At 40.5% G+C, this 144,179-nt stretch overlaps 2 protein-coding genes across 2 annotated transcripts in view; one reads left to right on the forward strand and one right to left on the reverse strand.

Moving 5' to 3' along the window:
- Window positions 1-22,035: 22,035 nt before the first annotated feature.
- On the reverse strand, window positions 22,036-114,195 carry LOC108705403 (anthrax toxin receptor 1). The gene is made up of 18 exons (XM_041569121.1): window positions 114,026-114,195; window positions 105,715-105,786; window positions 104,818-104,889; window positions 101,989-102,070; window positions 101,404-101,437; window positions 99,871-99,950; window positions 94,592-94,660; window positions 73,565-73,645; window positions 71,759-71,819; window positions 52,993-53,091; window positions 52,822-52,891; window positions 52,642-52,720; window positions 50,954-51,049; window positions 47,866-47,904; window positions 26,499-26,597; window positions 25,831-25,998; window positions 25,668-25,748; window positions 22,036-24,364 (listed from the first exon to the last, which is right to left on the reverse strand). Exons 1-18 carry the CDS (start codon window positions 114,142-114,144, stop codon window positions 24,173-24,175), a joined length of 1,593 nt encoding a protein of 530 aa, XP_041425055.1. The 5' UTR covers window positions 114,145-114,195; the 3' UTR covers window positions 22,036-24,172.
- A 19,829-nt stretch (window positions 114,196-134,024) lies between these two features.
- The window catches only part of LOC108696333, an 18,032-nt gene continuing 7,877 nt past the window's right edge, over window positions 134,025-144,179 (forward strand). Inside the window, exons 1-2 of the mRNA XM_018225600.2 lie at window positions 134,025-134,123; window positions 135,758-135,910. Of these exons, the coding sequence (XP_018081089.1) occupies window positions 135,767-135,910 (144 nt within the window). The 5' untranslated portion in view covers window positions 134,025-134,123; window positions 135,758-135,766. The remainder of the gene's footprint in view (window positions 134,124-135,757; window positions 135,911-144,179) is intronic.

Raw genomic sequence — 144,179 nt, forward strand, 5'->3', positions numbered from 1 at the left:
GATCTCCCTGCATTGTTCACACTTGTAACATCTCTATTGTTCACACCCCTAAAGCCTTGTACTGTTCAGACATGAGACTCAGACTAAAACTGCCCACATTGTTCATCTGTTCACACTTTATACAAAATGCTAATGGGGCACCAGCACTGTGTCACTGTATGTAGTACATCTTAGAGTGGTCCTGATAGGTTTCCGTATCTCTTGCTCTGTTCTGCCTTCCATATGCTCCCTGTGTGTGCCCTGCTCTGCCTGATTGTGCCCTGCTCTGTCTGCATGTGCCCTGCTCTGCCTGTTTGTGCCATGATCTGCCTGTGTGTGCCCTGCTCTGCCTGTGTGTGCTATGCTCTGCCTGCATGTGCCCTACTCTGCCTGTTCATACCCTGTTCTGCCTGTGTGTGCACTGCTCTGCCTGTGTGTGCCATGCTCTTCCTGTTTGTGCCCTGCTCTGCCTGTGTGTGTCCTGTCTGTGCCATGCTCTGCCTGTGTGTGCCCTGCTCTGCCTGTGTGTGCCCTGCTCTGCCTGTGTGTGCCATGCTCTGCCTGTGTGTGTCCTGCTCTGCCTGTGTGTGCCCTGCTCTGCCCTTGTGTGCCCTGCCTTGCCTGTGTGTGCCCTGCCTTGCCTGTGTGTGCCATGCTCTGCCTGTGTGTGCCCTGCTCTGCCTGTGGAACATAAGCCTAGTATTTGTTCTGGGGGGTTGTTAGTAAAGTATGGGCACTCCTGCATTAGGGCAATTGATTTTCACCCATGAATTTAGAGCTTCCACCAAACATGAAATGATGAGGTAAAGTGAAGCAAAACCCACACTGACAAATTGCATTGTTATTGTGTAGTTTTAATTTCTAAATTATACTGTTTACACTGCAAATCATTTTATTCCTGAACGGACAAGTATAATTTTTTTAGCTGTTATATTGGTGTGTAGGTAGCCATCTAAGGTCATTTTGGCTGGTCATGAGCTTTCAGAAAGAGCCAGCACTTCATGTAATTGAAGGAGTCACAGTGAGACTTTAATTTTTACTATTGAGGGCTATTCCTATATCTACCAGGGAGCTGTTATCTTGTGTCATGGAGCTGTTATCTTGTTACATTCATATTGTTCTGTTGTTAGACTGCTGGGGGGAAAGGAAGGGGGTGAAATCACTCCAACTTGCAATGCAGCAGTAAAGAGTGACTGAAGTTTAGCAGAGCACAAGTCACATGACTAAGGGCACCTGGGAAACTGACATGTCTAGCCCCATGTCATATTTCAAAATTAAATAGAAAAAACTCTTTTGAAAAATGGATTTCAATGCAGAAGTCTGCTGGAGCAGCACTATTAACTGATGTGTCTTGAAAAAAACATTTTCCTGTGACAGAATACCTTTAATACCATAGAAATACACATGGTGTCTCTTTCTTTCTTTTTCTAGCAATCTTAAAACATTAATTTGTATTTACTAATAAGAGGATAATATAGCAAATGCCTGCAATATTATGAACCTTGATTGGGCCCTCATTTACCCTTCCATTATATTTAAATATATTTTGATTTAGCCTTGAGTGCTTCCACTATTTCCCTCTAATATAGTATATTGGCCTGAAGCTGTGGCCTAGCTTCATGTGGTTTTTCAATAGCACCCCATACCCACCCCTTAAAACTAATGGTGGTCCTACGCTTTTAAATGTGGGCGTTGGTTTGGGCAATCACTCTCTCTTAAAAGCCTTTACTGGCGGGGGAGGATTCAGCCTTCAAATTGAAACCAATGCTCAACATACACTGAACACAGGTAATGCTATTATGCAGAGAAACATTTCTTTTTAATAAGTAAGTTAGGGACCGCCATATGGGGTTTACCTTGACGTGGTATGGTGGCTTTTCAATTTTATGATCATAACTTTGGTAACTAAAAACCCCTGTTTTGTAAACATGCACTTGCATTTATACTGAATTACTTATGAGACAGGGGCCCAGGGAAGTGCATTGTAAGTAGCACTTCCATTATATTTAAATATATTTTGATTTAGCCTTGAGTGCTTCCACTATTTCCCTCTGAATCAGCTTGTCTCTGCTGGCAATAGTGGATTGTGTTAGTAGCCTTAGGACTTCCGACCACTTCTCAGGGTCCAGCCATTTATTGTAGCAGTGGAGCTGCCATGCTTGAATGGTTTGGTAGATGGTAGATAGTGGTTTGGGTACATCCTGCAGTTGCAATTTGGTTTCCATATCAGAGGCTTGGTTCAGGGCCTGTGGAGAGACAAATTGCTTTTGTGCTGCATGTCGGAGTAGGCAGCTCCGGAAATATGCCGACTGACTTACTTGAAAAGTGGCTTGTACTTGTTCTAGATTCAGCATTTGACCCTCAGAGAACAGGTCTTTCACAAACTTGAGGCCTGCTTTGGCCCAGATGTGATAGTCAGGGATGACTATCATATGAGGGAAGTTCCTATTGCGCCACAATGGCGTGTGGAGTGAGTACAGCTTCAGACCCTCGGGGGTGAAAATATTTTGTGCTGCCTTCCAGGCTGTGATGGTGGTTTCCATGGATCTGGTTACCATAGATTAGGCAGAGCCAGGCCACCAGCCTGAGCTGAGCATTGCAAAGTGATGGAGCTTATCCTTGGGTTATTAGCCCACATAAAGGAGCTGAAGAAATATTTAGGCAAATAGGTGTGTTTCTGAAAGCATATAAAAACTTAGGGAGAAATTTTATTTTAACCAGGTTGAGTCTGCCATACAGCGAGAGAGGAAGCGAGGCCCATTGGGAAAATTTATTTTTCATGTCAGTCAGAATAGGATCGATATTAAGTTTCCTGCACTGAGTGATATCATGTGTAACCTGGATCCCAAGATATGTGAACTTATCCACTCAGTGGAGTGGGGAATCAAGGGGTAAATGTTTTTTTGCCTCCACATCCATCGCAAACAGGGTGGATTTTCCCCAATTCACTTTAAGGCCAGAATATTTACCATTTTCATTGACAACAATTAGTAGGTTGGTTAATGTGTGGTTGGGGCTGTCTAGGAAGACAAGAAGGTCGTCCGCGTAAAGTGCTAGTTTTTCTGTAAGGTTGCCCCTAGTCAATCCGCCAATGTCTGGCCTAGTTCGTATTATTTTGGCTAGGGGTTCCATAGCCAGGCAAAACAGGAAGGGGGACAGCAGGCAGCCTTGTTTGGTGCCCCGCTTCAGTGCAAATGCAGGGGAAAGCCTTCTCCGCATCTAGAGCCGCTATCGCCCGAGTTCCTATATTCCTATATATTTGTAAATGTGTGAAAAGCCTTCTGATGTTAACATCAGTTGCTCTCGTGGGTATAAACCCCGTTTGCTCTGAGTGCACTAACTCTTTCATGTACGGCTTGAACCTGTTTGATAGAATCTTGGCCAGTAGTTTAGCATCAAAGTTTATAAGGGAAATCGGGCGATATGCCGAGCATTGAAGCGCATCTTTTCCCTTTTTGGGTATTAGTGAAATGTAGGCCTGTGAGATTGATGTAGGTGTGGTACCCCTGCTGGCTATTTCATTCAGTAAGGTGGTCAGGTGCGGCCCCAGCAGCTGTAAGTGGTGTTTATAGAACTCGGCTGGGAGGCCATCTGGGCCAGGCGCCTTGCCTGCGGGGACAGCTTTCACGGCCTCCTCAACCACCTCTACGGTAATGGGTGCTTCCAAAATACCCTGGCTGTTGTCAGATAGGTATGGCAACTGAGCGGCTCCCAAGTATGTTGATATGTCCTCGTCTGTTTGTACGGATTTAGATGAATATAGTTGCTGGTATAATTGTTTGAATGTACCTAAGATTTGGCGGGGTTGAGTAATCAGGGTGTCTGCAGCGTCTTAAATGAGGGGAATTGTAGTAGTAGTTCTGTCCTCCCTGGCCAGCATCGCTATGAATTTACCTGTCTTGTCCCCTGTTTCAAAAATTTTGTCTGTCTTCGTATGTGTGCTTGCACTTATTCTATCAAAGCTAGAGAGAGGAGATGAGCCAATTATTCCTTTTCACTTCTGTGGAGTCAATTAAGTAAGCCTGCTCCTTCTCGGTGGTCTCTACCTCCAGTGTATTTGGGCAAGTGATTTCTTAGCTTGGCTAATCCCTGAAATATATGCGCCCCTCGCCGTGGCCTTAAAAGCGACCCGACCTGTGAAAAGATCTGCTGTGTCGGGGTTCAATTGCCAATATTGGGACACCCGCTGGGTACACTACCGTTTCCACAGTTGTGTGTCTGACCCAGTGAGGGGGAAGCCTCCATATCCTATCTGGCGGGTCTGGGTGTAGTCTGAGTGTTAGTGCAAGCTTGGCATGATCGGATATGCCTCTCGGTAGATAGTCTACCACCTGGAAAAGCGGAAGAGACTCGGGCAAGGCAAAGGCCAAGTCAAAGGCCAAGTCAATGCGGGAGTGAGTTTTATGTGAGGCCGAGTAGCAGGAAAACTCTTTTTTGAGAGGATGTTTCCACCTCCAGAGCTCTGTGAGGCTGTTAGTGCTGGCCCAGTTACCCAAAGGGAGTTTACTATAGTGTATTCCTGAGAGTGTGTCTGTTAGCGGTTGTAACACCGCATTGAAGTCCCCGTGTAGCAGGGTTGGGGCTGGGGTCAGTTAGAAGCTAGTGTGAGGAGAATCCCGCTAACCTGTGCTTGCACTATGACATAACGTCCATTAGGGTCCTGTTTGACTTGAGCCACCTGGAAGTTTACCTTTTTATGCACTAAGATTGCCACTCCCTTGAGTAAGTCGAGTACGTGGATTGGAAGGTTCTGCCTACCCATGCCCTTTTACGTGCCATGACTTCTGCCCGGTTAAATGGGTTTCTTGCAGAAGAAGGATATCCGGTTTATGCCTTTTTATAAAATCAAAAACTAGGGTGCGTTTCAGCATGTCAACTAGCCCTGTGACGTTCCAGCTAATAATCTTTATGTCCGCCATGAGTATGTTGTGAATGTAGTTTGAGTCTCTCAATCCCAACCCTCTGCCTGGTGTTCGGCCCTCCCCTCAAGGTTGCGTATAGAGAATAGTATTGGAGAGAAAGAAAAGAAAAGGAGCAGAAAGGCAAACATGCAATAAGAAACATATTAAAAGACATCGGAGCATCAAAAGACCACAATTCAAAACAGTGATGTGTTGCCAGTGTCCTGGAAGTCCCAAGCGTCCTGGAATTTTCCAAGAACCCCCCACCCTGACCCTTCTGGAACACGAAGAGTCCCAGAGCCCTAAACTGAACTGCCTAAGCGGGAGGCACCCTGTAACTATCTAGGAACTTTGTCAGTAACCACAAGAAGTTAGGCTAGAGCCAAATTTCAACTTTACCACTCTGAAAGGATGCTTAGTAGAGGCATGGATTGTCTTTGTTTGCTGCCAGGATTGGGTTCTGCAATATGGGAACATGTCGTGCCTTGCTTTGTCCTGGCCTTAGCGCTTGTCCAGCCATTGCCCCACCTCATCTGGGTCTGTAAAGAACCGGACCTGATGGCCATCCATCACCCGGAGCCTACTGGGGACCATCATGCTGTACTTTATGCCTCCGCCTCAAAGCCTCTTCTTTACGTCTTGAAATGTGCGACGTTGCCGTTGGACTTCTGCTGTGAAGTCTGGGTAGATTTGTAGAGTAGTGTTGAGGTATTTGACTTCCCCTTTCTTCTGAGCTGCCAGCAGAATGGCGACCCTGTCACGGTAGTTCAGGAGGGGAGGATGAAAGGCCTAGGTGTAGCCCCTGGTACATGCCTAGTGGGGATCCTGTGGGCCCGTTCCACTGTATAGGCCATAGACAGAGCGATAGGTGCCAGGAGATCTTTAAGCAGGTTCTCTGAGAAATCGGCCGGATTCAGGCCCTCAGCTCCTTCAGGCAGGCCTATGATGCGTATGTTGTTGTGCCGCGTTCTGTTCTCTGCGTCCTCAGCTCTCTGGGATAGCAGATTGACTTGGCGCTGTAAATCTGCTATAGCCGGCTGTTGTTGATGTAGGGTGTCTTCCTCCTCGCTGATGCGGTGCTCGGTCTCTGTCAGCCTGCCCCGAATTTTGTCCATGTCGGCCCGGAACAGTGCAATTTCCGTTTGGATCTCAATGCGGAGGTCTCCTGTATATTAGTTACTGAAATGTAAATACAGTATCCTCAGTTTATTTCAAACTGACTCTTTATTTCATAGAAGAGGAAGAGTAGCAAGAAAATTGAGCATAGTTGCAACAAAACATACATATTCCTTACTGTGATTATGGAAAAGGCTGCCATCAAAAATTTTAGGGCCCAGTACAAGTTATTTATATGGGGTCCCCATGAACACAAGCAAGCATTACCAACATTTTGGCCATGCCCCTTTTGTGTGCAATATAAACATTATATATATATATATATATATATCTATATATATATATATTAATGAAATAATTAATTAATATAAACATATATATTACTCTATAATAAGAAGTTCATATAAATAGTTAATTACTGTGCATTAATTACTGTGCAAATTAATCAGTCAGTTCATTGGAGGACAGTGGAGTTTTCACCCTATGTTTAAATCCTACCCACCTTTCTGCCCCTGTCACATGCCTGTTTTTCCATAAGTTACATAAATAATCTTGCTGTGGTGCCAAATACCTAGTCATTCCACTGCTGAAAAGTTCATGTAGGAGTCGCTCATATTTAGAGGCCTAATGATCTTGCTTTGGGGCAAAATAACTAGTCAGCATTAGTTAATGTCAATAGTTAAAATTACTAATGTGACAACAAGTCAGTCTTTTAATTGGAGGTCAGTGGAGTCTGATGTAAATTTGAACCTATCCATCTGCCTGCCCCTGTCAATCTTCTCTGCTTTGTCATTGCTTGATATGCAAGTTTCTTGTAAAGTTTTCTTTGAAACTTTTTTTTTTTGCAAGTTACATAAATTGCATATGTTTAGGGGGCACAATAATTGTGCTTTGGGGTCTAATAACTAGTCAATCCACTGCTGGAAAGGTTATGCAGGAGGCACTTATTTAATTCGGTAAATAGCTCCCAACATAAACAGTTCTTATAGATAATTAAATGGGGGCAGTGGAATTTACCTGACGTTTTTTAAACTATTGGTGGTTAGTGGTTTTTGCCCCTGCCTGCCCATTGTCAAACATCTGTGCATTGTCTTTTGCCTCCACTTCAGGAGCTAGGAACTAGGGGCAGCCAGGGATTATGCGCGTATGTCTGTGCACGCTCGTTCACGCGTGCTTGCTCCCGTGTCTCAGCAGCAGAAGCGCGCATCAGAGGCAGGAGAGGACGTCCTCCACTTCAGGAACTAGGGGCAGCCAGGGAGAAGAGGTACGTGCTCGGCGCCCCTTCACCCTTGCGCCCTAGGCATGTGCCTCTTCTGCCTACCCCTAGTTCCGGCCCTGGGTTAGTACAACGAGTTGCCCCTTTAGGAGCTGAGAATACTGATTCCCATTGTTGTGGTGAAAGGTTTATTTGTAGGTCTTGTTCCCATCTGAGTTGGTATAGGAGCTTTTGATCTGGATAGTTTGTAACAGTCCGAAAGCACTCCCGCTGTACCTGCTTTCTCTGCATAGAAATTCCATTAGGGTTGATTGTTTAATTGTCTTGTAATTGGAAAGGTGTGACTGTAATAGGTGGCTTATTTCTAGCCAAGTATACATATTTCCTTCCGTCAGACTGAATTTTCTTATTAGGTCATCATATGGCCTCCACTTGCCAGCAAAGTATAGGTTGCCTAGAGTTGTAATCCCTTTTGCAATTAGATCTTCCACTCTGATGTTAGGTACTAATAGTTTAAGAGCCACGATGGGAGTAAGGATGGAAGGGAAGTCCCCAAATTTATGCCTCTTTCTATTCATGTCCCAATATTTGAGAAGCAATTTGGTAGTGTCCAGTGTTTTGGGTAGCTGTGTTCGTAGTTTTTGAGGGATCCATAAGATTTCTGCTATAGAGTGTCCAGATAGGTAAAAGGTTTCCATATCGACCCAATTTTTATGTCCTGGGATACTATGCATTCTTATCACATTTTCAAGGATGGACACTTTGTGGTATAGGGAGATATTTGGAACCCCCAAGCCGAATTGCAAAGGGAATTGTAGCGTTTTTAGGCTAATCTGGGGTTTTTGCCTTTCCATATAAAGGACTGGAGGGTTTTTTGGAGATCTTTGAGGAAGTTTTGGGGGATATGGACCTGTAATGTGCGGAAGAGGTATAATATGCGTGGGAGTATGTTAATTTTAGTGCTGGTTATCCTTCCCAGCCATGAGAGTTCTAGTTTTTGCCATTTATTACAATCCGCCCTGATTGAGTTAATTAATGTGGGAAACTTTAATTTAAATGTGTTGCTAAAAGATTTAGGAATTTTAAACCCAAGGTAACATATACGTTTCTCTCCATTCAAATTCATAACTCTGTTGTAGTAGGCTAATAGTAGCATTCGGAAAGGCATATTGGCAAAGCTTGGGTTTTATTATGATTTATCTTGTAGTGGGATATCCTTTGAAAAGTGTCCAGTTCCTCCATTAAGACCGGTAGTGAGGAGGTCGGGTCTGCCATAGTTAGGATTATGTCATCCACAAACAGGCCTATCTTATGTTGTTCCTCTTCTGTCACTTGGATTCCCCTAAAATTTGGGTGGGAGCAAATTCTCACTTCCAGAGGTTCTACCATGAGTGCAAAGATAAGGGTCACCCCTGTCTAGTCCCATTTGTGATGTTGAAGGCATTCAATAGGGCCCCTGGTATAATTGCCCTAAGAATATTTCCAGACAGTCCTATTTGCTTTAAGACTTCTTGCATGTACGTCCAGTTGACCCTATCAAACGCCTTTTCTGCAGCTAATGATAAGAATAGCAAAGGAGAATTGTCCCTTTCAGTTATTTGTAGGATATCTAATCTAATTTCTTAGGGTTATCTGGGGCTTTCCTGCCCATGACAAACCCGACCTGATCATTTTGGACCAATCCAGGAACTAGAGGGCCCAATCTGTTGGCTAAAATTTTGGCGTATATTTTAATATCTGCGTTTAATAATGCTATTGATCTGTAGTTGGCACTATTATCCGTAGTCTTGCCTGGCTTAGGGATGGTGACTATGTGTGCTACAAGGAATTCCGGATTTATGGTGTTCGCTGTAATCCAGTGGTTAAATAGTTGTGTGAGTTTCGGTGTAACAATTTTGGAAAATATTCTATAATAATTATTGGAGTACTCGTCTGGGCCTGGGGATTTCCCTGGTTTCAATTTTTTTTATAGTTTCAGCTACTTCATCTTGTGTGATTGGGTCATTAAGGGTTTCAAGCTGTTGTGTAATAGACGGCAAATTGATTGTGTTAAGAAAGTCTTTAATCTCCCCCAGCGAGGAATTGTGTTCCCGTGTCTGGGTAGAAAGGTTGTATAGGTTGGTATAATAGTCTGCGAAGGCTGTCGCTATTTCTGCTGGGTTAGTGATGTGATTTCCTTTGTATGTTAAATGTTTCATTCTGGTCTGTGCCTGCATGTCTTTCAATCTATTTGCTAACATTCTATCTGCTTTATTGCTTTTAGTGTAGTATTTCAATATCAATAGTTTAAGTCTATATTCCGTTTTTGCTAAGAGTAGTTTGTTTAGATTTCGTCTGGTGTCTTCTATTTGTTTCCTCATGTTTTCTTGTGTTGTCTTAGCTTGAGTGGGTTGTAGGGAATTTTCTAGCTGTTTTAGCTGGTTTTCTAAATTTTCCTGTTGGGATTCTCTGTGTCGTTGGATTTGTTTACTAAGTTTAATTAATTCCCCTCTCAACATTGCTTTGTGAGCTAGCCATAATGTTTGTGGGGTTGTCTCAGTGTTGGTGTAGTCCTTGAGATTTTGTTCTATTTGTTGTTTGTATTCTGGCTTGGTTAGTATGGAGTCATTTAAGCTGGCCATAGATTTTTAAAAGATCGGATCCTCATCATGAGACCACGATTTTCTCGGAACGATCGTACGAATTAACCATCAACTAAAAAGACCAATTTGCCAGGAAAACAAAGGAGAGCTGCCTGCTTGGCCCTGCAAACATAGATAGATTGCACTGGGACCGACAAAGATTTTTTGACCTGGCCAATCAATTTCCTGACAGATGTCAGCCGAAAAATTGTTTGAATCCCACTAACGGCACGATAATTTCGAAGGATTGGTCGGACTTCCCTAAAATCGGTTGTTCGGCAAGAACAATTGTTGCGTCTATGGGGAGCTTCAGTCTCCAAGTCCTAGCTCTGTTCTGATCGTTGTTGTGTCCTATGTCTACAATGACGGGGGCATGGTCCGACCAAGACCTTGTTGCGATGAAAGCTTTATTCATTGCGCTATTCGTTTGAGGGTCTGCTAGGATAAGGTCAATACAAGAGTAGGAGTTATGTCGTGGGGAATAATACGTGTACTCTTTTGAGTTATGGTTGTGAGCTCGCCAGAGGTCTATAAGGGCATTATTATGGATATGTGTGGAATTTTTTTGCGCCATCCTTAGTAGGTTAGGCGGAGGATTTTTCCCTGGAGGTCTATAAGTATCTTAAAGTTGGTCTAGGGCAATGTTGAAATCTCCTGCAACCACCAAGCGTCTCGTGTATCATATCAAGTGTTTTACATACAAATTTATCTTGGTTGTCGTTAGGTGCATATAGATTTGCAATAGTGTATATAGTTCCATTAAGCAAGCAGATTACCACCAGATATCTACCACCAGGGTCAACAATTTTTTTATGTAATTCAAAGGAAACATGTCTAGATATCAATATTAATACTCCCTTTGCTTTAGTAGGAGCATAGGAGTGAAAGCCTTGTGGGTAATTTCTGTTAAAAAATTTGGGGGGTTCTGTATGGCAAAGTGTGTTTCTTGTAACAGTAACACATCTGCACATAATCTGCTTGCTTCTTTTAGTGATAAATTAAGTTTTTGTGGGGTTTTTAGACCCCTGACATTATGAGAAACTAGTCTAACCATTGTAACCAGTGCAAAATCTGTACAATGCATACACAATTTAGATTACACAATATGGGAGGGAGAGGGAAAGGGAGTGGGAGCAGCATATCCCTGTAGTAGCTTGGGAGTGAAAGAGAAAGAGACATATTATGTGAGAGCATAAACATGTAACAGTGGAATAACCAAAAATAATCTGAACGAAGGCATTTCAGTCTCAGTGATGAGTAGCTGCCTCTGTAGTATTTATGCGGCTGCATCTTTGCTGATACCGCTAGGAGACCTGTTCTCTGAACAGGTAGGGTGGGGGGTGGAGAGTTCTCCTGTAGCCCATCTTATTGAGTTGAAGATTTCCCTTTTTATAGGGGTGGTAGATGTTGTTGTGCTGATGTTCCCAGTTTTATGGGTTAGGGGCACCTTTTACTTCATGCGATCTTGCACTCTGCTTCCAGACGTGTGGGCAAAGTCGTCTGGTTGCTGATCCATCTTTGTGATACTCTCTTGGCCTCCTCGGGCGTGGCAAGAGTGTATGTAGTGCCATTTTTGCTTACTATTAGCTTAGTGGGGTAGGCCCAGCGATACAGTATTTTGTGTTCACTGAGAGCTTTAGTCGTCTCTTGGAAGGCCCTCCTCTTTGCTAGGGTAGCCATGGAGAGATCTGAGTATAGTTCCAAGTCTGCATATTTATCTGGCCATCGATCTTTTTTCCGAGCCAGAGCTAGTACCTTCTCTTTGGTTTTGAAGATGTGTAGCTTAGTGAGGACATATCTGGGCGCCGACTCTGGAGCTGTTTTGGGCTTTGGCACTCTATGAATGCGGTCCACTGTGAGCTTGATTTGTGGCGCATCCGGGAGTATGTGTTGCAACAGTTCCTCTAGCTCCTCTGGCTTGATCTCCTCTGTGATTCCTCTTATGTATATTGCATCGACGTGAGCGGTCTTCAAGGTCCGCTAGTTTTTCGGTCAGCCTGGCTACCTCTTTCTCCATAATTTTCTGAGAATTAGCCACTTCATTATGCGCTGAGGCAAACTCGCCCATTTTGCGCTCAATGTGGTCTGTGCATTCGGCTAAGTCTCTCACCTCTCTCTTGATTTCCTCAGTAAGCCTTTTTTTAAATCATGTTGTAGCGTGGATCGGAGGTCCGTGAGCATGGATTTAATTTCATCAGCCGTGACCGGACTAAACGCGTTGCCTGTGTCTCTGTGCGGTTCTGTGTGCTGTTCCAAAATGGCGCCGTCTGCCTAGTGTGCTGCTCCGTGAAGAATTCTCCGATACCTTTTTAGAGTCCTTTTTTGCCGTGGTTTTGGTTCCCATGTTTGCCCCTTCAGGTCTGGGCGTTCAGCAGTATTTTGGGATTACTCCCAGGTAACGAAAATATGCTTATTGTCACCTTTTTGGGCTGCTAGCAGGAGAGCTCACCGTTTGCACATCCGCTCACATGGGTGTCTTGGCTCCGCCCCCAGTTAAGTGGGTTTTGATGTTAGTTAGGTAGGTTTCTAGACAGTTTTTGCAGAAGTTACATAAATTGTGAACTTTTCACTTAACTTCATACTAATGCATGTAACACATGTAACTTATGCAATTTGCATAACTTTGACAATGTAGTTGTGTCCCCATTCAGACGAAGATTTTACCATGCCCAGGAACAGACAGTTCCCTCTCTCACTCCCTGATGGCGGCCCTGGTTATAGATAACATACAATAGCACAATGGGTTTATCTTCAGTTATTGATTTTGGTAGCAAGGCTGTACTCATAGAGACATATTTTATGCTGTGTAAAAAACAGCAGGATAATACAGTGGTGTTCACATAGCATAAAATTACACACAACTTGATAATTTTGCCATTTATTTTACACAGCTTTTTACACCGTTTTCTCTGCAAATTTCATTTTACACGGCAAAATAAATATGCCCTCTTTGGTATGTATCTGCTACGCCTGCCTAACAGGAAAGCACAAGACGTATGTAGCTGCACTGCTCAGTAAATCTGTACCGCAGATGGCTAGAACTTGGCATATTATATGATATCCCAAGCATTGTAGGTTGCACTCTGCCAGACCACCGTTCCAGCCTATAAAGCAGATTATAAGTAACTGCTGTACATTTAAAGCTTTTCAAGTTGGACTGCGAGGGACTGGGGCCTTGGGCCTTAAAGGAGAACTAAACCCTAAAAATTGATATGGCTATATACTGAATGTATTGCACCAGTCTAAAATCTCAATTGCAGCAATGATCCAGGACTTGAAACTTGTAGGAGGTCACCATCCCATACCTCCCAACATTTGAACATTTTATGGCCATGTACATTTTATGGCCACATCCCCTAATTACCATGTCCATTTTACAAAATTTGTCAGGTTATGAAAGTTTAAACACATTGCTGGGAGTTTCAGTGCAATGTTTTATGTGTTATAACAGTTTTTCTCCCAAGAGAACTGCTTGCCTAAAATAGCTACAATAGATTATTTGCTTATCTTAAATTGTTACAAAAGTATCCAAGTACAGCTGCTGACTGTTTTGGGCTCTCTTCCAAAAAGCCTCTTATTTTAATTAATTTCAGAAACTTTGTATCTTTTTCTGGCATCAGTGGAGGAGAGTGAAGAGAAAGTCGGGACATTGTAGTAAGAAACCCGGAACTGTGGGCTGAGCTGTCAAAAACCGGACTGTCCCACAGAGAACAGGACAGTTGGGATGTATGCCATCCTGGAAAGTATCTGCAACACTCACTTGCTCAGTGGTCTCTGATCAGCTGTTGAGAAGCTAAGCTTAGGGTTTTTTGCAAATTATCAGGCTGAAAATGAGGTTGGCCTGTAATATAAGCTGATGCTACAGGGCTGATTATTAAATTCTGATGCTAGTTGCACTGGTTTCTGTGCTGCCATGTAGTAATGATCTGTATTATCTGTATATTATATTGTGACATTTATATCCTGTGTATTATATTTTGAGTTGGTCCCTAAACTCAGTAACTGAAAACAACACAGAGCATGTGCAGTGAATCAGCAAAACAGAAGATAGGGAGCTAGTGGGGCCTCTTCACAGACACAGATCTTTACTGCTAAAGGGTTGTGGTTGCCTTGGGCTGGTACAGAAGCCCAAAACATAATGTACAATATTTCTAGTGTACATGTTTAGTTAAACTTTAGTTTTCCTTTAAAGGGGTTTTTCACCTTCAAACAACTAGTTGGTTTCAGATAGATCACCAGAAATAACGACTTTTTCCAATGACTTTCTATTTTTATGTGTTCTAATATTGAAGTGTAAAGTGTCATTTCTCTCCTTCTGAAGCAGCTCTGGGAGGGGAGGTCGCCGATACTGTGTAAACTGTTCTAAATGGATACATTTAGTTGATACATTTCTTATCTTTGTCCCTGCTGAGCAGAATCTCTGGGTTTTCCTTACAGGCAGCTGTTAGAATTAATACAATTGTTGCTAATACTCTAGAGATGCTGATGAGAAATGTAGCAACTCAATGTTGCAAAATTGTAACAGTTTAGAGTCTGCGTCTGAATTACTGAGCTGCCTGACTCAAACACCAGAGACAGGGACATTCACCTTTAAACTTAGATTTTGGGAAAAACGTAAAAAATAAATAATGGAAGGTAGTTGAAAAAAGTCTTTATTTCTGGGGAACAATCTAAAAACAACTGAATTAAAAAAAGTGTTTGGAAGGTAAACAACCCCTTTAAGCACCCAGGTCATAATCTTTATCTGGTGTGTGTATTTATTGACCCTGTGCAATGGCCATGTTGGATAATATATATTATATATGTCTCAAAATAAAGTGAAACTAAAATTGTAATTGAATCTTTATAAATGAATACTGCCATCTAATGTTGCTGTGTGAATAATGCAGGATACAATGTTACAAAATTTAAATTTCTAAATTAGCTACACTGTGGCCTATTTATCGTGCTGTGTAAAACAGTGTAGAAAAACTTTTCTTTTGCTTTCTAACTTGTAGGTGGCTGTTGAAATCTAATTACCCTAGCAGCCATGCATTGCTTTGAATAAGAGAGGATATGAATAGAAGAGGGCCAGAATAGAAAGACGATTAATAAAAAATAGCAATAACAATAAATGTGTAGCCTTATAGAGCATTTGTTTTAAGATGGGGATCGGTGACATACAAGTTGAACAAGTGGTAAGCACAAGCATTTGTGGGTTGTATTGGGGTAAACTGCAGGTGTGTAACTAGTGATAGCAGTTTGCTGTGAGAGGGAGAAATATGCCAAAAGTATATGATTCAAGGTACCTGGCTTTGCTGTACACACAGTTTAATATTACTATTAAAACCTTATTTGTTTTGAAAATTGATCATTCTGCTCAGTAAAGGTGGCCATAGACGCACAGATAATATTGTACAAAACAAATTTTCGTACAATATTCAGTTCGTATATGGTGGGAAAAGAGCCAACCGATATCAGCAGAAGACTTGGATATCGGTCGGCTCATCGATCGGGTTAGACTGAAACATCGGCCATCGATAAGTGCTGAATCGTCAGATACAGGTAGAATTCTTTTGTTTCTACCTTTATATCTGACGATTCAGCTCTACATGTACAGTACATATTGAAAAGAATGATCTTTCTTGAAAAGATCTTTTCCAAGAAAGATGGTAATCATTACATCAATGGCCACCTTAAGAAAGAGTCTTCAGTGCTTCTTATATTTGATGTAGTCAGCAGAATGGAAGTTTCTGGGAGCAAAATTTCAGCAGCTGTGGTTGCATTTTTACCAACTAATGCCACGATCGTTAGTGTACCCAAATTTGATGAAGTGAATTTGACAGTGACTGCCTATATGGAGAGACTGTGGTGTACTGCCCACAAGTACTACCTACTGGCTGAGAACACAAATGATTTAGACCTGGGGTCCCTGAAAGTAATGCAGAGAGCAGTGTTACAGTTGAGTTGGATGATATAGTAAGCCGTTTATAAAAACTTTACATATAATTTGCTATTAAATTGATGATTTAATTAACAGATTCTATCAAGAGGGACAGCAATGATGGTGATATGCTGCTCATATTTGTGGTTGCTCTGAGGGATTTGTGAAATAATCTGATTAAGGCAGATAGCTGTGGTTTAGCCACTGACGCCAGAGCCCAATAGCTTATTTTGTAATCAGTTTCTGGTCAACCATAGCAGCACCTGAGAGCAGTGTTCATGCAGGAGTCAAGACAGGTGGGAATAAACTCCCATTGTGAGCACAATCGCAGTAGAGCAACTGCAGTTGGACAGCCCGCAGGCTAAAAGGAGTTGCAAACATTCCTGTTGCACATACAAGTGAAAGTAGCTACCCTTGATACATGGCCAGTGCAAAACTGCCAGGAAGAGGCCTCTGAGGTCAAAGGGGTGGCCAACCATATTGCTAGAATTGGGACACTTGGCTGGACTAGAGGGCCCTGTGCTTATGGGGCCACAGTTGTTACTGATGAGTACCCTATGAACAAAATGAAGGAATGATAGGAGAGTTAGATTAACTGACAGAAACACAGAGTATGTGCGGTGTGTCAGTAAAAAGAAGAAGGGGAGCTACTGGGGCATCTTCTAGATGGAACAAGGACCTGCCTGGCCCCTTTTGCCCATGCAAGTTGTACCTCACTGGAAAGTTCTGCTGGGGTCCTAACCCTTTCTTTCTTGGAGGAGCCTTGGCTGTGTATTCTATCTCTGTATTCTAGCTAATATGAGATTAACAGAATGTGCCCTAACAGTAGCTGGCATACCAAAATGATAAACTTCTAACCTTAAACAATTCTATGGGGAATTGGTCCTCCGGTCCCTGGCGTCATCAGCTCTTCCTTTCATCAGCCAAAAATATTGGGCCACGTTCTTTAAAATGGTCTTCCTAGGTCAGTCCCCTTTCCTTCTAATTGGCATCTACTTCAAAAAACATTCAAGCAAAGGAGAGACTAGTTTGGGCCATTGCAATAACCCTGCCCTGGCTTACTTGGACTTGGGTCTTCCACCTGGCACAATTCTATTATAGTTTATACCATTCATTAGAAGCTGGGGAAATCTCATATAAGTTCTGATGCTCTGTCTCCCTGCCTTACAGCAGTGCCTTCTTCTGTAAAGAGGGCAGAAGCAAGTTAGCAAAGTCCCCAATTTCCTACAGGTTACCACTATCAATAAGACACAAAAATGGTGCAAAGGAAAGACCAGGCTATACAACAGGTGGTGAGTTGGCTGAGGTGGGTTTGCCAGTTACCAGGTATCTGGCAGGTTAAAACAAGAGTAAAACACCCACAGTATATGGATGTCCCCCATACTATTTGTTTAATTAAGGGGCAAACTTAAAGCACAGATAAGTGGTCAGAGACCACCACACCCCACCACAGCAATTACCCTGGTACTCCCACAGTTGTAGTTTAAGCTCTTTCTGTTTGAGACAAGAGTGCATTATATATTGAAGAGATGCAAACTGTAATAATTGTCAGCAAAACATGCTTTGCATATAAAAAAAAATAATTAATGAATTCTCCAATTCTAAATCATAAAGCTAAAATGATTTGCTAAATGACAAATCTAACTGATGTCAGACTAATGAACCCTTTTCAAAAAAAGAATAAAAATACAGTCTGCAGTCACAGGCAAGAAAACCACTGTAGGTTTTACCCTTTACTGGCTTCATAAAAAAGTCTCTATAAAGAAAAAGGCTGGAAGTGCTTTCTGAAACATGATGAAGTGAAGGGTATGGAAGCTTACTTGACATAGTCAGGGGCTCAAAATCCTGAATTTGACAAATTATTGCTGGCAGGAAGGTGGCCTGTGGGTACAGCGTTTGGTGAAAAAGTCAACAAGTGTTTATGTTATTTCTTAGTGCCTGTCTCCATATTGTGCTTTGAAGAATATATCACTCAAATGATGGTCATTTTGTAGCTGCTGCATATTCTAAAGACCATACAGTTTTTGCTTAGGATTTTATGAGTAAAAGAGAAAACAGTTTAATTATGCCTTGCCCCATATTTATGAAACAAAGATGAAAGAATCTTTTGAGAAATAAAATAAATTTTAATCTGTATTAATAAAAAAACAATTGCTCCTGATTCATACAGACAGTAAAAAACTGTATAGTGTACAGAGCTCTGATTTGATACTTAGACTTAGACAATTTAATTTCAAATTACATTTCTCAAAGTTCTCCTACTCCATGTGAGTGCTCACTGGGTAATAGGGTTGCCAACTTTTGTATGATTTCTACCAGCCAGGTCAGTAAAATACTAGTCAGGTCAGGTGGCAACCCTAACTGAGTATAGTTCCACCCTACTGCTCCCATCAGAAGTATCCTCTCAAAGCATTAGTCCAAACCCAGTTCCAATCCAGTGTCTTTTTGTCCTTCTTCTTCTTCTGTTGTGCTTCCAATTTTATAAGCCTTTGGAAAGCATTTGTCTCTTAGCCCAACAGCAGTATCAAGAGAATAGCCAAATGAGGGAAGGCATAGAAATTGTTCCTTAAAGAGTACTGTTAAACAAGTTCCCAGTGCCCCATACTAGTGTACCACTACCAATAAGGCACAGATATCTATACTCTGCATGAATCTATACTCTATACTCTGCATGAATGAGTGGTGCAAAGGAAAGATGAGGATATACATCAGGTGGTGAGCTGGCTGAGATGGGGTTACCAGTTACCTAGTTTCATGGCCAGATGTCAGACTGGCCCTGAGTCCCTGACGCCTAAGAATCCAGAATTTTTTGTCCTTCTTTAGTGTTTTAGCTACCAAGGAACTATGAGAGGAAGGGGGATCAACCTCTTTTCTTTTTCCTCAATACTGAGGCATATTTTTCTTTAAATGGAGGAATTTGTGTTTAACAAGAAACACGGCTTCATTTAGCTTTAATGTTTACAGACTATCTTTGTTATGATGGTATGCAGTTTTATTTTATGATTTTGTGACTCTTATTCTTGACAATTAAACTTGCGAGGAATACTATTTGTGAGGTATATATTTATGCATGTAGCAGGGGTTTGGGATATAAGCCATTTCAATGTATTTGGGCTTTTTTTTGCCAGGGTCTGGCCAAGGTGATGGTGTGCTTTGATGTCATCTGCATTTGTAGGCATATACAAAATTGTAAATTGAAAACAAATCCAATATCAATATATTTGTGACATAGTTACAGCTCCCTAGTTTTGTTGCCAACCTGTGAGATAATATGTTTATATGATTTTCTCTTATCTGTACTAGTCACATAACTTTTAATTATAACGGCATGCCTTAATTAGGCCTTCATGTCTGCTGGATATACAGTGAACAAAGCATTACAACATTAACTGTATGACCCCCCTTGTTTTTATGCATACATTTTAAGCACCTCTTCTTCAATGTAAACATCCCTGAGCTAGCCAGCCTTTCCTCATAACTGAGACTTTCCTTACCTCTAATCAGCTTAGATGCCCTTCTATGGATGTTGCAATAATATCCTGTTTGAGTGCTGGAGACCAAAACTGCACTGCAGATTACACAAGGTCTTACCAGTGCTTTGTAAATGGGTAGAATTGCCCTCTCCTCCCTTGAATCTATACATCTTTTAATACAGTCAAAAAACCTTGTTTGCCCTCGTAGCTGCTGACTGGCTTTGTATGCTGTTGCCAAGTATATTATCCACTAGTATCCCTAGGTCCTTCTCCACTATGGATCTGACACAATGGTTTGCATATTTTTACATCCTAGGTACATAACCTTAAATTTACAATGCCTACCTCCTTTAATAAACAGATTTAAAAATGTGGATCTAATGTAGCACTCTGTGGGAACCAACTAAGAACTGTACTTTAAATAGATTAAGTACCATTGACAATCACTATCTTAGCCAGTTTCCTCTCCATGTATAAACAGCACCATAGTTTAAGAAGCAGTAGTTTATGCGGCAATGCATCAAAAACGATATATAGTTTATAGCTATATACTGCATAAAAATACATGGTGTGAATCTCTCATAATTTTGGTCTTCAGATGTAAATTGTGACAGCAAGGGGCACATGGTTATTTTTTTTAGTATATTTGTATTTTTTGAGGTTGCCCCTGTTTCATTTGGCTGTCTGCCATTTAGAGGCTATATGCATGTTTTATGATGCCACTCCTAAGCTTTTGCATAGCCAATCAACACGACCTGAGTAAATGCAATTATATTGCAATGCTTGGCTGAATATAATTGACTTACTTGTATTTTTTAAGATGAGTTCTGAGTTACAAAAGTATTGTGAAACCAAGTATATTATTATGAACTTTGTGCTCCCTATGACAGCTGCTATTCTTTTTGAAAAGCTTTTCACTAGAGTTTGAACACTGGAATTACCATTCAGCCTGCTACAACAGCATGTGTTAGGTTGGACAATCAGGCCTGGCTCACAGACAGTGTTTCAGTTAGTAAATGTTTAACGGGTTTAATGTCAGGGCTTTGTTCATGCAAGTCAAGCTATTCTACTCTTGTCTCAGCAAAGCAAGTCTGAATAAACCTCCATTTTTGCACTGAAACATTATCCTGCTGAAAGAGGATAGGCTTTTCCAAAAACTAAAATTAGCAAGCATGGAATTGTCAAGAATGTTGTCCTGTGTAGCATTAATTTTTGTTTTCACTGGACCCATGGGCCCTAGAACTATTGCCTTCAAAGGTGGTTGTAATTTCAGGGTTTCAACTGTTGGCCACATAAATACACACAGCACACTTGTACAAACATCAGTTTAACAAATAATTCTAAATTGTCTGGGGTTACTTAATTTGTAGAATGTTCTATACAATCTTAGGACATTTTATTCTTGCAATGATTAGTAACTGCAATGATTAGTATTTCCAGTACAAGGAAGTCCTTTTATGGGTAGTGAGCTTAAACAATATCACTTTCCTCGTCACAATATGTACTCCTCATCACAGAGAACAGGAAGGATGCAATTAAATCTCTTTTATTGACAATATTTATTGACTGTCAGATAGAAAACGATTATAATGCGACTTGTATATACATGTACCTGGATGTTGTTGAAGACTATGAAAAATAATGACATATTGGAAATACAGTACACATACATACTAGCTTCCTGCTTACTCTAGGATAATAACTTCTGATATGGATTTACAACTGGAGAAAGAAAATGTTCTTATTGTTTTTCTTAAAGGGGATGTAAACCAAAAATAAATTTTGCCTAACAACAAACAACATAATTCTAAGAAACTCTCCAATACAAAATCTTTACATGTTTTCAACATTTTAAAATGTATTTGTAAATATAATTGCTGTCACTTTCTATTATTGAAGCAATATAGCAGAAGCCAGTTGATAAACAGATGTTAAAAAAAAGGTAGAATGCAAAGTGAAGAATGCAAAACACTGTACAAAATAGAAAGGGGAAGATAAATAATATTCTAAATTGCGTTTATAATTTCAAATAACTTTAAAACCATTGAACATTTTTCATGACTGTATATTTTTGTGATTATATCCCCTTTAAGCCAGCTTGTATCTGCATATTTAATATTTTTAAATAGTCTAACTATTTTGGCAGTTCTATAATTCTAAAACTGCCCAAATAGTTTTGAAATATATATATATATATATATATATATATATATATATATATATATATATATATATATATATATATATATATATATATTTGAGCATAAAGGAAACAAAAATACTCCCTGGGGGTAACGTTGTATCAAACTGAATATGAACATGTCACTTTGATTTTCTATTCTGTCTGGCAGCATCTGCTGTAAGACACAAAGCAGATCAGGTTTTAATGTAAATCTCTTCAAAAGAAAATTAAAGGGGAGCCATCACCCAAAAAAATGATTCCAAATCCTATTTCTATCCTATTTCTATCATGTTAGTCAAGCAAAATGAACTTTAATTACACTGTATACATTATTTGAATCTTGTTTCAGTCTGGGAACTCATAGTTATAACAAGCAGGCAGGAGCCATTTTGTGGACACTGTTATTAAGACAAGCCTTGCATCATCTCAGAATCTTTTTTGTGCACCAGAATGGGGGACCCCATGTCCATCCCCATGCCCTAGTTACACAATTAAATGGTGAAGAGAACGAGGGGAATGTGGGGAGAGCAGTGACATCTAGGAAGTGCTGAATGAAAAGTGAAAGTAATTGTCTGCCCCGCCTCTATTCCTAAAGCATAGAAGAGGGGCAGATAATATCTGATTGACAGCTGAGATTTTACAATAACTATGAACTCTTGAATAAAAAAATAATTTTGATTTCATGTTTAATTTTAAAAGGACTTTTATTATTCAGCTTTTTATGTCTGGGTGACAGGTCCACTTTAAGGATTTGGACAGAAGAGTTAACCTCCTCATGGTCCGAGCCCAGCAATGCATAGGGCTACCATAAAACTGATATACTTGCATGAAATTTGGTGTCAGATGCATTCTTCTTTAATCACTGAAAAAGTGACATACTGAGGCTGCTAGAATGATGAAGAAAAATATTTAAAATAACCAAGCTGCCAAATATAAAAAAAATATGAAAACATGTAAAATATTTATGTTACTGTGTTGGAGCCTATTTATTAAAATGTTGGATCACTTCTGTGCCACCAGTCCAAAAGAACAAGCATCACATCAACCAGATGTGAAAAGAATTGCTTAGCAGAAATCTTTGCTTATTAGTAAAAGAAATAAGATTACCATTTATTTGGAAAAGGAAATGCATCAAGAGACAACATGGTTACTGATTTGTGCTGCAATAACAGGGGTGAAATTGTATCACCCAGGTTCCTGGATGTCTTCCCAAGTTTAAAATGCAGGGAAAGACAGTGAATTCATTATTGCACAGCAGATCTTCAGTTCTCTGAATCTTTATAAAGACCACAGGGTGAGAGTGATGGGAGTTCAAGTTAAGTATCTGCTAGTCACCAGCAACTTTATCCTTCATGTTTAACATTTATAAAAGGTATTTTTATTTGAGCAAGGGCCACAGCTATTCATTGTCTTGCATATTTTATACAGAATATACTTGGCCTTTCTGAAAACAAATGCATTCCTTTCAATAGGAGTCTTAGAAGATTTCCCACATGGACTTACTCTAAATCTCCATGTCATAGCTCCCACCTACAGAGGAAGGTAAAAATTTCAGCACAATATAAATTACTCTTACTGAACCAGCAGTACCACTTATTTTTCTTATGCTTTTCTTATTCTCTGTACAGAACCTTCACTGTTTCACATACATATTAATCAGAAAATACAATAAACATAACTTGCACCATCCAACTACACAGAAGACTCTAGCTGTATTCAGCTGCTGGACTGGAGGCTAGAATCCCACTGCCACCACCAGAGCAACATACAAGATAACCTTGTTTTCTTCCGCTGTGCAACTATATAAGATTCAGATTTGAAGTCACATGAAAAATCCAGACTTTATACAATATACAACATATATGGCAATAAAGGGGGTGAGTAAGTGTGGAATGTTATGAGGTCAGGCTGTAACCTGAGCAGAAATCGGGCAGATTTTGCTGGCCAGCAACAAACTCAGTTTGCCTAATCTTTAAAATCAAAACACAGAATAAATAGACTGGATTCAAATAACCCTTTTCCTGCCAGAAGTACAAGCATTGTATAAAACCAATGATCTATGTATAGGTCATTTTGACAGTAAAAGGGTTAAAGACAGCTGCATGGATAAAAATGGTAGAATTTCTGGGCAGCAAAAATGTAATTCTGGCAAACTATGAATTAGTTTTTCTTATGCCCAACCTCTATTTTATTTTCTTGTGCAAAGTCACAGGACCTCTATGAATTACAGTCACACAGTCTGCTAATCCATGCCATCAATAACTGGTACAAATAATCTTAAATCTATCCCAAAATGTTTGGATGATTATACTATACCAGTACTGTTCCTAAGTCTTTCTGATTCTTATTCTTTAGGAATCATTTCACTGGTATTAATATACTCGTTTTGATCTAGGTATGGGTGCAATTGCAGTTTAGGGATAAGGAAAAATTTGCCTCTTTCAAAGCAAAAAAGGGGGTGGCTTCAAACCAGGGTTTTGCCCCTTTTGGAACAAGAAGCTAAAAATTATTTGAGAATGGTTTAAAAAAAAAAAAAAAAAAAAAAAAAAATATATATATATATATATATATATATATAAAATGACATAAGCTATTGTAACCCAGCGATACAAGCTAAATCATGAAGAAGATTTTTTGGAGATTGTTAGTCAAAGTGCAGTTTGTTCATCTATCGGCCCAGAGCTGCATTGGGATATCGGCCATGCAGCTGTCAGTAATTATACCAGTTTCAGTCCAACAATATTAATACTGAAGATTTGGCTCAATTAATTGGATGGGGAGGTGGACGAGCAGGTGGAGGTCCTGGAGGCACTCGTGAAGGTGGAGGTCCTGGTGGTGGCTGCCTTTGTGGAGGAGAATTATAAGTGTTATTTGTTGCAGGTCTGGTGGCAGAAGGTGTGTAGATAGTTGATGTGCCATCAGCTTTCACTCTTGTGAAATTAATACAGCGTCCCTGTAGAGAAACTTTTTAATTAACAACCATACATAATCAAGGCTACATAATATGCATTTAGTTATGCTAGAATTTTTTGCATACTTATGTTAAGAAAAACACAAGTTCATATATATATTTTCTTTTGATTGGGTTTATCATAAGTAAACCCAATCACCTGTGTCTGACATTAACAAGTTGCCATTATGCCATTGTAAGGAAATAAGTTTCTTTGTGTCGAAGTTTTCAGTGATATTTTGAGATAATATTCTTTTATCTAACTAAATGGTTGAAATGAGTGTCTACCATATTTATTAAATGGCATTGGTTTCTATATGTGGTCCCTTCAGGTGACAGTACATTTGGTGGTAAGTAGGTAGTAATTAGGTAGATAAAATAGTTTTATCTACTGTATGTAGCTTTCTGCAGGCAAAGCAAAGCCAGCGCTGGCATATTTTCTCCGGTTAGTGAATTTGCCCCTTAGAGAGATGTAAAGCAGGAAGTTGGATTCTGGCTATTATGCTAGACTTCTGTACACTCCAGCCTTTATAGATTACATTTTTGGCTAACAAAATATTTTTTGACTAATTATATTTGAAACATTTTGCAAAGGATATTTATGTACCCAGTTTTTATTTTTAAATTGTTCCTTTAAACCATAATTCCTACACACAAATATATAATTAGAAATCAAATATGGCAAACAAATAAGCGTTTTAAGATATGTATTTCAGTCTAAGTCCTTTAGTTTAAAGATGTAGCTACCTATAAATATTACACTATATGTATTCACTTGCAAGGAATTGTATGGTCTTGTATTTCTGTGTCTCTTCCTGGTTTAAGCAACAGAAAGCAATATATAAAGACCTTAAACAAGTGCAAAAGAGATGCAGAAAGTACTTCTGTTTGGGGTCTGGCGGCAAAAAATGCAGTGCAAGCAAGGTGCTGAGAGCAGCATCATCAGGCATATGTCAGCACTGTCCATACCTCTTACACTATGGAAAGAATTAATTGTGGCCTGCATCTGTGCCTGCTCTCTAGCTTGTTCCCAAACTCCATGCATGATGCACAAGTTAGGAGATGAGTAGAGGGTAGGAGTGCTATGACTATGTGCCTCCTACTTTCTGCTGAAGGCAGGCAGGGCTGTATTCACGAGCAGCTTCAGATCTCCAAAATGTAATAAAAAGACACATGGCAGTTCAAATAAGGTAAAATGAAAAACATATATGGTGGTTTGTGCACCCGGTCTGCCACTTTGTAAATGATCCCATTTTGTCCTCCTTAAACAAAGCTGATATAAATTTGGATTAAAATATGAACTTACCTCATCTCCAGCCTGGGGCCTCATTAAAGACACCTGGTCATACCCTCTTCGTAGGAGAGCCCACAGTGCATCTAGTTTGCCCTAGATAAACAGCGATCAGGGTTAATAACCTAATTCATAAATTTTTTACATTAGATAATATATAAGGAGGAAAGGTTATTACCTTAATTGGACTGTACCACTTCCTTTGCTGTGGAAATCTACGTGCAGAGTTCTTCTTTGGTTTAGGCTCCCATGGTTCAAATTCCTGCTCTGGTAGCTTTATAACTGCATTTTTGGGTTTTTCCAGCTTGGCCCCCTCTTCTGTTGAACCCTTATCTCCCCATCTTACCTATAACATAAAAAAGAATGAAAATATATTTATGAGATGATTTATAAAAGTTATGAAAGTCTTTATAAACTGGGACAAACAATACACTTGAATGAATTGAATGAAAATGAAAAATGGTTGCCTTTTTTCATTTTCAGCAGTGTGCCCACTGAAAATATGCATCCGTCTAAGCATAGTTTCAAGCAGCTGGTAAAAAATTACTTTCTTTATAGATTATTGTTGCCCACTGCACTATTCTGCACAAGGCACTACTAACCTTAATACTGGCCCTCTTAAACATTAGAATGCCCTGCAAATTAAGATGTGAACAGATACAACAATACATGTCTTTAAAACATTTCTTTATGAATTAACAAATCTAACTAGCTTTACCAAGTTTACCAAGCTGAGTGGCTTGCACCCTCAGCTGGACATCACCCTTCCCTCAAATTCCCTAATCTTGACTAACTTCATATTTTCCACAATAAATACATATTTTATTTCAATAAACTTCTGTTTACCTCCATCCTTTTAATTCCTCCTACTCCTCTTCCCCCATAATAAGAAGCATCTACAGTGGGCCACTTTTTCTTAGGTAAGCCATCTTCATCATCAGATTCCTGCAAAATAAATAAAACATTTTTTTATTAAGAAATTCTGTTAATAACTGTAAAAGGGGAAGATCGTTACTTTTTTGTCCCTAATACCAAATTAAGCTTTGTTTTTGGCAAAAGGAAATGTCATTTTAAAGATTCTCCATTCTTGTTTTATGTTTTGTGGTAAAGACAATGCTTACCTGATATACACATCAAGTACAGTCATCCATGAAAGTGAATTGGAAGAGACAGGGCAGCGTCAGCTTCCATTACTGAGGAGGCCCAATTTCTTCCAAACTTATTAGCATAGTATTGGTTACAATAAGAATATAACTATGCAGAAGAGCAAGAAGGGACAGGGCATGTGCAGTAGTGCTGGGAGACTGCACAGCCCCATCTCTTTCTGGAAAAACATCTGATGATATATATGTAATGTAGGAGTTTGTTTTCTACTGTAATATAACAGATATACTTGGGTGCCCAAAAACCGAAGCATTTTTAATTTGGCCACCCTTCGGTGCCATTTGCTATAAATACAGATGACTAAAAAAATCTGTAAGTTTATTCAGTGATCAAATTTGTAATCAGAGTAAACCTGCAAATCGAATTCTTATAATGGTCCTTCTCATGACATGATTTCACAGGCTTGTGTTTGTTTTGTTTGTGCTAGATAAGAGTGAGGGTCTGTGACTTAAGGTGGCCATAGACGTTTATATATCCGCTCATTTGGTGATGTCGGCAAACGAGCGGATCTCTCCCCGAAATGCCCACATTGAAGTGGGCGATATCGGGCTGATCTGATCATGAGTTAGAGAGATCGGATCAGAACAGAGGCCACACGGGCGGTCGGATTGCAGGGCCACATCAACAAAAAGATGCGGCTGCAATCCAACGGGATTTTCTAACCTGCCCGGTTGGCATCTGGCCGACTTTCGCCCAGATATCAATCAGGAAAGCCCATCGGCAGCTTCTATCGGCCCGTGTATGGGGGCCTTTAGGATGTGTGAGTGAAATGCATGCTGCTATGTGTTAAAATTCCATCTGCCAAAAAATAAATAAATGTGTGGGATGACTGCTTCAAGGTCTGATGGTGGTACAATATATGCAAGATGTTTGGCTTTGTATGGTAGGGGATAAGAGATGTCTGGATCTGTAAGGCATATGTATGTTACTTGCGTTCCAAATTTCTATTGGACAGTGCCATGTTTAAATAGTTATACCTAGGGGCACAGGGAGCAAATTCCAGACAAAAAAACCTCATGGTGTCCTTGAACCCCTGGTTATAAATGAGACTGCATATTTTGCTATGCCTTCTTTGGATCTGAACTAAGTTCAGTGCTTTTTTATTCATTCATTCATTTTTATTCATGATATTTCAACTCTGCAGACATGCTGCCAGGACTCCTCCAGAGATGACAGCGATTCTCCTGCTCCAAAAACGGTAAGTGCACGTTTTTTTACACACTTACCTGCACCTACACAGTACAGTACATTTATACACTTACACATACATTTTAGTAAAGATTGGAATTTTTTTTTTTTTTTTTTTTTTAGCACACTTGGTCGCTTTTGTACAGTTATTTACACTTATTTACACTTATTTACATGTATTTGCACACTCAGACAACTTTTATTAGTGCACAAATATGTATACACAAACAGGTGTTTTTTGTTTTTTTTAACAAATTCATTATACTGTTATCTTTAGTTTTTTTTCCTGAAAACGTGTTATTTTGGCAGCGTGACTATTGGATAATCGATTTTGGCCACTAATTACGCTGTCAGAACAATTATTTTGTTATTTCATTGATTTACGCTATTTTTGTGGTTTTATTGCAATTTTATCCCTGCATTATTGTTCCTTATGTATCTTTAGTATAGTTTTGCTGTTTGGTGCTTTGGTATAGAAATATAGATTTTACTTAGTTTGATCCGCCAAAATATGTGCTTTCCAAAAATATATGGGTTTCTGGGGGTCTTTTTACAGTTTGAGGGTCTTACGGCACATAACGTACAGTTAGGGTTCTCTTTTCTGCAGCTTAGTTGGCTAGCGTGAAAAATTCATAGGCACGTTTTTCATTTGGGGTCCATACACAACACATACTTTGGTAAATCTATGCATATTGGGCATCAAACTATTTATTAGACCTCTGACGTCCATATTTAGAGAGATTTTTCTTTGTACGTAAAACATTGTGTGTGATAAATGCAGCAAACTGCAACATTTTTAGGCGATTTTCAGAAATGTTGTAAAAACCTATATGTTTAGAAAAGCTTTGCAGTTTGGTACTTTCGTGTAGAAAGACGTCGTTATCTTTGTTGGAATCGGCAGAATGTGTATATTCCAAAAATATATGGTTTTGGGGGGTCATTGCTGTTAGGAGGGTCTTGAGGCACATCATATGAAGTCAAGGGTCTATGTTCACAGAAGGCGAATCGGCAGCGGAGAAAACTCATATTCACTATTTTTATTTGGGGTCCGCACATGCCAGCTGCCTTGGTATATCTATGCATATTGGGCATCAAACTGTTCAGTAGACCCTTGGCATCAATATTTATGGTGTTTTACAATTGTATGTAAGAAATTGGGTGAGATAAATGTGGCCAATTGCTATATTTTTAGGCGATTTTCAGAAATGTAAAAACAGTTGCTTTTATCGCCAAATTTAGGAAAGGCTTGTGACTTGGTACTTTGGAGTACAAAGACATGCATACCCAATTTGGATTCGCAGGAATGTGTACTTTCCAAAAATATATGGATTTATGGGGTGAACGCACTTTTTTCTACCTTTGCCCCCCCAAAACAAATATATGGTTTTCTGGGGTGAACTTACTTTGCCCCCCCCCCAAACGATGTAAATGTGTTGATTTTGCAGTACCTGAAATGACAGACCATTTGGGGGTCTTCATTTTGTGGCCCCTATATGCCACGTGCTTAGGTACACCTATACATATTGGACATCAAACTGTTCAGAGGACCCTAGGCTTTCATTTTTAGGGTGATTTCTCTTGATACCTAAAAGTATGTGGGACATACAATGCTGCAGGTGATTTTGAGGTGATTTTTGGAAATGTCACCAAAATCACCAAATTTAGGAATGGTTTGCGGCTTGACACTTTGGTGTACAAAGACATGCATACCCAATTTGGATTCACAGGAATGTTTACTTTCCGAAAATATATGGTTTTATGGGGTGAACGCAGTTTTTTATACCTTTGCCCCCCCCCCCAAACAATGTAAATGTGTTTATTTTGCAGTACCTGAAATGACAGACCATATGGGGGTCTTCCTTTTGGGGCCCCTATATGCCACGTGCTTGGGTACACCTATACATATTGGGCATCAAACTGTTCAGAGGACCCTAGGCTTTCATATTTGGGGGGTGATTTCTCTTGATACCTAAAAGTATGTGGGACATACAATGCTGCAGGGTGGAAATTTTGAGGTGATTTTTGGAAATGTCACCAAATTTAGGAATGATTTGCGGCTTGGTACTTTGGAGTACATAGACATGCATACCCAATTTGGATTCATGGGAATGTGTACTTACAGAAAATATATGGTATTCTGGGGTGAACTTACTTTTTTCTACCTTTGCCCCCCCCCCAAAACGATGTAAATGTGTTGATTTTGCAGTACCTGAAATGACAGACCATTTGGGGGTCTTCATTTTAGGGCCCCTATATGCCACGTACTTAGGTACACCTATACATATTGGACATCAAACTGTTCAGAGGACCCTAGGCTTTCATTTTTAGGGTGATTTCTCTTGATACCTAAAAGTATGTGGGACATACAATGCTGCAGGGTGGAAATTTTGAGGTGATTTTTGGAAATGTCACCAAAATCACCAAATTTAGGAATGGTTTGCGGCTTGACACTTTGGTGTACAAAGACATGCATACCCAATTTGGATTCGCAGGAATGTGTACTTTCCGAAAATACATGTTTTTATGGGGTGAACGCACTTTTTTATACCTTTGCCCACCCCCAAACAATGTAAATGTGTTTATTTTGCAGTACCTGAAATGACAGACCATATGGGGGTCTTCCTTTTGGGGCCCCTATATGCCACGTGCTTGGGTACACCTATACATATTGGGCATCAAACTGTTCAGAGGACCCTAGGCTTTCATATTTGGGGTGATTTCTCTTGATACCTAAAAGTATGTGGGACATACAATGCTGCAGGGTGGAAATTTTGAGGTGATTTTTGGAAATGTCACCAAATTTAGGAATGATTTGCGGCTTGGTACTTTGGAGTACATAGACATGCATACCCAATTTGGATTCGTGGGAATGTGTACTTACCGAAAATATATGGTATTCTGGGGTGAACTTACTTTTTTCTACCTTTGCCCCCCCCCCCCCAAAACGATGTAAATGTGTTGATTTTGCAGTACCTGAAATGACAGACCATATGGGGGTCTTCCTTTTGGGGCCCCTATATGCCACGTGCTTGGGTACACCTATACATATTGGGCATCAAAATGTTCAGAGGACCCTAGGCTTTCATATTTGGGGTGATTTCTCTTGATACCTAATTTTAGGTGATTTTTGGAAATGTCACCAAAATTGACAAATTTAGGAACGTTTTGCAGCTTGGTGCTTTGGAGTAGAAAGACATGCATACCCAATTTAGATTCGTGGGAATGTGTACTTTCCGAAAATATATGGTTTTCTGGGGTGAACGTACTTTTTTCTACCTTTGCCGTCCCCAAAACAATGTAAATGTGTTGATTTCGCAGCACCTGAAATGACAGACTATATGGGGTCTTCATTTTGGGGCCCCTATATGCCACGTGCTTAGGTATATCTATACATATTGGTCATCAAACTGTTCAGAGGACCCCAGGCTTTCATATTTAGGGTGATTTATCTTGATACTCAATAGTATGTGGGACATACGAGTACGAATACGTGGGAGTACAAGGATATATTTACCCATTTTTGATTCACCAGAATCTGTTCTTTCTAATAATGGGTAGTTTTCTTGGGTAAACCTACTGTTAGTGGAATGTTTGGCCTTGAAATCAGAAGTATGCTGTTTGGGGAGCGGTGCTTTGGAAATTTGGTAGTGTACTGCATAGAGATTTTGATCTATACAAGTGAGAAATCTCCATAAAACTATATATATTTGGTATTGCCGCATTCAGGAGACATAGACCTTTCCAAATCGGCTGTGTTCTCAATCTCATACATAAAATAAATGATGTTTCTGATACAGTATATGTGATTGTTCTTTGTGAAACATTATTTTTTTCATTTTATTAGACACTTAGAAGCCTATATTTTTTTTAGTAGAATTACACCAAAATTCTTGCATATTTTTAAAGTTCAGGTTGTCCTGAAAAAAACAATATATTGTTTTACTGGGTAAACTAAAAGACCGCCCCAGGAAAGGCCCTTAAAGTGAAAGAGTACAAAATGTCTAAAAACTGCTTGGCAGTAGATGTTCGCATCTAGGACAAAACGGCTGGCAGGGAAAGGGTTAAAGCTACCGAAGTGCAATGTTAGCCTATAGGGACCTTCCAGAGCACTTTTCTAAGATTTTTTTATCGAATAAAAATCCTTTGATCGATCGCTAAAAATTGTTCGAATCGTACTATTCGAAAGATTTAATCCTTCGATCGAACGTTTTCTATTAGATCGTTTTAACGCAAAATTTGGTGCAAAATCCTTTGACTTCGATATTTGAAGTCCAAGGATTTCAATTCGAGGGTCAAATTTCGAAGTTTTTTTAACATCGAAATTCGACCCTCAGTAAATCTGCCCCCTAATGTTTTTGTGCATCTCCACTTTATGGCTGCAATTATGCTGGAATTCTGGTAAAGATGCTGCATTATGGGTACAAAATGGGGCAACTTGCACTGAAATTGCAATTCGGCTTGTAAATGAGCCCAAAGTTCTTTCAGAGGATATGTAACTTAACGGAAGGAGAATGTGTATCAGGGACAGTATATCAGATTGTATTTCCAAAACAGCATTTTCCATCCAAAGAAGAAGAAAAGCTTTATCTCTGCATCTGGAGACTTGGGAAAAGGTCAAAAATGCAATTTATAATTTCTAGTGAAAGGATTCAGTTTTCCAGTAGATAATACATTAATTATTCTGAGTGCCAGGGAGGAGCCATTAATCACTCAATTCACCATCTCATTTCTTCTTTTAGTCATGCAGCTGTGATTACTTAATTTTAAAAAAAACCTTTATGTTAAACCGTTGTAGTGAACTCTGCTGGCACTTATTCAAATCATAGAGGAGTATTTCTGAAACTTTAATGTAGCAAGTGTGGGAAAATGAACTGTCCTGTGCTGACTAAAGGTGGCCATACACGGGCCGATAAAAGCTGCCGACAGACCAAGTCGGCAGCTTATTGGCCCGTGTATGGGGGCCCCCGACGGGCTTCCCCGATCGAGATCTGGCCGAAAGTCGGCCAGATCTCGATCGGATGGGGTTAAAAATCCCGTCGGATCGCGGCCGCATCTGTTCGTTGATGCGGTCCCGCGATCCGACCGCCCGTTTGGCGAACGCTAGGATCCGATCGTTGGGCCCTAGGGCCCACGATCGGATCAGCCCGATATTGCCCACCTCAAGGTGGGCATATCGGAGGGAGATCCGCTCGTTTGGCGACATCGCCAAACGAGCGGATCTATCCGTGTATGGCCACCTTTATATGGAATATAGGTGGGTCCTCAAACACTAAGAAAATAAAACTCTGATGTACGTAGAACATTTGGATCAAGCTATGCAAACTATGGTGAAAGTGATTGGTCTATGTAGGATAGCTGAAATTGCAAACTGGAGAGCTGCTGATGCTGAATAAAAAGCATAAATCATACTAAGGGGGTTATTTATCAAGGTCCGAATTTATCTCAGTATTTCTAATATCTAACTCCGAGCAACTCCGAATTCCCGAATATACCTTATTTTTGAAGAAAAAAGCCTGAAAAAATAGGGTCGGGCAAACTTCAGAGCTTTCCCGGAAAATTTCTGAGTTTTGTTGCACCTAAACTCTGAAATCATCGGATATCGGTACGGACATCAATGGGACCTTTCCCATTGACTTAATACAGGACCTCGAGAGCTTTTAGATGCCTGGGTTTTGGATTCTGAGTCTTTAGACCATCGAAACATTCATATTTTTTTTCTGCTCTGAAAACTACAATTATTAGAGGTTTGGATATTCGGAGCTTGATAACCCCCTAAAAGTTAATTTAAAAGTTAACAACCCCTTTCAATTACATATAGATTTCTGGCCTTAGATAGTAATAGCAGTATAGCAGTAGTATGGACAATGTAGCTCTTTTTTCATTCATTCAGCTCTTTTTTCATTCAGCATGAAGAGTGGGATTTATTTTCTCCATTTTGATGTCACAGTGATGGAATAATCACACAAAAATTGGATGTAGGGGAAAATGAGAAAATTAGCAATTATTCCCTGAATAATGAATTTTTATTGTTTTTGAATCTTATTATTATGTTTTTATGTTTAGCTATTATCCAAATTTAGCAGTAGTTAACAGTGTAAAGAGACCACACAGAAGATAAAGGGTTAGCTTACGCTTACTTTTTAAATATATTGTCAGAAAGTTTTTGCAGCTGGTAGAAATGCATGGCATTATATGCTTTTGTATATAGTTTTATAGAAAATATAGAAAATATAGGAATGTTAAAGGCAATTTCAGAGTTCCATGAACTGTTTAAAAGCACTCATGCCTATATGATGATAAAAAGCACAAGAGAGATGCTGTGCCGTAGGGACAAATTCAGGACTTCATTTGCCTTAATTGCCAGCCAATTATTGAACATTTTTCACTATACTGATACTGGGGGACTTTTAGTTTACCTAGGAAACTATATATTGTTCTCTTTTTTAGGACAATTTGCACTTACATTTTGGACTTAAATCTGCATGAATTTTTGTTTAGTTCCACCGCTTCTGTATAAAACCTAGAAATAACTAAATAGCTAATAAATTACTTATTTTTATAAAATATATTTCTGATATAATTGACTATTTCATTACATGTATAACTTTTCTTGAACAGACCCTTTCTCTGGGTATACAAACACCAAACATTTATATATATTCCCTATTTCAGAAGTCTGAAACTGGACAGGACTCTCAATTCACCCAATTGCAGGCTGCTGTGCCATAGCCCCACCCCATGACATTACCATTTCCCCCCTAAATGCCACTATCCCACCCCAACATCATATTCTCAAAGCATGATGTCACCCACACCACTCCCATATCTAGAATTTACATGGACCAAAGATGGCAATCCTATTTTAGGCAATTACTACCATTAAATACATATGCCAGCCTGAATTTAGTTTATAGTTTAATGCTCCTTGATGCACAGGTCCTGATTTGTGAAAAGGCCGGGCATAGGGTGGCAACATTTTAGGGGGGTGTACCACCTCGCCGCATTCTTGTTTTATCAGGAGGACGTGCAGCCCTTTAACATTGCTGCACACATAATCCCCAGTGGTTCATTGCAAACCGCCACATGTGCTTCCGAGAGAGGCACGCACTTGCAAGGGCGCTAGGACCCACTAGCCTAGGGATGGCCTAATTAGAAATCTGGGCTTGTTTATGCAATGTGAATGTCACAGATTAAAAATATAAAAATAACATAAACTGCCATATACATTGCTTTCTGAGTAAACTATATAAATATATAAATATTTCATTGTAAAGAAACAGATACTGCACATTCAGTAGGTTAGGTAACTAGTTGTAAGATCTCTAAAGAAACAACATTTAATATTAATTTAAGTCAATTCAAAAGGAGGTCTGGTAAATGGTGGTTAAAGGATGGGGGAGGAAGTGTGACAGGAAATTAGAGTATAGAGAGTTGTGGAGTCTAGCTGTGTTCTGGCAGGGGGAGGGGGATATAATGTACTAGGTTATGAATGAGGATTTTGTTGGATGTGACATGAATAGCAGAGAAGGAAAACTAACAAAATGGATTAACTCCTTCCTATCCTAATGCTCAAATCTGTGTTTTAACAGCATATAGATCATAATGAAATATTTCAGAGTATTCTCATTTTTTTCCCACAAATATTATGCAAGAGCTTCTATGAATTTCAGCTCATAATTCTTTATGGTCTAAAAATAATATATATTCTTCTCTTTTTTCTGAACACAGAAAGGGCTTGTTCACACTGCAGACTTGAGTTCAGTTTGACTGACTGTACAGTAAGACTCACATTTGATTTGAATGAATGTAAATACCACTTTATAAATGCAAGCACTTGCATACACTTTAAATTACAGGCAGTTGCTGAAAGTATTCAGACTAACTGTGTAATTTGCATAAGCTGGGTAGAGGGTTTAATGCTAATAAGTTGGCTAGTATCATGCCCATCAAATTGCTGTCAAGTAAGAGTTTAAAAGGTAATAGTTCCCCGATAATAATAGTCAGAGGATTTTGAATACAAATACATTCTGTAAAATGTACAGGCAGAAATGTAGCTACATGCACCCATACAGCTAAAATAATGCAATGCAGCCACAATGAATATTCAGAGCAACACTGAATGATCTCAGGATTTGGTCTAACCTGGTTATGCTGCCAATATATGTGGCAGCTGTTGCATAAATGCCAAGGGTGTAATTGCTGGACGTTCAGTGCAAGACATAGGTCATTCAGTCTTGCTCTAAATGAATGCAAATTATGGTGTATATATATTTATATACAGGTATGGGATCCGTTATTCGGAAACCCATTTATCCAGAAAGTTCCGAATTACGGAATGTGTCTCCCATAGACTCCATTTTATCCAAATAATCCAAATATTTTAAAAATGATTTCCCTTTTCTCTGTAGTAATAAAACAGTACCTTGCACTTGATCCAAACCAAGATATAATTAATCCTTCTTGGAAGCAAAAGCAGCCTTTTAGGCTTATTTAATGTTTACATGATTTTCTAGTAGAAGTTAGGTATGAAGATCCAAATTTTGGAAAGATCCGTTATCCAGAAAACCCCAGGTCCCGAGCATTCGCCTCATTGCACCCCCCCCAATGGTTTTAAAAAATAGTGGTGAGCACAACTTTCCCTTGTTTGTTATATATATATATATTTTTCCTCCCCTACCCCTTGGTTGAAATGGCTCTTATAGCTTAACAGGCGTTACAATTACAAATTCGCAAGTACCCTGTCTTTGGTGTGACCACACGGGTCACAGCCTATTTAAACTATATACACATTGTGTAACAGACTTACTCATAGTTACCACACACATATGTTTGGAAGGGCTAGGTGTCGCGAGCCCCTTTTTCGACTACATCTAGGTGGCTGACCCTACCTATTACTCCAGTGTGTGCAGGTTCGTTGACCTTATAATATTGAGTACTAAACCTAATTTATTTATCTGTGCGGTTTACTGCACGATACTGATGGATACTGGATACCTATATACATGAGTGGGAATCTAAACCCTGTAGCACGCCTCCAAACTATACCCATTAGGAGACCCTATGGACACCACGGGCCATTGTGTCAACCAGCCCTTGTGTATGATATCCACTTGTCCTTTTTCTCTCCCCCATGTTTGTATTCTCTAACTCATGCTAATACACTCAGCATTTATTTTGTTTTCCATTCTCATTTTTTCAGTTCTTCAGTTTCTATTATTTAGCGGTTGGATTTTCTTTCCCTCTTTTTGGACTATAATATGTTGAGTACTGAAATCTTTGCTTTATTACAGGAAGAATTAGACTGACATGATCAGCGGCCATATAGTGACTCTGTAACTGATGTGGAGCATCGACTCCCTCCCACAAAAAGCCCTGAATGATTGGTTGCTATGGACTGGGAACATGGCAACCGAGTACAAAACCACCTGGAACCAGCACCTCGAACTACACCATCCACTTGCAATATATCCCCGACCCTTTCGTGCACCAAGGTGACAGCCGTGAGACGCATAGGCGGTGCCAGGGGCAACCTATCCAATTACCGGATGTTCCCTGAACATGCACAGAATATTGCACGCAGCACCGACGAAGTGAGCAGCCTTCTAAGAGGAAGCGGCTTTGAGTGTGCAGCTGTACTGACAGATGTTCCCCCTTTGACAGAGCCGCAGCACATGCGGATCTCGGCGATCGGTAAGCAAGCCGTGGAATATGTAGCCGCCATTATGCAGAGGTCCAGATGCTCCGCAGAGAGCCGGTAACGTCGCGCTTCTACATGTAACTGTACTGCTATTATGCTATGTGATTGGCCGTATATTGGGTTTTCTTCTCCAAAAGCGCACACAAGGATTGAGTCTATTGCGCTTCAGGTTATTAGACTTTTTATTGTAAACGGACACTTTTTGCCTACAACAGTAACAGATTGTTTACATTTGTTTATTGCCTGTAATTGACACTATTGTATCTTGATTATGTATTGCTTTTCATTCACTTGAACTACTAACTACACAGTGGAATTTCCCCACACTTGATGTTCTGTCTGCACAGTGGAATTTCCCCACACACGTCAGCTGACGTCACTACCCCTAATTTCCCGCCATTTTGGGTTTAAAAGGTTGATGAATGTTTGTATTTGCACTTTGAGAAAGGCTTGAGTGCAAGCTGAAACGTTAGTTACTTATATTGAAATAAACACCATTTTTGATTTTGATAAGTCCTGTGAGTGCGAGCTTCTTCACTTCTCTACTTAATTTTTGGGCATATTGCACCCAGGCAGCGATGACTTTTTGACGTGCTGTGCCGGCTTCCTGATTATCTTATTTATACTTTTAAGCCGTGCACCCGAGTTTTTTTACACCTCATTCACCTTATACCAAAGATCAACCGTTTCGACCCAGGCGATGGAACGCAGTGGAGATTCTGAACTAATTGATACACCACTGGGCGGACTCCAATTCTCAGACGTAGAAGCAGCCAATATCCTATTTACTGAGACAGCAGATGACGTTCTCCCTACAGCCTCGCTGAATGATACTTACCATAATCTCCTAAGACTGAAAGAGCGTGAAATTGATCTAAAGCTACACGGCATCTACCTGTCGGACTTCTATAAAAGACAACACATTCCACGGGGCTTCAGGGTCAAGAACATACCCACGATTGGAAGAAACAACACAGAGTTTTGCAAGAAATGGTGCCAGATTTTGAACAAATGCTCTCTTGATCTCATCTTACTCGTAATTGAGGAAGTTACTAAAAACCTTTCAGTCACCCGTACAGAAATAGCCTCTTTTGAGACCGCACACTTGAACGCACTGAGATCTGATCGAGATAACAAGTGGCTGGACAAACTTGAACAACAACTAATACATTACTCCACTGAATTACACAAGTTTAAAAAGAACAAAGTACAAATCGTTCATTCTGACTATCAAAACAGGCGAGTGTACAGGTGGCTGTCGGGCGGGGAACAGAATAGACCAAGGTTCCACAAACAACACAGACCACGTGGCGGATTCAGTGGTATTGACTCATCCCCCTACACCTCTTCACCCTCAGACTGTGACACTTATACTAGGGGCAGGGGCAAACCGAGAGGCCCTTTCTCTCCACTCAATACCAACAACAGCACCAATATCTCTACACCTTCCAGTAATCTTTTTTTAGGAGCTTCCACTCGCTCAAAAACCAGGGACGGCCACACAAGAGGCGGGGCGGCATCAGACACAAGACCACCAACTCCACACCACCAACGGAGGAAGTAGTCTTTAATCTAAGCAACCATCAACTCAGCCCAGCAGAAAGAGACGTACTTTCAAAGGGCCTTTCCTTCGTCCCCACTACCAGCATTAACCAATTAGACCTGATGATAGACATACACAAGTTCCAGAGAAGTATGAAACTCAAAGATCACTTCAGGACACAGGCCACAAAGGACTATACCCCATTTCGTACAAAAAGCTTGTTTGAACCACCAAATACCCCAAAATCTATAGCAGCTTTGACTCGCCTCCTGACAGATGAATCAATGAAACCAAGAGACCCTAAAGGATGGCCGAATATATCACACACTGAGAAAGAGGCCATCAGATCATTGGCAAGTAACCCCACGATCATTATACGACCAGCGGATAAAGGTGGGGGGGTAGTCATTCTCAACTACTCTGATTATAGGTCCGAAATCCTCCGGCAACTTAGTGACTCTAGCGTATATAAAAAACTGGATGGTGATCCGACACTCTCATTTAAGAAAAAGACTGACTCAATTTTAAATGCAGCTTTGCTGCAAGGCATCATCTCTGAGTCCACACACTCATTCTTGGTCACTGATCACCCCATCACCCCTATACTGTACACTTTACCGAAAATTCACAAGACACTCCTCAACCCCCCAGGACGACCGATTGTCAGTGCCAAGGACTCCTTTCTTCAACCCCTGGCGATATATGTGGATCACTTCCTACAACCATTGGTGCAAACTACTCCCACCTACTTGAAGGACACTGGAGACCTGCTAGTAAAACTTAAGGAATGTCAACCGATACCAGCTCATACACTCCTGGCCACCATGGATGTCTCCTCCCTATATACAGTGATACCCACAGACGAGGGTATTGAGAAGATACGGACAGCTTTACAACACCATCATGATCCTACTCGTCCCTCAACAGAATTCCTGATTGATCTATTGGAACTGTGCCTGAAACACAATTATTTCAAATTTGAACTATGTTACTACCTACAACTGAGTGGCACCAGTATGGGATCTAATTTAGCACCAGCATTCGCGAATTTGTACATGGCACACTACGAACAACACCATATATTACCCAACTACGGGTCTTCTATTTACAGAATTTGGCGTTACATCGATGACCTGTTACTACTGTGGACGGGACCAAAGGACCTGTTCACCAAGATGGTAGACGATCTCAACACATTGCCCACTCCGATCAAGTTTACGGCACAGATTGACCAGAATGAGATTCCCTTTTTAGATATCCTTCTGTTGAAGCAAGGCACCGATCTTGCAACCACCATCTATCGGAAATCGACTGACAGAAACACCTTACTACATCACATGTCGTGTCATCCACCGCACCTATTAAGGAGTATTCCATATTCACAGATGATCCGCACAGTACGTAACAACACGAACCACACACGACTGGAAGCCCAATTGGATGAACTTACTGATCGGTTTCTACAAAGGGGGTATCCCCTACATGAGTTGTTGGATAGCCGTCAGAGAGCTATGAGTTACACACAGGCTGAACTACTTCACCCAACACCCAGTATGCCAACAAGAGCTAAGGATGACAGACTAACCTTCCTGACCACCTATTCGCCAACTACTCAATCATTCACTAAAGCCATTCAAGAACACTGGTCGATAGTACAAAAAGACAGAACGCTTCCTCCACCGTTCAAACAACCTCCACGGATAGCCTATAAGAGAGGCAGAAATCTGAGGGACCAGTTAGTAAACACAGACCCAAAACACTGCTACCAGCCTCCTACATCTACAACATGGCTTTCCAGCTCCAAGCCAGGATGCTACAGATGTACTGATTGCACTACCTGCAGACAACTATTAACGGGACCTACATTTTCCCACCCACATACGGGGAAGCAGATTCCAATCAGACATAGACTCACCTGTACCTCTAAATACATTATATATATCCTGAAATGCCCCTGTGGACTTATGTATGTAGGAAAAACGATCACCAACTTCAGAGACAGAATGGCAAACCACAGATCGTCCATCCGGGCGGCACTAACAAAAGGCAATGGAGACACCCCAGTGGCACAACACTTCGTGGAATGTAAACACACACTGGCGTCCCTAAGAAGTATGATCATTGACTGTGTCCCAAATCACCTCAGAGGAGGGGACCGTGAGAGACTGTTGCTGCAATCTGAACTGAGATGGATTCATCGACTGAATACATTGAGCCCCCGTGGACTCAATGAACTTATTTCCTATGCTCCTTTTTTCTAAACTAATATCTGATATCCATTTCAGTAACATTATGCATATTCTATTTTTGGATGATAATACCCCAGGAGTGTGGCTTTGAGTTTGTGTCTTATGTGACTTACCTCCCCCCCCTTTTTTCCTCCCCTACCCCTTGGTTGAAATGGCTCTTATAGCTTAACAGGCGTTACAATTACAAATTCGCAAGTACCCTGTCTTTGGTGTGACCACACGGGTCACAGCCTATTTAAACTATATACACATTGTGTAACAGACTTACTCATAGTTACCACACACATATGTTTGGAAGGGCTAGGTGTCGCGAGCCCCTTTTTCGACTACATCTAGGTGGCTGACCCTACCTATTACTCCAGTGTGTGCAGGTTCGTTGACCTTATAATATTGAGTACTAAACCTAATTTATTTATCTGTGCGGTTTACTGCACGATACTGATGGATACTGGATACCTATATACATGAGTGGGAATCTAAACCCTGTAGCACGCCTCCAAACTATACCCATTAGGAGACCCTATGGACACCACGGGCCATTGTGTCAACCAGCCCTTGTGTATGATATCCACTTGTCCTTTTTCTCTCCCCCATGTTTGTATTCTCTAACTCATGCTAATACACTCAGCATTTATTTTGTTTTCCATTCTCATTTTTTCAGTTCTTCAGTTTCTATTATTTAGCGGTTGGATTTTCTTTCCCTCTTTTTGGACTATAATATGTTGAGTACTGAAATCTTTGCTTTATTACAGGAAGAATTAGACTGACATGATCAGCGGCCATATAGTGACTCTGTAACTGATGTGGAGCATCGACTCCCTCCCACAAAAAGCCCTGAATGATTGGTTGCTATGGACTGGGAACATGGCAACCGAGTACAAAACCACCTGGAACCAGCACCTCGAACTACACCATCCACTTGCAATATATCCCCGACCCTTTCGTGCACCAAGGTGACAGCCGTGAGACGCATAGGCGGTGCCAGGGGCAACCTATCCAATTACCGGATGTTGCCTGAACATGCACAGAATATTGCACGCAGCACCGACGAAGTGAGCAGCCTTCTAAGAGGAAGCGGCTTTGAGTGTGCAGCTGTACTGACAGATGTTCCCCCTTTGACAGAACCGCAGCACATGCGGATCTCGGCGATCGGTAAGCAAGCCGTGGAATATGTAGCCGCCATTATGCAGAGGTCCAGATGCTCCGCAGAGAGCCGGTAACGTCGCGCTTCTACATGTAACTGTACTGCTATTATGCTATGTGATTGGCCGTATATTGGGTTTTCTTCTCCAAAAGCGCACACAAGGATTGAGTCTATTGCGCTTCAGGTTATTAGACTTTTTATTGTAAACGGACACTTTTTGCCTACAACAGTAACAGATTGTTTACATTTGTTTATTGCCTGTAATTGACACTATTGTATCTTGATTATGTATTGCTTTTCATTCACTTGAACTACTAACTACACAGTGGAATTTCCCCACACTTGATGTTCTGTCTGCACAGTGGAATTTCCCCACACACGTCAGCTGACGTCACTACCCCTAATTTCCCGCCATTTTGGGTTTAAAAGGTTGATGAATGTTTGTATTTGCACTTTGAGAAAGGCTTGAGTGCAAGCCGAAACGTTAGTTACTTATATTGAAATAAACACCATTTTTGATTTTGATAAGTCCTGTGAGTGCGAGCTTCTTCACTTCTCTATATATATATATATATATATATATATATATATATATATATACGTTTGGAGAATGCCGGCACTCATGAAAAATAGATAGTAAATAGATGCCTGGGTGCAATCCTCAAATATGAATATCAACGTAGTCCATAGAAGTAGCACTCACAGGTCTTAAGGTAAATTAGAAATGTCTTTAATGTGGGCACAAAAAACTGATGATTCAGTGAAAGTGAAAAGTTTTTTTGTGCCCATATTAAAGCGTTTTCTAATTTACATTAAGACCTGTGAGTGCTACTTCTACAGACTACGTATATGTGTATATATATATATATATATGTTTTCCCTGATGAAAGTTCCTGTGAGGAACTGAAACGTCGGATTCAATAAACCTACCTATTTTTTACACTGTATTTGTTCGTTAAATCCTTGGAGTGCTGTCTCTTCACATTTTTATCCATTTACCTCTTGGATTAGCACCCAGGTCATTTCTACCTTATGGTGTGCGGACTATATATATATATACACATATATATATATATATATATATATATATACTTCAAGAAGAATCTGCACTCTCAGGACTTTTTGACTCTCTGACGTTTTGGCCCTATCCAAGGCCTTTCTCACTTAAGGCTGAAAAGTCCGATTGAAGTTCTGTTAATAAATGATTATTTTATTTTATAACTCCTGAGAGTGCGATTCTTCATGAAGTATGATGTAAATATTGATGTTTCTGCACCGAGGCATACAAATTGATTTTGTCGAGAGTGCTGGTAGCCCTTTTGATTGTGTATGTATGCATATATATATATATGTGTGTGTGTATATATATATATATATATATATATATATATATATATATATATATAAAGTCAATTGTGGTGAGCGCACTCTTACCGGATTTTTTAGATGATGGGTGCGTTGGTCAAGTTTTTTGCATATGTAGTAAAGAATCGACCCGCACTCCAATGTTCTTAGTGAAAAAGATGATGTGTTTTATTCACAATGCATATCCAACGTTTCGGTCCACGCTGGGACCATCCTTGAGAAAGGTCCCAGCGTGGACCGAAACGTTGGATATGCATTGTGAATAAAACACATCATCTTTTTCACTAAGAACATTGGAGTGCGGGTCCATTCTTTACTATATATATATATATATATATATATATATATATATGTGGGGATTATCGGCACTCATACACAGGGCCGCCATCAGGGGGGACAGGGGGGACAAGCGTACCGGGCCCGGGCATGAAGGGGGGCCCGGCAGCGCTGCATTTTTTTGAAGACCCGGGCCCCCCTTACGAGCGCCCGAGCCGTACGTCTTGCCTCTTCAGTGCCGAATGCGGAAGTGCCGAAAAGCCGAAGCCGATGCGACGAAAAGACCCGAAGTCACGGAAAAAGCCGAAGTCCCGAAGTCACGAAGCGCCGAAAAGACCCGAAGTCACGAAAACAGCCGAAGTCCTGAAGCAGCGCAAAGACCCGAAGTCACGAAAACAGCCGAAGTCCTGAAGCGGTGAAAAGACCCGAAGTCACGAAAGGAGGCGAAGTTGAAGTACTGAAGCCATGAGTTCAATTCTACTGAACACCAGTTTGTGTTTTTTTTTTTTTAATCCCCTGGCCACCAATGTATTATTTTAATATTCTATAGGCCCCTGCCACCAATCTTTTTTTTAAAACTTTTGTTTTTGGGGCCCCAATTTTTTTTTTTAACTCGTAAGGGGCCCCTTGCCACCATTGTTTTTTTTTGGGTTTTTTTTTTTAAAAAAAAATTAATTTTCTTTTTGGTGGCCCCAAATTTTTTTAACTTGTAAGGGGGCCCCTGCCACCAGTTTTTTTTTTTTTCAAAAAAAAATTATTTTTTTTTTAAATTTTTTTTGGGGCCCAAATTTGTTTTTAACTTGTAAGGGGGCCCCTGCCACCATTTTTTTTTTTTTCAAAAAAATTTTTTTTTCTCCAAATTTTTTTTTTGGGGCCCCAATTTGTTTTTAACTTATAAGGGGGCCCCTGCCGCCAATGTTTTTTTTTTTTTCAAAAAAAAATTAATTTTTTTTCAAATTTTTTTTTGGGGCCCCAATTTGTTTTTAACTTATAAGGGGGCCCCTGCCGCCAATGTTTTTTTTTTTTTTCAAAAAAAAATTAATTTTTTTTCAAATTTTTTTTTGGGGCCCCAATTTGTTTTTAACTTAGAAGGGGGCCCCTGCCACCAATGTTTGTTTATTTTTTAGTTTTTTTTACATTTTTTTTTGTTGGGGCCCCAAGTTTTTTTTTAACAGGGGGCCCCTGCCACCAATGTTTTTTTAAAAAAAAAAATTTTAATTTTTTTTTTTTTGGGGCCCCAATTTTTTTTATAAGGGGGCCCTGACCATCAATAGCTTTTTACAACTTGTGTGGGGGGGGGGGTTACTTTTTTAGCGCTGATGTCTGTGTGGTCTTTTAACTGCGATGTGGGCGGGATATGGGGCGGAGCTTGGTCATCAGTGTGGGCGGGGGCCAGGGGGCCCCAAAAATTTTGTTGTACGGGGCCCCGTGATTTCTAATGGCGGCCCTGCTCATACACATACACAGTGGGTTTTAATTCTGACACTAGTTCATTCTAGATTTTAATATTTTTAGGCACTAAAGGCCGCACATGGGGTGATTTTATATATGCTAATCATGAATAAGGGGTATATCATAGACACGAGAAAATCATCATCACTGTTTTAGATCTTTAGAATGATACACTCAGCTGTGATGTCTCAATGAGGCATCCACCCTGATTGGTGGAAGGGGTTATTTAATGATGTGTTGCACTTCCTGTTGTTATCCTGACAACGGCTCCGAAACGCGTTGATACACCTTGCACCAATAAATAACTTTTTGATACACATTGGATGGTGATCACTGTGAGTGCTTTCATGGACTCATATATATATATATATATATATATATATATATATATATATATATATATATATATATATATATATATATATATATATATATTCCTGAAGAATGCTCCATGATCAGAAATGTTAAATAAACACTTTTTATTTTTCTTCACAAAGACATTTATTCTGTAGCACTCAGGCATTCTCTTTGTGTGCAGCCACTTTAAACTTCATCAAAAGTCCGGATGCACACTGGGATTTTTAGAAAAATAAAAACTTCACCTATATATATGTGTTCAAGTGGAACTGCACTCACAGTTCTTATGCTATTTTAGTGGTATTTATTGAAATGAGACTGACATTTCGGCTACTCCTACAGCCTTTTTCAAACTGCAACTCATACCTTCGGTGTTAAATCGTATGCGTAAACCAATATTAAACTGTTATTGCTCACAAGGCTATCACCTATTAGAGGCACCATATATATTATTAAAATTAGCAAAGATTTAAATATACTCGTTCATATTGGATCTCAGATAGATAATGTGCTGTCTCCGATAAGATAACCCAAAAACAGGATAATATATCATCGGTACGGCACTATAAATATCCGCAAATCACATAACCATCCATCGTTAAAGGGGTATATGTGAGACTGAAGTCACGTAAGAATGTTGGATTTAGGTCACACATTTATATAAAGTGGGGAGTGCATATTAATAACAAGTATGGCCTGGTTCCCTAGGTGACAAGAGTAACATAATCTATGCCTTGTGCGCAAGCCTAGAGTTCTAAACATAAGCCCATATTAAATATAGTCCAAATATTACTGCTTCTCCTATGTAAAGTCTGGATAGCAAATGCGGGAATTTTGTTAGACAGCATTTTGTTGAGCCAGATTTGTCTAAAATATCAACAAAGTGTGCCTAAACATAGATAATTAGATTGGGTATATACAGTATAGCAGAGTACAGAGCTGAAAAAATAAAGTTAAGGGAAAGCAAACTTTAGGAATGTGCATACAGGAGGTTGATGCTATGCCTAGAGCGTGTCCCTAAAGAGGAAGTGAAAGTATACAGTTTGGAAACAACCACTGAGAAGCTTAAATTATAACATTGTTAAAAAGAAACATTTTTAAATGTTACTGAATGGTAGTAAAGATTTCACAGTTGCAAGACAAGAATTCCATAGCTACATTTAGGGTAAATAAAATGGAGAGTAAGATATCAATTCATTCAGGCCAAAAGGGCTGATTGTGTCTATGAATCCATTGCAGTTCCCTTTGTAACAACAGTTTGTCTGCTTCCTCTGCAGTTCTACCCCTGTAATAATACTATTATTCCCAGAATTTTATTGTCAATGCAGACACTAGTTAGTGTTGGCAGTCAGTATACATTGTGTGCAAGTTGCAGTTCACATTTGTGTGAATGCTGTCACTAGGCATTGTCAGCATTCACAGCAACAATAAAAGCATTAACATCCAATTTGCTGGACATAAGTCTGGTGCATTTGTAGATGCAACATGCTAAGGAAATACTGAAATCTTCTTCACTAAAAATTATGCCATTCTTCATCTGGTCAGTTATGTTATCAGTGACACCAACAATATACTCAAAGCAAATATGCTGTTGAACCATACCAAAGCATCACAATAAAAAAAACTAAACTGAGCGATAAATAGAGGGTGTAGCATTAATTATAGTAGGTAACAGGTGATGTATGGAAGTGTGTCAAAAAGCAATATTAAATGCCTTAAATGAAAACTGTGGTCAGTCTCAGGAGGAAGCCTAAAAATAGAAAACACTGGGTACTCACAGGCTCCAGAGGAGGAGGAGGTGGAGGCTCCTTAATGACCTATAATCAAAACAATTGACCAAATTAAATGGTTGGAAAGAATGACGCTGCAAGAAAAATGTAAAATTAGATTTAATACTGGTAAGGCATTCGATATCCAGAAAGCTCAGAATTACTGGAATGTCATCTCCCATAGACTCAACTTTAATCAAATAATTAAAATTTTTTTTTATAAATGATTTCCTTTTCTTTTGTAATAATAAAACAATACCTTGTTCTTAATCATCATTACATCATTACAGAAAACCCCAGGCCCCCAAGCATTCTAGTTCTATACCTGCATAACAAATCCCTATATGATTGTGCATAGAGATGAGCGAATTTTTTCACCAGCCATGGGTTTGTGACAAAAAGTTGTCGAGATGAAAATGTCAACGAGACAAAAAATTCACCATAAGAAAAAACTGCCATTGCGAAAAAAATTGCTGCACCCATAAAAACGTGTTCTTTTTAGGTAACATCTGTCTTCAAGGAATGTAAAATTTGAACTAAAAAAAATGCCAGGGGCAGTGTAACGTCATGTACATAGAAAAGGGATTCTATTGTGATTTTTATGCTGTAGTTTTTATTTCTAAATTACTCTTTTTACACTGCAAATAATTCATTCTACCAGATAAAATTTTATTCCTGAACCAAGTATAATTTTTTTAGTTATAATATTGGTGTATAGGCAGCCATCTTAGGTAAAACTGGCCATGTGTTTTCAAAAAGAGCCAGCACTGTTCCATGTTCAGATAAACTTATGTTTCTCCTACTCAATGTAACCAAAAAGTCACAGTGGGGCTTGAATTTTGTTCTGATATCTACAAGGAAGCTGTTATCTGGTTACCTTCCCATTGTTCTGTTGTTAGGCTGCTGGGGGAAAGGGAGGGGTGACATTACTCCAAATTGCAGTACAGCAGTAAAGTGACGCATGACTGAGTGCATCTGGGAAACTGGCAACATGTCTAGCCCCATGTCAGATTTCAAAATTAAATTAAAAAAAATCTGCTTGCTTTTTTGAAAAACTGATTTCAGTGCAGAAGTCTGCTGGAGCAGCACTATTAACTGATACATTTTAAAAAAACATGTTTTCTAGTGACAGCATCCCTTTAAGGAAAAAACATAAAGGCAGAGTTGGATTTGTTGTTACCCAACTATGTATGTTACACAGCTTTGTACAAAAAGATATTTGTGATGGTTGGCTTATCCCTGAATAGGGATTGGCGAATTTGACCCATTTATTTTTTTTCACCAAAAATTCGCCGCCAGCAAAATGTCACCGATGACCATTAATGTCTATGGGCATCAAAATGTTTTTGCGCATCTTTTTTTTGGATTTATTGAGGAAAAGTACATTTTTTCCTTTGAAATACATAAATATGGCTTAAATTATATTTTAATGGTGTGGCAGGGCTCCCGTGATAATTTTGTAAACTTTTTTGTGTACCTCAATTCATTGATTGCATTTTTTACCATGAATTTATAATGTAGTCAGAGAGAAATTTTGTTTAGTTTTTTTGTATGTGTGTCTAAAATAGAGAACAGATTTATTACTAGTTTATTACGAGAAGCAATATATCTCAGTATTATGTTTTTGCTCTTTAGTCAGTGGCAGGAAATGGGAATGGGAGATGATGAAAAAACATTTTAGAAAGAGGTTATCCAACTGCAGTTTTACAAGAGGCTCAGACTCTTGTTTTGAGAGAAAGTAGATACTGTAGGTGTAGAACAAGGAAAAGATAGAAGGTTACCATTGTTAAAGATTTTAATGTTGGTTCATAAAATATAAATCTCTACCATATAAAATTTTATTCCTGAACCAATAAGTGTATTTTTTTAGCTATACTATTGTGCTTTCAGAATGAGCCAACACTTCACAATAGAACTGGTTTCAGATAAGCCATTGTTTCTCCTACACAATGTAACTAGAAGAGTCCCAATAGGACTTGGACTTTTTTTTATTGAGTTCTATTCTCATGTCTACTACTAAGGGAGAATTTTTCTTATTACCTTCCCATTATTCTGTTGATAGGCTGCCGAGGGGAAAAGGGAGGTGGGTGATTTCACTGCAACTTGAAGCGCAAAAGTAAAGAGTGACTGAAGTTATCAAAGCATAAGTCACAAAACTGAGGACAACTGGGAAACTAGGGAAACTAAAAACATGTCTAGCCCCATGTCAAATTTCAAAACTATATATAAAAAAATGTTTGCTTTTTTGAAAAATGGATTTTAGTGCAGAACTCTGCTGCAGCAGCACTATTAACTGATGCATTGTGAAAAAAACATGTTTTCCCGTGACAGAATTGAGTGAACATTTGACATATTGTTTCAGAGGATTTGATTTTTTTTCCCTACACATGTTTACAGGACAAATAAATCAGTGTGCACCCAGGGCAGATTTTGGTGTATAAAAAGGCTTATTGTGCATTTTCGTGCTGAAAACCACCCAGGCATTGTGATTGCATCACATGGTGGGTTTTAGCAGATTGGAGTTTTCCCCAGCAGCATTTTTGATTTGTTCAGATTCAGTTGAGAAATATAAGAGATCAAAACATGGTAATAAGAATTTAGATGCTATAGTGCAATGGTGGAAAGCAATTGCTGACTTAAAACTATGGAAATTGATCATATTCAGTTCATGATAGGCTATGTAATGGTAATGGCACACAAATATATTGTTATCCTAATCCATGGAAAAATATGCACTACTGCGCGATAGAATTTGGATTGCTGCATGTAAAACACAGATGGTGAAGAGAGGGTTAAGAATATGGGCAAGGTTAAACATATGAGTGGTTCTAGAAAGGTTATTATTATCTATGTATTTGGAAGTAGTTTCATGCCTGGAAGAAGGGCATATGTTGTTTTGCTCAATAAAGGAAAAAGTAAAGAGTGTCCTTGAGTTTTTGGAGTTTTGATTACTATTGGAATGGTGGTAATACCCCTTCCAATGAGCACCAAGTTGTTGTCTGTTTATATAACATTAATCAAAATACTGACAAAGCTGGATGAAGCAGCATCCAGGTAAGTTATAGTAGATTCAAACTGATTTAAAAATAGAACTCACCACTGTGCAGCAGAGTGGCCAGAACCACCAAAGCAGAGCCAGTAGAAGGAGCAGGAAGAGCACCAGCAGAGCAATAAAGAGAATGATCCCAGTGCGCTAAGTAAAAAATGGAGCACAATTATCATTCGGATAAACACATAAAATGATTAGTATAATTAATAATGTGTAGACACACTAACCTTAGTTCGGGCCCTTGACCAGTCACTGGCCACTCCTTGTTTACCTGGTCCCCCCAGCCCCGTGTCCCCCAAGCCCCCCGCCACACAACATCATGGGTGACCTGTGATGTATGTATAATAACAGGACACCTAGAAATTTGAATGTGTTGTGGGTCATCTGTAACCTTCGCGGACCCTTTTTGCTCCAGCCTCCCCTGCAGAGTCTGCTTCCACTATAGTTATGCCACTATGTTTAAAGGTAAACATCTTATTGGTTGCTATTGTTTAATGCACCTGGCCAAACATAGTGCCTTTTATTACAAATCTGTAATTTTATTCAATGCTGTCATGTACATCAGACTGTAGCTGTCTTAAAAATACTGACTTTCCTTCACAAAATACCACTTATGAATCAAAGAGGCTCAGAAGACCCCAGCCAACCTTTCTGTATTCTCATTGTTCAAATGTACTCCCTGTTCCACTTAGATCTTTTATATCTAAATAAATGCTTTGATAAGCAGTACAGCATGCTGTATCATCAACCATGACCCCCCCCCTCCCCCAATAATGTACTCTCAGTTCAAAGTTCTAATATATTTCCGCTAGCTTTTACGATATGTGATGTTGATGCATGAGCATAAAATGTTTATTAAACATTTATGGAGTATAGGAATGTATTAAATCTTAAAATGAGGCTGCAAATTTCAGAACTAATTTATTAGTAGTGATGGGCGAATTTGCGCCGTTTCGCTTCGCCGAAAAATTCGCGAATTTCGCGAAACGGCGAAAAATTTGCGAAACGGCGCCGGCATCTCGTTTTTGACACTGGCGCCCGTTTTTGACGCCGGCGCCCGTTTTTCCCACGCCGGCGCCCGTTTTTGACGCCGGCGTCCGTTTTTCGAAAAAAAAAATTTTGACGCCGGCGAATTTTTCCCGCGAATTTTCGCGGGAGTTTTGCGAATTTATTCGCTGGCGGCGAATCGCGCAAATTCGCCGCGAATTCGCGCCTGGCGAATAAATTCGCCCATCACTATTTATTAGTGAAAATTATTTATTGCAGAAATAATAGAAGCTTATTTTTACATATTTATATCAACACATAATTTCAGTTAATAGTGGACCAAATATGAAGAGGATGTCTCTAGTTCATCAGACCCTCACTTTAGCGGGAAATGTATAATGGATAAAAAAAATGTTTTATATGTCTCACTGAGGCTTAGTCAAGAACACAGGAGCAGAGAGACCAGCCTTTTGTGGTGCTTGGTGTTTTGCTGGAGGAACCCTGCCTTAAACAAGGGTTGATCCACACTGGCACTTTACATTTGTGTGTCTATAAAACTAGGCTTGATAAAGGCCTGGGAAGGGCCAACAAATTACATTTCAGTGTGTATTGGGGCTAAATAAACTTGAAGCATGTTCTAGCTGTAGCTGAATGTCCTTATATATAGATGTGCACCCACAAGTAGATATAGAATAATCTTTATGATGTATTACACTGAGCATTACCTTTGGGAAGTGCCCTATACTTACACAATATGTGCTGGTAATGCTCACAGAGCTGGAGATGAAAGTGAGTCCTTTGTTCATACTGACTTGCAGATACACGACCCTATAGAAAGGTATTTAATAGAATATTTGGATTTATCAGAAGCACACAGGAAAACATCAGATGAACAAATGATGAAACATTGTTAAAATGATAAAACTCACTGCCCAACATCCTCTAGTACAGGGGCTGGACAAAGTAGGTAAGTATCCTGTATATCTGATGGTTTTTCATCTGAAACAAAGAAGAAAATGGTTGTCATTGTTCTCTCTTTACTAAACATCACTTTCACTAATTATGTGTATTTTTAAAGTCATCAGATAAAAGGGTCTTACTTTGGGTTATGGTGTCATTTATTTTAAAGCTACAGAGCACTTGGTCAATATTGCGAGCATGGTAAAATCCATTCCCTCGTACCACAACCTGAAAGGATTCTGTAAAAAAGAAATTGATTGTGTAAGTTCATGTGCACCAGTGTCTCCAATAAGCAGCTTATGTGACCTGATAAAGGAAATAAAACACTGCAAAAAGAGGATGAATGTTACATTACAAACGTATAGTGCATTGCCAGTATATTATGAATACTAACCCCAGCCTTGGCTTATATTTTACTAGGCTGGTAAAGTACTCTGTTTCTGTTTATCTGTTTATTTTATTTTCACCATTATATAAGACATTTTTGGGTGTTGTCTTATTTTTTTTCTATATAATATCCTGCTAATGAAACTGTCCTTAAAAATTAGTTACAACAGGTTCTGAAGACAGATTCTGGATGAGAAACACAAACATGGATTATTCTAAACATTGTCGTTGACGCCAAAAAATGTGGTGTGTTTTGCCTGCCTCATTCAGCTGTGCTCATTTAATGATGCTCATTCAAAACCACAGCCACACACATTTCATATTTAGCAAGCCTTAAATTTGGTATTACCAATATTACACTAGACTACCTTGCACTCCAGGGATTTTATTAATATCATTTAAGACAAGTTCATACGACAACACAGTGGACATTTTGCATTATGACCCTTGCATTAAGACGGCAGTAATGTAAAATGAGTGTGCAGTGAGTGTGCATATTATTCCAGAAAGGCCACCAATATAAGACCAATGTTTTTTTTATGCAAATTACCCCAGCCAGATAGATGATTGCCATGATGACACACGATGCTACTTGCAACAAAAATCAGTTTTCTGCAATAACTTTATCTCTGCTGCAAGCCCTTTCTGTTCACCATCTAAGGTATATGGTAATCTTTGGAAACGTGTGCTTTAAAATAACTGAAATAATTTGTAAATCAAATTATCAATATGAAGAACTGAATTTCATTGAAAGATATCCTGAATAGTTACATAGTTAAATCAGGTTGAAAAAAGACAAAGTCCCTCAAGTTTAACCCCTCCAAATAAAAACCCAGCATCTATACACACACCCCTCCATATATTCACTTAAATTATATATACCCATATCTATACTAACTATAGAGTTTAGTATCACAATTGTCTTTGATATTATGTCTGTCAGAAATTATCCAAGCCCCTGTAAAAAGCATTAACAGAATCAGCTATCAATGATTTGCTTCTTTCTACACACAGCATAGTGTGCCTACCAGAAGCACTTTCACAGGAAATAAAGCTTTTGCCAATTGGACAGCACTGAATAGGAGATGTTCCATTGTCTTTTTTCAAACCATGTCTGTAACACTTGCAGCTGAGTTTAGATATCAACCTTTCTATGTCTGATTCTAAAACAACAATAACTAATGCATGAGTTATTTATAAACACCACATACTGCCTACAAAAATTCCTAAGTCACCACAATTTCCTCAATTTCCTATAAATACGCCAACCTGGCATAACACTGAAACAGTTTGTCAGCTTCATGGAAAAATTGCCAGATTCATCTGGAGGATGCAAGTCATGCCTTTCTCATGATGAAATAACCACAGATTATCCTTAACTCACGCACAGTATCACAAATGGCAGACTGGGGATTCTGGCCTGACCTTCTGTTTCTGGACATCTGTGTTCATACACGTGAACAGATAAAGATCAGTGGACAACAAAACCTTAAAATGCTTAGTATCAAATAACAGGAATTCTATTTATTTGGTCTTAAAACTAAATAACATATATATATATATTTTAATTCAATAAAGTTGAGTAATTGTCAGTGACAGAAGCAGAAGTTACAGGCCATCTCATCTTTTGAACCCCACGCGTCCCCTACATTTGTATTGAAACAATGCCCTATACTACAGCTCCTGTCTGCTACCTCTGTAGATATACTATTGCAGATCATCTGAAAAATCAACAGCTTAATATGGAGAACTAAACCCTAAAAATGAGCATGGCTAGATAAACATATTTTACATGCTGAACTTATTGTACCAGCCTAAAGGTTCAGCATCTCTATAGTAGTGATGATACAGCAAAGGAACTCCCCATCTTGGATTGTGTTGGTGTGATAGTAACACTCACGTGGTCATTGTACTCTGAACAGCTGAGAAGCTAGGTTTTGGGATTGTTGCAAATTTTCAAGCAGAAAATAAGGTACACGTGCCATGTGACCTAATGCCACAGAGCTGATTAATAAATTCTAATGCTAATTTAACTGATTTTAATGCTGCCATGCAGCCCGGGTGGGCACGGGGTCCACCAAGGCTGCTGTCCCATAGACCCCCTACAGCCACTCCAGCCCCAATCCACTGCTGCAAAGCCCCCCTGCCCCTTCAACAAGCTGCCACAAGCCCGCCCCCCTCTCACACGCGCATGTACCTTTTTGATTTTTGTGACCAGGGCAGAAGAGGGAGGTCAGGGGAGTGGTGATAGGAGGGTGGCAGGCAGCAAGTCTGGGCTGGTGGATCCCACAAGAGCCAGGGCCCACCAGCCCAGTCCAGCCATGACTATTAATTTGTGTTATTTGCTAATCAGCCTTATATTGCGCCATTTATATTCTATTATACCGCCCAGCGGTCCCATTTTTCTCGGGACAGTCCTGATTTTGACAGCAGTCCCAGATTGTTACTGAAATGTTCCAGTTTTCTCTTTGATCTTTTGAACAGCCAGAAAAAGATACAATGGGTGAAGTTAGAGTTGGCTACAGTTCGCTGGAGTGAAATTCCGCCACTCTCCATTCATTTCTAGGGGATTTTGAAAGGCGTATTTATCAAAGGATGAACTTTCACTTTCACTCATTGATAAATACTGCCATAGAAAAATGCCATAGAAATGAATGACGAATGGCAGAATTTCACTCTACAGGACTGTGGTGATCTCTAACTTCACTCTTTGATTAATATACCCTAATGTTTCTAACTTAATTGGCTTTTGGCAGAGAGCCCAGAATATGTGGCAGGTGCAGTTCGATACTTTTGTAATAATTTAAGATAAGCAGAAAAGCAATTGTAACAATTTAAGATAAACAGGTCTCCTGGAGAAACTGTAAATTGCAGCTTAAAGGGCAATTAATCTTCATTAGCAAAATGTATAGAAAAAACATAGAAAACCCACAGAAATGTGTTCAAAGTTTCATTACCTCCCAAAATTTGTAAAATGAACATATTAGGAGCTGGCAACAATAATGAACATGTTCAAAACATTTTCGCCACGATTGGGGCAGCAAATATTCTTGTCCCTCTTTCTATTTCCAAAATGTTTGGAGGTATGTTCTATATATAGTATGTTGTGAGTCAGCCTTTAAACTCGGGCTACTGACAGCAGCACAGAATATGGGCAGTGAATCAGCAAAAAAAAAGATGGGGAGCTACTGGGGCATCTTTGGAGGGACAGATTTTCTTTGCTAAAGGGCTGCAGTTGCATTGGTCTGGTATAGAAGCCTAAAACATAATTTACAACATTTCAAACATATTTTGTCAGTTCTGCTTTAATAGAGAACTATACCCTCAGAATGAATATTTAAACAACAGAAATCAAATATTTTAGTGGGATATTACAGAATCTTTCAAAACTGGAATATACATATCAGTAATTTTGCCATTTTACATCTTTAACTTGAGTCACCATTTTATTAAACTATTTGTTCTCCCACTTCACATTTTCCAGAGTCTCAACTTTTTTGAATGGGATTGTATATATTGACATTTTTTAAGGGGACCCTTCACCCTAAGAAATAATTTTAACTCCGTTTTTAACAGGGAGGGCGGAATGCAGGGAGACATCTAGAAAGTGTAGAATGGGATGTTAAAATAATTGACTACCACACTTCTATGCCTTCTATTTTTGTGAAAGTTATTGATGTGAATTCTTTACCGCCAAAATATTTGAAAATCGTTGGGATCACTGGCGTTAACCAAACTAATGTATCAGCTAACATTTGCATTAAGTTTCAAATTTTCTGGCGACAAAATAGATTTGTGAATATCTATGCTATTAAATAGTCTTGTTTGGCGTTTATTATGGCATTTTATACTGACACATTTATGGCCAGATATGCATCTTCAAAAGTGACAAACTTTATTGAGTGATTGTGAAGATACTATCACCAACATAATAAACACATTACCCAATGTGCATCATATAAATCCACAGTTCAATCCATCAGTCTTAAATCTTACCCCCTGCCAATAGAATCATATAAACAAAAAAATCATAAATAAGTTTTACTAATCAATCTATTTACATCATATGAATGCACAGTTTAATCTAGCCAATCACAATGAAACTGAAACCCCTGCCAATAGAATCATAAATTTACAAGCCTAGAGCATTCCCTCTCCCTCCTCCATTGTGAATTCTTACCCTGAATTCTGCGGGAAGCTGATACAGCTGTTGCATCAGCTAAAAAAACAGCTACACAGCTCTTCTCTCTCCCCTGTCAGCAAAGGCTACAGGAACAGGAAACAATGATGGGTAAAAATTGCAATGATTTATGGGTTATGTCCTGCCCCTGAGAAATTTCTGGTGAAAACTTATTTAACTGCAACTTCAAAGGTTGTGATAAATTATTGTGACTATTATGGCGACATTTTTGTCTTTGGACCACTTCACTGAATAGTAAACCTGGCACTAAATCATTACGCTGCGTTAATTTAATAGAATGCGATAAGAGGCGATCAAATAATTCTATGACAAAATATTCTCAAGATTATATTTCTCTCCATTTAGTAAACTAGCTATGGCATATTTTGCGATAATTTATTCGAGTTTTTGTGTACAAAAATTCACAGCAGTTTAGTAGATGGACGCTTATGTCTGTATCTCTGTATGAGTGCTTTTTTTAATATCGTATGTATGCAAAACATAACTTCATTGAAATACCTTTACATAATCTCTGACCATGTGCAATTGCTGGCAAAGCCAGCTACCCCCCATGGATGTATAATTGTTGGACAGGTTATAGCAAGATGAACTTCCTACTAGGTTGCCTGACATACCAAAATAGTTCACTGCTAAAGAACTGGATGAGCACAAAAACCAAAACCACTAAAACATTCCCTTGGATAGAAGACTTGACCTACAGAATCATGGCACTATTTTGTTACAAACTACTATTTACTCTGCCCATGTGGTGGACTATGATGCTAACATAGTAGGCAATTTGATTCCATCCTAGATACTAAATGTACCCTTCTTTTAATAACAATAGAGTGCAGGTCAGCCTGCCCATCTGCTCTGTGGGCCCTCAGCTGCCCCTGCCCAACTCCGAGGGTAGGGTCAACAACCATTTACCATGGTTTTTCTGTAGTGGAGCATCCGCTATATAAAGGCCCCCCCCTACAGCCGTTTGTGCCTGGCTCATAGGGAAAGGTCAGCCAACCACTTACCATGCTGGTCCCGTAGCTGTCCATCCATGCTGTGGAGATCCACTCCGACAGCTTTTCCATGCTGTGGGGACCCACTCCGATAGCCTAACCATGCAATGGAGACCCGCTCCGACAGCCCAACCACGCTGTGGAGACCCGCTTCTAGGGTAAGGCCAACTGGCCACTCAACTATGCTGTGTCCGTAGCAGCCCATTTGCTCAGTAGAGACCCCCCCTCCAGCTGTACATCCTGGCTCAGAGGGTAAGGCAACCAACCACTTTGCCATGCTGGTCCCGAGTCCCATAGGCTCTATGAAAATGAAGGCTAGCATTGTGCAGGTGAGCTAGGTGATCATCTTAAATATATAAATATATAAATATAGTAAACTACCTTATCCCCTGGCTCAAAAAGGGATGCTACAATAAGCAGGCCCGTATGATATAATATTGGGGCTGTTAATTCTACATGCAATCTGAGTAGCATGAAACTGCAAGCAACTTGCTTAGTATAAGATATTTTTGCAGGCACTGTTGATTTTATACAAACTTAAAGCATGAAGTAAAATTACCCTTTTCCCAGCGAGAATGTTACCAATAATCTACCTGACATGCCGCTAGGGGTCGGGTGGGCAAGTGTAAGCAGGCAGGCACACCTGTCCTGCAGGACCCCTGCCCATCAAGAGCCTGTCTCGCTACCAGTTGGCTATCAACCCTGGCCATAGACCCCCAAGGTAAGCACCTGACATGGTTTTAGTTGTAAGCCACAGGCACTGCAAGACCTATTGTATGTTGGAGCTGTCTGTTATATATATTCCCAAATCCAAGGTGCACACCGTTGACTTGCCCGGGTGCCAGCATAAATGATATATAGAACATAAAGCAGGGGTTTTGGGGTGGTACTTGGGATAAATGACAAGCCCTTATTAAGAAGATATAGTTCAAACATACTCAAACCCACCAGGTTCTCCCCTGGTTCTCCTACTTTCAACTGAGACAAGCTCTGCAAACACAACTACAGGGAAACAATATTCCCCTTACAATTACTGAAATAGAATCAACCCTAAGGGCTCCCTCAACTAAGAAACTAGTCACCATGCTCTACGCATGTCTCCAATCCACTATTAAATCTCCATTCCATACAGCAGGGGCCACCTGGACTAGGGACATCCCAGATCTGGAGGAGGATGATTGGGAAGAGGCAACGGATAGGGCCTATGATTACCTGGTCTCTACCAAAGACAAGTTAATCCAATTCAAAATTCTACACAGACTTCACCTAACCCAAACCCTACTGTTCCGTATGAAGAGACGTGACTCTTCCCAATGTCCCAAGTGCAGCATGGCAGAAGCAAATTATTTGCATCTCATTTGGTCATGCCCTATAATTCAAGCATTCTGGTCACAAGTCCTAACTTATATTCAGGGGAAAACAACACTCCCCAAAGGTATGTCTTCTAGGTGTAATAGATGAGGTCACACCAAGGGCAGCAATGAGAATTACATACCGCACTCTACTGTTCTATGCAAGGAAATGTGTTCTCCTGAATTGGATGTCCCCCCAGCCCCCGACACTCCAAGGCTGGCTTAACCTAATAAAGATAACGCTCCCGCTAATACAACTTACCTATGCGGCAAGAGGGTGCCCCCAAAAATATGAAGTGGTGTGGCGGGGCTGGTTGGATGCCACAGAGCAGTTATTACCTCAGGACATGCTAAGCCAATAATACCTAAATATAGAGAAATTGCTCCCTTTTTATTTATTTATTTTTTTCCCTAGCAGGGAGAACTAGGTAAGGGCCCGAGAGTATGACCAAAAAGAGGTCAATATTTCAATGGATGGGAAACCGAATAGATACACATGATACTGAAATTGAAATGATTAAGGAAGTAACCATGACAATCGTATTGTATTGTTTATTGTTGTATGTTTAAAATGCAAAAGAAAAACCTTTAAAAAAAAAAAGAAAAAAAAAAAGAAGAGAGAGAGGATATGTTAACTCAAATTGAAGATCACATTAGTTTCCCCTTTGGGGGTTTTCCTTTTGGATTTGTACCTCCCCCTTCTGGTGAACAATAGTGACCCTGAGAGGGCACAGACACAATTAATGGAGACATATGGGAGATTCCTCAATAGGGGTTACAGAGAAGATGAAAAGTGATCAGCCATCAACTCAATTGTTTTTCACCAATAAATATTCACAAATCTCTAAGGACCTAAGGAGGTGTATACAAAAGAACTGGCCCATTGTGGCTATGGATGACTCTCTATTTTTATACCAGGCCCAGTGCCCCATGTTTGGACATGGTAGGAATCAAAATCTAAGGGACATTCTGGTAAAAACTGACTTTATTAACAAATACAACACAACTACGAATTGGCTGACTGGACAACAAAAACTTGGTTGCTATCGCTGACTGGACTGTACAACATGCAGATCAATACTTACGGGAAAAGACTTCCCCCATCCTCACACAGGCAAGAGGTTTAAAATTCAATACAGACTCATCTGTACCACTTTCCTTGTGGCATCTACTATGTAGGCAAAGCCACCATCCCACTGAGAGACTGAATCGCAAATCATGGCCAAGCAACCAGTGGCCAGACATTTTTTACAGATGGGACATGGACTACCCACGTTTCACTGTATGGCGATAGACTTTCAACCACAACTACCAAGCGGTTGCAACAGGGACCTGGCACTATTAAGACGATAATCTAGGTGGATTTATCGACTGGACACTGTCACTCCCCGGGGACTGAATGAAACTTTGCCCTTAGGATGTTTTATTTAGACTGTATCCCCCAAATGTAATATTTGGCGTTATCGCAGCACGCATTCAATGTAATATTTTTCTCACAGATATATTACATAAGCACAAAACAGTAGCAAACGCAAAAATAAGATGAGTCGCAATGAAAGATGTTTTCACTGGAAAAAAACTAATAACCATATACCTTTACCACATATAAAAAAAAAAATGCTGACATATATCTTTACCACATATAACTTGACCACATTTTTAAATTACATGAAGAATAGCGAAAAAACGTACGCAATGCGAACGGTGGAATTGCTCCACGAATATCTTTCTGCAAAAGTTGTACATACACCTTCTTCTCACAAAACTGATAGCAAAGTAACGTGAACACAATTACATTGCGATTAGATTGCGAATAACTTTTGCACTGAACAGCGACTACAGACACGACTCGTTAAAAAACCAAGCGCAATATAAGCAATTTGCGATAAGAAGTTTTATTACATTGATAACACAACAGCGCAATAGAGCGCAATAACAAAAGTTCGCAAAGTGGAGGGAAACGGCGGAAACAGTCGCAAATGTAGCAGAACAGTCGCAAAGCGAATTATTACATACCCACTCTCGTGCGCAAACTACTCGCAATTCGCTTTGTGATCAGTTTATGTGATTGCAAAAATTGTAAAATGTATAATGAAGCAATAGAATTCTTAATGAATCAGATAAAATTGAGCATAGGCCTGGCCAGATATGGGATGACTTTGACGTAGTTGGCCAGCTTAAATATATTGCGATATATGGACAAACAATCCCTGTTTTGTTTAAAGGTTAAGGCATTTTTTAGTAGCAGTATGCACAAAATGTCGCTGTCTTAAATATATTGATAATGGGTTGAGTGCATATATATATATATATACATACTGTATATGCACACACCTTTAAATTCAGTAAACTACAGCCAATCCCAGCTACAATAAGCAGGCTCTGCTTTATATTTATCTATACTAACAGAGGATTTAACTATATGTAGTTTCTGTCCATAGCAGAGGATTGTCCTCTGAGCACAAGCTGAAATCAGTAACTCAAAAAAGCTCAGTAAAATAGAGGTCAGAATCTGATGATTGGTTGCTGAATCGAGTAACTATATCTATAAAAATATCATTTAATACGCAAAGCAAAGCCCAAGAAAGTTACTGTATTAAGGCTTTACCCAAGCCCTGCCGCCATCTCTGTATATCCAACTACAGCATATACATGATGTGTTAATCATGTATATGTAGATGACATCTGCGATTCAATAAAGCCCAGTAAAATAAGAGGTCAGACTCTGAAGACAGGTTGCTGAATCTAGTAACTATATCTACAGAAATACAGTGCAATACGCAGACTTAGTAACGCAAAGCCCAAGAAAGTTACTGTATTCAGGCTTTGCCCTACTCCCAATTGAGCCCCACTGCCCTCTCTGTTGAGAAGTACAGATCTCTGTATACTCAAATGGTTGCAGTAGCAGCTGCTCAGTGTCACAGCCTGGATTCCTATATAATACAGAGGATGCCTTTTTGGGCCCAGGCTGACTCATACTGCCTGAATAACTATAGTGAGTTTAACTGCTGTAATAACAGCAAATGAAAAGCAGAGACTAACAAACAATTGGCCAAATAGTTCTACCCCCAAAGCCAGCAGTATAGTTAGAAGTTAATGTGTATATACTGCAGCTGTTTTGGGATAGATCGGTATGAAAAAGGTATGTTCGGCATTATTCTGTTATATGAACAGAATACGGGAGACACATTGAGTATATTAGGGCATGCATGGCTGCGATATGACGAACAATTTCACCATTGCATGGCTGTCCATGCAGACGTGAACTGGGACCACAGTTCGAGTTCGGCCGGGGCACACAAAAAAGGAGTCTGCTGGCTGTTTAACGACAGCCAGTGTTAGTGGGGTTCATCATGCCGATTCAGGCACGAATGCCTGCAGGAAACCATCATTCAGTAGGGTCTGGCTCCAGACCAAAAGATGGTTTTGGAAAAGGGAATGACTCTGATGATTCTCAAAGTGATAGTACTATGGCTAAATGTTATGTTTTGCATAAACACCACACTAAAAAGATACCCTGAGAAGGACAAGCTCCTTACTGAGAGAAGATTTTCAATTTGGTTTCAAGATCCCAGGGAAAGAAGGGGTAGTGGGTTTGGTTTAACATAAGAATCTGTGGTAGGTAATTGCTGATCCAGCATTGGTTAAGAAAAAACTACATAAGGAAGTGGGTTTGGGTAGGATGACGGGCCCATTCACTGGATGATTGGATGATTTCCTTTGCGTGGACCACAACAATTTGCGACATTGCGCGAGGTAGCAGCTGAATTTGGGGTGCCACTAGCCCAGGGTAAGACAAAGGGTCCAGCTATGTGCCTAAATTTTTTGGGGATAGAGATAGACAACATACAGCAGAAGTGTAGGATTCCCCAAGATAAGATATAGCTATAAGTGAAGTATACGATAGTGGCAAAAAAGGTGACACTTAGGCAGCTGCAGTCGCAGTTGGGGAAATTGAATTTTATCTGCAGAATCATTTGAAGGGTCTGTCAATGGCTATGACAAGGATACAACAGCCCCATCACATTGGTTCTCTGACCCGGAAACCAACAAGGACTTGTTCACGGATGCGTCTGAAGCACTGGGCTTCGGGTCATATTTCAAGCACCTTGGCCCGAACATTGGGTGTCTGCAGGTTTGACAGCGAATTTATTTGTCAACGTTTCGGTCCAGTCTGGACCTTTCTCAAGACAGGTCCAGAAAAAGGTCTGGAAAGATCCAGACTGGACCGAAATGTTGACAAATAAACTTCACTTTGCTTGATCTCATTATGAAGTCCTGGAGTGCGTCATTCCTTGGAACACGACTATCTGCACTATATATGACAGCACCCAGGCAGTAAAACTCTGCTGGATTGGAGTGCACCACAGCCTGAACTGTATATATATATATGGAGATTGTTGGTTATGAACGTGGTGTTAAATTATTGTAATCAATAAAAGCTGTGGCCAGTATTATTCCAAAGAAGTTTGTGTCAAGCTTTTTATTGTTAGTCAACAGGATTTCAAGGTAGGTGATGCAAGGGTTATGTGAGCCCCAGAGAGCAGCAACAGGCTTGGAGGAGGGGCTGGCATGACCCTGCACAGCCGTGGAGTGGATACTGGGTCACAGCATGGTAACAGTCACCTAATTGATGCAGTCTTGGGGGCGGAGCTAAGGGAGCAGATTTTGTGCAGAAGAGAGGACAGCCATTTTAAGAAGACAGCGACAAGGGATTACTACTGAGATTATAGAAAAAAGTATCTTAAAGGAATAGTTTAATGTAAAAATTAAAACTGGGTAAAATAAAAACAAAATAAAAAATGTTTCTAATTTAGTTAACCACAAATGTAATCTATAAAGGCTGGAGTAAACAGATGTCCAGTGTAATAGCCAGAACACTTATTCCTGCTTTACATCTTTCTAACCTCTTAGATATTCAGTGACTTGAAGGGGGGCCATTTGGGACATTAATGTTCAGTGAGTTAGCTTTTGATCATCAACATGCAGGTCAGATTCAAAAGCAAACCATTGCCCCCCTCAAGTCACTGATTGGTTACTGACTGGTAATGAATTAGTGGAAACCAAGAAAGCTGCAAATCAGGAAGTTGGGTTCTGGCTATCATATTAGACATTCAATTACTGCAGCCTTTATTATATTTTTGGCTAATTAACTATATTAGAAAAATATTTAAATTTTTTTTACACTGAAAAATTCCTTTAAGGATGTTATCTGATAGATTGACATATGCAGCTTTGTCTAGTAATCCTGTTTTGAAATACAAAAAGGGCACTGAGTGTGCGGTGCAGGCTGACAGGGAAAAATATTTTTTTGTTAATTAAAAAAAACACAAAATACTGTAATTTATGGATTGCTGAAGGTTCATAAAAGCTTAATAGATCCACCTTTTCAGACACTTATTTCAGTCAGTTGCTAAGTATTTTTAATTACAATTAAGTGTCTGCTTTTTACAAAGGGGGAACAGTGGGAATGTTATAAGAATGCTGAATCATTGTCGCAAATATTGGTGAATGCTGATCCTGTTGAAAAATATGAAAGTTTGTTCTGCCCTCCCATAATGTTTTTTTTTCTGTTGCCACAACCGTTAGTTGTAATGCAATGTTGGTGGGTTCATACATTTGTTATGAGCACACGGCAAGAGTAACTGTATCCGTGGTAGATTGAATTGTTGTACTACCTTTTGTCTGTACATGATCAAGAGTCCTTGTTCCCTATATTTGTTGGGAAAATAAATCAAATATTTAAAATTATATTTGGGGAACACCAATCTCATATAAAAACTAAGATTGATCACTTTCTAAAGGTAAATTGAAAGGAGATGAACACCCTTTAGCAGTCCATTGTGCAGAGATTTGGCATAAAATTTGTGAATTATGCACAATGATAACTGATAGGTACCAATGTTACAACAAGGGGGTGATAGGGACAAATGTCTTCTCCAAAAATAGTATTTTTTATACACGCCATAAATACTAAAAAACAATGGATTGAAAATCCCTTTGTCTTTTGGGTGTTTTCGAGAAGGATATAGTGGATAATGTACCCCCTACTGTAATTTATAAAGATATTATAAGTCACCGAGGAGTTATGTGACCATATAAAAGCATGAGGCCGCAGGCCGAGTGCTTTTATACAGGTCACATAACTCCAAGGTGATTACTAATATCTTTATAAATTACATTAGGGTACATTATGCATTATAATCTAGTTATAATCTAGTTTTTATGTACAGTGCCTTACAGTGGCTGTGTATGTGCAGAGTTTTTCACTTTTGAGGCTGTTTCATTTTGCCCTACCCACCCCCCCCCCCTGATTAAATTTTTTCCATGTAGTTACTTTTTTTGGGGATAAGTACCTTTTGAATTCAATCTGCTATTTTCATTTTCCTTGTGCTGCATTGAGTGACGTCGTCAGTTGCAGGTTAAAGACGGCTGAGGGGGGGGGAGGGTGAATAAAGGAAGGTGACAGAATTCAGGAACAGAGAGTGATGGCTAAAGGCGGAACGAAACCGGAGTTTCACTGTGTAAGGACTGTGTAAGGAGACTGGAATGACATCGTGGAGGTGGAACTAAAGGAGCAGACACGGAGGAGTAGGAAGTTAAAGTTAAAACGGTGAGTGGAAGGGAGGGGGAGTGAGACAGAGAGGCACTTTGCGAAGGGGAGGGAGATGATAGAAGCATGATGTCAGAACGCGCCGTTTATAAGGATATAATTTACAGTCTGGTCCCATAGGGAATTGACCAGACTGTAGATTATAATTTAGTATGGGCTAATCCCGTGAAGGAGGGGGTGGGGCTTTGGCTTTTAAAGGTATGTGGGAGTTATAGATGGATTATATGTGACTTGAAAAATAAATACTATGCTATCCCAAAATGTTGTCTTGTATGATACAATAAAGGATGCTTTAAAAATTTGAGGAGTGCCTTGGCAGTTCACCTCATGCGCTTATCTCGAAAAATTTGTGTAATCATAGCCATTGAGCAAAATACACACATATTTAATGTAATTTCCCTTCATAGATATAATCAATCTTGTCAGTAGTAAAAACTACATTTTGGCTATAACTGGGTGCATCCTCTGACCCACCCTGCACTCAGGAGATTGGGCTGTCGTGTTAAATCTTCCAGCTCTTACAATGTTTGTGATGCATGGAATTTATATTTTAACTCCTTCATTATTTAGCAAGTATGATCACAAGAATGTTTTCTGTATGTGCTTTGATAATCTGCATTCAGCAAATGTATGTACATAAGGAAGAGCAAAATACTTCCCCACCAACATATACAGTCAGTAGAAGGGCAATTATGATTGTATTCTGATCCTGCACTTGATACTGTGCATTGATCTAACACTGTTACACAGTTTTTTTTGTGGTCTACCAAATGGCTAATATAATTTCTTTCACTGACTGCATTCTTTTCTTCCTTGCTTACTGTCACGCTGACCCTTGTTGATTGTGACAATGCAGCAAGGGGGCTGGAAAAGGTCAGCAGTTGATACAAATCTGAGCAATGCTATAAGCACAGGTCTGGTGATGAAATAAACATCAGCCATGGCATGGTCTCTCTCCCCGTCCCCAAAACACTCATTTACTTAAAACCCTCAGGAAAGCAAAGCTGCCTCTCCTCATCCATACTTCCAAGGGCACCATTGATATTCTACAAGCAGACATTCGATAAGAGCAGCATGACTGTCATACAGTGCAAGTAAAAGTAACAATAAAAATAGCATTTCACACCTTGTCAAAAGGGTTGTTCACATTCCAAACAGTTTTTTTCAGTTTAATTGTCTTCAGAATTCACCAGATATAAAGAGGTTTGTTTTCAATTGCTTTCAATGCTTTTTTTTTTACAGTTTTACCCGAACTGAAGTCTAAAGTATAATGTTATTCCCTTTCGGGTTTCAGTCTGGCAGCTCAATAATTCAGGTACAGATTCTAAACTGTTGGTTAATACATTTCTCAGCAGCATCTGTGGAATATTGTTTGACTTATAACAACTGCCTTTATGCTAGGTCCTTTCAAATTGTGGGCGTTTGCCTGCACGTGGGAGGAAGCAATGCTTACGGTGCAAGCAGAGCAGGAGTGGAGAAAACGCAGGCCAAGATCTGACATTGTCTGGCCCTGCCCTTAATAACTCTGAGGGATTCTACTCAGTGAGACCACAGATAAGAAATAACGGTCATAGATAAGAAATGCATCAACGAATGTATCAGTTTAGAACAGTTTGCAGAGTATGGAACGCATTTTAGGACATCCTGCGGCTAAATACCCGTCCTTCCTGCGATGTCCTATGCCTTCTGAATGGCGCATAGAGTGCTTTTACCGTCACTCATCGTCCAAATCTGCACTCACACCTCCGTCCTGTACCCTCCCTTCTCAGCCGTCAGTCATGCTAACTCCGCCCTCAGCCTTCCGCCCTCAGCCTTCCGCCCTCAGCCTTCCGCCCTCAGTCTTCTGCCCTCAGTCTTCCGCCCTTAGCCTTCAGTCTTCAGCCCTCAGCCTTCAGCCATCAGGCTTCCGCCGACTGTCGGCTGAAAAGAGAGATCTGAAGCCTGAGGGCTGAAGGCTGAAGACTGAAGGATGAGGGCTGAAGGCTGAAGACTGAGGGCAGAATGCGTTCTGTGCTTGACCCCACTCCCAGAGCTGTCTCAGGAAGACATATGAAGGTGAAAAATGAAACTTTAAACTAAAATATTAGAAAAATAATCACAAATAAAAAATAGAATATAATAGCATAGAAAGTAATTTAGAAAAGTTTTTCAAACTAGAACTAGAAAGTAAAGCGGGTGTAATGTTCCAAGTAAACTAGTCATTTCAAAAGAAAGCAAAGATAAATTGCAGGACAAAGAAAAATGTTCTAAATTTCTAGAAGACTGCTAAGAGATCACCTCACCCTAGTCTTTTTTTATGTGCCTTTTTAATGTTTTTATAAAAGTACATACATTTTTAAAATCTTCTCTGTCATTTTATATATAGGTACATGCAAATAGAACTGACAGAGTAGATTATAAAGAGGCACATTTAACTTTTATTATAAACACTAAAAAGCCATGACAAACAAAAACAAACCTCACGGATCTTGTAAAGCAGTAAGGATGTCTGTAGTTCAGACCACTAAACATGCGAGGGACAGTATTAGCATAGTACAGATATAAAGGACTTTAATATTCCCACAACTATGATGTGCCTGCCTATGTTCTGACTATGTCATCTGTTTTCAAATGGTTGTGGCCATGCTGTGTCAGGTTTCCATATAACACCCATTTGCTAGGGTCAGGGCCATATCTACCATATTTGTACTATATGGTAAATGTAAATTTCAGTAGAAAATAAAATTTACCCCAATCATTGGCAGGTACCTACTGATAAATCTGGTGACAGAGCCGTGGGGGTACCTACCTCTGTCTCTACATGCACTAATCACTGGAAGAAGGGGGTGAGCTAAAGTCCTGTGGCTAGGGTTCCTGCCTATGTCCATACTTGCACTGCTGCACTAGCCTTAATTTTCATTGCACTGTATTGTTCTGACAAAGTAAAAATAACTAAAATATTGAACACTAATATATAGAAAAAAACAAGTATATGAATAAATTATACAAATTCCACTTAAATAATCTACTTCTCTTACACAAATATACATGGTTGCCAATGTCATATAATCTATGTTTCTGGGTACCTTTACATCTTTGCTGTACTGGCAACATGCAGAGTGGCTAGACCAAACAACACAGAAAGGGTTAATTCATAGGGTTAATAAGTATATGTGTCAAATAGCGCATGGACAAGAAGAACTTTCTACAAGATATGATGTTATTATCAGTATAAGTCAGGCAGAAACTTATGGTTCATCACCTTGCACATGGGAGTACTCGCCTCTACTTTTATTTGCTGACCTATTTTTTTCTTCTGCTTTCCTCAGATACCTTGGATACAAAGTTCAAAATATTTTCTACAGATATTAATGTGTGCTCAGCAAGGTTTGCACACCCTTCTAACTGAATCATTACTACTTTCTTGCCATCTAAACTGCTGCCTTTCAAGTGAAACAGCAGGTCCATTATTTCTGGCTGCTATTTCTTTGAAACCTGAAGCTGATGGTTGCTGAAACAACTGTTTCGGAAAGCCACATTTTTAGAAGTTTCCTCATCTTTAATAAGTTTGTTAGACTTTTAGCTATTCAGCTGAAAAGAGTTCCAGAGTTGAACAAAAACTCTGATCCGCCTACCCTCAGGTTGTGATTGTTATTCTTCTAGCTTTAGACAACTATAGATTACTCCAGGGAGCCCATATCTGTTACAAAGGCTAAAAACAGAAATTTAATTTAAACAGTTAAAGAAATAGAGAAGGCAGGCATTATTAATGGTGTAATATAAACCTATTAATATATATATATATATATATATATATATATAGTTTTTAAAGGTTACTGTCCTGTGTAGAGCAAAAACCCACAATAATACAATATTCAAATTTCAAAGCACCAGATTAGAAATAAGAATTCTGTAAGTTTACCCCTGAAAAACATATATATTCTAAAAGTACACTTTTTGACAATGGGAGAGTATCTCTGATCCTGCAAAACTTTGCTAAAATAAGCAGCTTTTATTACATGTATAAAAATGAACTGAAAGCTTGCAATACTTAGCTTTCAATTTACAGTACATCTTGTCAACAAGATTAAGAAGCGTTTTATACATAAGATTACTGAAGTATGTGACACTTCAGCTGTTTTATATATCATAAGATTCCTAGAAGTAAGTAAATAAACTTGTCACTGCAGCACAGTGTCACAGGATGACATTGGTGTTTCTTTCATTCTCATTTGTGTATCAAGTAATAAATGTACTTTTGGTTCCATTTCAAGAAAAAAACCAAAGCAGGGCCTTAAAGTTGAAAATATCTGTTTTCACATTTGCCACAGTGATCATCTAATGCTGTATTATGTTGTTCTCCCAAAAGCAGGACCGCCATCAGAAATCGCAGGGCCCCATACAACAAAATTTCCTGGGCCCCCTGGGCTGCGCCCACCGCAAGCCCCACCTACAGGTCCGACCTCCCCACCCTACAGGTCCCCCCCAGTAAAAAAAACAAAAAAATATTGGTAGCTAGGGTTCCCACATGTTAATAAAAAATAAAAATATATTGGTGATCAGGGCCCCCCATAAAAAACATTTGTGGCCAGGCCCCCCCCCCATTAAAAAATATTGGTGGCTAGGACCCCACATGAGAAAAAAAATTTGGTGGCCTAGATTGGTGGCCAGGGCCCCTTAAACGTCCATGCCTTCCCGAAGTCAGCAGCTCTCAGAAAGATGGGGGGCCCGGCTAATCAAGTAAGTGTGGCGTGGTAGGGCCCCCCTTACCCTCGGGGCACCCTACAACTCTCCCCCCTGTCTCCCCCTGATGGCGGCCCTGCCCAAAAGTAAAACTAGTGTTACAATTTAGCTAACAGAAAAAGGACAATTGGAATGAAATGCTTTATGTTAGAGGTACAAACAAAATCTTTGTATTTTTACTAAAACATCGAGTCAGGAACCTCTATGTACACCAGTATTTAGAATTTTGGAATCACCCAGAAATCTGTATGCTTGTTATATGTCATGCCAACTCCTGTGGTCAGAGCTTGAGAAGTCATGGGTTGAAATTTCATATGAATACCTTCAAAGACCGAAAGCTTGAATACCAAAGGTATGCAATGCTGGGAAAAAGATGCCCATGGAAGTTTATATGATAAATGTAATGTTTGAAGAATAGAACAATTATATAAAATAATATTGTGCCAATGCCAATTCATTGGCATTCATTTTGATTTATATAATGTTAAATTTGTGAATTAAAGTATCAATTTCTATCAACATTTCTGGATGATTCCAAACATTTTGTGTCAACCTCACAATTTAAGAAACACTGTTGTAATATAAAGTTACAGGAGATATAGTTTGAATATATGTTCTTGCTCTTAATATTGTACTCACCCCCTGCACAGACAGTTGATGGCTCAACAGCAAGAATTTCAATACAGGATTTCCTTAGAATCTGAAAATGACAGAACACTCTATTGACATTTGAGCTAAAATTAAGCAAGAATCTTGACCTATTTAGGTCATACAACAGTAAGTAAAACTGCCCTGCCCTGCTTAATAGCTAGTGATGTCAGTAAAAATATGAGTCAAAAATACATTCTATACAATACAATTCTATGTATCAATGCATTGCTAACCAAAAGAAACACGAACAAAAGGGTCGTTAAATGATATAGAAGTGCTGAATTGCAAAATATATCCCTCCACCCCACCAACATGACTGTGGGGAAGTGGGTAACTTTTACACACCTGGTGGACATACCCAATTGCTATTGCATATTGGGATGACATTTTAATATAATACACAGAGTATTTGAGAAGCCCATACAGAAAGATATCCACCTAGCCTTGTTAGCCCTCCCCACCAAAGAGTTAAACAAACAACAGAACAAATTTTTATCCCAAATCCTAGCAGGGGCCAGGATTTATTTGGCAAAGCAATGGCAGCAAAAATCCATCAAAATCCATGAATAAACACAATACAACCGCTTTACCACTTTATAGACAAGATGGACGTACACACTGAAATATGGTCCCCATGGAACACTTACTGCAAACTAACTTAAGCTATGCTGGTGATAAAGCACAGAGAAAATGTCCTGGTACCCCTATTCACCTTTTCTTCCCCATACTCACATCCCAAATTGTAATTGTAATGTTGCAGTTGTAATGTTTAGAGGTCATCTAAAACTAAGATACTAATGTAACATGATTGTGCAATGGATAATTGTACCTGTTTTCATGGAAAATTCATATATAAAAGAGATTTAGAAAAAAAAAGAATATCTTGAAGGAGTTTATTTCATGTAAGCGTACAGTATAAAACACAATGTTTCCAGTGCATCTTCCACTACCCTAAGGTTAACAAATGTAGGGAATGCTTGAGTACAGTTCTAGAATCCAGGTAGAATAACTGGCCCAGTTGAATTTAATTTAAATGCAGTGTAAAATTAATGTAATCCAGAAACTTTATTAGACATACTGATTTTAGAAACCTACTTACTTTACCCAACCCTCCCTATCACTATAAAATCCAACTTTTACATAAGCACTAGCTTTTCCAACTGTAATCTACACTGCTTGGGGTGAGGTACAGTGAGATCAGTGCCAGAAGTGGTGTGTGACTTCACCATAGACTGAGCCAGGCAATGTGCTTATGAATCTGCCAGAAGATATAAATTGAGAGAGCATGGCTTGGACTATTGTAATGTTAAATGTAAAACAGTTCCCTTTAGAGGCTTTCTGTAGATGCATTTCAACTTTACAGCCCACCTTCCCTGTTTTAAGAAGGATTGCTGTTTGAATCAGCAGTACATTACACTATTTATAAAGAGCTCATTATCAACATCTGTAGATTACTGTATCTAAGGTTGGTCCATTGTTCACAGAGAAAAAAATGAAATTAATCAATTAATATTTATTGGTTGACTAATCACAATTCCTGGACAAATCAAATGCAGGACCCCAGACTGAATTTGATAAAAGCCCTTTATTGGTATCATGTATTACTAGGAAATAATTATATTCAGATGAAATAAAAATATATGGTGTTTTGAATCCCCCCTTATTTAAATAAATTAAATCTTTTGGAGGATAAATATCTGAATGACTATGATGACGCAGAAAAATCTTTTTTTAAATGTTTATTTTTAGAAATGGTTATTTCTACTTCTCTTTTCTTAATAAATATGAACTCACCGAGTCAATAACTCCCTGTAGAGCATGAAAACCTCCAGTTACAGGAAACACATGGTCAATGCTATCAGCAATGGTAGAGAGCTGTGGTAAAAATTAAGGTTGTTAGCAAAACAGTGTAGGATATTATTTCAAACTTAGCACACAACGTTAACTTGAATTTTTACACAGTGTTTTTACACAGTGCCACACAAAATATCTTCAAAATTTACAGACAACAACATTTTAATAAAATAGCATGGGGTATTTACTAACACTCACATTTTCCCCATTTTTATTAAAACAAGGTCAACCTAACTCCCAGCCACATATTATATCATCTAATAACCTCAACTTTTTTGGGTTAACTTACATAAATCAGCGAAGATTAGGGATGTAGCGAACGTCGAAAAAAAAGTTCGCGAACATATTCGCGAACTTGCGCAAAAACGCGAGCGGTTCGCGAACGGTTCGCGAACCCCATAGACTTCAATGGGAAGGCGAACTTTAACATCTAAAAAAAAAATTTCTGGCCAGAAAAATGATTTTAAAGTTGTTTAAAGGGTGCAACGACCTGGACAGTGGCATGCCAGAGGGGGATCAAGGGCAAAAATGTATCTGAAAAATCTGCCTGTGTGTGCTTGGAAGAGATAGTGTAGGGGGAGAGCTGTTAGTGATTTCAGGGACAGATGATAGTAAGTTTGCTGGCTAGTAATCTGCTTGATACTGCTCTGTATTGGAGGGACAGAAGTCTGCAGGGATTTGAGGGACATTTTAGCTTAGGTAGCTTTGCTGGCTAGTAATCTACTGTTCTCGTTAAACAACTGCCATACGTTGACCTTGTAGGCATTGTTTGCCCAGTTTTTTTGGACGCAGCCACTGAAGCACAGTTGCCAGAAAAAATATGCCATATAAATGCTGAAAATAGTAATTTTTCGCCATACGTTGACCTTGTAGACATTGTTTGCCCAGTTTTTTTGGTTGCAGCCACTGAAGCACAGTTGCCAGAAAAAATATGCCATATAAATGCTGAAAATAGTCATTTTTTGCCATACGTTGACCTTGTAGGCATTGTTTGCCCAGTTTTTTTGGTCGCAGCCACTGAAGCACAGTTGCCAGAAAAAATATGCCATATAAATGCTGAAAATAGTCATTTTTTGCCATATACGTTGAGTCAACGTATGGCAAAAAATGACTAGTTTCAGCATTTATATGGCATATTTTTTCTGGCCTCTGTGCTTCAGTGGCTGCGGCCAAAAAAACTGGGCAAACAATGCCTACAAGGTCAACGTCGTTGACCTTGTAGGCATTGTTTGCCCAGTTTTTTTGGCCGCAGCCACTGAAGCACAGAGGCCAGAAAAAATATGCCATATAAATGCTGAAAATAGTCATTTTTTGCCATACGTTGACTCAACGTATATGGCAAAAAATGACTATTTTCAGCATTTATATGGCATATTTTTTCTGGCCTCTGTGCTTCAGTGGCTGCGGCCAAAAAAACTGGGCAAACAATGCCTACAAGGTCAACGTCGTTGACCTTGTAGGCATTGTTTGCCCAGTTTTTTTGGCCGCAGCCACTGAAGCACAGAGGCCAGAAAAAATATGCCATATAAATGCTGAAAATAGTCATTTTTTTGGTCGCAGCCACTGAAGCACAGTTGCCAGAAAAATTATGCCATATAAATGCTGAAAATATGCATTTTTTTGGTTGCAGCCACTGAAGCACAGAGGCCAGAAAAATTATGCCATATAAATGCTGAAAATATAAATTTTTTTGGTTGCAGCCACTGAAGCACAGAGGCCAGAAAAATTATGCCATATAAATGCTGAAAATATGCATTTTTTTGGTTGCAGCCACTGAAGCACAGAGGCCAGAAAAATTATGCCATATAAATGCAGAAAATATGCATTTTTTTGGACGCAGCCACTGAAGCACAGTTGCCAGAAAAAATATGCCATATAAATGCTGAAAATAGTCATTTTTTGCCATACGTTGACCTTGTAGACATTGTTTGCCCAGTTTTTTTGGTTGCAGCCACTGAAGCACAGAGGCCAGAAAAAATTAAACCAGTAGGGTTTGCACCCTAGTTTGTAACGGTGGCGGAGGGAGGAGGAGGACGCTAAAGGACAGCTGTGTGTGGAGTCATGAGGCTTGAAGAGAAGGACAGCTGCATAGAAGTCAGAACAAGTCTTCCGGCGTGCAGTAACCCTCCGAGATCAACCCCTCATTCATTTTAATAAAGGTCAGGTAATCGACACTTTTGTGACCTAGGCGAGTTCTCTTCTCAGTTACAATCCCTCCTGCTGCACTGAAGGTCCTTTCTGAGAGCACACTTGAGGCTGGGCAAGACAAGAGGTTCATGGCAAATTGTGACAGCTCTGGCCACAGATCAAGCCTGCGCACCCAGTAGTCCAGGGGTTCATCGCTCCTCAGAGTGTCGATATCTGCAGTTAATGCCAGGTAGTCCGCTACCTGCCGGTCGAGGCGTTCTTTGAGGGTGGATCCAGAAGGGTTGTGGCGCTGCCTTGGACAGAAAAACATTTGCATGTCTGACGTTACAGACTGGCCAAAGGGCTTTGTCCTTGCAGGTGTGCTCGTGGCAGGATTACTGGCACCTCTGCCCCTGGAATGTTGATGAGTTCCTGAAGTGACATCACCCTTAAAAGCATTGTACAACATGTTTTGCAGGCTGGTTTGTAAATGCCGCATCTTTTCGGACTTGTGGTATGTTGGTAACATTTCTGACACTTTATGCTTGTACCGAGGGTCTAGTAGCGTTGCGACCCAGTACAGGTCCTTCTCCTTAAGCCTCTTGATACGGGGGTCCTTCAACAGGCATGACAGCATGAAAGACCCCATTCTCACAAGGTTGGATGCAGAGCTATCCATCTCCGCTTCCTCATTATCAAGGACTGCATCATCCACGGTCTCCTCCCCCCAGCCACGTACAAGACCAGGGGTCCCCAAAAGGTCACCACTAGCCCCCTGGGAAGCCTGCTCCTGTTGGTCCTCCTCCTCCTCCTCCACAAAGCCACCTTCCTCCTCTGACTCCACTTCTGGCACCTCTCCCTGCGTTGCAGCAGGTGCCTGGGTTCGTTCTGGTGATTCCGACCAGAAATCGTGCGCTTCCAGCTCCTCGTCACGCTGGTCTACAGCCTCATCTGTCACTCGTCGCACGGCACGCTCCAGGAATAAAGCGAAGGGTATTAGGTCGCTGATGGTGCCTTCGGTGCGACTGACCATATTTGTCACCTCTTCAAAAGGTCGCATGAGCCTGCAGGCATCGCGCATAAGCACCCAGTAACGGGGGAAAAAAATCCCCAGCTGTGCAGATCCAGTCCTACCACCCAGTTCAAAAAGGTACTCGTTGACGGCCCTTTGTTGTTGCAGCAGACGTTCCAACATAAGGAGCGTTGAATTCCAGCGAGTCTGGCTGTCAGAAATCAAACGCCTGACTGGCATGTTGTAGCGCTGCTGAATGTCAGCAAGGCGTGCCATGGCTGTGTAGGAACGTCTGAAATGGGCCGACACCTTTCTGGACTGGGTGAGAACGTCCTGGAATCCTGGGTACTTGGAGACAAAACGTTGGACTATTAAATTTAACACATGTGCCATGCAGGGCACATGTGTTAAATTGCCTAGTCTCAACGCTGCCAACAGATTGCTTCCATTGTCACACACCACTTTTCCGATCTGCAGTTGGTGTGGGGTCAGCCACCGATCGGCCTGTGACTGCAGAGATGACAGGAGTACAGATCCGGTATGGTTTTTGCTTTCCAGGCACGTCATCCCCAAGACAGCGTGACAACGGCGTACCTGGCACGTCGAATAGCCTAGGGGGAGCTGGGGGTGCACAGGTGTGGAGGAGGAGAAGGAGGACCCAGCAGCAGAGTAAGAAGAAGAAGAAGACGAGGTAGAGAGCGATGGAGGAGTAGAGGTGGTGGCAGAACCGCGTGCAATCCGTGGCGGTGACACCAACTCCACTGTTGTTGTTGAGCTACCCATTCCCTGCTTCCCAGCCATTACCAAGTTCACCCAGTGGGCAGTGTAGGTGACATACCTGCCCTGACCATGCTTGGAGGACCATGCGTCAGTAGTCATATGGACCTTTGGCCCAACACTAAGTGACAGAGATGCGGTAACTTGGCTCTGCACATGTTGGTACAGGTGTGGTATTCCCTTTTTAGAAAAAAAATTGCGGCTGGGTACCTTCCACTGCGGTGTCCCAATTGCTACAAATTTGCGGAAGGCCTCAGAGTCCACCAGCTGGTATGGTAAAAGCTGGCGGGCTAAGAGTGCAGACAAGCCAGCTGTCAGACGCCGGGCAAGGGGGTGACAGTCAGACATTGGCTTCTTACGCTCAAACATGGCCTTCACAGAAACTTGGCTGGTGGCAGATGACTGGGAATGGGAACAGGTGGTCAAGGTGGAAGGCGGAGTGGAGGGTGGTTCAGACGGGTCAAGGAGAGCAGAGGTAGAGCAGTAAGATGCTGGACCAGAAGGAGTGTGGCTTTTAGTTTGCCTGTTGCCTTTGAGGTGTTGCTCCCAAAGTGCTTTGTGCTTGCCGCTCATGTGCCTTCGCATAGAAGTTGTACCTATGTGGCTGTTGGGCTTACCAAGGCTCAGTTTCTGACTGCACTCATTGCAAATTACAATGCTTTTGTCAGAGGCACACACATTAAAAAAATCCCACACTGCTGACTTTTTGGAAGTGTGCGATCTGGCGGTAACAGTAGAAGTTGGCGGCATTGGCGGCAATGGCGGGTGCGTTGGCCGGCTGAACACAGGTGCCGATACATGTTGTTGCCCTACTGATCCCTGCGGGCTGTCCTCCCTGCTTCTTCTAAGTCTTATTCTCCTACTGCCTCTCTGACTCTCCGTCTCTCCATCTGAACTACCCTCCTCTTGCTCTCTTCTACTAGGCACCCACAAAACATCAATCTCCTCATCATCATTCTCCTCAGATGCATCAATTTCTTCTGACACATCACAGAAGGAAGCAGCAGCGGGGACCTCCTCCTCATCACTCATTATGTCCATCTCTGTCGTGTTCTCTGCCAGAATTAAATCTGGTGTAAGGTCCTCATCTCCTTCATCTTCTTCTGGCAATAATGGTTGCGCATTACTCAGTTCAAGAAACTCATGGGAAAATAACTCCTCTGACCCCAGTGAAGAAGGGGCACCGGTGGTGGAGGAAGTGTTACGTGGGGTGGCCATAGCAGTGGAGGATGAGGAGGATGTTGTGGTAAAGTTAGAAACGGTAGAGGATGGGGTGTGCTGTGTAAGCCAGTCAACTACCTCTTCAGCATTTTGGGAGTTCAGGGTCATTGGCTTTTTAAAACTGGGCAATTTGCTAGGGCCACAGGATTGCATAGCAGCACGGCCCCTAGCACGGCCTCTGCGTGGCGGCCTGCCTTTGCCTGGCATTATTTTTTAAAAACAACAACAACAACAAAAACTCAGTTGGTTTTTCTGGAAACGATAATACACACAGCTAGATGGCGGGTTGAAGAAAACAGTGTGCAAATAATGCCTACAAGGTCAACGTATACACTACTACAGCGGTGGATACGGATTACGTAAAATATATTATGGCTGCTTGAAAAAAGTCACTCCGGTGTTTTTTCTGGAGACGGTAATATTATGGATATTTAGACAGAATGTGAACAAGGTCACACAGCTAGATGGCGGGTTGAAGAAAACAGTGTGCAAATAATGCCTACAAGGTCAACGTATACACTACTACAGCGGTGGATACGGATTACGTAAAATATATTATGGCTGCTTGAAAAAAGTCACTCCGGTGTTTTTTCTGGAGACGGTAATATTATGGATATTTAGACAGAATGTGAACAAGGTCACACAGCTAGATGGTGGGTTGAAGAAAACAGTGTGCAAATAATGCCTACAAGGTCAACGTATACACTACTACAGCGGTGGATACGGATTACGTAAAATATATTATGGCTGCTTGAAAAAAGTCACTCCGGTGTTTTTTCTGGAGACGGTAATATTATGGATATTTAGACAGAATGTGAACAAGGTCACACAGCTAGATGGCGGGTTGAAGAAAACAGTGTGCAAATAATGCCTACAAGGTCAACGTATACACTACTACAGCGGTGGATACGGATTACGTAAAATATATTATGGCTGCTTGAAAAAAGTCACTCCGGTGTTTTTTCTGGAGACGGTAATATTATGGATATTTAGACAGAATGTGAACAAGGTCACACAGCTAGATGGCGGGTTGAAGAAAACTGTGTGCAAATAATGCCTACAAGGTCAACGTATACACTACTACAGCGGTGGATACGGATTACGTAAAATATATTATGGCTGCTTGAAAAAAGTCACTCCGGTGTTTTTTCTGGAGACGGTAATATTATGGATATTTAGACAGAATGTGAACAAGGTCACACAGCTAGATGGCGGGTTGAAGAAAACACTGTGCAAATAATGCCTACAAGGTCAACGTATACACTACTACAGCGGTGGATACGGATTACGTAAAATATATTATGGCTGCTTGAAAAAAGTCACTCCGGTGTTTTTTCTGGAGACGGTAATATTATGGATATTTAGACAGAATGTGAACAAGGTCACACAGCTAGATGGCGGGTTGAAGAAAACACTGTGCAAATAATGCCTACAAGGTCAACGTATACACTACTACAGCGGTGGATACGGATTACGTAAAATATATTATGGCTGCTTGAAAAAAGTCACTCCGGTGTTTTTTCTGGAGACGGTAATATTATGGATATTTAGACAGAATGTGAACAAGGTCACACAGCTAGATGGCGGGTTGAAGAAAACAGTGTGCAAATAATGCCTACAGGGCAAATAATGCCTAAAAGGTCAACTTATACACTACTACAGCGGTAGTAAAATAAAAAAAAGTAAAATAAAAAAAAAATGAATATTAAAAAAAAAAAATTAAAGTTGGTGCTGCTGAACTACTAGGAGCAGCAGATTAGCACACCAGTCCCACTCCCCAACACTGCTAGACTAATAGCACTGGGCTCTTATAGTAGTAGTAGTAGTAGTAGTAAAACAACAAAAAAATAAATAAAAGCAGTCCTTACAAGGACTACTGTTATTGCAGCAGTCAGCAGATGAGATCAGAAGCAGGACAGCTGCCCACTGCAGCTACATACAGAGCACTGCAGTAGAAGGTAGATTACTAGCCAGCAAAGCTACCTAAGCTTAAATGTCCCTCAAACCCCTGCAGACTTCTGTCCCTCCAATAACAGAGCAGTATCAAAACGATTACTAGCCAGCAAACTTTCAACTGTCCCTGAAATCACTAACAGGCAGCAGCTCTCTCCCTACACTATCTCTTCAGCACACACAGGCAGAGTGAAAAAACGCTGCAGGGCTTCGGTTTTTATAGGGAAGGGGAGTGGTCCAGGGGAGAGCTTCCTGATTGGCTGCCATGTACCTGCTGGTCTGGGGTGAGAGGGCAAAAAAAAGCGCCAACAATGGCGAACCCAAAATGGCGAACGTTGCGCGACGTTCGCGAACTTCCGGCGAGCGCGAACACCCGATGTTCGCGCGAACAAGTTCGCCGGCGAACAGTTCGCGACATCTCTAGCGAAGATCACAGAAACATCTTCAAATGGTAAAATGGACTACTGTCATTAACTTCTACATGACCTCACAGGTTTTAGCTAGAGTATTTTCAGATTCTGATTTTTAGCAGCTTCGAGGTATAATAAATCTCTACAAATTCAACCAGAAAAAATGTTGCTTAATAAATAGGCCCGCAAGTGTTCATTGTAAGTCTTTTACCAGTCACCTTTCCTTTTTGCCCAGTTCTGCCTTTTCCATCCTGTCTCTGTCCATATAAATCTGCTTCATTGCCCAGGGCTCTATCTGTCTTTTTCTTTTAAGTCTTGGCCGCCGAAGTATTTTTATACAATACTATTGATCATATTCATAAAAGATGTGTTACTACTTTGAAAGGATATTAAAATGTTCCTAGCTTGTTAAAATTGTATACAGCATTGAAAGTACTTACTTTACTGTAAAATACACATTTATCAAAATGCTTTTTAATTATAAGCCTATATTGTACATTTACAGATGCAAATAATTTTTTAACTTTAATTAGTGCTTAATGGTTTGTGCTCAACATATGCCTATTCGCCATTATATTTGCATGGCTGAAATTGCTGGCTAAAGTATTATAGAGCATAGCTGTCAATGGTACAGGATGTAGCATCCGTACGGATCTGGACACACTGGCACTCGGTGTGGATAAGTGGCAGATGATATTCAATGTCGATAAATGTATACCCCAAGGTTGAAGATAGACTTGGCCATTTTTCACCCTGCGATCAAATTTGCCATTCTATAACATAATAAAATATTAATATACTTAAAAAAGTTTTTCACCGTTTTTCACCAGTTTAGTGAAAGTTGTTGAATTCTCTCCCCAAGATGGTTGTAAATTGTACTAGCAGATACATTAAATAGATTCAAGAAAGGGCTGGATATCTTTTTAGCAAGTGAGAGAATATCGGTTACCAAAATCAGCTTTGAGTCAGCAAGGATTTTTTCTCCTCTGAGGCAAATTGTAGAGGCTTACGGTTTTTTTCACGTTCCTCTGGATCAGCTAGCATTTGGGCAGGTTTATTTTATCCAAAAAGACTGAACTCACAGACGGGTATTTTTTTCAAATTTGTTGATAATGGCCTTTTCTTAAACTACCACTTCAAATGTGCGCATTTTGGGGGTTATTAATCAAAGGTCAAGTTTGTAAGGTTTGTGAAGTTTTTTTCTACCTTGAATAAACTCACAACTTATTTATGAAAAAAACGGAATGTAAAAAAGTCAAAGCAATGCAATCATGGGGGAAAAAACTTGAATTGATCAAGTTATTGGAGAAATGAACCTCAGATTGAATTGATCGAGTTTTCAAGCACAAATCACCAAAAATAATTTCAAAAATGATGAAGGCTTAAAGGAAAAGGAAAGTCCTTTTTACTTAGGGGTGCCAAAAGTTAGGCATCTCAAAGTGATTGCATTTACTTATCCTGGGCCGGTGCACCTATCAGGAGAAAACTGCACTGGCCCAGGACTCTTCCAGCAAGCCCCACGGAGCAATTCTTTCTTCAGATTTCCTGGGGCAGACGCATGCGCTGTAGAACGAAATAGTTGAAACGAAACAGAAGAATCCCAGGCCAGTGCAGTTTTCTCCTGATAGGAGCACTGGCCGGTTCAAGGGACCTCTGCCATTAACTTCTATATGACCTAGACAAGTTTCACCTTGCCTCATGGCAGGAGCGGCCCTGCTTCAGGGTATAATAAATCTAGAAAAATTGGAGGTGTTTTTTTATCCTGAAAAATCTGAGTTTTTACTGAAACTACCCTTGAAAACTTGAATTGTTTGGAAAAACTTGACATTTAATAAAGAACCCCCTTTATATTTATATTAAACAATGTAACTATGCTATAATTTTCAGTACTTTTTTTTTTTTTTTAAATTTGTTTTTTATTAACTTTTTCAATAAGACATACAAAAGTACAGAAGAAAACAAAAGAAAGACTTACAATTGTCTACCGAGGGTAGTCAAAGGTTACATATTAGGTACAACAAAGCGATATGCATGCATTTGCTTCATGAAGAGCAACACAACCATGCCTAAGTCACTGCTTGAAATGAGTGAGTAGCAGTGTCAGGTAACTCAAGCCAAGGACCCCATATCTTTAGGAATTTTTCGGGACACCCTCTAGCTAAATACACTGCCTTCTGCAGGGGGAGAATTTTGTTTATTAATCGTTTCCATCGACTTAAAGAGGGGGGGCAAGTATCCTTCCAGGTCAGCAAAATGGCTTTCTTAGCATAATAGAGTAGTTGCAAATAAAATAATCTCTGGCACCGGGGAAAAGTAAGTGGTTCAGTGAGACCCATTAGACATAGCTCCGGGGAGCGAATATTCGGTAAATCAAAGCTAGATTGAATATAATCTAGTACTGTCCCCCAGTAATCTGCTCTATGACACCCTTCCAAGCCTCCTCATCCATAGCTGGGATATCTACTTCTCATTTTAGGCGTAAACGTTCCACATGTGAGCCCGAGGATTTCTGTAAAATAGCGTAAATCCATGATATGGCTTTTTGGAGCCCTGGCTGCCGGAGATATCTTTCAAGCGTACATTGGTTTAAGTCTAAGGGACGGACCCGAAACTGGGCCTGAAAGGCATGGCGCAGTTGCAGATAGCGAAATATCATATTAGATGGTAGCTGATGCTCTGTTTTCAAGGTCTGGAAGGGTTTGAGCTGCCCTCTCTCTACAATATGGGCTAAGTATTTGATTCCCATAGACGCCCAAAGCCCAGAATCGGGAAGCCCCTTAAAATGTTGAAGTTTGGAGTTCTCCCATAAGGGGGTACCAGGCGACCAGGTATCTTGGCGTGGGTACATGCGCTTAATATATAGATTGAAAATTTTTATCACTGGGGTCATAGATGAAGTATGGGGAAAAGCGGAGTTCTCTCCTCTGTACAAATGATTTGCCAGGGCCTCAAGTGAGGTGGCACACGCTGCTTCCACCAAAAGGGCATGATTATTCATATCTACCGTCAGCCACCAGTGAGCATAAACCAGTTGTGAGCCGTGGTAATAAAGTAAAAAGTTTGGCAACGCCAGGCCTCCCCCTGATGTAGGGGACTGTAGGGCTGCTAGGCTGATACGGGGGGCTCGATTCTCCCAAAGAAAGGAGCTGGTTATTTTATCCAGTTGTTTGAACCAGCTTTGGGGTATATATGTTGGGGCATTATGTAACAAATATAAAAACTTAGGCAGGAATATCATTTTGACAAGGTTCGCCCTTCCCACTAGGGAGAGAGGAAGGTTGGCCCAGGTGGTAGTTTTCCTGCGGTATTCTTGTAAGACAGGGTCTAAGTTGTTGGATATATATTCTTTGGGGTCTCTATGAATTATCACACCTAGATACTTAAAGGAGCTAGTCCATTGCAGAGGAGAGGGGGTTCGGGCCAGGGGTGGTATCTGATCGATTGGGAATATTGTAGATTTCTCCCAATTTACTCTAAGCCCAGAGTGAACACCGAACTGGTTAACCACTTGCAGAAGCCTAGTTAGCGAGGCCCCCGGGTCTGCCAGATATACCAGCATATCATCGGCATACAAGGACACCTTCTCTTCCAGCTGACCTATTCTGAGACCAACTATGCCTGGATCTCTGCGAATCTGAACGGCCAGTGGTTCTATCGCTAACGCGAACAGAAGGGGGGAAAGAGGGCAGCCCTGCCTCGTGCCTCTATGTAGCTCAAACGGTTCTAAAAGGTAGTTGTTGACTTTGACCTGCCCCGTTGGGGATTTATACAGAGCTTTTATCCACATGACAAATCTGTCCCCCAGACCAAAGCGGGCCAGGACCTCCCATAGATAAGACCACTGGACAGTATCAAAGGCCTTGGCTGTGTCCATTGAGACCACAACCCTCACTCCCCTGTTATCATGGTGGGCTTGAATATTTGTATACAGACGCCTAATATTGATATCTGTTGCTCTTCCTGGCATGAAGCCAGTCTGATCTGGGCAAATCAGATGTTCTATTACCTCTTTAAGCCTGGTAGCCAGGACCTTGGCAAATATCTTAATGTCTGCGTTCAGTAACAAAATGGGACGATATGAGTCGCACAAATGGCTGGGTCTGCCCTGTTTTAAGATCACAGTTATCGTCGCTAAAGAGCAGGAGAGCGGGATACTGCCGGACTCAGCAAAATCATTAAAAAGTGAGGCCAGGATAGGGGCCAACAGAGTAGCATTCGCCTTGTACCACTCTAGCGGTATTCCGTCCGGGCCGGGGGCTTTATTATTAGGGAAGTTAGCTATTGCGTCTTTAATCTCGTCGGCCGAAATAGGGGAGACTAAGGATTCAATCTGTACACCAGTTAGTTTTGGGAAGGGTGTCAGCTCCAAATATTCTTCCATTGCGGTCCTATCATAGCAACCTGATTGATATAAATCCCTGTAAAAAATCCCAAAGGCATTCGCTATTGCTTTAGCGTCTAAGAGCTCCTCCCCGGAGGGTGCAATCAATCTAGGTATGAGTGTCAGCTGCGTGGGGTCCTTCGCTAAAAGCGCCAGCAATTTGCCACTCTTATCCCCTCTATCATACCAGGCAGCCCGCCTATTCACTTCGAACTGGGAGTATTTATCGGTAAGCAAGAGATCTATAGATCTTTGCGCTGCTGCTAAGGCTTGTCTGTGTGAGGGGCTATCTCCCTGAGTCAAGTTGTTCTCAGCTTCCAGTAGGTCCGTCTTGGCCATCTCTATATCCCCCTCTATTCTAATACGCTCCTTCTTAATGAGTGAAATATAAGCACCCCTAGTCCACGCTTTACATGCGTCCCAAACTGTTGCTGCTGCTGCAGTATCTGTGTCAGGGCTGTCAGGAGGGTAGGAGCCACTGGAGAAGAGCTTAGCAGTTAAAACTGCTTTAGTGTACAGCAGGAGCTCACAGGTGGTAGCAGCAGGCCGGGTCAGAGTAGAGAAGAATCCGTAGGCAGGCAGAGATCGAAGGGCTGGCGGAGTTCAGGCAAACCAGAAACAGGCCGAGGTCAGAAGGCAGGCAGAGTACAAGCGGTAGTCAAAACAAGCCGGGTCGATGGGCAGGCAGAAGTCAAGCGGTGGTCAGAAACGGGCCGAGGTCAAAATCCAGGAATCAAGTTCAAAGAGAGGTATAACAGCAAAAGTTCAGGAGCAAGGGAAATAATCACCAAGCGCTGTTTGCTTTTTCCGACAAGAATAAATAGGGGCAGATTGGCGCCAAACGTAAGGACGCAGCGTCAGGACGCCGTGCGTCAACTTTAGTGCGCCCGCGACCGTCGCGACGCGCGCGTGCCCGAATGAACGGACGCGCGCCCGCGCAAAGATGCGGACGCCGGAAACAGACGCCAAGAATGCGCAGAAACCTGCACACCCCTGCGCCTGCGCCCAAGAGAAGACTGAGCTGCGACCAAAGGTACCTTACATTGCCCCCCCCCGAGGGGCGGCCTCAGGACGTCAAAAGCAGGCTTGTCAGGATATTTCCTATGAAAGGCTGTGGTTAACCTCGGAGCATGGACATTGTTCTTTGGTTCCCAGGAATTCTCTTCATTTGGAAAACCTTTCCACTTAACGAGATACTGCAACCTTCTGCCGTGAACTCTGGAATCCAAGATCTTTTCCACTTCAAACTCAGCCTCGCCTTGACAAGAGATAACTGGAGGAGGTGGAGACACACGACCTGGAAAGATGTTAGGCACAAATCTTTTAAGCAGAGCAGCATGAAACACAGGGTATACTTTAAGAGAGTCAGGAAGTTCTAATTCAAAGGACACAGGATTAATGACCCTCTTGATAACGAATGGACCCAGAAACTTTGGAGCCAACTTCTTGGAAGGAGTGGCGAGCCGAAGATTCAAAGAAGAGAGCCAAACCTTGTCACCAATCTTGAATTCAGGATCCTTCCCCCGTTTTCTGTCTGCGAAAGTTTTGAAATTTTGTTGAGCCTTACTTATCTGTTCCTTCAAAAAAGACGTATTTTGTTTAAGAAACTCCAAACGATCTTGTAATGCAGGAAGGGTCACCTCAGAAAGGACGTCTGGAAACATGATAGGATGAAAACCCAGATTAGAAAAGAATGGAGTCTGGCCAGTAGAAGAGTGCATAGAATTATTATAACATAACTCAGCACATGGAAGAAGTGACACCCAATTGTCCTGCAAATAGGAAGAAAAAGTACGAATGTATTGCTCCAGCGTCTGATTAGTCCTCTCGGTCTGCCCATTGGTCTGTGGGTGATAGGCTGAAGAACGAGACAAAGAGATACCAAGGGATTTACACAACACAGTCCAAAACCTTGATGTGAATTGGGTACCACGATCAGAAATAATTTCTTTAGGAAGACCATGTAATTTAACTATTTCTTTAATGAACACATCCGCAGTCATGGCAGCAGAGGGGAGCCAGGGAAGAGGGATAAAATGTGCCATCTTGGTAAGGCGATCGACAACCACAAAAATAGTATTACACCCATTGGATGGAGGTAGTTCAACGATAAAATCCATGGAAATAGAACTCCAAGGTCTCTCAGGAAGGGGCAAGGGACGGAGAAGACCCACAGGTTTGTTGCAAGAAGACTTGAATCTAGCACAGGACTCACACGATCGCACATAAGCAGTGCATTCTTTTATTAACGAGGGCCACCAAAAGAGACGTCTGGCCAATTCTAAGGTCTTTCGAATTCCAGTGTGCCCAGCTAAAGGATGATCGTGAACTATTCTCAAGGCCTCCACACGAAGATTCGGTGGAACCACCAACTTATTGTTCCTCAAAAGTAAATCATCTTGAGCCAAAATATCTTCAACACCAGGATAATCTGTTGGAGCTTGAGGAACCTTCTTTAGACGATCAATAAAAGAAGACTGCAGAAGTAAAAAATGTCCAGACTGAAGAATTGTATCAGGAACCATGGACACTTTCTCCACCGGAAAAACTCTGGACAGGGCATCAGCCTTTGCATTTTTGGCCCCAGGTTTGTAAGTAATGTGAAATTGGAAACGAGAGAAAAAGAGTGCCCATCTAGCTTGACGAGGATTTAAACGTTTTGCAGATCTTAAGTATTCCAGATTCTTATGGTCAGTGAAAATGATAAAAGGATGGACGGCTCCTTCCAATAAATGACGCCACTCTACCAAAGCACCTTTAATCGCCAACAACTCACGATCTCCAACATCATAGTTCCTTTCAGTAGGAGTTAACTTCTTAGAGAAGAATGCTACTGGATGTAAGTTGTCTTTGGGGCCAGCTCGCTGTGAAAGAATTGCTCCAATAGCTACCTCAGAGGCGTCCACTTCAAGAACGAAAGGTTTGGAAACATCGGAATGGACTAAAATGGGAGCAGAAATAAAAAGGCTTGTTGAGCAATTGGAGACCAAGAAAATTTAATTTTACAACTTGTGAGGTCTGTGAGAGGTTTGATGATGGAAGAGAATTTATTGATAAACCTTCTATAAAAATTTGCGAATCCCACAAAGCGTTGAACCCCTTTTCGGTCATTCGGGGGTGGCCAGTTAATAATCGCCTCAACTTTCTTAGTGTCCATCTTGAAACCTTGACTAGAAACTCGGAATCCTAGAAATTCAATGTGAGATCTCTCAAACTCACACTTTGAAGCTTTGGCGTAGAGAAGATGTTTCCTAAGACGAAGCAAAACCTCCCTCACATGAGAACGATGATCTTCTAAAGAATTAGAGAAAACAAGAATATCGTCCAGGTATACGATGACCTAGATGATCTAGTAAGTCATGAAAAATATCGTTGATGAAATATTGAAACGTGGCAGGAGCGTTACAAAGGCCAAAGGGCATGACGGTGTATTCGAAATGTCCATATCGGGAACGAAAGGCAGTCTTCCATTCGTCCCCTTCACGTATTCGAATCAGATTGTAAGCACCCCTCAAATCTAACTTAGAAAAAACTGTAGCACGACCAAGTCTTTGAAAAAGATCAGAAATGAGCGGCAACGGGTAACGATTCTTAATTGTCACCTTGTTGAGTTCACGAAAGTCAATGCAGGGTCTTAGGGAGTGGTCTTTTTTCTCGACAAAAAAAATACCTGCACCGGCAGGAGAGGAAGAATGACGTACGAAGCCTTTAGCCAGATTCTCATCAATATAGTCCTTTAAAGTAGCTAACTCAGGCTCAGATAAAGGATATATTCTTCCAAAAGGGATGGATGCGCCAGGGAGAAGATCGATCGGGCAATCATAACTCCTATGGGGAGGAAGTGAGTCAGCCGCTTTCTTGTTAAAGACATCAGCGAATTCATGGTAGACTTGTGGGACAAATTGGAGAAGTTCATCATCGGAAATGGTTGCACCCAGCATCTTTGGAAGAAAACAATTCAAACGACAGTAATCCGAGTTGAAGAAAACTGTTCCAGCCTGCCAGTCAATAGTTGGATTATGACCCCTCAACCAGGGAATGCCAAGAATTACGGGAAAAAGAAGGTTTTCCATCACATCAAACTTTATTAATTCAGAGTGACCTCTTAATGAAGAAGCCAAAATATATGGGGTTTCTTGAGAAACAGAACCAGAAGAAACAAAATTACCATCAGCCATTTTAACAGGTATTGGCTGGGCCTTGGAAATAAAAGGAATCTTGTATTGACTCGCGAAGTCTTGGTTTATGAAGCACCCACAAGCTCCGGAGTCGATTACGGCATCCACCTCAATCTTTCTTTGGTTCCACTGCAAAGAGAGACGTAGAAGAACATAAGACTGGAGAGAGGGAACCAAGGGAGTGTTAGAAGATTGCTGTGAGAGGAATTTACCATTGGGTCGAGTGGGGCAATTCCTTAACAAATGTCCAGAAAGACCGCAGTATAGACATAAATTCAGCGGTCTTCGTCGCAGTCTTTCCTCCGTGGACAGGGTTTTACGTACCACCCCGATTTGCATGGGCTCGCCATCAGAAGAAGGAGAAACAAGGACTGGAGGAGGAGCTGTAGGAAGCACCCATTCATGGCCCCATGCCTGACTTGGCATACTGGATCCTCTTTCCTGACGTCTCTCCCTTAATCTTCTATCAATCTGGATGGCAAGAAGAATCAACTCTTCCAAAGAACCAGGAAGACCCACTCTAGCCAATTCATCCCTGAGTTGATCGGACAAACCCTTGCGAAACTGATGCCGGAGGGCTCTGTCATTCCACAAGGTGTCTGGTGCCCAACAACGAAAGTCCGTCACATATTCCTCCACAGGTCTACGGAGTTGACGTAAATTACTGATAGCCGCTTCAGCAGTCTCTACTTTATGAGGATCCTCATAGATCTTGGATAACGCCTGGATAAAGGAATCAGTGGAGGCAAGAAGAGGGCTATTCTGTTCCAACAAACGATGGGCCCAGGCTTGTGGTTGTCCTTGCAAAAGGGAAATCATAACCCCCACTCGGATCTGATCTGTGGCGTGAGAGTGAGGCTTGAGGGTAAAGAGGAGGCGACAACCATTAATAAAAGTTCTAAAAGTCTTGGGATCGCCAGAAAATTTGTCGGGCATCGCTACCTTGGGTTCCCCATGTGATGCACTAGCAGCTGCAGTTCCCGAATCCGACTGTCCCGAAGAGGAAGGAGACGAGGCAGCAGTGGACATCCGAATGTCTTGAAGTTGTTCTTGGACATTCTGATAGTCTCCTCGAAGATCCCTCACAACGTGGGTCAGAGCAGCAATCTGTTGAGACAGATCGACTAGAGTTGGCAACTCTTCTGATGGCTCCATTCTGGCTTGGTGATTCTGTCAGGGCTGTCAGGAGGGTAGGAGCCACTGGAGAAGAGCTTAGCAGTTAAAACTGCTTTAGTGTACAGCAGGAGCTCACAGGTGGTAGCAGCAGGCCGGGTCAGAGTAGAGAAGAATCCGTAGGCAGGCAGAGATCGAAGGGCTGGCGGAGTTCAGGCAAACCAGAAACAGGCCGAGGTCAGAAGGCAGGCGGAGTACAAGCGGTAGTCAAAACAAGCCGGGTTGATGGGCAGGCAGAAGTCAAGCGGTGGTCAGAAACGGGCCGAGGTCAAAATCCAGGAATCAAGTTCAAAGAGAGGTATAACAGCAAAAGTTCAGGAGCAAGGGAAATAATCACCAAGCGCTGTTTGCTTTTTCCGACAAGAATAAATAGGGGCAGATTGGCGCCAAACGTAAGGACGCAGCGTCAGGACGCCGTGCGTCAACTTTAGCGCGCCCGCGACCGTCGCGACGCACGCGCCCCGAATGAACGGACGCGCGCCCGCGCAAAGACGCGGACGCCGGAAACAGACGCCAAGAATGCGCAGAAACCTGCACACCCCTGCGCCTGCGCCCAAGAGAAGACTGAGCTGCGACCAAAGGTACCTTACAATCTGCATTTATTTCCCAAAATTCTTTCAGCTGGGGCTGGAAACTCTCTAGTACACAATGGTTGTGAACCCATTTTGGGGCCAAACGCCAAGGGTAAGTCTGCTCAGGGCCTGGGAGTTGGAGGGATAATTGTAGGGGTGCGTGATCAGAACACACCCGGGGTAGGAAATCAGCATTTATGACAAGGCGGAGTGCCTCTTGGTTAGCTAAGGCGAGGTCTATGCGGGACAGTGCCGAGGTTGCTACAGTGAAGCAGGAGTACTGCTTAACATTGGGATGTTTGCACCTCCACGCATCTAGTAGTCCAGCTCCTGCTATCCAGTTAGAAAAAATTGAGGAGTCCTGGGCTAAAGGCCTGAGCCTGTCCATGGAAGAATCAGGGACTGCATTGAAATCCCCTAACCACACAGTCGGGTACTGCCTCATATTTGCGACATGCATTAGTATCTCATCGAGAAGGAGTACAGTAAAAGGGGGCGGGACATACACATTGATGAGTATTAGGCATTGATTCAACAACAGGCATTTTAGGATTACATATCTACCTTTCATGTCAGTTCGCAGGTCTTCTACTCCCAGACCTAGCCCCTTCCTAGTAAAAATTGCCACTCCCCTGGAGTGCGAGGAGTATTCGGCATGATAAAGGCTGCCCACCCAAGCCCATCTCAGTGCCAGTACTCTTCTCCCCGTGAGATGTGTCTCTTGGAGCATACAGATATCTGCCCTTGTTTTTTTAAGATAATCTAAAATAATAGAGCGTTTGATGCGGTCATTCAAACCACGCGTGTTCCAAGACACTACTTGTATCGTTTTCTGTCTAGACGCCATGACTATCCATTCCACAGGGACCTAACCTGAATGTTCAGGAGGAGACCTAGGCCATGCTTGAAGCCCTGAGTAAATGATGCGGGTAGAATTGTAAGACAAAGCAGTAAGAAAAACATATAAAACATGTAGACAGGAAGAAGCCCAACGTGAGTCAACAAGTTATCCCCCACCCGGTACCCCCCCCCAACCCGGGGATACATCAGTCCCTAAACAGAGTACAACTTTAACTACTAGGGAATGTAAACCAGTATTTCCCCCTAACTGCAGTGATGCCCTGTGGGGCCTTAAGAAGTGCTGCGCATAAGCTCCATCTAGTCAGTTATTTTTTGGTGACGAGTGACCAACGTAATTCTGCCAAATGTGGTCTCACCTTTTGGTACAGGAGGAGAAACAGAATATCAAAATAAAACATAGTATGCTAGCCTCGAAGATGCTATGAGTCAAAGAGACTCCATAATCAACTCAGTATAAGTCATAATCAGATGATTGGACCCGTAAACACAAGGGAAGCATTTAGAGAGAGACGGGAAAAAATTCCAAACAGTTCGTTGGCATTAAACACAATATACGACCTGACAGAGCTCCATCCTCCGGACTATGGAGTGGGATGTCTGGGAGTGGAAGGCCGATGCTCTAACCACTGGATGATGTCACCCGGGGCATCAAAAAAAAGAGCTTTTTCCCCATCCAGGATCCTCATTTTGGCTGGGTAAAGCATGGCATATTTAATCCCCCGCTCTCTCAATCTGCGGCGAGCCTCAGTGAACGTTCCCCTTTTTTTCTGGATCGCAAGCGAAAAATCAGGATACAGAGAGACTCTCGCATTTTGGAAGGTAATGTCGCTTTTTTCTCTAGCAGCTCTTAAAGCGGCATCCCGATCTCTGTAATTAAGCAACTTGAGGATCAATGGCCGCGGTGGTGCTCCCGGAGGCAGACGCCTGGCAGGAACCCGGTGTGCTCTTTCAACCACGAAGTGTTGGGAGAAGGTGGAGGGACCCAACGTGTCCTGTAGCCATCTTTCAATGAAGTCTTCGGTTTTTGCTCCCTCACATCCTTCTGGCAGGCCCACTATTCTGAGGTTAGATCTACGGTTGCGGTTCTCCAGGTCGTCCACTCTAGAGGCCATAATCGTGTGTTCCCTCTGGAGGTGTTGTACTTGTTGGGCGAGTGGTCCCATCTCGTCCTCCAGCAGCCCAGTCCTGCGTTCCACCTCTGTCGTGCGCTCTCGGACTGCCTGCAGGTCTTGCCTCAGGAGAGAAAGGTCAACACGCACCTCTTCAATTTTCGAGGTGAGGGTCGAACTGGTAGCTGCGAGTTTGGTGGTAAGAACCTCTCTGGAGTCCGCGATTGCCTGCAGAAGGAGTTGAGTGTTTTGGGCCGCCGGCCCTGGATCCTGCGGAGCAACCACGGCTGAACCCTCCAGCTCATTAGAATGGGCCGTGTCGTCACCCTGACTTGGCTCTCGTGATGCTTTTGTGGGTTTTGTATAGCCATCAATCCGTTTCTGTGCAGCTTTTTTTTTCTCAATCTCTTCTCTGCAGTGACACCGTCCCTAGTGGGTTGCTTGTAGTCAGGACTCGCAGTAACAGGTGGGTCAGGCAACACTCACCCAGGATAATATCAGGGGTATAGAGCTAAGGCACAGCGCCTTTGGTTAGTTCATTGTTTCCAGCCACACAGCCCCCTTCAATGTGTGATCTCAACTGCTGGACAGGATACTAGTGGTAGGGCCCAGGGGATTGGGTAAGGCAGCCAGGTAAGCCCTCTCTCTGCAGGATCAGGATGTGTAGGGCCTGATGACCCTCCCCTGCTTGGCTGTGGTACAATATGCAGGGGACCCCAGAACACTGACACGGCTATGCAGTGGCTGCTGCTGGCTGTAGATGGGTCCCCAGGGCTCCAGCACCACTCACCCCACCGTCTGATGTCAACCCCGTATCCACCACGACGTCCCCGAGGTGCTGCAAGGGGAACCGCGCTGATGGTAGGGCCGCGGGCGGGTTCCGCGTTTACATGAGGCCGCGGCTTCAGGCCTAGCGCTAGGCCGCAACCCATCCACAGCTTATATAAGTGCTGGGCGGTGCGGGCTTGCGGGAAACGGCTGCCGGATGGTGCCCCAACACTCCTATAGTGCCCCGGTAAGTGGAGTGCGCGCTTGGACGGGTGGATGGGACTTAACTAATGCTGGAGCCCCGGGAGTGCCTCAGATTGCGGCCATTAAGCTGCGTGGTTGGCCACGCCCCTTCAATTTTCAGTACTTTTAAAGACATTTCACAATTTACAAGAAGAATGGTAGAAATCTGCATGCATACATACCTGTGTTTCATTAAAGTCTTTAACGCCTACACAGTATACTATGGCGCCAAAGCTTCTTGCTCTCTCAGCCTACAATGAAGCAACATATTCACTTAAGGAACAATCTTTTTGTTAAAAACATGAACATATTTTATCATTTATTGTACTTCTGTTTTTAAGTATTTTTCTTTATTTTTTGTAAGAAGGCTGGATGTATATATTTAATTGTTATTCCCTGAGCTAAACAAAATAAGTTAAACAAAACAGAATATATAAGCACATTGTAGCATTTTCTGTATAAACACTATCACTATCTGCTAAAAATAATTAAGGGCCTTATTTTTCAAGATTTTCAAGAGGTTTTTTATACTTCGAATAAACTCACAATTTAAAAAACACAAATATTATATTATTTATTAAAAAAATCCACATTCAAATATTCAAACTTTTTATCTAAAAACCTGGAAAAATTCAAAAAACTTGAATCAAAGAATTTTTGCCTTCAACAACTGCCATTGACTTCTATAGTATATGACCATACCAGCATTTAGATGTTGAAGTGTTACACGACTTTTTAAAGTTTGTAGTTTAATAAATACTTCATTTGAAGTTAGGGTAGAACTCCATGAGCATTTTTTGTCGGATAGACGCCCTGGCGACAAAATGCATGTAACAAGTCGAATGGAGACGCAGGCTTCAAGATTCTAATTAGACTGAAAAGTTGCAGGTAAAAACTACATTACATCAGACACAACACGACTGTCGGACCATGTAGTTGTTACCTCCGAGTTTTTATTCAGTTCAATTATATCTTGATGTGTGCCACTCCATCTGACTTGTGGCGTGCGTTCTGTTGCCGGGCGTCGATCCGAAAAACGCTCATGGAGTTCTACACTTAAACATTCAAAGTGCTTTAAACACAAATTCAAATGTTGAAAAATTGGGCCCTAAGGGGCCAGTTTATTAACATTCGTATTTTTTTCACAATTCAACCTTTTCATGTCATAAATTTTGCATGTGAAGAATGGTCTCAAAACATGAAATGTTTTATATTTATTATGCATAAAAATCACAAAAATTTCATTAAAAAGGCATCTAAAAGTTGTCAAGGTCATATAGAAATCAGTCAGAGCTGTCCTTAGTAAATTGCAAAATATTTAATTACTTTGAGCCTTTAGAGTATTTTGAAGTTTCTTTCTCTTGTAAACGTATGTAAAATTTGAAGTGATTGAGGATTTCAAGGTTTCCTATTCTTATTCTGATTGTTTCTGCATTTTTATTGGTTAGTGCTTTTTTTTTTTTTTCAACTTTCTCTTTATTGAAGTTAACACAGTAATTCAACAGAATGCACTTGTCATTTCTTGTTAACACATTGATCAATAAACTTTTTCTGACATACATTCTTCGCTTATTGTGTTGTTCACTATTACAAATCCAGTTATGTGTCAACAAATTTATAACAATTCCTTACAAACGAGGAAAAGGGGAGGGGGAAAAAGGTAAAGGGAAGGGGTTGAGTGAAATCTCCTGATGGTAGAGGTATTATATTTGTCTTAGCAACAGTCCTTCTCTATATAACCAGATATTCCATACATCCTCAAATTTGCTGAGCCTATTATTCAGCATAGCAGTAAGCTTCTCCATTTCGATAGACCACCACAATTTTTTTCGAATTTCCTGCATAGTTGGAGGTGGGCCCTTCCATCTTTTAGCTATTAAACCTCTAGTGATTAGGCAGAATTGAACACATAGTTTATGTTCATTGAATGTTAGCTGTTCAGGTTTACGTAGCAGGAGAGCTAACCAAGGGTCAGGTGGCATTGATGTCGCCAAAGTGTCATTTATCGTTTTAAAGACGTCTTCCCATAACCTGTATATTGTGGGACATGTCCACCACATGTGCATTTCATCCGCCACTTCCCCACATCCCCGTGGGCAAAGATCAGATGAATTAAACCATTTATGTAACTTCTTAGGAGTGTAGTACCAGTCATGATAAATTTTATACGCATTCTCTTTAATATAGGTATTAATGGAAGCTTTCGCCATGACCTTATGAATATTCTCCCATTCCTCCATTTCTATGGGCACCCCTAGTCTCTGTTCCCACTTCAGCATAGTAGCCGTTTTCCCTTGTGTATATGTGGCATCCATAAGTCCAGATTATAAAACACTGATTTTATGTTTGCGTAAGGGATGATTACATAAAAATTCAAAGGAGGAGGCATCGGGATATGTGCGACCCATCAGCCCCGAAGCGTAATGATGGAGCTGTTGGAACCTATAATGTTCTTTCAGTGGTATATGAAATTTCGACCGTAAAGTATCCCAAGAAATGGGTTTAGAATTAATGAACAAATTCTGAACTCTGGAGAAACCATTATTAATCCACCATGTGAATGTTGTGGAGTTAAGCCCCGGAGGAAAAGCAGGATTGTGAAACAGTGGAGTAAGGGGAGAGGGGAGCGTCTGAGACGGCAGGATTGAGTGAACTTTATCCCATGCAGTCACTGAATACTTAATAAACACATTCCTCATACAGTGTCTAAGTCGATATTTATGCTCTAGCCATAGTAAATCTGCTGCTGCGTTGGGAGCGGTTAGTTGGTTTTCTAGTTCTACCCATCTGCAGTCGTTAGGGTCTGAGTGCCACTTAGTTATTTGAGCCAATATAGCTGCTTTCCTGTATTTCTCTAAGTTTGGAAAGGCTAGTCCCCCTCGTGTGGTGGATTGATAACAAATTTTTTTATTTATCCTGTGTCGTTTATACTGCCAAATAAAATCGAACATCTGCTGTTGCAGTTTCTCCAGGTCTTTCTTGGGAGGAGGCACGGGCAGCGCCCTAAACAAGTACAAAAGCTTAGGAAGTAGATTCATTTTAACAGAGCTGATCCTACCCATCCATGATATCGGCAATCTATGCCACCTTCGGAGATCTTTGCGTAAGGAAGCTACCAGTGGGGTGTAATTAATATCTGCAATTTGACTGGTCGTGGGAGGAACCGTCACCCCCAGATATTTAAGACCTTTTTTAACCCAATGAAATTCAAAGTTCAGTTCCAGGAGTTTCTGAGTAGGTTTATCAAGTGTGAGATTGAGGGCTTCTGATTTAGTGTTGTTAATTTTGAACCCTGACACCTCGGCGAAGTCATGGAGCTCTTTATATAGATTGGGCAATGTAGTCAGAGGTCTGGTTATAGAGAAAATTGTATCGTCAGCAAATAACGCCACTTTATATGTATATGAACCTATTGTAATACCTGATATATTTGGATTAAGGCGAATTCTGTGGGCAAGGGGTTCTATACACATTGCGAATAGTAGGGGTGACAATGGGCACCCCTGCCTGGTACCGTTTTTGATCTGAAATGGGGAAGAATGATATCCACCCATCGCCACACGGGCGGATGGAGCGTGATATAGCTTCATCACTGCCGAAGTGAATACAGAGCCACATCCCATTTGCAATAATGTGTATCTCATATATCTCCAGTCAATGCGGTCAAATGCTTTCTCCGCGTCTAGCGTTAAAAGCATGGATTGGAGTTTATCGTTCTCGACGGCATGGACTATTTGTAGGATCCGTCTTATATTATCAGTAGCCTCTCTGCCCCGTATAAAACCCGTCTGATCTGGGTGAATGATGGTGTGAAGGTGTCTATTGAGTCTGTTAGCCAAAATCTAAGCATAAATTTTAAGATCTAAGTTAATCAAAGAGATAGGTCTATAGTTCTGACATTGATTGGGGTCTCGGTTCGGTTTCGGAATCACAACAATATTAGCTCTGGACATATCCCTAGTGATTTCCACATCTGAAGTAAGGAGCGTATTAAATAGGCTAGTAAGAGATGGCATAAGAATGGTTTGGAATTTTCTATAATATAACAATGAAAGGCCATCTGGGCCAGGGGCTTTGGAGGGTTTATGCTGGGATATAGCTAATGCCACTTCTGCATCGGTGATATCCATTGCCAAATCCTCCCCCTGATCCTCTCGAAGGCGTGGCAGGTTGGAGTCAGCTAGATATTTTTGTATATAGGAATCATCAAGTGTAGGGGCTGTGGTTGTCCCATCATACAATTTCGCATAAAATTGTAAGAAAACATTCACTATAGATTTAGAATTATTGACTATTTCCCCCGTATCCGACTTTACTGCTCTTATGAGGCCTAATCATTTTTTATCATTAAGAGCTCGTGCCAACATTCTGTCCGGTTTGTTACCTTTGTCATAATATTTCCTTTGTGTTCTTCTCTGGTTAGTGCTTTTTATATTTGGGTCTTTTAATAAATAGTTAGCCATTCACGCATATTTAAAATGTGAGTTTAGTCATGGTCGAAAAAATTTAAATCTAAAGAAATTTGAATCTTAATAAACAGGCCTCTAAATGTCTTAAATGACCTGCTGCTAGTACCATGTAAAAATTACTTTAAGATTATTTTCTGCTAAGTCACTTTTTGTTATAAATGTGTTCAGAGACACCAGCCCAGTGGTTTTCTACTTTAGGTGCATCTTGGCAACCCCCACTACACCTCGACCACACCCAATTGTACACTGAACCATGCCAAGGATCAAACTCACAGGTAAGCCCAATGCTGCCAATTTCTGCAGTATTAGTATGCAGTAGTGCATTTCAGACCTATCAAGTCTGGGCTTCCTATTCATTTCGTCAAATCATAGAAAGAAGGGCCCTCTAATCCTATTTTTTTACTCTGTAACCATTGTTTGTTAATACCCCCTGTTTATTATAATTTATTATAAAGTGCTTCATAACTTGATGCTATATAGCTTGATGCTATATAAATAATGATGATGATGATGAAGAAGATAGGCATCAGATTCGATTTTTTAATGTTGCATGGTGGGTGGGAACAAGTTAAAGTTTTCAGTGCAGTGTGTGCTATGCACCCCACCAAATATTACCACTCAACCTTCTAAATGGATAATTACTTCTGCAGACACATATTCAAATTTTAGGGAGCAGCAAAAGGGAAAAGTTGACATTTAGGGTTGTTTCTGGACATTTCTGGTATGGACATTTTTGCTATATAAAATTCAGACTTCAAGTGCAGCAGTAATACAATTTTCTGAACTTGATGTATGTTTCTGAGACTACATGAGAACCTATTTTTCGTACCTATCAGGTGAGAGTGCTGCATGTACTGGCACAGAATGCAAGTGAAGTATCTTGATTTCTAAACAGGAGATTTGCCTCCTACAGAACTGATTTAGAATTTAGTCCAGTTTTCTTCTTTCAGCTGTTTATAATTATGGTCTTAATATTTGTATACATGACTTACTTCTTGTTCTGCATAGTAGAACTGTGTTTGCTGTAACTCTCCATCTGTTAGAGCAATAATAACACTGGCTGTACGGACACCTAAGATTGGAAGAATAGCATCAATATCAACATTAACCGCATCAAACATTTGTCATTGCAGCAACTATGTCAGCTTTTTTGTCAGTAGTTACATATATAGTACAGGTATAGGATCGCTTATCCGGAAACCCGATATCCAGAAAGCTCCAAATTACGGAATGGCTGTCTACCATAGACTCCATTATATCCAAATAATCCAAATTTTTAAAAATGATTTCCTTTTTCTCTGTAATAATAAAACAGTAGCTTGTACTTGATCCCAACTAAGATATAATTAATCCTTATTGGAAGCAAAACCAGCCTATTGGGTTTATTTAATGTTTAAATGAATTTCTAGTAGACTTAAGGCATGAAGACCCAAATTACGGAAAGATCCGTTATCCGGAAAACCCCAGGTCCCGAGCATTCTGGATAACAGGTCCCATACCTGTATAGTTTTATTGTAGCTACAGAATATTGAATTCTACTGAGGGATCTGCTTATAGATGGCTTCTGTAGCACAAAGCTGAGGGCAGTGTTGCAAAATTAGGCACTGACTCTGATTTTCCATGAAAAGGCTATTGAGAAAAGGCAGGAGGAAGAACCAGGTCCAGATGAGCCATCATCATTTCCCAGAGTAGAACACAATTTAGCCAAAAGCAAAGCCAGGCAGGAGGAAAAACCAGGTCCAGGTTAGCCATCATCATTTCCCAGAGTAGAACACAATTTAGCCAAAAGCAAAGCCAGGCAGGAGGAAAAACCAGGTCCAGGTTAGCCATCATCATTTCCCAGAGTAGAACACCATTTAGCCAAAAGCAAAGGCATGAGACAGTCTGGGTTGGAAGGTGTAGTTAAAAAAAACTGAAATAACCACTAGCTGCCATGTTGGATGCCAGCCCTGAGATGATCACTATCGCATTTAATGTTTTTCCAGCAGTTAGGATTTTCAGGGATGGAATAAAAACCTTGTGCCTCACCCTGTGGGTCAACAATAGCTCGCAAATTGGAGAAGGTCTGTACTTGCTATAAACTAATAACATTTGTAGATCCTTCAGGTAGAAAAAAGTTTACTCTTTGTAGTGTGGGACATATGCTGGCACTGCAACAGAGGGAGACCCAGTTATTGACCTGTCCTGCTTAACTGTGTTGTACAATATACATAAGCTAAAGTTTGCTGAGTTATACAGAGTTCTTCGTTTGAGGTACCCATTACACATTGTTCGTCTCTAAAGAGAAATGCTGGTATGAGGCATGGACAATATTTATAGTTTCATCATTAATATATGTCCCACATGACCTCAGCTTTAAAAGCACACCCAGCCACCTGCCATTCTGCTGCATTTCCCTATTATGATATTGATTTCAGTACTTAGTAATGAGCTTTCTGACAAAGACTTTATCATGTACCCTGTGAGATTACACACCCTCATAACATAAAAGATGCAATAGTATCTAGCAGATTATAAATACATACCGCCATGAGTTTCATGAAAAATCTGTTCATTTGCCTGTAACATAAAAACATAAAAGGTTATTGAATTTCCTGAACTATATAATTTTATATAACTCAATGTTTGGTACATTCTACCCAAATCAAGAGAAAGAATGATACTGCCTCATATCCTTCTGATCAGTTTATTTGCATATCCGCCTGTCACTGCACACTGAGATTTAAACTCAAAGTCTGCACGCAAAGGATGGGAAAAGCATATATAGTACATACCCCAGGGAAGAATTAGCTATGTGAGGTGTATTGTTGTTTCAGGCTCTCCAAAGTCCAATTGCTGGGGAGTATTGTGAAATGACAAGAGGCGTGTCATGGCCTCTGTTACAATGGTTTCCTGTTTTCCATCTTTCTTTAAAGCAGTTTAAACAGTGCTTTCAAACCAGAGATGATGATGTGTGATAAAAAACCTTTAGGTGTTAGGCAGATGAGGATTCTGCACATTGTAGTGCAAAAAACTATAGGATCAATTAGTGCACAAATATTTACACTAGCATAGGTCTTGGCATTGGCACTTTGAACTTATAGCCCAACCCAGATATACTAAGTGCAAACCTTTTTAAATCCTTCATGCATAAATGTATCCCCTCCAGTAGCCTCTGTGTGTAGAATCTGCAAGCCTCGTCGTATTGCTTCTCTGTAGAACAAGCAACAAAACATTTTAAATATAGAACAGGGAAAACAATGCTGAACCAAGCTCCCAGGTCAACTTGTTTAGATTAGCACTAATGTTTATTCAGTATTACACTACATTTTATGGTTATGCATCTTCAAAAATATTTCTGAGGAATTCTATGCCTTTTTTAATTAGAATATATATGCTTTATGTATATAATAATATGAGGTATGTTATTTTGATTGTTTTCTGGCTATAGCTATAGGAGCAAAATAAAGGAGAACAGTCTTGATTCATGTTGCAGATAAAACTAACTTGTAAAATAAATAGCTTGTGGAAATTGCAAATCTCTTGCATTATTCTGCCTAAACTACTATAATGCATAGCATGACTATGCTTGTATCCAGAATTATGCTTTTTTAAATTAATGCACTATGTTTCAAACAATTTTTACATACTATTTGCCTTTTTACATTTTCATACTGATAACACTCAGAGGGTCTCATTTATAAATAATGGGCAAATTTGCACCTGGGCAGTAACCCATGGCAACCAATCAGTGATTAGCTTTTTTTCAGCCAGCTGCAGGTTGAGCACTGAAAGCAATCATCTGGTTGACATAGGTTACTGCTCAGGTCAGGTGCAAATTTGCCCAGTGTTTACAAATTACCCCCTGTTGTTCCAACACAATTAGTGTGTGTCTATCTAGTTACTTCTCCTTTCCGTATCTTTTGCAGTAAGTCTCCCCCTTTCATACTGTATGTTTCAACAATTTTAGTACCCCCAATTTAATCCCTGAGGTTCTTCTAATCTTTCCAAGATGGTGACCCCTTGTGACAAGTTTAAAGTCTTGGATCATTGCTGCTATTGAGAAGCTGAAACTTTAGGCTACTGCAATAAGTTAAGTATATAAAATATGGTATTTTAGACATTTTCATTTTTAGGGTTTAGTTCTCCTTTAAGTTTGTATTTAATCTTAATCGTAATAATATGAAAAAAATACAAGTAAGCAAATGACATCATTTCTATATCAATGCAGAAATAGATAGTGCTACTTTAAAGAGTATGACCCCCAAAAACCATTATTCATTCTCAGCAAATACAATGTGAATTGTATTACAGGTCTATGAATTGCTTCACCGTTAATATAATCTCAGAAATACAACTGAAAGAGGCATGTGATGACAGCTGGTTTTTGCGGCTGAAACTAATTTTCATTGCTCACTTACAGGAAAAAACTGTAGTAGTTCAGAAGAGCTGTAAATTAAAGGTGTCCAGTTGGACCAGGGTAATTTAGTGTGCAAAAAATGGGGATTATGCAGTGATACACAATAATGGCATTTATAATTAGTGGAGTCAGCTATTTTAGCAACACCTATTGCTAATCCAGGTGAGTAAGTAAACTGCCATATAATCACCAGCAACACATACTGGCAATGTTGTCACATTGAAGAATGCAGTGACTTGCACTAGATCCTCCCTGGTCAGTAGTAGTTGGAGTGATTGTAAAGTGGAAAGGCCGAGGAGCAATAACAGTTTAGTTAATATTGGTGACTATACAAACTATCAGGTGCTAAAGCCTGTGGTTTATAAATTTGGACCTTCTCTGTTGAAACCTTCACGGCTAAATTACAAACTATGTCCAGAAGCATCAACACAGTACAAGAACTATCCATCAGAAATATAACAAACTGGAATTGAGGTACACTGGAGCAGTGGAATACATTATCTCTAATGATGAATCCTAATCCTCCAGCTGGCAGTATAATGGGTTTGCTGGATGCCACGAAAATGCTACCTGCCTGAATCTGTTATGCCAATTGTCAAGTTTGATGAAGTAGGAATAACAGTCTGGGGCGGTTTTCAAGGTTTGGGTCATTGTCCCAGTGAAAGCAAACCTCAAAGTATAAAATAACCTTTTTAACATTCTATGCTTTCTACTTTGTGGCAACATCTTGGAGAAGACCATCTTGCAGCAGAAAAATGACCCAGACCCTGAGTTAACTTGATTAACCTGCACAGAGCCCTGACCTTAAAGGGAAGCGAAACCTGAACATTGCAGGTCTCTTTTGCATAAAACATCCCATATGTAAAATATTGCTTCATTTAAATCAACTATTTTAAATAAAAATGAACTTTTCTAGTATCAAAAAGGGAAGTTAGAGATCGCCACGGTCCTCTAGAGTGAAATTCCGCCACTCTCCATTCATTTCTATGGGATTTTGAAAGGCGTATTTATCAAAGGATGAACTTTCACTTTCACCCATTGATAAATACTCTTTTAAAAATCCCATAGACATGAATGTAAAGTGGTGGAATTTCAATCTAGAGGACAGTTGCAATCTCTAACTTCACTTGTTATGATATCAATTATCTGTTGCTTAAGTATTCATTCTAAAAGCATAACATGAATTGGAACATCATCCCGATGCTCTTTTGGCTGAATGGAAGCATATGCCTCCTAACAATGTTCCATGATCTACTGAAAAGCTTTTCCCAAAAGAGTACAGGCGGTATGGCAGTAAAAGGAAGACCAACTTACTATTAATACCGTTAGTTATAAGAAATATTGGACATGCTTGTGTCCGGATAATTTAGGCCAGGTTATGTTATCTTTTTTCTTTTTTCATATATGTTGGACTATTCCTTTAATATACTTTAGAAATTCTTTGTGAATCCAATTGAATATTGTTATGTTGATCATTGTATTGTTGTAGGGACTATATAGAAGATAGTTTATTGCACAACAAATATACTAATATAAATACCTGTCCTCTGTCAGCTTCAGAATGGTTGTTGCTCGAGAAGAGAAGACAATGAAAGACATTCTCAGCATAGGACTATTCCAAAAATCCAGGAATATGAGAAGAAATTAAATAGAAAGACAAATAAAGTACATTTTGGTTAACGCTTCCAAAAGTGTCATTGTGGCTAATATATTTTTAAAAAACTTTTGTAATGGTCTTGTAAACCAGAAAAAGCAGAGGTAAAATGTTAAAACTGTTAACTTAAGGAAAAGTAGACTGCTGTATTTGGTAACCAGCTTGCATATAAGTAAATTAATAGGGGGCAATTTTATTTCTCACAAGGAAACATCAGGTTGCATCTTGGCCCCCGTCACATAATGCTTCTGCCCCCACCCCACCGTGCTTCCTACTCCATTGCTTCCTACAGATAATGAAGAACTTCAGATGATAATTCTGTGCATTTTTAATAACTGACAGCTGGTGACAGATATGCTACTATAAATGACTGTGGAAGGAGCTGAAATCAGTGTGACTCCAGAAATATACTATTGAATTGCCATGTTTGTTAGAACAAAACCCTTTGGGCCAGATTACATTTTTTAAGAGAAAAGCTTAGCTCCTAATGCAGTTCCAGATTTTCCCATAGAACCAAATGCAATTCAATGAGAAAAATGTATTTCACTCTTTATCACATGAAAGCTCTATTGAAATCTATGGGAAAAACTAGAACCATTTTTTCCCTCCTCAATAAGAGTAACCTTATTGTAAATTGTGAAGAACATTGCAAATATTCAGATTATTTACAAAACATACTTTGAACTAAATTCAGAATATTTCGTTTCTGCACAGAAGAAAAACATATTTGTGGGATTTTTATTGGTTGTATAAAAAGAATCTTATTTCGTAGTGAATACTGACCTTATGAATTTTTCAGCAAGGCTCTCTACAAACGAATATATTTCAATCCAGTGGTTTTTAACACTGCCAGACCTACAGAGTGAAAGACAAGAGAATATTGTAAAGAGTTAAATGATTCAGAGGGGAACTATTTAATGTGGCTATTATTCTGTTGCTATTATACAATGTCTTAACACTACTGGGCTAAGACATGATTGGCACTAAGAAAATTCTTATTATTTTAGTTATTTTTTTATACATCATGCAAAGCAGTGATTTGTAAACCTGATTATACACCATACACCATACTAATGGCCATATTTCAGAGGCACTGGGAGACAGAGGGAAAGATTGAAGGACAGTTTCCTTCTTTTCAACCTGAATTAACTACGCAAAAATGTAACGTACCATAGGCAGACAGGTATATACATAGCTCTAGAGATAAATGGAAGAGAGCGATTCCGCACACCAGGAGGTTAATTAAAATCGAAAATCTTTATTTAACCATGTTTAAAAAATACACGCTGTGTCTTAGCTTGACGCGTTTCGGGCTCAGCTGCCCTTAATCATCTGCGGGGAGTCGGAGCGGTTCTCGCTCTTTCTATACATAGCTCTATGCTGACTTATTTTGATGATATGTACATTGTAACTGAAATGCGTCAACATTTTTTGGATATCCAGATGATCAGACACAGGTCTGTACAGCTCATGATACTTTTCGCTAAATGTTTACAAATCATCATCCAAAGGGAAGTTTCAAGTGTTTCCTGAAAGAGGCAGGGTACAGCGAACAGTGCACCTATAGATGCTGGGGAACCCTGGAGCTACCACCACCCAGGCCCGGACTGGCAATCTGTGGGTTCTGGCAAATGCCAGAGGGGCTGCTTTAGGATGCCATAGAAAGTGACTATTAAGTGGGCTCGGACTGGCAATCTGTTTCCTGAAAGAGGCAGGGTACAGCGAACAGTGCACCTATAGATGCTGGGGAACCCTGGAGCTACCGGCACCACCATCTATATTTGCTTCAGGGTCCCAGAGCTGCTTGAATCAGTTAGAGAACTTGTGCTTAAAGCTTGGATGTAGCACCAGAAATGGCAACACCCAAAATCGACATTGCTATTTCATGGCCCTTTAGGCCTATTATCACTCTTGTTTTTATTTTACCTGTCTCTCCAAATTCATAATACACTTGCATATTAAAGTGTATCTGAGTGAATTCTGGGCTAGTACTCAAAATTACTGTTAATTACAAATGGTATATCTCGCATATCTCAAATTTATTACTTCAAAAAATGTTAATGGTTTATATGGCTGTGAGTATGTATGTCAATACAGACACAACTTTTACTTATTATGTTGGATTATTGTTTTCCTTGAAAAATAAGAAAAAAAAGCCTGGCAAATTCAGTGTTTTTAAACAGTTTATCTATCTTTGAGGGCTGACTATAGTATCCCCAATATGTTCTGATGTTTTCACAGCAGCTTTTACATTGCCAAAGCCTTATACTCTGATTATCGTTCTGACAAAAAGTTACAGGGATTTGCACTTTTTTTGGCAACGTTAACAAAGTTTTGTGGCTTTAGCAAAGCCAGGAATTATATTTTAAAATGCAGCAAACATGTTCCTGGATAAGAATGTAAGAGAGTTGAAAAATAAGGATAAACAGAAGGAAATCAAGTCTGTTTTTAAGAACATACATAAATGTCAAGATTGAACCTCTTTTTACTTGAATAACTTAAATGTAGGACAGAAGGGTGTTTATGGGGGTACAGTGGTCAAAATGTCACGTATGCCCTTGCATCAGTGTGCCTTCTCCCAGATGAAGATGTTTTGTAATAAAATTACACCATTTGATGAATAACACACTGTGTGAAAAGCAATAGGTTTATTTGTGTGCCAAAACATTTTGTATAATGGCTGTCTATGGACATCTTGCTTAGGACAGAAAAAAGTTCCACTCCTCCTAACACCAAAAAACATAGTTTAAAAGATTATTTAATTGTGTAAAACATGTTTTTTAGGTGATATCACAAGAAACATGCCAAGATGTGAAAAAAAGCAACTTTGGGTCTAGTATCCCTTGCACCCAGTTAGGTGCTGTCCAAAGAGCAGTCCAGTAAGGGCATTGGCACATAAAACAATTTTAGGAGTGTGCAAAACAGAGAGCATGAGCATTCGCTGGGTCTGGCTGCACTCTGCACCTCACACAGGATATAAAAATCTGAGCGTGGACTGTAACATCAGCAGACAGAGGCCAGAATTGTCCTTACCATCTGGCATAGGGCCCCATTAAGACCTGCATCTACTGCCATTCTGCAATTTGAGCATCTGAATGATGCACCAGTTAGGGGACAGGTAGGGGCAAGAGGGACAAGAGTAGCATCCCCTCACTCACCCTAAAATGTTCTTAATATGCATTTCACAACACTCCTGAGCAAACTGATACCACACATTTATACTCACTCACATTGTGTAGCTCCTATAGACCATAAAATGTAGATTGTACATTGAAGATATTTTCATTTTATTTTTAGCCACTGGAAGCAAGCTCTTGTGTTAGTGGTCAAAATATGACATTATTCTCAGAGTCAATTACATCTGAAAATCAAGATTATGAATAATTCAATATGGCTACATATGACATTGTACTCAAAAGTTCACAATTGCAAATCTTTTCTAAGCTTGTGGTTTTCAGGGTATGTAATTCCATAACTTTAACTAATGAGCAGGTTTTGGTTTATTATTACTACAATATTATGAGAGGTGGCTCTGAAAGATGGATGGATAATGTATGGTAATGTACTAAATTTGAAAATAATAAATAGGGAAACAAGTCTTGTTAAACTTGCCAAGCATTCAGCAGCACCAATGTCCATAGGAAAGGGGTTCCCAAACTGTGGGGCTACCCCTCCAAGGGGTTCTGTAGTAGTAGCTGAAGATGCACAGCATTACTAAATAAAGGGACTTATTTGGGTTAGATACATTTCCGGTATTAGTGTGCCCAATAATACATTACTTTTCTATTTTTGACTATATTGATATTTTTGTAAATTATTGTGGACCTGGGATTGTACCTGTGCTAATTGTCTCAAATAAATGGTGGTGCTCTTTATAGCCATAGGCAGAAGCATATTACAGGGTACCTCAGCAATCTGTTACAGTGTTGGGTGCTATCAGTGCTGTTAGCTGGGGAACAAGGGAATCCTATTTGAACTCCTTCTGTGATGCCTCTTTCATCCACACTATGGTCATACCAGAAATAGGGCAATACTAGGCTTCTGTGCTACACAACACCCAGTGCTAAAAAGTGATTTTATTTTACAGTGCTGTGAAATATGTTGATGCTCTAAAAATACATGTTAATAATAATAATAATAATTAATAGTAATAATAATAACAATTGAGAAAAGCTTGTTAAAAAGAGCAGAAGATTAAATAGAATAAGGAGGAAGAAGGGTGTGTGTGGACCATGAAATGACACAATGAGAAAGTGAGCTGGAAAGGGTCAGACTCTAGCACTTATGCATCTGTAAAAAGTAAATGTGTTACAATTATTATTATCATGTATTTACTAAGCAATAAAATATTGCTTTTTTATGACCAGTATAGTGACTTCTGGGTTTACTTACATATTTTGCTTCTATTGGGACACAGGAACAGGGAGAGATTTATGGGTTCCATCACTAAACACATACCCCCCTCCCCCCGGACAAAGTTGGGGTCTGTAGGGACTATTATGGGCATATTTTTATTGTCTCCTACCATAGTGCACATGGTATAGGGAAATAGCTTTTTACATGCTGAATTGTTTGGTTAAAAGGTGGCTTGAGGAACATTTCAAAGTATAGTATTGAGTTTTTTTTAACCTTTTCATTTGACAGATTTGGTACTTTTATTGCCAGACCATTTTAGAACATTTTTTGCACTCTTTCACTTTAAGGGCCTTCCCTGGGAAGCAGGGTCTTTTAGTTACCCAGGAAAACAATAAGTCGATTTTTTGAGGACAAACTAAGCATTCAAAATATGCTATAATTATTGTATAATTCTACTTCCATAACAAGGCATCTAAGGGGCAAATTCACTAAAGGGCGCATTTTCACCTGCGAAGGCTGCACCATACACTGCACGACTTTGCCAGGCACAAATTCGCAACCACAACGCTAATTCACTAAAATGCCAAAGTTGGGACTCAGCAGCCGAACGCTGGCGAAGCTTCGATAGTGTTAATTCATCAGCACGAGTATTTCGTAGTGAACTTTCGATAATTTTCGTTTCTGCCTAGTGAAACTTCGTCAGTACACTTACGATTGGTCAATTTGAATAGGGCGGGTACCTAAATATCGTATAGATGTCTTTATAAGAGATGTTGGTGCCAATGCTTGAGATAGCCGATTATTATTCAACTCTTTCAAACTCTGGTGAAAGAGGTAACTTTCTGTAAAAATCACAATTTAGTGAATTTGTGGATTAACAATCATTCGTCTGAGTGAAAATTCGACTGGCGATAGGGCACAAAACTCTGCTAGCGATTGTCTCTCTCACTAGCAAATTGTCCTCTATGCCTGTTAGTAAATTGGCGATGTGCCTGCGGATGGGATTTCAAGTGAATTTTCGCTAGCGACGACCACTTTGCCCTTTAGAAAATCTACCCCAAAGTGTTTAAAAAATCATGTTTCCCGTAATATTACCACATATATCAGAAACATAATTTATTTTATGCACAAGAACACAGCAGATTTTGAAATTTCCATGTCTCCTGACCGCACCAATACCAAAAATATATAATTTTATTGAGATTTCTCACTTGTATAGGTCAAAAACTCTAAGTACACTAACAAATTTCCAAAGCACTGCTCCATAAAGCGGCATACTTCTGATGTCAAGGCCAAACATTTCAACAGTAGGTTTACCCTAGAAAATGAGACATTATTGGAAAGAACAGATTCTGACGAATGATGGTTTAATATGTCTTTGTACTCCACTATGTTGTAATTCTTTCCTAAATATATCACTTGTAAAAATCTGTAAAACTTTTGAAAAATGACCTCAAAGCTTCCAGTCTACAGTCTATCTTGCACATAGCATTAGGTAACCAGATAAAACACCCTGAATATGAATGCTTGGGGTCCGCTGATCAGTTTGATATCCAATATGCATATTTTTACCTAAAATGAAGACACCCCATTTGAGTTATCAGTTCCATCCCTCCCACTGTCCCATTGGGGTAGTCCCTCTTTTGACAGCTCAACCTGCAGTCCCTCGTTTGTACTGGAAAGTCCCGATTTTCTCTGCACTGAACAGGCAGAAAAAGAAACAATGTTTCTAACTTAATTGACTTTTGACAGAGAGCCCAGAACAGCCACAGCTGCATATAAGATACAATTTTGAGAAAAGCAAATAAGTGAATGTAACAATATAAGATAACAGGTCTCTTGGGAGAAGTAAGACTTACAGCTTAAAGTGCAAGTCACCTTCATTAGCAAAACTGTAATAACTAAAAAAACACAGAAATATTCTCAAATGTTCATAACCTGCGAAATTTTGTAAATTGAACATGGTAATTAGGGGGTGTGGCCACAAAAATATTGTGGCAAAAAAAAAAATTGCCGCACTGCGCGCAGCAACTTTTTTGTCCCTCTTTTTATTTCCAAAATGTTTGGAGGTATGCAGTTCTGCAATTCCAGAAACTGCAAAATCAACACATTTACAGCATTTTATGAGGGGCAAATATACAAAAAATATGTTCACCCCAGAAAAGTACACATTCCCTGAATCTAAATTGGGTACACATCTTTCTACTCCAAAACACCAAGCCGCAAAGCTTTCCTAAATTTGGCATTTTTGGTGACATTTCTGGAAATCACCTCAAAGCTTCCATTTTGCAGCATCTAATATCCCACATTTCATTAGGTACCAAGATAAAACACAATAAATATGAATGCTTATGAACAAAGCCCCCTGACTGCTTATTGTGTGCCACAAGACCCCCTGACAGTACAAAGCCCCCCACAAACCTTATATTTTTAGAAAATATACATTCTGATGAATTTTAAAATGGTCAATTACATGTATGTCTTTCTACAGTTTGAAAAATGCATTTGTTGATTTATTTGCTGTTTCTCAAATTTTCAACAAACTGACAACAAACTGAACTGGTCAGATTCTCCCATCACTACAATACCATGTTTTCTGACTCACTAACCTTTAAAAATTATGGAGCATTAGGTTTTGTGACCTGCCAATGGTTGCTTCCCAGTAATATCCTGACCATTATAACTAGGCTCCATTTGAGCAGTGGCACATTTATAGGTCTATATATTATAAATAATAATGATGTGTATTTTCTGTAAAATGCTGTAAACAATGTCATGTCATATATAAATAAATGATAATAATAATAATAATAATAATAATAATAATAATAATAATAATAATGATATACTTATGTTGAAAATATATAAGGGTATTAAAAGTCAACAAGGAGTTCAAAGACCATATACAGGCATGAAATCATGTGCTTTTTAAAAGACATGGAACTCAGAAATGTCATCTATGTTCACATTTTACAATAATTGTTATAACACAATTTTTAATTAATAACGTGACACAAGGGACATCATGAAGTACTGTTAATAAGTTAAGACATCATAATTTGTAAGGGTACAAGTTACAGGATATTCATGATTCTTGTATATTATATTTAGTTCTTATAGCATCAGTATAAAGCATTTGCTAAACATTCAAACAATTATGATCTCACTGCTTTCGAGTTATATGCATACACAAAAAAATGCAGTTATGAAATGATTTCCGTGCATGACAAAGGCAGTGGTATTCTATAGAATTCAGGAAAAGGGAATCAGATTCAATATCAGGATGTAAACAAATCCACAGATAAAGGCATATTTCCTGGCTGTGGAATAAGTCTGTCAACACTGGGAATAGCACAACTTTTATCCATAAATTATATCTTTTCATTTATAATATTTGGATAAAATTATCCAGGAATTGTGCTTTAACCCAACGTATACCAGGCAGGATGAAGACACAGATTTACAGAACTTTTTCCTGTTCCTTGTTAAACCTCATAGAACCTATTGCACTGTGAAACCACACAGACACAAACTAGTTGTTATGGAAGTAGACATGCAAGCACAGCAAATTAGAAGGACCACAAATTACTGCCCTTAATTTGATGAACATCATATTTGACTAAAGATTCTCATTTGGCAGATTTATATATATATATATATATATATATATATATATATATATATATATATATATATATATATATATATACATACACAGACCTAGAATAGGGTTATTTTTTTAGAAAAGGTGGCAAACCTAACCTAGACCAGTAATTAGCCCTCTCAGAGCTGATGAACACTGTCTAAAGCATAGTGACATCGGAGCACAAAAACATTTGTCTGCAACACTGTGTGAAATGGCTGAATGTGTTTTGGTGGAACTTGCAGCCTTCCTGTTTGTGTGTTAGTGGCTGGAGATTTTTGCAATTGTGTGCAAACACTCACACACACCACACAGGCGCTGATGCAGCATCATGTCACCAGTAAAGGAATCCAACAAAGAAAGTTTTATGTTTGCCAGTGTGAACTCTCTCTGGTGGACAAATGATATCACAACTTAACAGTTACTTTCTATTACAGAAAACAGACAATTAAATATCAACTTCATTATTTAAAATGTAAAACCTACACATTGGCCGGCATTGTTTTATAATATTTAAATATGATAAAGCAGATGAAGACAAAACAGAAGCATATCAAGTAATGAGCTGTAGCAAGTAATGAGCCTAGAGACAACCCAGAGGGATTTTGGGGCTCCTGACCATTTCAATAGCTTAGGACCCCTTTTTGTTTAAAATTCTGTTACAGTCCTTGATTAACCTGCATCTAGTGTCTCTTATCTTTATTCCTTATGTTGCTGTCTTTTCTAGACTCTACCTTCTTTTAGAAATGAGCATTAATGTACAGTTCCTGTTTCTCAGAAAAATTTCTCAAAAAAAAATTTTAGAAGCTGTCTTACATTGATTTCTTAGTCTGTCTATGCTAAGACTTTCCTGGTTTTCTATCTTTTAATGCACTGTTACATTATACCTCATCTTGTTCTCATTATAACAGTTGGTATGCTAGTGTTTTTACGTATTGTAGAGCTCTGTTCCGTAATTCACTAGCATTGTAAACTTTTCAAAGTTTTGCATAGTGTTTTCAGTTTTCCCTATGCTAGTTCATACTCTGTTCTCACATAATTGCTCTACTTTCTATATTCCCTTGTTGCATCACACAGTCTTTTTCAGGAACTCACTTGTCCAGGATGAAGTACAGATCAAATGCCCCATGGCAGGACCTCTGCTCTTCAGTCTCTTGAGTCTGGCACAGCAAGGGCAGGATAGCCACCAGGGCTAGAAGGCTAATTCCCTTCATGGCCCACTGTCTCCTTGTGTCTCCTCCTCAGCTTACTGTGAGAGAAAGAAAGAGGGAGGAGGAGAAAGAGCCAGAGGTGGGGGGAGAAAGGGATGGAGTGGGAAGGGGATGTGAGGGAGGAGGAGAGGAATGCACAGTCTACCCAAACCTCAGGAGGGGGGTTTTGGAGAGCAGGAGGAGAGGAGGTTAACCCTTTTGCTACCAAAGACCTATAAAACAGACAGCAGGTATTTTATATGATAAAGAACTAACTTGTTTAATGAGCAACTAAAGTTTTTCTGTTCTAACTTTGCTGTGACTGAGTTTTAAATCAAAAAGAACTGTGCCAAACAGTATGTTATCTATGTACTAAAGCAGTATACACACACACACACACACACACATATGTATATATATTAGACAGTTGTGGTTTAAAGCCTGGTTTATCTAGAATCGAATACCACTTTTTCCCCTTTAGTCCCATATTGTGCACGTGGGAAAATATGTAATTAGTCCAAGAATGATTCTCAGTGCTCTTTGTAGGTTATGAGAAAATGCATTAGTTGCTATGGGACAGGGCAGGGCTAATGGGAGACGAGAGGATGGAGATGGAAAGTACAATTTAGATATGCTTGGTAAGAAAAAGACAGAGCAGATGAGAAAATCAGTCAATCATAATTGTATTAAGAATGCAAGAGGGGTATAATTCAGCGAAGGTAGTACAAGGAAATATTTTATTTCTGATTTCTGAAGATATTGTTTATCTATTGTTTATCTATCTCACAAACAGATATAAAGAAAAGTAATACTAAAATTTAAGATATCATTTTAACAAATGGTTTGGTTTGTGATGAAGCAAATTTTTTTGACTCATGTATAAAGGTTTAAGTTCCTGAATCTGTCTGTCTGTCTGTTGATCAATATCTCTGCAAATTATGGGGGCTAAGGATTTTATAGAGCACTTTAAACTTCTGTGTTTACTGATATTGAGCAAATATGCAACTAGGCAGCACCCAATCAAATGCTTTACTTGCAGCTGGTTGAACAAAGCTTATCGCTTACTGATTGCCAGCCCAGGTGCCAATTTAGCTAGTATTAGAAAATTAGTCCAACAAACATATTAAAGGTCAAATGGGCTCCTAAAGCCAGTGGATACATTGATGACAAGGTTCTAAGGGCTCACTATCACTGGCATAGCCTGCTGTTTATTGAGTGATCACTGCCCAGCAGGGATGTAACTGCAGAGCACTGGGGCATCTGCAGAAAACCGTTTGGAGAGGTCTGAAGCTTAAACTTCAGAAGTGTATTGTATTTACACCACTGCTTTAATAGCTACTTGGAATAGTGTTTAGTATTTTAAGATCATATGCACCTATAGTGCCCTACTGTGCTGCAGACACTGTGCTATCCTGTGCGATAATTTTCCCATGGCTTCCATTACTACCTTGTTATCCAATGCAAAAGTTTTACTGGAAAAAAGCAGAGAACGCATATATTTCCATATTTCCATTTAATATAAGGGGTGACAGCTAGGCATGGATTAAATAAAGACTATTATGTGGTGGACCGCTATAGAAATGTAAACAGTATAAATTAACAATAACTATAGAATATGGCCTCCCAATTTAAACGTTTTGGTTGCTGGGGTCAGTCATCGTGACAAGCAGAGCTTAAACAAGCTAAATAGAGGTAACATCTATGATTCTACCACTGAGCTCTTCAGTATGGACTGTTTTACAGCAATTGATTGGTGCTAGTGACTATATGGCTGTGTGCTAATTAAATAGCCAATTTCACTAATTAGAAGGGGGTAAACTATACTGTGCTTGCTGTCAGTGTAAGCTCTAACAAAACTGTCTTTATCTTCTGTATAATTTTACTTAAAGTATACATCTCTCTGTTGTTGTATAGCACTGCAAATACAGGTACAAGTTGCTGTACCGTGTTAGCCAGTTAAAATGTTACAGGGCAGCCCTTTTGAAATAAAAAATAACAAAAGTGGTATAAAGGTGATACCTTTATTGCCTAACTAATATAATCATAGAAAGCTTTCAGAACATTTTAGTTCCTTTTTCAAGCTGATTACAATGAAGCTGTGGTGTTCACTGGTATATATACAACATTCAGCTCATAACAAAAAGCAATATCAATCTATGTGTAAGGTGTCAAAGTAATTTACGAGGGGATCTCTTGTAAATGACTTTGACACTTCACACATCGATTGATATTCCTTTTGATATTGATATAAATGCAATATATGTATAAAGTAAAACTTTTTACATATAGCACATTATTGTATAATATTACATTGCTCATAGGGATGTCGCGGACTGTTCGCCGGCGAACTTGTTCGCGCGAACATCGGCTGTTCGCGCTCGCCGAATGTTCGCGAACGTCGCGCGACGTTCGCCATTTTGGGTTCGCCTTACCTGGCGCTTTTTTTTGACCTCTCACCCCAGACCAGCAGATACATGGCAGCCAATCAGGAAGCTCTCCCTCCTGGACCACCCCCACACCCCCTGGACCACTCCCCTTCCATATATAAACTGAAGCCCTGCAGCGTTTTTTCATTCTGCCTGTGTGTGCTTGCAAGAGCTAGTGTAGGGAGAGAGCTGTTACTGATTTCACTGATTTCTTTGAGGGACAGTTGATAGTAAGTTTGCTGGCTAGTAATCTACTTGATACTGCTCTGTATTGGAGGGATAGAAGTCTGCAGGGATTTGAGGGACATTTTAGGGTAGCTTTGCTGGCTAGTAATCTACCTTCTACTGCAGTGCTCTGTATGTAGCTGCCTGCTGTGGGCACTGATCTCTTCTGATCTCATCTGCTGACTGCTGTAATAACCCAATAGTCCTTGTAAGGACTGCTTTTATTTTCTTTTTTGTTTTTTTACTTTGCTAGTTGCTACTATAAGCCCAGTGCTATTAGTCTAGCAGTGTTGGGGAGTGGGACTGGTGTGCTACTGTGCTGCTCCTAGTAGTTCAGCAGCACCAACCCGAGAAAAATATTTTTTTTAATATACATATATTTTTTTTTTCTTTTACTTATCTTACTGTTCTTTAACGTGTACAGTGCTGTTGCTGTTCTTCATAGTAGTGCACCAATAGTAGTGCACTTGCAGGCATTATTTGCTCAGTGTGTTCTTCATTTTCAAACAACAACCATCTAGCTGTGTGAGCTTGTTCACATTCTGTCTAAATATCAATAATAATACCGTCTCTAGAAACACCACCCGAGTGACGTTTTTCAGGCAGCAATAATATATTCCGTATCCACTGCTGTAGTAGTGTATACGTTAACCTTGTAGGCATTATTTGCTCAGTGTGTTCTTCATTTTCAAACAACAACCATCTAGCTGTGTGAGCTTGTTCACATTCTGTCTAAATATCAATAATAATACCGTCTCTAGAAACACCACCCGAGTGACGTTTTTCAGGCAGCAATAATATATTCCGTATCCACTGCTGTAGTAGTGTATACGTTGACCTTGTAGGCCTTGTTTGCCCAGTGTGTTCTTCTTCTTCATTTTCAAACCACTGCCACTTAGCTGTGTGAGCTTTTTCACATTCTGTCTAAATATCAATAATAATACCGTCTCTAGAAACACCACCCGAGTGACGTTTTTCAGGCAGCAATAATATATTCCGTATCCACTGCTGTAGTAGTGTATACGTTAACCTTGTAGGCATTATTTGCTCAGTGTGTTCTTCATTTTCAAACAACAACCATCTAGCTGTGTGAGCTTGTTCACATTCTGTCTAAATATCAATAATAATACCGTCTCTAGAAACACCACCCGAGTGACGTTTTTCAGGCAGCAATAATATATTCCGTATCCACTGCTGTAGTAGTGTATACGTTAACCTTGTAGGCATTATTTGCTCAGTGTGTTCTTCATTTTCAAACAACAACCATCTAGCTGTGTGAGCTTGTTCACATTCTGTCTAAATATCAATAATAATACCGTCTCTAGAAACACCACCCGAGTGACGTTTTTCAGGCAGCAATAATATATTCCGTATCCACTGCTGTAGTAGTGTATACGTTAACCTTGTAGGCATTATTTGCTCAGTGTGTTCTTCATTTTCAAACAACAACCATCTAGCTGTGTGAGCTTGTTCACATTCTGTCTAAATATCAATAATAATACCGTCTCTAGAAACACCACCCGAGTGACGTTTTTCAGGCAGCAATAATATATTCCGTATCCACTGCTGTAGTAGTGTATACGTTAACCTTGTAGGCATTATTTGCTCAGTGTGTTCTTCATTTTCAAACAACAACCATCTAGCTGTGTGAGCTTGTTCACATTCTGTCTAAATATCAATAATAATACCGTCTCTAGAAACACCACCCGAGTGACGTTTTTCAGGCAGCAATAATATATTCCGTATCCACTGCTGTAGTAGTGTATACGTTGACCTTGTAGGCCTTGTTTGCCCAGTGTGTTCTTCTTCTTCATTTTCAAACCACTGCCACTTAGCTGTGTGAGCTTTTTCACATTCTGTCTAAATATCAATAATAATACCGTCTCTAGAAACACCACCCGAGTGACGTTTTTCAGGCAGCAATAATATATTCCGTATCCACTGCTGTAGTAGTGTATACGTTAACCTTGTAGGCATTATTTGCTCAGTGTGTTCTTCATTTTCAAACAACAACCATCTAGCTGTGTGAGCTTGTTCACATTCTGTCTAAATATCAATAATAATACCGTCTCTAGAAACATCACCCGAGTGACGTTTTTCAGGCAGCAATAATATATTCCGTATCCACTGCTGTAGTAGTGTATACGTTAACCTTGTAGGCATTATTTGCTCAGTGTGTTCTTCATATTCAAACAACAACCATCTAGCTGTGTGAGCTTGTTCACATTCTGTCTAAATATCAATAATAATACCGTCTCTAGAAACACCACCCGAGTGACGTTTTTCAGGCAGCAATCATATATATCGTATCCACTGCTGTAGTAGTGTATACGTTAACCTTGTAGGCATTATTTGCTCAGTGTGTTCTTCATTTTCAAACAACAACCATCTAGCTGTGTGAGCTTGTTCACATTCTGTCTAAATATCAATAATAATACCATCTCTAGAAACACCACCCGAGTGACGTTTTTCAGGCAGCAATAATATATTCCGTATCCACTGCTGTAGTAGTGTATACGTTAACCTTGTAGGCATTATTTGCTCAGTGTGTTCTTCATATTCAAACAACAACCATCTAGCTGTGTGAGCTTGTTCACATTCTGTCTAAATATCAATAATAATACCGTCTCTAGCAACACCACCCGAGTGACGTTTTTCAGGCAGCAATAATATATTCCGTATCCACTGCTGTAGTAGTGTATACGTTGACCTTGTAGGCCTTGTTTGCCCAGTGTGTTCTTCTTCTTCATTTTCAAACAACAACCATCTAGCTGTGTGAGCTTATTTTCACATGAGTTTCTTGAACTGAGTGATGCGCAACCATTATTGGCAGAAGAAGATGAAGGAGATGAGGACGTTACACCAGATTTAATTCTGGCAGAGAACACAACAGAGATGGACATAATGAGTGATGACGAGGAGGTCCCCGCTGCTGCTTCCTTCTGTGAGCTGTTAGAAGAAATTGATGCATCTGAGGAGAATGAGGATGAGGAGATTGATGTTTTATGGGTGCCCAGTAGAAGAGAGGAAGAGGAGGATAGTTCAGATGGAGAGACGGAGAGTCAGAGAGGCAGGAGGAGAATAAGACTTAGAAGAAGCAGGGAGGACAGCTCGCAGGGAACAGTAGGGCAACAACATGTTTCGGCACCTGTGGTCAGCCGGCCAACGCACCCGCCATTGCCGCCAACGCCGCCGACTTCTACTGTTACCGCCAGATTGCCAGCCTCAAAAAGGTCAGCAGTGTGGGATTTTTTTAATGTGTGTGCCTCTGACAAAAGCGTTGTCATTTGCAATGAGTGCAGTCAGAAACTGAGTCTTGGGAAGCCCAACAGCCACATAGGTACAACTTCTATGCGAAGGCACATGAACGGCAAGCACAAAGCACTTTGGGAGCAACACCTCAAAGGCAACAGGCAAACTAAAAGCCACCCTCCTTCTGGTCCAGCATCTTACTGCTCTACCTCTGCTGTCCTTCACCCGTCTGAACCACCCTCCACTCCGCCTTCCACCTTGACCACCAGTTCCCATTCCCAGTCATCTGCCCCCAGCCAAGTTTCTGTGAGGGCCATGTTTGAGCGTAAGAAGCCAATGTCTGCTAGTCACCCCCTTGCCCGGCGTCTGACAGCTGGCTTGTCCGCACTCTTAGCCCGCCAGCTTTTACCATACCAGCTGGTGGACTCTGAGGCCTTCCGCAAATTTGTAGCAATTGGGACACCACAGTGGAAGGTACCCAGCCGCAATTTTTTTTCAAAAAAGGGAATACCACACCTGTACCACCATGTGCAGAGCCAAGTCACCGCATCTCTGTCACTTAGTGTTGGGCCAAAGGTCCATATGACTACTGACGCATGGTCCTCCAAGCATGGTCAGGGCAGGTATGTCACCTACACTGCCCACTGGGTGAACTTGGTAATGGCTGGGAAGCAGGGAATGTGTAGCTCAACAACGACAGTGGAGTTGGTGTCACCGCCACGGATTGCACGCGGTTCTGCCACCACCTCTACTCCTCCTTCGCTCTCTACCTCGTCTTCTTCCTCTTCTTCGTCCTCTGCTGCTGGGTCCTCCTCCTCCACACCTGTGCACCCCCAGCTCCCCCTAGGCTATTCGACGTGCCAGGTACGCCGTTGTCATGCTGTCTTGGGGATGACGTGCCTGGAAAGCAAAAACCATACCGGATCTGTACTCCTGTCATCTCTGCAGTCACAGGCCGATCGGTGGCTGACCCCACACCAACTGAAGATCGGAAAAGTGGTGTGTGACAATGGAAGCAATCTGTTGGCAGCACTGAGACTGGGCAATTTAACACATGTGCCCTGCATGGCACATGTTCTGAATTTAATAGTACAACGTTTTGTCTCAAAGTACCCAGGATTCCAGGACGTTCTCAGGCAGTCCAGGAAGGTGTCGGCCCATTTCAGACGGTCCTACACAGCCATGGCACGCCTTGCTGACATTCAGCAGCGGTACAAAATGCCAGTCAGGCGTTTGATTTGCGACAGCCAGACTCGCTGGAATTCAACGCTCCTCATGTTGGAACGTCTGCTGCAACAACAAAGAGCCGTCAACGAATACCTGTTTGAACTGGGTGGTAGGACTGGATCTGCAGAGCTGGGGATTTTTTTACCCCGTTACTGGGTGCTTATGCGCGATGCCTGCAGGCTCATGCGCCCTTTTGAAGAGGTTACAAATATGGTCAGTCGCACCGAAGGCACCATCAGCGACCTAATACCCTTCGCTTTCTTCCTGGAGCGTGCCGTGCGATGAGTGACAGATGAGGCTGTAGACCAGCGTGACGAGGAGCAGGAAGCGCACGATTTCTGGTCGGAATCACCAGAACGAACCCAGGCACCTGCTGCAACGCAGGGAGAGGTGTCAGAAGTGGAGTCAGAGGAGGAAGGTGGCTTTGTGGAGGAGGAGGACCAACAGGAGCAGGCTTCCCAGGGGGCTAGTGGTGACCTTTTGGGGACCCCTGGTCTTGTACGTGGCTGGGGGGAGGAGACCGTGGATGATGCAGTCCTTGATAACGAGGAAGCGGAGATGGATACCTCTGCATCCAACCTTGTGAGAATGGGGTCTTTCATGCTGTCATGCCTGTTGAAGGACCCCCGTATCAAGAGGCTTAAGGAGAAGGACCTGTACTGGGTCGCGACTCTACTAGACCCTCGGTACAAGCATAAAGTGGCAGAAATGTTACCAACATACCACAAGTCTGAAAGGATGCTGCATTTAGAAACCAGCCTGCAAAACATGTTGTACAATGCTTTTAAGGGTGATGTCACTTCAGGAACTCATCAACATTCCAGGGGCAGAGGTGCCAGTAATCCTGCCACGAGCGCACCTGCAAGGACAAAGCACTTTAGCCACTCTGTAACGTCAGACATGCAAATGTTTTTCAGTCCAAGGCAGCGGCAGAACCGTTCGGGATCCACCCTCAAAGAACGCCTCGACTGGCAGGTAGCGGACTACCTGGCATTAACTGCAGATATCGACACTCTGAGGAGCGATGAACCCCTGGACTACTGGGTGCGCAGGCTTGATCTGTGGCCAGAGCTGTCACAATTTGCCATGAACCTCTTGTCTTGCCCCGCCTCAAGTGTCCTCTCAGAAAGGACCTTCAGTGCAGCAGGAGGGATTGTAACTGAGAAGAGAACTCGCCTAGGTCACAAAAGTGTGGATTACCTGACCTTTATTAAAATGAATGAGGGGTGGATCTCGGAGGGTTACTGCACGCCGGAAGACTTGTGCTGAGTTTCTGATTCTGACTCCCCATGCAGCTGTCCTTCTCTGCACGCCTCATGACTCCACATACAGCTGTCCTTTAGCGTCCTCCTCCCTCCACCACCGTTACAAACTAGGGTGCAAACCCTACTGGTTTAATTTGAATCCAGGTAAATCCTGAGTTTTTCTGGCCTCTGTGCTTCAGTGGCTGTGACAAAAAAATGAATATTTTCAGCATTTATATGGCATATTTTTTCTGGCCTCTGTGCTTCAGTGGCTGCGACCAAAAAAAACAGAATATTTTCAGCATTTATATGGCATATTTTTTCTGGCCTCTGTGCTTCAGTGGCTGTGACAAAAAAATGAATATTTTCAGCATTTATATGGCATATTTTTTCTGGCCTCTGTGCTTCAGTGGCTGCGACCAAAAAAACAGAATATTTTCAGCATTTATATGGCATATTTTTTATGGCCTCTGTGCTTCAGTGGCTGTGACAAAAAAATGAATATTTTCAGCATTTATATGGCATATTTTTTATGGCCTCTGTGCTTCAGTGGCTGCGACCAAAAAAACCAGAATATTTTCTGCATTTATATGGCATATTTTTTCTGGCCTCTGTGCTTCAGTGGCTGTGACAAAAAAATGAATATTTTCAGCATTTATATGGCATATTTTTTCTGGCCTCTGTGCTTCAGTGGCTGTGACAAAAAAATGAATATTTTCAGCATTTATATGGCATATTTTTTCTGGCCTCTGTGCTTCAGTGGCTGCGACCAAAAAAAACAGAATATTTTCAGCATTTATATGGCATATTTTTTCTGGCCTCTGTGCTTCAGTGGCTGTGACAAAAAAATGAATATTTTCAGCATTTATATGGCATATTTTTTCTGGCCTCTGTGCTTCAGTGGCTGCGACCAAAAAAAACAGAATATTTTCAGCATTTATATGGCATATTTTTTCTGGCCTCTGTGCTTCAGTGGCTGTGACAAAAAAATGAATATTTTCAGCATTTATATGGCATATTTTTTATGGCCTCTGTGCTTCAGTGGCTGCGACCAAAAAAAACAGAATATTTTCAGCATTTATATGGCATATTTTTTCTGGCCTCTGTGCTTCAGTGGCTGTGACAAAAAAATGAATATTTTCAGCATTTATATGGCATATTTTTTCTGGCCTCTGTGCTTCAGTGGCTGTGACAAAAAAATGAATATTTTCAGCATTTATATGGCATATTTTTTCTGGCCTCTGTGCTTCAGTGGCTGCGACCAAAAAAAACAGAATATTTTCAGCATTTATATGGCATATTTTTTATGGCCTCTGTGCTTCAGTGGCTGTGACAAAAAAATTAATATTTTCAGCATTTATATGGCATATTTTTTCTGGCCTCTGTGCTTCAGTGGCTGCGACCAAAAAAAACAGAATATTTTCAGCATTTATATGGCATATTTTTTCTGGCCTCTGTGCTTCAGTGGCTGTGACAAAAAAATGAATATTTTCAGCATTTATATGGCATATTTTTTATGGCCTCTGTGCTTCAGTGGCTGCGACCAAAAAAAACAGAATATTTTCTGCATTTATATGGCATATTTTTTCTGGCCTCTGTGCTTCAGTGGCTGTGACAAAAAAATGAATATTTTCAGCATTTATATGGCATATTTTTTATGGCCTCTGTGCTTCAGTGGCTGCGACCAAAAAAAACAGAATATTTTCTGCATTTATATGGCATATTTTTTCTGGCCTCTGTGCTTCAGTGGCTGTGACAAAAAAATGAATATTTTCAGCATTTATATGGCATATTTTTTCTGGCCTCTGTGCTTCAGTGGCTGTGACAAAAAAATGAATATTTTCAGCATTTATATGGCATATTTTTTCTGGCCTCTGTGCTTCAGTGGCTGCGACAAAAAAACCAGAATATTTTCAGCATTTATATGGCATATTTTTTATGGCCTCTGTGCTTCAGTGGCTGCGACCAAAAAAATTGAATATTTTCAGCATTTATATGGCATATTTTTTCTGGCCTCTGTGCTTCAGTGTCTGCGACAAAAAAAAATTATATTGTTAGCATTTATATGGCATATTTTTCCTGGCCTCTGTGCTGCAGTGGCTGCGACCAAAAAAAATTAATATTGTTTGCATTTATATGGCATATTTTTTCTGGCCTCTGTGCTGCAGTGGCTGCAACAAAAAAAAATTAATATTGTTTGCATTTATATGGCATATTTTTTCTGGCCTCTGTGCTGCAGTGGCTGCGACAAAAAAAATTAATATTTTCAGCATTTATATGGCATATTGTTTCTGGACTTCTGGTTCAGTGGCTGCGACAAAAAAACATAATTTTTCAGGAAAGTACACATGCCTAATTTTTCAGGGTTCTGCAACAGTGGCAAAATCGCATCTTTTATGGTCACCGCAGGTGATCAATAAAGTAGACCAAAACTGGGCCCACACTGCAGAATCAGTGTTTTTTGGTTCACTTCACTGTACATTGAATTACCTCTGCCTGACAGTGCACGTGCGCACAAGCACGGTGACTGCTAAACACACCACTACAGAAATATTGCCACCAACAGGACGAACATCCTGGAGGTGACAAGCAACTAGTAATTAAAAACTATTATTTGCTCACTTAACGGTATCATTCATTAAAGCTCTTTGCGTCTTTTTGCGTTGCAGTAAGCACCGCGTTTCGTCTTTGCGTGTGAACAGGCTGTAACCTTTACACGACTTGATTGGCATGTAGACGCCGGACGTTTTAAAGCATTTTATTACACAGGTTTAGAAATGTAGTGTGATTTCTGCCCTTTACAGCACAAAACGCAGTGCTGTGTCAACAATGGATTTTTTAGAAACATTTTTGCCCTTGATCCCCCTCTGGCATGGCACTGTCCAGGTCGTTGCACCCTTTAAACAACTTTAAAATCATTTTTCTGGCCAGAAATGTCTTTTCTAGCTTTTAAAATTCGCCTTCCCATTGAAGTCTATGGGGTTCGCGACGTTCGCGAACCGTTCGCATTTTTGACGCAAGTTCGCGAATATGTTCGCGAACTTTTTTTCCGACGTTCGCTACATCCCTAATTGCTCATAACAAATAAAAATATATTTAAAAGTGTAAAAACGTGAAAAGGTATAAGAGAATGTGCCTATCCACCACATGATTGGGAGACATCCATTTATTTACCTTAAAAGGTTATTTATATTTTGAAATATACTTGGAAATAGCAAAGCCATAGAAACTCAATACCAAAGGTACTGAAATACTGTATATGCAGGGTAGCACTTTCCTTTACAAAATTTACAAAATTGTGCCCCTCCCAGTGAAAATCTACTAAACACTGAACGTTATACTAACAAAGAGGGAAATGCAATGTGACAACTTGCCTCCCTGGTGATCCAGCAGTGCGGCGGGGACGCCCGCCTCGCCGCTCCTCTGCGCCGGTTAACTAGGGCACATGCGGTGTACTTGTCTTCTGTATTTGTAGGAGCAGGCAATGGCGCAAATTTCAAAAATATTTAAAGCCACAGTATGCAATTTCACACTGCCCGTTATAGGATTTGTTCCTTGTGATTTTTCTGGTGCCTCTGTGCTTTACAGCTTCTGTCATCCGATTCTTGTTGTGACCCCTGCCTGTTTTTGGACGATTCTGACTTCTGAATCCTGACCCTTGCCTGGTAACCGACTCCGCTTATTCCGTATCCCTTCTGATTGATCTCCTGGTTTGACCCTTGCCTGCCTGACTCCGTTTGTACTCTGCCTGCCCCGACCCGGCCTGATCTGATTACGCTTTCTGTCTACGCCTTGTACCGAATTACCGTAGTGCCCCTGCTCATTCAGAACCCTTCGCTTGGCACCTCTCTTAATAAGATCTGGCAACATCCAATTAGCCGAGGGCTCCTCCAGAGGTGAAAGTTGGCTGTTAAAGCTAAAAGCAAGAGCCAAGAACAGGGTACTTAGCATTGGTTCTGAATTTAGGGTGCCGACTGTGACATTATAATGGGCCAGAATGGAAGACGAAGGTCACGCTGCCGCTGCTCCTTATACCACTGAAGCGCTCCTCACTACTCTGCTGCAGCGCATGGAAGATCAAGATCGAAAGCAAGATTATCTGATGCAAGGCTTTCATAACCTGACTCGCAGACTGGACACCATGCAACAGACGCCAAGTCCAGTAGTTTCACCTCCTGTTGCCGTCCAAGTGGGTTCTCATGCCATGATGGGTAATATTCATAAACCCCATGAACCCAAAATTTCTTTCCCTGAAAGAACCACATTTTTTGTTTTTCAGGAGGCATGCAAACTATACCTGAGTTTTTTCCCTCACTCCTTTATTACTGGGGAGGAAAAAGTGAGGTTTGTAATGACCCTATTACAGGGTGACCCCCAAATTTGGGCCCTAAGATTATCCTCCTCTGACCCTGCCCGTTTTTCCCTTGAAACCTTCTTTAACACCATGGCGATGACCTATTGTACATCATCTGCCGATACCACGATTCGTAAATTACGCCAGGGAAAATGGGATGCAGAGGTGTATTGCACTGAGTTCCGCCAGTGGGCTGTAGAAACTGGTTGGAACGACATGGCTCTTCGTAGCCAATTTCAGATAGGGCTCTCTGATACTGTCAAGGACAGCTTAGTAAACTACCCTCTATCTACTAATTTGGATGATGTAATGTCTCTTGCCATCCAAGTAGATACTGTAGAAGACAGAGGGAGAGAAGGGATGAGAAGGGTACTTCCTTTCCTACTGGGTTTGCTAATGTTAAGCCATCTAACCCCTCTGTGCCTCTACCTCAGGAGGAACCCATGCAATTTGGTATAACTCATCTAACTCCTGAGGAAAAGGCCAGCAGGCAGTCTCAGAGTCTGTGTATTTACTGTGGGGAAAAGGGTCATTTTCTTAACCAGTGTCCTAAGAGGTCGGGAAACTTCAAAGCGTAAATGGAGAAGGGGAGCTCCATTTGGGTTGAGAAGTTTCCTCTCCCCAATTTTCCTCTAGGATCATGGTACCTGTAAATTTAACCTGGCCTACGGGCTCTGTTAAGATTTTCTCTTTTGTGGATTCTGGTGTGGCGGGGAATTTTTTAGATGCTCCCTTCACAGTAAGGTTTAATATTCCTCTAACTCCTTTAAGTCCTCCCATGAGAATCTTAGCCGTTGACAAAAAACCTTTGGGGTCAGGTTTGGTAACCAAAAAACTGTGGTCTTGTCCATTAACAACTTGCACTCTGAGGAGTTATCCTTCTATGTTATTGAGGGTTCTTCTTCTTCTTCTCCTCTAATTTTAGGTTTACCTTGGTTACGGGTACATAACCCGCATATTGATTGGGTAACTGGGGAGATTCTTCAATGGGGTCAAAAGTGTAAGGGCTCTTGCATAGGTGTTCCTCAATAGGTGGCAGTCACATCCCTTGAGGGTTTACCCACGGCTTATGCTGATTTCTCTGACGTGTTGTCTAAAAAAGACGCAGAAACTTTACCCCCCACATAGGCGTTATGACTGCCCAATTGACCTCATTCCTGGGTCTACTCCCCCTAGAGGGAGAACTTATCCTCTTTCTTTGCCCGAAGCCCAAGCAATGAAAGAGTACATCAAAGAAAATCTTGAAAGAGGTTTCATTAGGCACTCTAGTTCCCCTGCTGGTGCTGGGTTCTTTTTCGTGGGCTGGAGGTCTTCAGGCATGTATCGACTATAGAGGTCTTAATAAAATTACCATTGTTATCACCTTTTTGTGATTTCTGAACTATTTGATCAGGTGAAGAATGCTACTATTTATTCCAAACTTGACCTTAGAGGTGCATATAACCTCATCCGTATCAGGGAAGGGGATGAGTGGAAAATGGCCTTTAACACCAGGGATGACCACTACGAATATTTAGTAATGCCATTTGGTCTTTGCAACGCCCCCGCAGTGTTCCAGGAATTGGTCAATGACATCTTCCGGGATGGGGTTATTCGTAGTGGTATATCTTGACGATATTCACATTTTTTCCTCTAACTTGAGTGACCATCAAATACATGTCCGGGAGGTGTTGCTCAGGTTAAGAAAGAATAATTTATTTGCGAAGCTTGAAAAATGCACCTTTGAGGTTTCTTCTGTCCAATTTTTGGGGTTCAATATCTCTGGTAAGGGTCTTGAAATGGATCCTGGGAAGATTAAGGCCGTACTGGATTGGGCTCAGCCTCTTACTTTACGTGCAACTCAAAGATTCTTAGGCTTTGCTAATTATTATCGTCAATTTATTAAAAACTTTTCTTTGGTGGTGTCTCCAATCATGGATCTAACCAAAAAGGGTGCAGATCCAAGTATGTGGCCTCCTGAGGCTATTCAAGCTTTTGAATTTCTTAAAAAAGAATTTGTGTCTGCCCCCATTCTCCGTCACCATGATACTACTCTTCCATTCATTGTAGCGGTAGATGCCTCAGAGGTTGGGGCAGGGGCGGTCCTTTCTCAAAGTCATCGGATAACCAACAAGGTGCATCCATGTGCATTCTTCCCTAGGAAATTTTCATCTGCCGAAAGCCAATTATGACATTGGAAATAGAGAATTGTGGGCATTTGAGGGATGGCAACACTTGTTGGTGGGGGCTAAACATGCTATAACTGTCTTTACTGACCACAAGAATCTGTTATACATTGAGTCTGCCAAACGGTTGAATCCTAGGCAGGCTAGATGGCCTTTATTTTTTACCCGGTTTAATTTCTCTATCACTTACAGGCCTGGTTCCAAAAACACTAAGGCCGATGCACTCTCTAGGAGTTTCGAGTCTAACCTGTCTGAACCTAGTGAGTGTGTTCCCATCATTCCGGGTGTGTTGACTGTGGCAGCTCTGGGATCTGACCTTGCCACGCTGTTGTCCTCAGTTCAATCTTATGCCCCTGTAGATACTCCCCCCGGGAGATTAGTTGTAAGTGAGATTTTAAGGGAACAGGTTCTGGGTGAGGCTCATAATTCAAAAATGGCGGGACATCCTGGTATCTCTAAAACTGTGTCTTTATTGTCTCGTAATGTGTGGTGGCCTTCATTTAAACAAGATGTCAAAAATGTTGTTAATTCTTGCCCTGTTTGTCAAAGATCAAAGTCTTCTAGGAACCTGTCACAGGGATTGCTAAAGTCATTACCTATTCCTGACAGACCCTGGTCCCATCTGTCTATGGATTTTATTGTTGACCTCCCTTCATCTCAAGGGGATACGGTGATTTGGGTGGTAGTGGATAGGTTTAGCAAAATGAGTCATTTCAATTCCATCCCACACCTCCCATCTGCTAAGTCTTTGGCTGAGTTATTTATTTCTAATATTTTCAAATTACATGGTTTTCCGGTCAATATTGTTTCTGATAGAGGGGTACAGTTTGTCTCTAAATTTTGGTGAGCATTCTGCTCTCTGGTGGGATTGATTTGTATTTCTCCACCGCATACCACCCTCAAACCAATGGACAAACTGAAAGGGTTAATCAGTCCCTTGAACAGTATCTGAGGTGTTATGTATCTGACAACCAAACCTCATGGGCTGAGCTCTTACCCTGGGCAGAGTTTGCCTACAATAATGCTGCTCATTCCTCCACTGTGGAGTCTTCTTTCTTTATTGTCTATGGTTTTCAATCCAAAGCATTTTCCTTTTCTGGTTCTGGTGTTTACAATAATGCAACTCATGATTCTACTGGTCAATCTCCATTTTTTATTGTTAATGGTTTACATCCCAAAGCATTTTCTTTTTCTGGTTCATTATCCTCTGTACCATCTGTCAATTCTTCTGTGAAACAATTTGCCAAAATCTGGTCTGGGGTGCATGATTTCCTTTCTGCAGCTATGGCCGCTCAATAAAAGGCAGCTGATAGGTCTTGTAGGGAAGCACCCAAGTACCAGGTAGGAGACCCAGTTTGGTTATCCACAAAGAATATCAGACTTAAGGTTCCTTCACTCAAGTTGGGACCCAGGTTTATTTGTCCATATCCTAGTACTGAAATAATCAATCCTTCCTCTGTTCATCTCTAATTACCTGATAATTTTAAAATATCGAATTATTTTCATGTATCTCTTTTGAAGCCAGCCTCACAGGTTCATCTACAGTCCTTTCCTCCCCCCGTACAACAATTCCATCTCAAGTTTCCTGAGAAACCTTGGGGTTCGGTGGCCCCTCCTCGAGGGGGGGGTAATGTGACAACTTGCCTCCCTGGTGATCCAGCGGTGGGGCAGGGATGCCCTCCTTGCCGCTCCTCTGCACTGGTTAGCTAGGGCGCGGGCCACATGCGTCTTCTGTATTTGTAGGCACAGGCGCGCTGGCGTGTTGATACCAGCTGGCAATGGCGTGAATTTCAAAAATATTTCACACTGCTCATTATAGGATTTGTTATTTGGGAGTTTCCTGGTGCCTCTGTGCTTTACAGCTTCAGTGATCTGATTCCTGTTGTGACCCCTTCCTGTTTTTGGACGATTCTGACTTCTGTATCCTGACCCTTGCCTGGTAACCGACTCCGCTCATTCCGTATCCCTTCTTGATCTCCTGGTTTGACCCTTGCCTGCCTGACTCCGTTTGTACTCTGCCTGCCCTGACCCGGTTTGATCTGACTACGCTTTCTGTCTACGCCTTGGACTGCGACCTTCTGCCCAAAAGACTTTGCATTACCATTGTGTCCATTTGCTCATTCAGAACCCTTCGCTTGGCACCTCTCTTAATAAGACCTGGCGGCATCCGATTAGCCGAGAGCTCCTCCCGAGGTGAAATGCGGCTGTTAAAAGCTGAAGCAAGAGCCGAGAACAGGGTGCTTAGCACTGGTTCTGAATTTAGGGTGCCGACCGTGACATGCAATAAAAGTTGCAAAAAAAATTGCACAAATTAGTATCTAATTTTGCAATGTAATACAATGCAATGAAACAGTTATTGTACTGCAAATTTTTATTTGTTCATATTGCAGATGTTTTTTCTGTTAATGGCTTTTATAACGTCTCTCTAAAAGCCTCATAAATCAGCTGTTAAATATGGTCTGCAAATAATGGGCTAATCCAGGTGCCCCAAAAGGAATTTAAAGTGAGACAAGGGTGATAGCACATGAGCAGGTTAGTCACCCAAACCCATAATAATGTACAACAGGCAGAACAGGAGATACATTCATACATAGCAAGATAAGGTTGAAAAAAACACACATACTTGAAGTTCCCCCCTCTGCAGCTACTCCACTACAAAAAACTATTTTCTGACTCCCAAGATGGCAATTGGACCAGTCCCAAGATCCACTTTTTACTTTTAATTTAAGTAACTTGGTACAGTTATGGGACCTGTTTTCCAGAATGCTCAGGACCTAGGGGTTTCTGGATAAGGGGTTTTCCTTTTACCATACCTTATCTACTAAAAAATCATTTAAAAATTTGCCTCCAATAAGGATTAACAAGTGATAATTACAGAGAAAATATTTTTTTAATAATTAGAATTATTTGATTAAAATGGAATCTTTGAGATAATGCTGAGCTTTCTGAATAACAGTGTTTCAGGATAATGGATCCCATACCTGTAATTTCTTATTTTTTAAAAAGCATCTAATCCTGCCACTAAAACAGCCTTGGGGGTTCTACAAATTTACATGGTAAAAAAACATTTCCACAGAACCTCCATTCTTCTAATCTGAATCTTCTAATCTGGGGAGTATGACCCTCTCCTACCATGACTGTGTACTTTTTTTTTAATACAGAACAAAACCTTGATGGTTCCTCCTGCTGCTGAAATTGTTTGTTACAACTAAATGTATTATCCACAAGTAACCCCAGGTCCTTCTGCATCAAGCATGTGTCTAACTTAATCCCATTTAAGGTATAAATTGCATATTTTTCATTGCAAATGCATAAGGTTGCATTTATCAACAATGAATCTCATCTGTTCCTTAGATGCCTGGTTTACCAGTTGTCCAAATCCTATGTAAAGTCACCAAATCCTGAGTTTAATTAGTTGGGCTGTGTAGAAAACAGATATATTGCTTACAATTTCTCCCCCAAGCCATTAAGAACAAATGAAATAAAAGTGGGCCCATTACAGAACCCTGTGGCGCCATCCATATACAAACTGCATTAATAATAAAGACCTTAGATTAAAATGCATATATCTATGTATAGACAACATCTACTGCCATGCTGATTATTACTTATAATGCCATTCTCCAGAATGTAATCTTGAATGTGGTCCTATAACAAATAAATGCTGTGCCCATGACAGATGTCAGACTTACAGACTGTAATTGCCAGGCTGAGATCATAATCCCTTTTTAAATATTGGAATAACATCAGCTTTCCATAGGTACCACTCCACGTGAGGCGGAGAAAATCATAAAAAGATGTCTTGATATATATAAATTCAAGGAGAATTTAGTTTTTTTTAAGTTTCCTGAAAAGTGTGCAATTAATTGTAATGTAAATACTATTTTTTTGTTCTGTTATATTGTGGAATCAGCAAGAATTTTTTTCTCTTTGTGGCAAGAGTGAGGTGGCTATTGGCTAATCTATGATTTTTTACCTGAACTGCTGTTTTATTAGGTTATTGGTGGAGGACATCTGGACAGAGTCTGCTGCTGTTTTGTGCTTACACTTAGCCATATTTGAAGGACAATTAAAGTTACTTAAAACTCTCTGTCTATAATAAAGACCATTGTTGAGGAGGCATTTAATTTTGAATGTTTTGTACATTTGTGTGCCTTGTAGAATTGTGCTGATTTGGATTACATTTCTGCACCAGGGCTTAAAGTCAGTTCCCAATGGAAGTTTCCCCATTTCCTTCTCCTTAGCATGTGTTAGAGCAAGTATTATGATGACAACTAGAGCAATAGGTTCAAGATTTCTTTTTTATGTGACACCTGTGAAGCCAGCAGCCAGGTCATCAGAACAATGACCATGCAGATGATTCCAGATCAAAGGCATGTTACACCTTTTGTACATTGTTTGTACCTTTGCCACCATGTGACTGTGTCTATATCTAATGAAACATTATTTCTTTTAAAAAAAAATAATTTTTGTGGTACTGCAACAATGTACTAGCAGTACTTCAGAATGTTACAAGCATTTTTATCTCACCAAATCTGAATCACTATAATACCCTTTAGATAAAAACAGATGGACATATTTTACCTCTTCAAAAATATATTTTTATGCATACAGAGTCAAGAATGGGACCTCTGTTAGGAAAAGATAAACAATAATTATAATTAGAATATCTGTTATATATACATTAGTAAGCTCTGAGCAGTAAGATATGCACAGCTGCCTTACAGTTAGCCCTTCACAGGTTTTCATCTTTTTTTGCTTTCCTTTGCATTATTTTTTCCATTATCTTATCAGACACAAAGAGGTTAATGTGTTTATGGGAAGATTACCAAATACTTTAATGGAACTAACCATTATGGCACAGGGTCAGAACTGTTAATATTCCTTGCCCTGTCAGCCCCTTCAGGGCACTCAAATTTACACTCCCCCCACTATACACACTGGTTCCTCCCTCCCTCTCTCTCTCTTACTTTCTCTCCCTCTCTATTTGCTGGCTACCTCTGTTCTCATTCTCTGTCTCTATTTTAGTGTCACTGCGTGTCTGCTGGATACCTTAAGCAGATGATGGTCCTAAGCTCATCAAGGTGCCATTTTTAAGGAGCCCAAGCAGGTAAGCAATTTACCTTATGCAGGGTTTGACCTTAGTAGAAATAATGAACAATTTCTGATTGTTTTTCATGTCATGCACAAAAAATGTTTACTTTCTTTAATGTTACTTACTTTAACTCTCTAAGTCTAATCAGGTAACTATTTGGTACTGATAGCATTGATGCTGAATAAATATAAACATTCTAATAATCTTTTAAAAGATAATAGGTAAGACGTTTGGAAAGCTTATGGGATAGTAAGGGTTAATATGAGGATCAAAAAATCACCAGCACATACAGCATATGTTTGTACAAAGTGTAGAGTGATCAATCTTTAAGGCAAATATTATTATTAACAGTTAAAGTTCTGATTCATACACTGATATATAATTTGATATATTGAAGATCTTTACTTGTACTGTATTCTAAGTACAGTATCTGTTTTTTAGTGCCTAACATGATTTTTAAGTTCTTGGTAGAGAAATAAATATACAACTATGGGATCTGTTATCCAGAATACTCGAGACCTGGGGTTTTCCGAATAAGGAATCTTTCTGTAATTTGGAGTGCTACTAAAAATCATTTAAACAGTAAACAAAACCCAGTAGGATTGTTTTGCCTCAAATAAGGATTAATTCTACCTTAGAAAAGATCAAGGACAATGTACTGTTTTATTAGTATAAAGAAATGGAAATAATTTTTACTTATTTCATTATAATGGAGTCTATAAAAGATGGCCTTTCTCTAATTCGGAGCTTTCTGGATAACTGTTTTCCAGGAAAATGGACCCTGTACCTGTACTTTACAAAAGAATTGAACACAGTGTAATAAACACCAAACAGTCATACATATATGCCTTATAATCCATAAAAAACAAATAATAATAAATCAAATTCAGTGAACATAAAATAGCTAGATATTTGTTTTAAAATGGAAAAAAAACCACATAAATATTTAAAAATAGAAAATGAAGCTCATTTCTAAATACCAGCCGTTATTCAGAAGTAATGTTTTATTCTTCATAAAATTACCTAGATTTGCTTTCTACAACATAACAGCATGAGACAAACATTTTCACAGAGTAAATTAGATTAGTATCATTTATGTTATTTTATCCAAGTATGAATTCACAATTTTAGTTATAATTTGCACTGCAGTTACAAAATTATTTGCAAATATGCAAATATTTTTGGCAATTGAGTATGATGTCATAAGGTACATTTCCCTGTCATTGTATTTCTGGTGGTGGACAAGTAGCCAAAATTTTACCCTCCTACTGAATGGCTAACATACAGCAAAAATTGTCTACAGTCTACAAATGCTTACTATAGCATATTCAGGCTCAAAAGCCTTAGTACTAGAACTGTCAGACATTTTCCTTTCAAGGCAATGGGGGACAAAAGGGTGGTTTTGGTCACTTCTCCACCAGAAAACGTAATACTGTATATTTTTGTAATGATGCATGCATCCTTGTGTGTCACAGCCTTTTCTTTTTTTACTCCCTGTTAAAAACATTTCTGATCAGTTGTAACTCAATAGATTTAGCAAGCTGTCAGGATTAATTTGATGGTTTGTGCCGAATATGTTGCATTTTATACATTCAAGGTCCCCTTGCTGTGAAAGTAAGATATCTGCTAAACTTTCTTATCTTACATAGACTGCAGATATGTTTTCCAAAGTTAACACTACACACTGCATTTTGGAAGGGCCATTGCTTGGCCATTGTGGTGTGTCAACCACAGCCATAAATGCCATACGTTTCATTGCTGTCAGATGCGCAGATGAAAGAAACATCCACTGTGTCTTTGAGGTAAGAAAAATTGTTCACTTTAATAATTGGGCAAATTCTGTAAATTCAGAGGTAGCTGGCCAAGGGGCTACCTCTTACATTATCAGATCTGTATCTCACTTTGGCAGCATCAGTAGACTATATTAATCTATCGCATGAAAAGAGATTATATTTTCCCCTTTCTCCTGGAACTGTTTCCTTAGAAAGACATTTGCAATTGACTTGAAGCTTCCGCTATGGTCATCAGTTCTACAATGATAAAGTGATTCAGTTCTTAACAAACTATACCACCTTGTGTTTACAGCTCTGTACTACAGCTACATAATAAATGGAATAGAAATTAACTTAAATATTTAGGTAGCACATAAACAGCAATATTATGGTTATGTTGCATATAGTTATCAATTATTTAAATGCAAACATTTAATTGGTTGCTAGGGGTTACTAGATGTGGGCAAAGGAGTGGTTCACCTTTATGTTAACTTATAGTATGTTATAGAATGGCTAATTCTAAGCAACAATTCAATCGGCCATAATTTTTTCTTTTTAGAGTTTTTTTAATTACTTGCCTTCTTCTGACTCTTTCCAGTTTTCAAAAGGGGGTCACTGACCCCATCGAAAAAATAAATGCTCTGTAAGGCGACAAATGTATTCTTATTGTTACTTTTTATTACTCCTCTTTCTATTCAGGCCATCCTCTATTCATATTCCAGTCTCTTATTCAAATCTGCAGAGTTGCTAGGGTAATTTGGACCCTAGAACCAGATTGCTAAAACTGCAAACTGAAGCTAATTAAAGTAAAACATACAAATAATAAAAAATGAAAACAATTGCAAATTGTCTCAGAAAATCAATCTCTACATCATAGTAAACGTTAATTTAAAGGTGAACAACCCCTTTAAACATTCTTTTTTAAAACAATACCCACTTTAAGATCAAACTCCATTTGATACTGCTTTACACATGTACAAAACAGCAAAAAATACTAAATCCATCGAAATCTTCTGCAGTCTGAGCTGGTGGTTGTATTTTTTTCTGGAAAAAGCCCACATTTTTCAGATTTTTGCCTGAAAAGTCAGAAATATCCAGATTTACAAGCTAATTCCAGCGCTGACCACAGAAACTTCCAAATTGCATAGGGACCTCTCCCATTGATTTATAAACAATCCTTGCCGGATTTTCAGATTACTTCTTTTTCCATCCTCTGGGTTTATTAAATCTGGAAAAGATTTAATTTCCACTAAAAATTCGGATGTAAATTTAATAAAAGGCAGTACTGTTGTTACTGTTTCCCTCCATTCCTTAAGTGTTTGTCATTTTCCATGTATAGTATAGAAGTGTGTGGAACATAAATCTTTGTTTTGAGGGACAATGTTGACAATAATTCCCATTTGGCAGACCTTAGGGGAAATGACTCAGGGGAAACCCAGATTGGAATGTAATTCACATACAATTTCCCCCCAGTAGTGTTGATTGTAAGAGGAATGTAGAGGAATGAGGCTCTGGGTTCCTGGCTTCTAGGGCAATTTACCCTATTCCATTGTTGAAATTTGGCTAGTCGCTCAGGCGAATAGTATAGCTGTGGCTTCGTTCCAGGCCTCAAGATTCAGGCTAGGCACCACTGCTTTCCATTTTTTAAAGGAGGCTTGGTATGGGGTGGTTTCATTGCAGTTAGGTTAGTCACTAACTAGTGCTAGTTGACGGGTCAGAGAATGCTCTCTCTGAGATCGTACATAGGACGGCTGCAGTTGCTGGAATTTTTGGTGGAATGCATGCCGTAATTGTAGATAAGCAAAAAATTCTGGTGGATTTCCAAGTTATTTTGATTTAGTCATTACTTTTAAGGGTACAGTCCTGCAATAGGTCTTTAGAACTTCTATACCATAGTCTGGCCAGTATTCATATTTCAGTAATTCTGCAATGTACTCTAATTTGGAGTTGCCCCAAAGGGGGAGACATGGTGAGGATAGGAATGGGTTCACTTTGGACTTTGGACTTGGCTATAGCCCAGACTCTATGAGTGTCCCTCAATATTGGGTGGTCCATCCTCCACTGGGGTTTCTGAGTTTTGCCTTAGCAAACCTAAGTTTTGCCTTAGCAAAATAGCAAACTTTTTGTGCAGTTCCACACAAAAGAAATTTGCAGGCTGTCAATTTCTAGTATTTTTTTGCATATGCCTTGGGGAATTGTGGAATATATAAAGGTATTTGGGTAAGTACACCATTTTAAGGCCCTATATTGTCAGGGGGAGTTTAGACCAAGCAGGGAGTAGGGGAGCGAGTGATTGGCTGCAGGTTATCGGTGTTGTACTGAGTTGCACTGGTGGTTGTATTTTAACAAAAAATTAAGAGTGACATAGTGCCAGAGTTTGCGAAACATTAATATAAATGTTAATGTTGCTGCGTTACATTACTGTCCTGATTACCCATATATTCTACAATGCTTTCTTATTTGTGCTACTGTATGTCCTCTCTGTGGGAAAATGATACAGAAAAAAAAGGAAAGCTATTGTTCTGGCTAAAAATGGGGTCAGGTTAGAGTTATCACCTGCCTGGTTATAACCTGAATAATTATATATGCCTATATTTCAAAATACTGAAACCCAGGTATGACTGACATGGTATTTAGCCAAGTACATTTTGATGTGTCATAGTACTGCCCCTGAACATCAATGACCTTACCTGTCATCCTTTATCCTCTCCCCCACACAGAGTAGATTTGACCTACATTTTGAGCTTTGCATCTTGTGCAGTGGTTCATTGATTCAGTTTCTACAGTACCCAAATGATGGTGAGGTAAGTCACTGCTGTGTCTATGACCACATTTAGGGCCTGACAGTTCACTTATTATTCAGGCAGAGTTGCTGGAAAAGTTCCCCTTAGGTTCATGCCACATGTTTCATACCCATGATTTGTGACTCATGGGTAATTGCCGATTTTATCTACCAATACCAGCCAACGGTGTAGGTCATGGAGATGATGTCATGGGGGCAAGGTAATAGCATCACAGTGTGGCGAAATCAGTGTGGTAACCTGTGATCTGGGCAGGGTAATGGTGGGTCCCAGAGCTGCACATCACAGAGAGCAGGAATTGAGGGACTTAAAAGGCTTAAACTGGCAATGGAGCAGAAAGTGGTAATTGAAAAAAAAGAAAATCTATTATTCTGGCTGAAAATGGGGGCAGGTTAGGGTTAACACCTGTCTGATTGTAAACTGGATAATCCAGTTATTACCTGGCTGTCCAATTCAAAACTGTCTGCCTATATTTCAAAATACTGAAACCTAGTGTAGTAAATTCAACTTACCCTGGTGGTTCAGTGGTGCGGCAGGGACGCCAGCCACGCCGTTCCTTGTCAAGCCACATCTTAGATCCCTAAGGGCAAGCGCGCCTCCTTGCTATTTAAAGGTGCACGCGCGCTGGCGTAATGACGCCAGCACGCAATGGCGCCAAATTTGAAAACTATAAAGGCTTATTAAAGCCACAGGACCTTGCCCTTGATAGGATCTTGTTCCTGGTGCTTTGTGAGCTTTTGTATTTTGTATTCTGATTCTGGTTTTGACCCCTGCCTGGCTATCGACTATCCTGACCTGTTTATTTGACCCTTGCCTGAATATCGACTACCCCTTCTGCTGAACCCTCCTGTCTGATTGATTACCCGGTTTTGACCCTTGCCTGCCTGATTACGATTTACATCTGCCTGCCTTGACCCGGCCTGTACTGACGACGATTCTGGTTTCCTGTTTTGTACCGTGACCCTCGGCCTAAAGACTCTAGCTAACAGTCATGCCCCTCTGTCTATCCAGAACCTCTAGCCTTACACCTCTCGTTTAAGTCCTGGTGGCATCCAAGGAGCTGAGGGCTCCTCACAAGGCCAAAGGCAGTCACACTACAGGTGAAGCACGAGCCGAGACCAGGGTGCTTGGCATTTGTTCTGGCGTTGGGTGCCGACCATGACATTATCATGGGCCATGGAAGACGAAGGTCACGCCACTGCTGCCGCTCCTCCATCTACTACTGAAGTACTTCTAACCACTTTACTTCAGCGCTTGGAGGATCACGAGCTGAAGCAAGATTATCTCATGCAGGGAATTCAGTGCAATGGCCATAGGAGGAGCAACCTGACCCGCCGACTGGAGACCACACCTCAGTCGCAAAGTCCTGTTGCTCCTCCTATGGCCATTCCTGTGGGTTCTTCTGCTAAGTCCCATGAACCCAAGATTGTGTTCCCCGATAAGTTCAATGGGGACAGATCTAAATTCTTTGTGTTCCAAGAGGCATGCAAATTATACCTCAGCTTTTTTCCCCACTCTTTCGCTACTGGCGAAGAAAAAGTGAGGTTTCTAATGACCCTGTTACAGGGTGACCCCCAAATTTGGGCTCTCAGATTGCCCATCTCTGATCCTGCCCGTTTTTCCCTAGACACATTCTTTAAAACCATGGCTGCACTTTACGTTGACCCGGATCGTGCATCTTCTGCTGATTCCGCGATTCGTAAATTGCGCCAGGGAAAACAGGATGCGGAGGTGTATTGCACTGAATTCCGCCGATGGCCAGTTGAAACTGGGTGGAACGACATGGCTCTTCGCAGCCAGTTCCGTATTGGGCTTTCTGATTCTATCAAAGACAGCTTAGTTAATTACCCTCTATCCTCTAACCTGGATGATCTCATGTCACTTGCCATCCAGGTAGATAGGAGGCAGAGGGAAAGAAGGGGTGAAAGGGATTCTTCTTTGCATTCTGGGTTTACCAATATTAAGTCTAACTTTTCTAATGTGGTGTCCAATGTTAAGTCCACTAATCCTTCCATGCTTCAACCTCAGGAGGAACTCATGCAATGGGGCATATCCCATCTAACCCCTGAGGAAAAGGCCCTAGGTCTTTGCATTTACTGTGGGGAAAAGGGTCATTTTCTGAATTCATGGGAAACTTCCAAGCCTAAATGGAGACGGGGCACTCCATTTGGGTGCAGAGGTTTCCTCTCCCCAGTCTACCTCTAGGATTTTGATACCGGTTAAGTTAACCTGGCCTACAGGCTCAGTCGAGGTGTCCGCTTTTGTGAATTCAGGGGTGGAGGGGAATTTTTTGGATGCTACCTTTGCGGCAAAAACTGGTATTCTTTTAACCCCTCGAATTCCTCCTATGAGGTTTTTGGCAGTCGATAAAAAACCCTTAGAGTCAGTCAGGTCTGGTAACTAAAAAAATCTGTGATCCTTTCCATGTGCACTAATAACTTACACAGTGAGAAGTTAGCCCTTTATATTATTGAGGGTGCTTCTTCTCCTCTTATTTTCGGGCTAGCGTGGCTTCAGACCCATAATCCAATAGTGCAGAGAAAACACACGCACACTCAGGCCCTTCAACAAATACCGCTGGTGCCCAAAGCCTAAGGGAGACGGCACTCCCAATGGTCCAATGTGAAGAAACAAGAGGCTGGCACACGGAGCGAATTAAACCGGGGTCCTACCCCTGGTGTGTTTATTGCATCAGACCCATAATCCTCATATTGACTGGGTATCGGGGGAGATTCTTCAATGGGGTTTTAAGTGTGGTGGTTCCTGTATTCCTTATGTGATGGCAACTACTTCTTTAGAAGGGTTACCTGCAGCATATGCTGAATATGCTGACGTGTTTTCTAAAAAAGCTGCAGAAACCTTACCCCCCACACAGGCAGTATGACTGCCCAATAGATCTAATCCCTGGGTCTACTCCCCCTCAAGGTAGAACTTATTCTCTTTCCTTGCCAGAAGCCCAGACAATGAAAGAGTATATCAGGGAAAACCTTGATAGAGGGTTCATTAGGCCTTCTAATTCTCCCGCAGGGGCAGGCTTCTTTTTTGTTGGAAAAAAAGATGGTCGTCTTCGCCCTTGTATTGATTATAGGGGCCTTAACAAGATCACCAAAAAGAATCGCTATCCCCTTCCTCTGATTTCTGAATTATTAGACCAGGTTAAAGATGCCAAGATCTATTCCAAGCTTGATCTTAGAGGTGCTTATAACCTCATTCGTATCAGGGAAGGGGATGAGTGGAAAACAGCATTTAACACCAGGGACGGTCACTACGAATACTTAGTAATGCCATTTGGTCTCTGTAACGCCCTCGCAGTGTTATACCTCAGCTTTTTTCCCCACTCTTTCGCTACTGGCGAAGAAAAAGTGAGGTTTCTAATGACCCTGTTACAGGGTGACCCCCAAATTTGGGCTCTCAGATTGCCCATCTCTGATCCTGCCCGTTTTTCCCTAGACACATTCTTTAAAACCATGGCTGCACTTTACGTTGACCCGGATCGTGCATCTTCTGCTGATTCCGCGATTCGTAAATTGCGCCAGGGAAAACAGGATGCGGAGGTGTATTGCACTGAATTCCGCCGATGGCCAGTTGAAACTGGGTGGAACGACATGGCTCTTCGCAGCCAGTTCCGTATTGGGCTTTCTGATTCTATCAAAGACAGCTTAGTTAATTACCCTCTATCCTCTAACCTGGATGATCTCATGTCACTTGCCATCCAGGTAGATAGGAGGCAGAGGGAAAGAAGGGGTGAAAGGGATTCTTCTTTGCATTCTGGGTTTACCAATATTAAGTCTAACTTTTCTAATGTGGTGTCCAATGTTAAGTCCACTAATCCTTCCATGCTTCAACCTCAGGAGGAACTCATGCAATGGGGCATATCCCATCTAACCCCTGAGGAAAAGGCCCTAGGTCTTTGCATTTACTGTGGGGAAAAGGGTCATTTTCTGAATTCATGGGAAACTTCCAAGCCTAAATGGAGACGGGGCACTCCATTTGGGTGCAGAGGTTTCCTCTCCCCAGTCTACCTCTAGGATTTTGATACCGGTTAAGTTAACCTGGCCTACAGGCTCAGTCGAGGTGTCCGCTTTTGTGAATTCAGGGGTGGAGGGGAATTTTTTGGATGCTACCTTTGCGGCAAAAACTGGTATTCTTTTAACCCCTCGAATTCCTCCTATGAGGTTTTTGGCAGTCAATAAAAAACCCTTAGAGTCAGTCAGGTCTGGTAACTAAAAAAATCTGTGATCCTTTCCATGTGCACTAATAACTTACACAGTGAGAAGTTAGCCCTTTATATTATTGAGGGTGCTTCTTCTCCTCTTATTTTCGGGCTAGCGTGGCTTCAGACCCATAATCCAATAGTGCAGAGAAAACACACGCACACTCAGGCCCTTCAACAAATACCGCTGGTGCCCAAAGCCTAAGGGAGACGGCACTCCCAATGGTCCAATGTGAAGAAACAAGAGGCTGGCACACGGAGCGAATTAAACCGGGGTCCTACCCCTGGTGTGTTTATTGCATCAGACCCATAATCCTCATATTGACTGGGTATCGGGGGAGATTCTTCAATGGGGTTTTAAGTGTGGTGGTTCCTGTATTCCTTATGTGATGGCAACTACTTCTTTAGAAGGGTTACCTGCAGCATATGCTGAATATGCTGACGTGTTTTCTAAAAAAGCTGCAGAAACCTTACCCCCCACACAGGCAGTATGACTGCCCAATAGATCTAATCCCTGGGTCTACTCCCCCTCAAGGTAGAACTTATTCTCTTTCCTTGCCAGAAGCCCAGACAATGAAAGAGTATATCAGGGAAAACCTTGATAGAGGGTTCATTAGGCCTTCTAATTCTCCCGCAGGGGCAGGCTTCTTTTTTGTTGGAAAAAAAGATGGTCGTCTTCGCCCTTGTATTGATTATAGGGGCCTTAACAAGATCACCAAAAAGAATCGCTATCCCCTTCCTCTGATTTCTGAATTATTAGACCAGGTTAAAGATGCCAAGATCTATTCCAAGCTTGATCTTAGAGGTGCTTATAACCTCATTCGTATCAGGGAAGGGGATGAGTGGAAAACAGCATTTAACACCAGGGACGGTCACTACGAATACTTAGTAATGCCATTTGGTCTCTGTAACGCCCTCGCAGTGTTCCAGGAATTTGTCAATGACATCTTCCGAGACATGCTGGGGATATTCGTAGTGGTCTATCTTGACAATATTTTAATTTTCTCTTCTAACCTATGTGAACATGAAAACCATGTTCGTGAAGTCTTACGTAGGTTAAGAGAAAATAATCTTTATGTGAAACTTGAAAAGTATACTGTTGAGGTTACTTCTGTTCAGTTTTTGAGTTTCAATATTTACAGCAGGGGTCTAGAGATGGATCTAAGAAAGGTGCTGATCCGAGCACTTGGTCCCCCGAAGCTATCCAAGCTTTTGAATTCCTAAAAAAGAGTTCAGTTCAGCCCCTATTCTGCGGCACCCTGATACTGCACTTCCTTTTATTGTT

The sequence above is a fragment of the Xenopus laevis genome, chromosome 7L (assembly GCF_017654675.1).
Source record: "Xenopus laevis strain J_2021 chromosome 7L, Xenopus_laevis_v10.1, whole genome shotgun sequence".
Lineage (NCBI taxonomy): Eukaryota > Metazoa > Chordata > Amphibia > Anura > Pipidae > Xenopus > Xenopus laevis.

What these genes read in the sequence shown, in the direction of transcription:
- LOC108705403 (XM_041569121.1), bottom strand. Translation starts at nt 114,144, where the DNA reads ATGAAGGGAATTAGCCTTCTAGCCCTGGTGGCTATCCTGCCCTTGCTG. An exon ending in AAATGACACCATAACCCAAA is followed by an intron (nt 52,892 to 52,992) that starts GTAAGACCCTTT and finishes TCTTTGTTTCAG; the next exon opens with ATGAAAAACCATCAGATATA. An exon ending in GGCCACTCTGCTGCACAGTG is followed by an intron (nt 47,905 to 50,953) that starts GTGAGTTCTATT and finishes TTTTGATTATAG; the next exon opens with GTCATTAAGGAGCCTCCACC.